Raw genomic sequence first — 143089 nt, forward strand, 5'->3', positions numbered from 1 at the left:
CTGGGGTCATTTGGTAAAGCTTTACTGATGCCTAAGGGATGAAGAAAATATGAGCTGCTCCTTCCCCTCCCCCACCCCCATATGCCAGATATCGATTTTTTTTCCCTCTTCTTGCATTTGGAACAGTTGTTCAGGGAGAGAAAAGAAAGTCCATTTCTTACAAAGTAGCAATTAGCCACGAAAGTGCTTATCCGTCAATACTTAATATCATAAAAATCCAGAAAAGAAAGCAACACACAGTCTTCTCTCAGTCTCTCTTTTAAGACTTCAAAACTGATGATTTTGTGTCTGGCAGAAGGTAGGTACATAGTAAGTGATTACTGTTTTGTTTTTTTTTTTCATTTTTCACAGAAAAAATACAGAACAATCAAGCCACAGATCTCTTCCAAGGAACTCTTTTCCTAGCTGACATGTGGTACACCTGGAGCATAAAATCCTGCCTGTGGTATTTTGAAATCTGGAGAGAATGTTGCAATACTCTTTATCAACTGTTTACTGTCAGAGATTTTCAAAGAGCTGTGACTGAAAGAGAAAAACAAAACAAAACAGGGACAGAAAGTGTCACAAGCAGAGAAGCCCTGTTCTTTCATAAAGCTTTGTACATTGAACAATAACTAACATCATTTTTCTGGTGGTGTGGAATAATTTTTCAAGGATCTATGAAATATGTGGCTTTTCTATAAAGAAAAAAATCCCAATGTATTAAAACTACTGTGAGAATAACATTTTAGTATATTTTGTGTGTTTCAAGTTCATAATTCTTAATGGCACAATCCAATTACTTTATCAAAGAGGCATGAAAGAGGTTTTTACAAAGGGAAAACAGGAAAGCCTAAAACCATGAGATCCTTCAAATGAATAGCAATTAAAGAGCAAAAATAGCCCAAGAGTCAAGTGCTATTCACACACTGAGACATGTTCATCAGACGTTGCGACGGGCGACACGGAACCCAAAACTGAACATTGCATAGTGATTTTTAGTCTACAAACCACTTTCTTTTCCTCCTCACAAAACACTTTGAGTTCTGAAATAGTAGTAGAGATATTGCCATTTTACAAAATGGGTCTGAGGCTCAGAAAGCTGGTTCCTTGTTCTGGGCTGCTCAGCTAGTTGATGGTGGGATGACTGAGGAGTATGAAAATGAGGGAGATTCGACACTTCCTTAGAAAATCTTCCTTAGAGGAAACCAGCTAAGTTTGAAGTCGGGCAGGCCCAGTGCTTCCCCAGACACTGCGGTAAGGCACGGAGCCTGTGGGGCCGTAAGAAAACCATCAGGTTCCAAGGGCCGTGCCGAAGTCACTTAACAGCTGTCCTCTCTCGTCCCAAGAAGAACCTGACCTGCTACAGAGGACTTAGGACAGAAGCAGTTCTCCTTAAGCTTTCTCCAAGGATGGATTCCATTGAACGTAAGTTCACTCAGTCTGGTGGAGTTTCCCACAAATAAGAAAACTGAGATGAGTCCCATCTGGGAAACCAACCAAAACAAAGAGAAATATCCGTTCTCTACACGCTCAGCGATGCTCCTGAGCAGCAGCAGCAGGGACTGTTCTTTTTCAAGGTGAACTGACATGGGTCATCGGTAAGGAGTGCTGGAAAAATCAGTGGTGCTGCCAGCTCAGAGAGCAGCCGGGCCCCTCAGGAAGCCATTTCCAGCTCTGCAGCCGCGTCGCTGGTTTGGCCCCAGGTGACCCGGCAGCCAGCTGGGCAGGGCGGCTCCGCAGCTGTCCCCAGGTGCAGCCCCAGCACCTGCCGGGCCCGGGATCCCGGGCGAGCCGCGCGGCAGGCCGGATTCTGTAGCCTGGCAGCAGCGCGGCCCTCAGGAGGGGCTCCCCCGGATGAGGAAGGGGCTTCCCCGTGGTCCCCCAAGTGTGCTGGGGCAGAAGCAGGAGGAGGAGAGGGGAGACCAACGCCAGGGGCGTCCGGGGCCGTCCAGGGACCGTGCCCGCCTGCGGCCTGGTTTCTGGCCGTCCCAGCGCTCGGACGAATGCCTTCCAGAGGGACTCGCTCTTTCCCGCGGTTTGCAGCCCCAGCCGGGTCCCACCCAAGCCCCGCAGGCCTGCAAGGGCCACGGGACGGCCCCGGAGCAGCACGCGCCGGGCCCTGCGGGCGGTAACCGGTGCCACCGTTTGCCCAAGTCGGGGCGGCCTGAAGGGCACCCGAGGACACGGGCCGAGGACGGCCGCCGGGGGCCCCGAGGCGCCTTCTCCTCAGGGCATCGCTCCGCGGACCGCGCCGACGAGCCCGGGGCTGGGCCGAGACCGCCGAGAGGCAGCAGCGACTCCCCGGGCCTCTCCAGCGACTCGGGGCGGGGGCGGCGCCCGGACCCCTAAGGCGGTGACACCCGCGCCAGACCCCACCCGGCCCCCTGAGGCGGTGACACCGGGCTCGGCCCCGCTCGGACCCCTGAGGTGGTGACACCCACGCCAGGCCCCTCTCGGACCCCTGAGGCGGTGACACCCGGGCCCCCGAGGCAGAGATACCCGGGTCTGGTCCCACACGGTCCCCCGAGGCGGTGAAACCCGCGCCCGGTCCCGCTCGGACCCCTGAGGCGGTGACACCAAGGCAGACCCAGCTCGCCGCGGTCACCTCAGACACCCGGCCTCGCCCGCCCTGCCCCTTCGCGCGCCTCTGAGCGCATGCGCCGGCCGCACCGCCCCTCCTGTGCGCACGCGCCCCGCTGCGCGCGGGGCTCGGGTTCCGCCACGCCCGCCATGGCGGCGGCCTCGGCCGCCTGCTAGCCCCGCCTCCCCGTGACGCGACGCGGGTCACCTGACCCGGCTGCGGGCTGAGAAGACACAAGGGAAGTGGCTGTCGCCAGAGCCGGAGCCTCCGCCACCGCCGCCTTCAGAGCCGGGCCCCTCAGAGCCGCCGCCGCGCCGCCCCCCGCCGCGCCATGCCGTCCGAGAAGACCTTCAAGCAGCGCCGCACCTTCGGTGGGTGTCGGGCGGGCCCGGGGGACGCCTGGGGGGCGCGGGGGCCGACGGCCCGGCCCAGCTGGGGAGGCCCGGCCCGAGGGACAGTCGCGCGCGGAGGGGACGCGGCCCCCGGCCCGGGGCACTCGGGGCTCGGGCGCTGCGCCTGCAGGAGGGGCGCTCGGGGGCTCCGGGGAGCCTGCTGGGACCGAGGGGCTCCGGGGAAGCTGCTGGGGGCCGAGGCGGGCAGCGGGGGGGCGTGCGGGGCTCTGTGCAGGCGGGATTTCCCCCCTGGCCCCCGGTTATGCGAATGCTGGCGCCCAGGGCTGCTCCGCTGGGACGGACTTGCGGGCGCACCGGAGCCCCCGGGGCCTGGTCTGGGGCGGGGCGGTGGCCCTGGTGGGAAGCCCAGTGTCTCGCAAGTTTGCCTTCTGACGGAGCGCCCTCGGGAAGCTGCTGAATCACTTTTTGCCCCTTCCTCTTGCACATCAGCCTTTGATCCGTTTCTCTGCTTCCAAGAAGTGCAAACGCATTTATTTAAGAAGTGTCACACTTCTGGTTTGACTATTTTGGGTTCAGGCCCCTGGATGCCAAGCTTATGACAGGGCTGTTTTGGAGTGCTGTGGCACTTGGGACACTAGTGAATCATCTTCAGGTGAGCTTTTCTAATTTGAAAGATCCTTACCCATCACACGTGGTCAGGTAAAAACATCAGCACCTTAATTGAGAGGAGTAAAACTGGTCAGCGCTCTGGTGCCCTGCTGATTTGCGCATAGCTGCCCCTTACAGGACATTTGATGATGTTCAGTAAAAATTCCTATTTTTAGCACAAGAGAAGGTGGGTGGGCATCTTTTCTGATTTTCTTGTGATTATTTCCTTTTACCACAGTAAAAAAACAAAACAAAACCAGTTTTCTTGCAGTTTCCACCAGAAACTCAACTGAGGCTTCCTGGCATTGGGTTGAAAAGTAAGCTAAGGGCCATCATCCTCATATTTATACCTGGCACACAAGTGATGAGAAGGAAGTGGTTATTGTCCCTTTGAAGCGAGAAAATTCTGCAATAAGGAGCAGACTTTCACAATCTAGGATCCCTAGATTGTGAAAGTCGGCAGGTACAGGGGAAGGTATCCACAATACTCCACTTCCAAATCTGTCTTTCCTGTCAGAATCATAGATAAATCCATCCAGGATGGCAGCCAAAATACTGTTACAAGACGTTTGGTTGCCACTTAGATCTCATTTAGAGTGGGACACATACAAGTAACCTCTGAGAAGTTTTGAGGCCAGCTCATATTTTGTAACCTTAGTGCTTGAGTTGGACAACATGAAGGCTACGTTTCTAAAAGCTGATCACTAACTGCCATTTGAAAGTTAACTGGACATTTGTGGGAAAGATGCCCTTTTTCTCTTAATGAAGAGTATTTTTCTTTTGCTTAGGGTAGTATTTTGGGTTATTTTGGAATAATCTCTGAGGATGAATAGACAGAAGGAAAAGGGGCCAGCACTTCAGAACCAGAAACTGGCCCGGGACCTAAAGTGGCCCGGGCTTAAGACCCCAGGGATGTCCCATTTCTTCCCCCAGTAGCGCATCTTATATATACTATGTTTGTGGGCTTTTCCCCTTACATCACCCTTACTGACCCCTCTTTTTGTTTTAAGGATCGGATTAATAGTCATCTTGTAGAAAAGTATCAAGTGTCGGTTAACCCCTAGTGTCATTCCTTGTTCTGTCAGTGCTGACGCTTTGGGGAAACCTGTAGCACAGTAGACGAGGGGAATCAGTGCTCTGGAGAGAACGTGTTACAGCCTGAGCTGCTCTTTCCCAGTGAGTGAGTCCAAGGTTAATAGAATACTGCATGGAAATATGCGGTGTTCTCTTCCAGGACTGAGGGGTTCTTGCGGTGATGTTGGGTCTTAGCTCACGCCCATCAACCCTTTTGGAGCAGGAGAAACTGGGCAGTCCACCTAGTGGCAGAGACGGATGTCCCTTCATTCCCCTCACTGCAAGCCAAGGGCAACAGCCAGACCGCCCAGCTTCCTGCAGCCTTGGAAGGCAGCATGTCTCGCGTATGAAGTGGGTCAGGATTGTGAGTTGAGGCCTAGTGTATCTTGGCAAATGTTGAAAAATCTCATGATCTTCAAAATTATATGTGAGCAAATAATTTATTTTCTTCTGGGCACCCCAGTTTATTTGGAAATAGATCAGTTTCCCCGAGACTCTTCTAGTGGAATTTTATTGAGCAGCTGCTTTAATAACCAAGTGTCCACATGTCTCAGGGAGTTTATGTTAGCAGAGAATAAACAGCTCCGACTACCACAGTAGGTAGGTGGGAGAAGGGTTATGCCAAACCTAGTGGCCCTCCGTGAGCTTGAGGCATGTGGCTCACTGATGGGCTGGTGTTAATGTTCATGACGTAGAGGCACACTTCCACTTCACTCCATGAAATACTCCTCAACATGTGTGTAAGATTTTATTTTAGATGCCCTCGGAACCTAAAAGCAACTTTGCAAATGGTCTGTTGGTAAAATAGCACCGGAGGCTTCTCCTGCCCCCTGTAAGGCCCTCAGGCAGGAGGGAAAGGAAGCTGGGGCGCTTCTCTGACAGCGTGTGAAGCTGTGTTTATTTCCGTTTTACAGCTTCTCTGGTTGCTGAACCCTGAGTACAGTCCCTGGCCTCTGGGGGCTTCGGCTGAGGGAGACTTTTCAGCAGTGAGCTGCAGTGCTGCTCCCGGCCGCGGACCTGAGCTGTGGCGACGCCGGCTGGGTAGGCTTTGGCCTCCAGGAGCAGCACTCGGCGTTTTTTTATCCAAAAGCGTGAGGTGAGGGAATACGTGGTCTGCACCCAGTCATCCCCGGCTCCCCGCTGGGCGTGCAGGACTCGGTGCTCATCTGTCACCTCAGGGAAGTCACTTGTCTTCATTGCCTCTGTTTCCTAAGCGTTAAGAAAAATGATCACTCATGTCTTTTCCCTTTTGGACCAGATTTTGGAGATAAATCAAGATAAGAAAACTTTTAAAACTATTGTTTCCAACTTGGAAGCTGTTTATGGAGACTTTTTTGTTCTTTTCCTCTCCACTTACTGAAATAAACCCGTTTCCTTGTGTAAACAATCTCTTCCCCCTCTGCCCCAATGCTTCTGAAGCATTCCAGGGTGTCCTGACACGAGCTGGCTACAGTGAATTAATTGCCCCTGAAATGATCCGCACTGACGAGGGGTTATGGCTGTGGAGAGGCTGGTGGCTGGAGCACCAAGCTGCTCCCAGAGGTGGGACACGGGGGGCGGGGAGGGCTCAGCAAGAGGCAGCGCCTTACTGTGGAGTGTCACAGCTTCACCCTTCAAAACTGCCTGAGGCCTGGTCCCTTCCCTGGAAAAGCATTTTTTCTCCATTGTTTGTTCCCTCTGTATCACATGACCCTTTTCAAACTTGAGGCCAATGCTACATGTTAAGTTACACACTACGGGTTAGCTAGGCTTTGGGGGCTAACCTTGAGCCCAAACAACTATTGATAGTGTTGTTTTTGTGAAAAGAAACCTTCCAAAATTAAACCACTGATGAACTAGAATCTGGGAATACATGGGAACAGCATGTAAGATTTTGTGTGAAAGTGAGTTTCTGAAGGGTGGTATGAAAAGATGGCCCATTACAATAACACAGCATTTTAATGCAAACAGCGGCTAGCATTTCTCAAGCAGTTTGTGGGGCATCTCCCCTTCTATGTATGAGTGAGACTTCCAAGATGCCGAGAAGTGTATTCTGGGGTACCCTTTTGCTTGAGGAGTGAGCTGGTGAGTGGGTCGGAGCTCTGCTGACAACCCAACCAAAACGCCAGCCTGAGCGTGCTGCCCAGAGAGCTGCGCGTGCCCAGCACCAGTGAGCTATTTGAGTTTAAGACAGAGCCTTTCAAAAACAGTTACTAAAACTAAAAACCAAGCCACATCTCCTGTGAGCATGGCCTTTAACAGGTCTTAATACATAGAGGTTGCTATTAATAATAGTTGCATTTATCTTTCTCCTTATTTATTGAATAGGAACCATGAGTTTGCAATCTTTGTCTATAACAAATACATTTATATTTAGTACTTTGTCTTAAGAGCTGATTAAAAAATCTTGGGTAGGAAAATAGGACAGTATATGGCTGTACTTTTGAACAATGAATTATTTCAATAGTTTTTTTTTTTTTTTTTGGTGGAGAGTAATACTAAATGGTTTTCTTTTAACACCAAATGAAAATGACAAGCTATTACAGTAAATTCCTATTTATAAAGGTCATAGCATCTTTTCTTCTTCTTTTTTTTTTTTTTTGAGACACCAGTACAAACACCTTTTCAGGAGGTTCATGACTTTGATCATTTATTTACAAATACTATGAAAAATGAGCCCTACCACAGTGAATGAAGGTGATTTTGTTACATTTTTGGTGGGAGATTTTCAGTGAGAAAGCTGCCTAATCCGTATGTTCATGCACTGCCTTAGGTCTGACGTCTCTCTCCAGCTAATGGGAGCTGAGAACTGGATTTGGCTTCGTTTTTTCCCTGTGTTTCCCACAGAGCTTAGTACAATGGCTGAAAATATAAATGATTGATTATATTAAAAGGGATAATAGATAGTCTCAGAAAAGTATTCAGTAGTAGACTTTATGCTTTAAACTTTGATGTCTTTTAGGCACTGAACAAAACTATTTAAACTTCAAACAATAGAACATCCTTTTCTTTCTATATTCCTTTTTGGGGCAGCTTCTTTTATGCACTATACCATTAAAAAGCTGGAATAGGAGAAAGCTGGGTTGACTAGCCTGTGGTTTATAATGGAGTCCTGTACCAACTTAACTGGAAAATTTACAGGAACTTACGTGAATATTAGACGTGCAGGAGTCCTTGGAGGAAAGATTGGGAACTCCATGCAGACCTGGGTCATAGGACCTTCGGCGTTCCTACCTTGTGCTGTCCCACCTCATTGAACTTTGTAAGTGCATCTCGATTTCCGTCGACGTTGCGTTTGGTCCTTGGAAGCCAGCCTTAGTCAGATAGGAAGTGTTAGTCCTCGGTTTCTCTAAATTCCAGGAAAGATGTTCTCACTGTTCTGCTGCACCGAGCCAAGGACACAGGAGCACAGATCTGGAACGGTCGCAGGTAGAGATGGAGGAAGGAAGCTGAGTCTGGTCCTTAAACGTCTCTTTCTTCTGTTGCAGAACAAAGAGTAGAAGATGTGCGACTCATCCGCGAGCAGCACCCCACCAAAATCCCGGTAGGTAGCCTCAGGCGTTAACGTAGGAAGGAGAGGGCACTGCCTAACTCTTAAATGCTTCCGGGGATTCTAAAGGCAGGCTCAGGCATCCAAACCCTGTGTGTCAGTTTCGTGATGGAGAGCTGAGAAATCTTAATCTAGATTTTTAGGAAAGATTAATTTCCCCTCTGTCCATATCTAATCACATTCTTTTTCCTCCCAAGACTGAGTTTGCTGCCTTAATGTTGCATAAATCACACATCAAATGTGTTTATTTGGGGAAAAAGGATGTGTTAGTTTCTTATTACCGGAAGTATTTGGTTCCCTGTGACTTCAAAAGGAAGCAAGGACCACTGCGATAGGAAAGCATTAGCTTGCAGAATGTAAACATTGCTGCAAATTCAAGTCTGCCTGACTTGAATTTGAATAGGTGCCCCAAAGAAGTCTCTTGTATTTGGCTTCTTTGCAGAAGATGAAGAAAAAATGCTGCTCTCTGGTCAGCGTGGGGCGTCAGCTGTTCGCAGCGCCTGGCTGACAGCTTGCCTTGCCCTGGGCGTCTCGTGATGGCCTCAGCCAGGCTTTCTGTGAGGCACCATGTCCTGAGAGGAGTGTTGAGGAGGAGTCTTTGGTTTCAGACAGAGCTGTGTTCAAGTCCTAGGTCCAGGGTTTCAAGTGACCTGCGAGCGCCACTTCCTCCTATGTAAAATGGGAGGAGAACCAACTTCCCGTGGTTGTGGCCAGGATCTGCAGGTCCTAGGCTCGTGGAGCCACCCAACCTTAGCTGACAATTATTACCACCTACTAATCCCGCAGACCACTTGGAAAGAAATTCCGGCACTAAACTCCGTGGAAGCTTTCCCTTTGGGCTTGCTGGCTGGTCATTTCATGCCAAAGACGGGGGGGGGGGGGGGGGGGGGGGGGGGGCGGATCGGGGGCCCTGGGGCAGGGACTGGAGTCGGGTTGGTTGTGTTGATTTATCGTAAGGTTCAGAGACATGAGATTGGCCTGCTCAGCATTTCCATGACTGTGATTCTACAGAAGACACTTTCTTCTCTTTTTCCCTGGACTGCTTGGGAATTTCACAATCTACCCTTAACCCACGGTCAATCTGTGGCCCCGGGGATAGCCATCTTGGGATGGGTCAGGGCTGAGTCTTGCAGACCCTCTACATAGCAGCAGACCATCCTTTCTTTAGCGTTTTTAAAGAAGCAAGCTCACAGCATTTAAAAATATTTCCTAGTGCTGCAGAAGGCTTGAAGTAATTGAATGATTTCCCTGGGTGACTTCCTAGTTTTTCCTGTTTTCCCCAACCTGGTCTCTCCCTTGTTGAGCTGGTTCTTAGAAAATAACCAAGTTGAATTTCCTTAATTTTAGGTTTTTTCTTCACTTTTGAGTACCCACTGTGTTTATTTGCTAGCACATGCAAACAGTTGGAAATACATGGACAGCCAAACAGCTGGCCAAGATTTACTCTGCAGAGTCCATTTGAAATGCAAATATCTCTGTACATTAATAGCCATTTTTTTTCCTCCTGTAGTTTCAGATTCTTTGCAAAAATTCATATATTCATACTTCCACATGCTCTGACACTGGAAACAGGTCTGAGAAGCAGACTCCTGCAGACACTAACCTGTTGAGCATATGAATGGATGGATGGACAGACATGGAAAGCACAGCCAGCTAGCTCACCCATCCAGTCTGCATCCCCCAGGGGCAGCCTTTTCCCCCTGCCCCTGTTTATGGCCTAACCTCAATGTCAAACCTTTGAGGGGGCACTTTTGAGATCCAGTCAAATACCATAACTCACACATCTTCTCTCCCAATTTAGAAGAATAAAGGAAAAATAGAAAATAGCTGAAAAGTAAACCAGTCATTCAGTTGTGTTTTCATGGCAATAACACAGTCGGGGAGTCTAGAACAGCTACTTTCAAAGCAGACCAGGTTTCGTGGCAAACGAGAGCAGACAGGCGGCCCGAACGACTCGAGGCTAGCATTTCCATGGGGTTCCCTGAAGAGGATTCTAAGGTCAAATAACATAGGAAACACTGCACGTGCAGTGCTCCTCTTAGAGAGAAGTGACACACACCAGCATGTTGAAAGCTCGGAAAAACCATTTTTAAAAGCAATTCCCACTCTCATTGAACTAACGTTTTTGCATTGTGGGGCACGTGTTAGCATTTTCACACACGGTCCTGTGGAGCCTGCCCTTGGAAATGCTCTGTGATACCCTGGGCCACCAGCTGGCAGGGCGAGGCAGGGCTGGTGGGCAAGGGTGGCGGTGGGGCGCCCAAAGCCCCCCAGACCTCTTGCTGGCAAGTGGGGGCTGGTCCCAGACTGTGCGTATCTCACTGTACTGCCGATGCTCCTCCAGCTCTGAGGCTTGATAAGGTGGCATCCCCGTGCTGTGTACACGGTTGAGAGTCCCTGCTCCACAGGATCTAGTGTAAAAATGTTCATGTGTCCCGTTACAGGAGTTAAACAAACTCTGTGGGCATAGATGAGGAGAATTTGGTTCAGTGTGTGTCTTGACTCCCAGGTTTCTCTGCTGCCTCTGATTTCTGCAACTGCTTAAACTCCAGCAAGTGGAGCCCACGCTTCCGAGCATGCCCAGGAGACAGAGCTCTTGGCCTTTCCAAGGGAGGCGGTGAGGGCTTGACTCGGCTTTGCACAGAAACCTAGTGGATGCCCACAGTGGGCAGCACAGACGAGCACTCTTCCGAAGAGACACACACAGAGGTCTTCTTTCCTCTCACCGTTACACAGGGTAGACGGCTGCTACACATGGAGAAGGATGTCTAACAGTGGTTCTGTAAATACGCACTATCATCAGGCTAGAAGGCAGCTGGCAGTTGGTGTTTAGAGATTTTATAGTGGTTTTGAACCTGGGGAAGAAAACACCTTTGTGGGTTGTTGTTGTTTTTTTTTTTTTAATTGCGTTACATATTTTTTTTTCCTCCATGGAAAGAATTATGGCAAGGTGCTGATGGGTTTATTTGAATTCATAATGTAGAACTATTTTTGAATTTTTAAGCTCATTTAATGAAACATCTTACGAGAGAATATTTTACCAAAATGAAAGAACCAATGAACAAGCCTTTTCAACACCAAGCCCAGCCTCCTAGCTTGTATTCCTGGAAGGCTCAGGGTCTTTTCCTGACTAGGTTCTGTTTTCACGGCTCAGAATCCAAAGGGCACGAAGGGTACACAGCCAGGCCTCTCTCCCTGCTTCCCTGGAGGCAGCGAGAGCCACGAGGAAACAAACAAACGTGTCATTTTTAACCCAGTTGGTGTGTTCCAGTTACAACATGGAAGGTGTTTTGTTTTTCATTGTTAATGAATATTTAAAAATCAGCTGACGTATCATCACTTTTCTGGTTTCTTTCTCTAGGTGATAATAGAAAGATACAAGGGTGAGAAGCAGCTTCCTGTACTGGATAAAACCAAGTTCCTTGTACCAGATCATGTCAACATGAGTGAACTAATCAAAATAATTAGGTAATTACCTTTTTGTTGTTTATTTTCTTTGGGTAATTGTCTCATTCTTGTCAGATTTACAGATAAATCGTTAGTTCTGATTAAAACCTATGCAAGTTTAATAAAACTAGAGAATTAGAAAATGTTCCATTTCTGAGGTTTTATATTTTTACCTGTTAGATCTCACATCCCTTCTGTATTCTTTCATTCATGTTATTAGCCTAGATTTTTGTCTTTTTCTTTGTAAGAAAAGTTTCAAGCCATCCAAGTTTTCAGCAGTTAGTAAAAGGAAAGCAGGCAGACTCAGCAGTGAGGCCCTGCTCCAGCTCAGCTCTTAGGCAAGTGTATAAATTCTATCTTGAACTCTTTTTCTTACATTAGAAACTAAAACTAGCCTCAGTAACATAGTAAAAATAATCTATCAATGATTATAGTGAATATTTATCACAAGTATCATCACAGAAAACACCCTGTGCTTTCTGGATGAAGTGTCCAATTCGTCGTCAGCAGGGCACACATTTTAGTTTGCCAGCAGCATGTACAAAATCTACACATTTGTTATATTAATCAGGGTGGGTGGGACTTTTACTCACTCTGTATGTGGAAAACATTAAATGAACTGACATCTTTTTTACCACTTTGTCATTATCTTATGTTTATGTTGAACTCTATTTAGATCAAGAAGTGCAAAGATTATTATATATAATAATAATATATCACTATTTATTATCCAGGTCAATAAGAGTTTTAACAGGTACAGGAAGAAAAATCTTTTTTTTTCCCTTCCATAATAGGTTGTGTTCTAGGGGGAAAAGATCAAAATGTAGTAGAGGCAAAGACCACTAGTCCCTTCACGAGTCCACGAAAACCACCCAGGCCCGGGTGGGGAAGTGTGAATTCCCGTGCTCCACAGCAAAAGCAAGACGTTCCAATTCATGCAGTGCCACCACCCAGAAAGCTGTGCCCCTCCCTCCTGGCCACTCCTTGTGGTTAGTAGAGTATGTTCCAGAAGGTGAAGACTGTCAGGAAGTGACCCTATGCGTTCTGGAGAGCCCAGGGCTCCCTTCTTTGTGCCTGTACTGATCTCCTCACCCCGTTTTCTTTCGATAGACGGCGCCTGCAGCTCAATGCCAACCAGGCCTTCTTCCTGCTGGTGAATGGCCACAGCATGGTGAGCGTCTCCACACCCATCTCGGAAGTGTACGAGAGCGAGAAGGATGAGGACGGCTTCCTGTACATGGTCTACGCCTCTCAGGAGACGTTTGGAGTGAAATTGGTGTAAGGCTGGCAGAAGCATCTCTCCTAGAGTTTTTAAAACCCTTACACCAAGGCAAAAAAAAGGATGTTACCAACTGAGCTCAACCAGTCATCTAACCACAGGTCATCCAGACAGTAGTGTCCCCACTTAGGAGTCATATGAAGTTGTATTTGTATTTTCAGCAGAAAAACAGTTCCAAATGAGCACACTCAGCTTTGGAAAACTCTTATTATTTAACCTAGGACATCTTGTTTTCAAATTTTAGAAGTTTTAAAATAAAATACTTTACCTTTTAAGTTGCCAATAAGAGACCTTTAAGTTACGTTAATGCACTTTTCTCCCCAATAGGAACTTGCAATTCAAGCAGTAATGAAAGGCGTTCAGGGGGGCACTGCCCTCCCTTTAGGTTCAGAACCTGCCGACTTTCTACAGAAGGGGTCCCCTGGACTGGAGACACCTCCACAGGAGGCTCCTGAAGCGCGTGTGGTCACGCGTAACTCCCCCAAGAGTCATTTGCCATCATAGTTGGTGCAAAGCAGGGTGCATGCGGAGTACGAACACAACTCTGACTCCCAACTGCCAGTCACCGTTCCTGGCTCCTAACAGGACGGAGACCAAGTCAGGACTCCCGCAGCTGTAGGAAGCTTGGTAAAACAGCGAGCTGCTGCTGCTTTGGTTTGTACTCTAGAGAGTTATTTGCATAAAAACACCATGGCTTTGTAGGAATCTTGAATGACTTAGAATTTTGGTCTGTCTTTTAAAAACGCTGAGAGAGAAAAGCAGTAGCATTTCTTATTTTGGATTTTCTCTGAGACCTCAAACTAGTACCTGATTTGGTAAATAAGCAGTTGTATTACTTTCATGAGGACAGTGGTAGAAGCTAAAACTCAAGCACCAAACCTCAGATGTATGCCCTTCTATCTTTTAACTTAAAGCTATAGATGATTCACATTATCTGTTAAGTGTACAACTAAAATATGTTATTAACTATTTCTCACATTTTTTAAGAGTACTTATCACTGTTTCGTGAAACCATCAAAATTCCCCCACTCTTAATTGCATGTCAGTTGTGAAGAAAATGTAGAAATGGAGACCATAGCTCTTTACAAATGTTAATGTCAAGAACTAAGCATTTTCCAAACCCTGCCTAGAACAAGTGACTTGATGCTTTCTGCTACTTGCATGGGTTTACTATTTACTATTTTCGTGGGAGTATCACAGAACGATCACAGGTATGTTAATTTAGAGGTCTTTGTAGCAGGTCAGTCTATTCTGTGTCTTTGGGTGTGTGTGGAATGCCCGTATCTCTTGGCGGGGAGAGCAGGCTTACTCCTGGGGTGCCCTTACCGAGCCTCGGAGGGACCCACCGCCTCCTCAGCTCCCCCCACCGCATGCGTCTGTCCACACTGCTGACTTTGAATATGTGTATTTTTACCACATTATGTAAATTCTCCATCGGCCTGTCTTGTTCAGATTGTGTGTCATTATATCTGACATTCTTGTAACTACTGTGTAATCAATAAGATTCCTATAAGAAAAAAAAAAAAAACACTGCTTTTTAAAAAAACCAAAAAAACAAAAATACCACACTGAGAGGTGGCTTCATCCCGCGTCAGTGGGTTGTCACTTTATTTATAGGATCTTTAAGACAATAACGTTTTTAGTGAACTAAAGTGAATAAAGGCACAACCAAAAGCTCGTCAGACTACTTCATGTGATCAGCATCTGAGCCTTCGAGTCTTACAAAGCCAAGTGGCCATTTTCTTGCCCAACAAGGAGAATTCAAGCTACTTTTGTGGAGCTGATTAAGCAAAAGTTCAAGTAAAGGGACAGTGGGTTTTGAAGCCCTTCCTTGTCACCTCCCCCCAGGTCTTGCCTTTACAAACATAAAATTGTCCTTTGAAGGCTTTGCAGATGTCCCACAAATCATGAGGATGGATGTGGGATTTGGGGTGTTTTTTTGAGAAGAAACACTTGAAAACCTGCTCTACACCAACAACAAAGCAAAACAAAAGGTACTGAAGAATGTGCGTGTGGCAGGATCAGGAGAGGGACAGTTTATGGCACCTCAGGGGACAGCGTGGGGAGCTGTCATTAGGTAAAGTTCCCCACAAACTAGATTTCAGTTAGGGACCCCGTGGGGCTCTGAGGCCAAGCCCCCGCAGCCAGCATGGCCCACTCTTAAAAGGAGTGGCCAAGGAAGGCCTTGGCTTCCCAGGGGGGCTGCTCTGCACAGGATCTGGGGAAAGGGTTGTGCTACCTTCGCCCCCCAATCTTCCTTCTGGCCAGCAGGGTTCCTCTGGCTAAAAATAAAAAGGCAAAGGAAGGCCATCCTCCATGAGTGTGGCTGGCCCAGGTGCCGGCTCCCACAGGAGGGGCCAGCTTTGCCTCCTGGCCCCGCCCCCTGGCCGCACAGACGAGGTCCAGCTCCCCGTGGGCCACCCTCAGGCCTGGGCCAGCGGAGGCGGGGAGGCCCCAGCTGCCAGAAGCTCAAGAAGCCCCGGCAGGCAGGTGTTCCTTGTCTTTGCACCACAGGTGCGTTTATTTACATCTGCAAAAACCAGCCACAGGAGTTCAGCCGAGGGGCTGCTCTCGGGCCTGTTTCCTCTTGGCCTTGATGCCCACGGAGCCGGAGCCAGAGCTGGAGCCCCTTCAACTCCAAACCAACAAGGTGCACATGGGTCCTCAGCACCGGCACTAAACAAAGCAAACCAGAACCCCTGACAGAAAGGAACGGGATAAAGACCAGGTGTCCCTTTTGCAAATCAGGGAAGGTGGAAAGGATTAAATCCCTACTTTGGAAATCAAGAATTGAGACTTACTTGAAAAATAAGTACTTAAGATTCTATGAGACAAAAACCTAATAAAATGAAACACTAAGCCTTTTTTTAAATTTTTATTTTCAGTACATTAAATTTACCCATAAAAACATTCTAAAAATGTACAATTTTTTTCCTTTTTAACAAAGTATAATAAAACATAAAAACCCCAAAAACAGAATACTTGACATTTACAATTCAAAATCAAATTAGCAGAATATTAAATATTTACAAAACTATATCTTTTAAAAATATTTATAAAGGTACATGCAGTTTTGTAGAATTGACATAAAAGAATGGCTCAAAAATGGGAGAATTTTCCTTCATTCCTAAAAAGAAAATATGTCCAATAGAAGCTGTGAAGATTCTTAAGTACACAAGGTTTGTTTCCGGTTTCAGTACCAAAGCCTTATCCTTTTTGTGCGTGTAAGAACTTACACGTTCTTTTAAGAAACACGTGGCGAGGGCTGACCACAGCACGTGAAGTTGTGGCTGGGGACAGGTGACCTTTGCTCCCCCTCGGTCAACAGTGTAACGGGAACGCTGACCTTCGGCCTCAACCAGCACAGTATGTAGTTTTCTAGAATATTGCAAGTGTTACTTAAAGAAGCTCACTTTCCTCAGACCCGTGGGACTTGTGACTCTGGGTGCTGTGGAGATGAAGGCCTACCCCCGTGCTGGTCCCGCAGGACCGCTTCCTGGGGTTGTGGGTGAGGGGAGGAGACGGCTTCCTTAAACCCCGAAGGCACCCCGACGTGCCATGCCGCCAGCTGTCAGCCTGTTAACTAGCAAGGCCTAAAGTGAGGGACGAGGCGGTGACGGAGTGAGGAGGGTACCCCCAGCTCCCAGGCCCCACAGGATGCCAGGAAGGGGCGGCAGCGCCGCAGCTGGGCAACAGGACTGGGTTTGCAGTGCAAGCTGACCTAGAACTCCAGGCAGGGGACTGAGAGACTGAGCCTGTGAACTACCACATCAATAAGCTGACTGCTTGATCCTTTGGAAATGATAGACAATGCTGGCTTTTTAAATACCAATCACATCTAAGCTTCCGAGACAAGTTTTTGTCTTTGTTATTTTTACTGTAAGTGCTAATCCCCATTTCCTCAGTGCTCTTCAGCAACCAGGAGTTTCTGAATGTTGAAATGTCCCAATTTTCTGTATTACTAGTCATTAGAAAGTAAGGTAGAAAATTGAGTGTTTTCCTTAAAAATAAAAGATTAAATATTTGTCTTACCCCAACAATTTATTCTACTGGCTGTACATTCTACTTCCCCCGTTCCTGGAGACAGATGACAGTGAGACAGGCAGCAGGCAGGGACCCGGTGTCAGGAGACACCGCGGACCCAGCAGGGCCGGTGACGCCTGTGTGTTCAGCTGGCCGACAGACGCCTCTGCTGAAACGCAGGACGCTCTGTGGCTCATCGACTTCGGTTGTTTTTAGAGAGAAACTCCTCAGACAATACTGCTGGCAGATGCCTCGGTGTGTGGGGGGGTGTGGGCACTCAGGACGGCTCCCCTCGGGGGGCTGCCCCCACAGCACTGTCCGAAACCGGTCACCCCAATGCACAACACTTTAAGATTCTTGTTGTATTTAAGGTTAACATCTAACATCTACCAAAGCATTTAAAGGGGAACAAGAGACACTTTCACTCCCCAACACTGACCACTGAAACAAAAAAACAATATGCTTTTTTTGTGGATGATGAGACAGTTTCCTACAATGTCACTGTGTTGAAATAGGATTTATTTAAAACATTTCTTTGTTTTAAAAAACCAAAAAATTTTTAAAAGTTTGGCTTTCAGCACATTTCCAGGCCACCATAGTGGCCTTTGGGAATATTAAAACCGTAAACAGCATTGAACACCCCTGTCCTCTCTGACCGGGCACGCCAAGGGCCAGTCTAGTGCTCCGTAAGGCAAAGCTGGGTCAGCTCTCATGTAGACATTTTGTAGTTGTTACAATTTTTAAGGAAAGCAACGTTAACATTCCCCCAAACAGCTGCTGTAGCATCACCATTACTGCAAAACTGTACGTAATACTGTGCGCCGTGAACAGGGACCAGAACACAGAAGCCTGTTGATTCTGGATTGCATAGAAATAAAACTCTAGTAAAATAAAACTCTAAAGAACTCTACTAAAAGCCTTTCATAAAAAAATGTAATAACTTACTGCTTTAGTTTCCATGAAGCCAGGAAACTGATCTCAAAATTTGAAGCCTCACGTCACAATGCTTGAAATTCTAGGGCGTATTCTTTTGATTCACATTAATTTTGCATGAGGCTGATTGTCCCATTTTAAGAGCGGTCTGAGGATTGTGATTTGTTTTTTACTTATTCAACTGGAAAATCCCTGGCAAAAACTTACCGATCCATATTTTAATATTGAAGGCTTTAGCACTTTAGCAGAAAATTCCCTTTAACCTTATAAGATTTAAGTCCCTAAATTTCAGACCAAAAAGCTTTCGTTACAATGGGTTGAAATTTAGAGACCACTTGAGAGGACTTTTATTTCCTACTTTAATGAAACTAGACTTCTACAAATACGTGAGATCTATTTTGTTTGTGTGGTCTCTTTCAAAGTCTTACCACTTTCTACTGGAGTTTTCCAGGCAATTTTAACGGAACTAGCTAGTAATACACAGTCTAGTACAAGAGAAGTTCAGAGGAAAATTTTTTGAATTTTTGCTTATCAATTATAGGATTATTACTGAAATGTCTGTCTCAAGTTTGAATCCTTTAACAGTGAGCCTGGGGGGTACGAGTCCATGTTACAAAAACAACTTGCAACTTGCAAAGTCTGCCAACTGTGTGTGGCATCCATCAGTGCCAAGCCCCCGTCGCGCGGTCTGGGCTCTCGGGAGAGTCTGTGCTGGAGGACGGAGGGGCATCTCAGCCGGCCGTGTGGATTCTCTGGGACTTGGACCCTTAGAAATGAAGCTGTTGAGAGTCAACTATTTCTGCGTGAGAGTTTAAATTTATTCTCAAAAAAACAACTAAAAACCTGAAGCTGCTACAAGTGTGTCAAGGAGGGAAGGAGATCCCAAAACCGACTTCTCTGTGGGTGACGAGCCGAGCCACGGGCCTGCTGGCGCCCGCTCCTGACTTGCGGACACGGGAGTCTCTGGCACTGACCGGGTCACAAAGGAGTTTTGTCCCCCAGTACTGCAGAGATTTACGTCATTTTACATTCTTCTGTAGTGCAATCCTTAAAAATCCCAGAGATTTAGTGCCTCATCACTTTAGGGAAAAAAGAAAAGGAGACTTTTACCTCACCTGGGGTGTCAAGAGTCCGACTGGGGGCTCCACTTGGAAAACGTCAACCTTTGGCTCTCGACTCCGATCACACGTGCTGCTCTGGGGTCCTGGCTGCCAGAGGGGCCGACGTGGCAACGCTGCTCAGGGGCCGAGGCCAGAGGCTGGCAAACCCACCAGGCACGGGGCAGCCACGAGGCATGTCCTGACATCAAGCTCCAAACCAGGGTTTTGGCAATAAAACTGAGTTGGATGCATCCTAAGCTAGATTTTCTATCCAGTCTAGTAAAGTAAAGCACCTTTGGATTAAAAATATTAAGCTCAACAGTAAGTACACTTCTCAGTTTTGTGTTTAATTTTCCTTAGGTCTCTTCTCCATGGCTTAATAATGTTCTGTTGCCAGAGAAAAATATCAATCTGTGGAGTCCAGACTTTCAGCTGGAGGGGCATATTTCAACCTAAAAGTACCTGGAGAGAGAAGGGAAAGAGAGAAAATCGGAATCACTGTGGAATGACCACGGAAAGCTAACTTGCCCGTCCCCAGTGAGTCGAGATCCTGGTGCCAGGAACTGAGACCCCGCCCTGATCCCTCCCCCACCAGAACCAACGCGGGCCTTCCTTACGAGTTCACAAAATCAGGCAAGGGGTGAAATGGCTAACAAATTCCCGTCGTTTCTTTATGTAAAAGCCTTTTTCTGGCATTCAGACTCTCCCCAGCTGGTGGGTTTGCTCACAGGGTGCCCCCCACTCCGTGGGAGCTGGCGAGGCAGACCGCACCCCACTGCTTCAAGGGGAGCCCCGTCTCCAGAGGGGGAGGCAGCCGGCACAAGGCCTGGACTCTCCCGCGCCACGGGCCCCAGACACCCCCACCGGGCCACAGAGGCAGAGCGCTCGGGGGTGGCGCCGCCCAGCAGGCCTGGCCACACAGAGCCAGCGCAGACCTCCAAATCGGGGGCCTCAAGTGAAGAGCCAGTGAGCTGCAAGCAACTTCCCCAACCCCCAGGAAACAACAGCAACAGCCTGTCACAGAGAATCCATTAGATGCACGCGCCAACCTGCCTAAAGGAAAGAGGAGAGAGCAGGAACACGAGAGGGGAGGAGGCAGACGGCAGCACAGGAGGCAGGCGGCACGGACGGCCATGGGCAGGGCGGGAAGGACCATCTCGTCGCCTGCTGCCCGTCTACACCCGCTAGCCAGGCCTGCGTCGCCCACTGAGGATTTCCCGGGCCCCCTGGCCCCACAACGACAGGGTCCACGGAGCCGGCGGCTGAGTCCAGACCCATGTGGCAGCTGATTACGTGTCAGCAAGGCGTGCTTCCAGATCGCAGAGCCAGGCGAGGGCCGAGAGCAGCCCTCCTGGGCTGCAGAGCCCAGCGTTACTGTCCCCAGGCTTTCTCAAAGAGCCTGCGCACACTTTTCCCTTTAAAAGAAGAAAGCACACTGCTGCTGCAGCAAACATAAAGCATCCGCGCGCACTCTGCCCCGGGCCAGGCTGGCGGCACCTACCTTGGCGGTTGAAGTCCATGGACGGCTGCTTGCAGTCCTGAGCGCGGTGGCCGGCAGCCCCACAGTTGTAGCAGGAGAGGTTCCCGCTCTTCTTGTGGCCCGAGCCACTGCTGCTCCCCACAAGGCCCTGGGCCTGGTACACCCCCGCGGCACCCGCCATGAAGCTCTGCATGGGCGGGATGGCAAACGTGGACTGGCCGCCCAGCACCGAGTCCGCGGTCAGGCTGCTGCCGTAGGGGGCGTGGACGAGCGGGAAGGCGGTGCCACCATACTGCTGGGGGCCGCCATAGCCGCTGCTGCACATGGGGCTGAAGGGCAGGAAGGGGAAGGTGAAGACCGACGGCCCTGAGAACGGGTGCTGGAAGTAGCTGGCGTAGCTGACGGTCAGGCCGCTGGAGCCGCAGCTCCCGCTGCAGCCGCAGGAGGTGCAGACGATGCAGCCGGGCGGCGGTGCGGCCGGCTGCTGGGGCGCTGGGGGCTGCTGATGGTGGTGGTGGTGGTGGTGGTGGTTCTGGCTGGAAGCAGGAACGTTTCCTGTGGAGCTGCTGCCACTGCCGCTGTAGAAAGTGTTCTCAGGGACAGAGGGGAGCGTGGGGCTGGAACTGGGGGCCGGGCAGCTGGTCCCGCTGGCCAGCGACGTGGACGGGTGGCTGCTGGAGGAGACAGAGCTGCTGCTGGCGCAGAAGCTGCCCTGCACAGGGCCCACGGGCACACTGCCCACCGCAGAGAAGGCAACTTTGGTGTTGGCTGTGTACAGAGCAGTCCGGGGACTGATTATTGCGGGGGGCACGCTGATCTGCACGTTGTTAGAACAGGAGGTTTGCCCGGAAATGGCAGCATCAGCAGGAACCGAGGACGAGACGAGCAGTTTGATGGGCGGGCGAGCCACATGGAAGACGGTGCTCGCCGCGCCGGCGGCCGCCGTGCTGCCCTCCCCAGCCAGCGCGGGCTGCTGGCTGGCTTTCATCACCCTGTCCAGCGTGGCCGCGTGGACGACCTTGGCCCGCGGACCGAAGGAAACGGTGGGCGCCACGGCGCTGCTCTCGGGGACTCCAGCGAGGACCTGCAAGGGCTGGTGGGCGGCGGGAGTCGGCAGCACATCCGCCCTGGGGCTCCCGAAGCTCTTGTCCACTTTTATGCTGCTTCTTGGTCCAGAAACCTTACTCCTCTCTTCCAGAGACAAAAGCGAGTGCATAGACGACGAGAGAAGCTTCACGTCTGCACTTCCCCTGTCCGACTTGTGTGCCGAGCTCAGCATCCGAATGGGTGCCACATGGGACGCGGCTGCCTGGGGGGGTGGGGGGTGGTGCCCGGGCAGCGCGGAGCCCGCCTCGTTCTGCACGGGCAGCACCTGGGCCGTGGGCCGCATGGAGCTTGAGGGAAAGTGGGTCAGTAACACCACGGGCTTCTCCTTATCGGCGGCAGCGCGCACCTGCGTCTCCACACCTGGGGGTGGAAACAGAGCCGTCAGCACAGCTTTACCCGGCGCGGCCAGGGACGGTGGGTCAAGGCGCAGCTTCTTACGTCTGTCGCTCTCCTCGGCGCTGTCGGAGCTCTCTTCTCGGGCCTGCACCCCCATCGGGCTGGAGGAAGAGCTCGAGGACGCCGAGGAGCTGCCTTCCCGGGGCATCTGCTGAGCCGGCTGCTCCACTTCCACCCGCAGCTCTGGAGAGACAGGGCAGGGATCCTCCAAGGGGGGGAAGCCACCGGCCACGGGGACGCCCCAGGAGCCGCCTCACCCAGCATCTCCTGCACACTCACCCAGGGCCACAGCCGGACCAGGCCCTTCCCAGACACCTCACAGCCTTCCTTATGCTACCCCCGAAGAACCAGGCACGTTCTCTCCACTGCGGGGATGTAAACGAGCGGCCCAAGGCCTCACAGTGACGCAGGTGAGGGATGGAGCTCAGGCTTGAGGCCAGGGCTCCTGACCCTCCCGACAGGGCCTCCAGCTACCTGCTGTCCCACCTCCAGGCTAGTGGCCGGGACAGGAGGAGGATTAAGCAGCACTGCGCTGTCGGCCCTTTTAAGTGACTGCTGCTGATCGGACCATCCACAGACACCGAGACACCCACCTCGCTTTCATGAGGCCTAGCGATCCAAGATCTTTTTGGTCAAATATACTTAAAATATACTCTTGGCGTTTTTTTCTGAATTTCTGTGACTGCTATTTCTAGTATAAAAAGAGAAGCTACCCACCCTGTGAGACAACAGAAAAGTAACTACACGTCACCAAGAGCAGGACATGTGGAAGAGAACAGCCCTCTGGGTGAGCACCAGGCAGGAGCCCCAACCCGGTGGGGCAGGGGCTGTGGCCTCTGTTCACGCCCTCCTTCCTCCCCACCCAATTCCCCCAGAAGTTTCTGATCTGAATCTTTTATGCGAGCAACTTTGGGCAAGTCACCATTTTCCTGCTTCTACCCAGACTGTCCCCTCCACTTTCCACTGGCAGAGACCACAAAAGCTAAAACAATGAAAAACACGTGTGACATTTTAAAGGACATAAATGGCAAACGGGAGTGACGTGAGGTCTGATTAACGAGCACAAAGAATGTACTAACACACAGGAAAGGTCTGCACGTTCCATCAGCAAACTCCTGACAACTGGGGGCCCCGACCCCCCCAGCTGCCGCCCGCAGCCCCCGCCTGTCCCTCGCCCACCTGCAGTGTGGCTGCCCCGCACGGCCTGCAGGGGCCCCACATGGCTGGTGGGGGGCACTCGAGCCACCCCAGTGCCGGTGACTGCGGACGGGGCCGGGGGGTTCAGGCACCGCTTCTCGGACTTCTCCCTAGGAAGGAAGGAAGCACAGAGACGAGTGAGGGGCGTTCTTTCACTTGAGTCTCATAACGGTTCACAAGCCATTTAATACCTGAACTCCAGGAAAAGGTGATTTCCATCAAAACAATCTCAGGGGTGGAAAATAATTCTGATTTCAGCCAAAGTTACTACAAAGGACCTTTCCTATCAAACCAAAGACATGTCTAGAGAGTTTTAAAAGCATTAACTAAGGTTTGAATAAGCATAAGCCGAAAAAAAATCTAATCACTGATATTTCACAAAATTCTAAGTCCTGGTGTCTGTTCTGCAAATTAGAAACTAAAATGAATGTATACTCCAAACACCCTTTTGTACATACTTTTCCAGCTCCAGTTGAGTCTTGAGTTTTTTCTTTGCTCCCATTGTGAGGGATTCAAATTTATTTAGATCTTCTTCCGTAAGGCTCAAAAACTAACATAAGAGAAACAAATTACAAAGTTACTGAGAATGAATTAGGACTCTGAAAACAAAGACCTTGGAGTGGAATCTAATCAATGTATTCTGCACCTGGGATACAGGAACAGCGGAAGACCTGACAATGCTGAAGCTTTATTTGCTAACAAACAGGCGCCTCCGTGCCCAGTGATGGGGACGCGCTCACGGCAGCTGGGGAGTCACACCAGGAGGCCCGGGCCCAACGCACAGCAGCTCAGGAACGAGCCTCATCCGGGACCCCCCACCCAGCCATTGTGCTCCCCAAGAGCGTCCCCACGGCGGGAGGTGGCCCACAAGACTGGGAGGGCTGCCTCTTTGTACTTCCTTTTTCTCAAAATCACCATCATTTCAGGGGTGAGAGCAACCTTGTCAGGTAGCAAGTGATGCAGGCAAGCAGATGGCATCCAAACCGAATGGCTAAATAACCCACAGGCAGGACGCCAAGCCGACAAATGACGCTCTAGTCTTTAGTCTTCATCACACTCTGTGCCACGACTTGTGATTTTAGCCATCTTGACTTAGAAAACTTTAAACTGATCATCACCAAGGGTAGTAAAATCTCATTTTAAAGATTCATGACCCCTAAGCACAGGATATGTGAAAATGCTTAATTTGTTTTTAATATGCAGTAGAAGCTTGATTTCTGGGTTCCGTTGTAGATTTTGAATGAAATTTTTACACAGATAAAAGCCACCAAATTATTTTAGCCAGCAGGGGGAGCAAGGAGTTCAAATATCAAGTACAGCTTTAATTTTGCAATAAGTGGTACCAAGTCTTAAGAAATTTCAGGATTTTTGAACAATGAAAATGTGCTCCTCATCAAACCTTCCTATGTGGAAACACATTCTGCTAAATGTGTGACCCCTGAGCCAAGCCAGACCATCTGAGCGCTTCGTCCCGGGACCTGCGTGTTTGCTCCTCGGGAAACGGTCCCAGTGAACTGAGCCTGAGCACGTGCAGCTGTCCCACCTGGAAGGACATATGACATGGAGGTGGGGCGGGCAGCCCTCCTCACTGCTGCAGGGTCTTGCACAGCTGCTGGAGCCAGCAGCCTTCCTGTTACGTTGAGTGCATGTTGAGCACTAGTGTGCGAAGACTCAAAAGCATTAGAAAAGCTGTTTGTTTGATTAGTTAACACAAATCCCTTTTCAATTGGTGGTTAAATGCAGGTAGCCTTCAAAGTCCAATCCACGCTGCCCCACAGCAAGGGGGGCAGGACTTAGGGCTGGCATGCGTAGGTGCTAATGCTGGGCCTCCTGACTTTTCCACCCTTATTCCTCCTCTGCTGTGCAGATTTTGGAATTCTAATTCAATTCCTCTAGGAATGATGCAGGAGGAACGATGTTACCTGAAAAAACAATGCCAAATTCTCCATTGCTTGCTTAGTCAACATACCTTCTCCATTGTGAGCTGTTTGAAGACGGGATAATACTTGTGCAAACGCAATTTCCTGAGCCAATCTAAAATCCCATTTTGTTCCTGGGTCTGAGGGGCCTGCAGGCCGGAAGACATGAGTATGGCGGGCGAGGTGTCCATCTGGGTCCGGAAGGCTAGCGGCGAGCCCGTGCCCCCTGAGTGGGAGCAGTGGGGCAAGGCGGTGGCGGTGCCGGTGGTGTGCGGGAGGTGGTGCTGAGTGCTGCCCTGGGAGGACGGGATGCCGGCCACTCCACACACAGGCCTGCAAGGACAATGGGCAGCAGGAGCACAGCGGCCACTGCACAGGGGACCGTGCTCCCAACAGGCTGTGCACACACTGTGCCTCGACCTCCCACACCACATCTGAGATGACAACTAGGGCTAAAACTCCAGAAACATCGCCATTTTCCACCACGGCCCGTCCCCACCTCTAGGACCACCACCAGGTATAATGTACACAGGTCTGTGTGCACACACGTGGGCCAATGCGTATCTGCGCGTGTGCTCGAGAGCACACCTGTGTATGTGTGTGCACAGATGTGTACTTGAGTGCAGGTGCTTAAGCATGTGTGTGTAAGCGTGCACATGTGTACAAGTATCTGTCGCCACAGGCTGCTGCCTGAGTGGCCTACTTTCTGTTACTTCCAAATCATAGGATATCGATAATCATAAATTACAACTGACCACCATTCAATTTAACATTCAAGTTAATATTTTTAAAATAAAGGGGCAAAAAACATTTGACTTTATCTGGAAACGTCTTCTTCATAAAAAAAAAAAAGTGCCTTTTGCTTTCCGTCCTTGCCTCTCTACCTGGAATTTCAAACCCAGGTGCACTGATGACGCGCGTCCTACGTCCTGGCCCACGGCGAACGTGGAGGCACCTCCAGGACCCGCGCCACGGCCACAGAGCGACCCGGGGGGCTTGCCCGCCTCTGCTAACGACCCAGGCCTCCAGGTTTACACTGCCAGAGGAGCCTGAGAGAAGTGGCTCCCAAAACCCCGTGCGCCCACCAGGTCACCTTCCGAGGTCAGGGACAGAGCCTGGGACAGTGCACGTGGGGGAACCCTAATCCCAGCAGTTCAGAGAATGTTCTCTGGGAAATAATGAGCTGGATTCTCTATCCAATTCCTCTTGTGTGATATTCAAGATGATAAGCGATCAAGGACAATTTAACTCTAGAAACAATTATTTACACCCAACTCAAGGGCTGTTTGTCGTAGTAAATCCTTTCCTGCAATCTGGTGATCAAGTAGCGGATTTCTCACCTTCCAGACACACCCATCATGGAACCTGCCTTGGAGAGGGACGGGTTGCCAGGACCTGCAAATCAGAAAAATAAACATAAACATGTACAGATGATACAAATATGTTTATTTTTACTTCATCACATGTTACAAACTCACTTGGACTTTGAAGCTGTTGGGTGGGAGATGAAGTGCTGAAAAATTTCTTAACATGGTCATTTTTTAATAAGTGTGAAGGTAATGAAGCCAAATACCTAAAAATCAAACAAAGTAATATTAGCATCAATATGGCATTACCAAAAACTAACTGGAATGGAAAATTCAATTTTCAATTAACAGACAATATTTACAGAAAAACCCAGAAGTGCCTTAGACTACTTGCTTGCCGCTTTTGTTTGATTCTCACTACAGTGCCCACTGCTTTCCACATCGCACACCCCTTCCACTGGACACCGTATTAACCAAGCCCTAAAAGGGCCACCGATGGGCCGTGAGGGACGGCGTCCGAGCATCGGCAGGGGCTGTGCCGAGTGCACTGCAGGGGAGCTGGGGCCGGGCCTGCCCTCCTCGCCCAGCTGCAGACCCAGTGGGGCCACATCACTGCCTTCCTGTGTGTGCCACGGCACGACGAAGGGTCCGGAGAAACTTTCCCTGTGAGATTTTTTATTAAGCCCCAGTTTAATCGTGCAACTTTCAATCGCAGGGCAGAAACAGTAATCAGGCTTTCTTTCACAACACTGTCAAAATGCCCGTCTGTGGTGGCCTATTCCCTGAGCTTCCTTCATTCGTACCCTGGAGATCTCCCCTCAGCGACTCAGATCCTTCCGATGTGCCCCAGCAGCAGCGGGGACGGTGGCTGCGGGCGGGGTGAGGAGACGCCCCCCAGCATTACCTAAGGTCGGCTTCCAGGTCCAGGTGGTTTCGCTCCACGTAGAAGGGATCTGGGCCAGCTAAGCAAGGAATGAATTTCTCCAAATTTTCCTCAGGGTACAGCTGAGACAACTGGAAGAGATGAAAACGCACAGCCATTGTGTCAAATGACGAAGGCAGGAAGAGATGCTGCATCAAACACAGAGGTAAATGAAGTATTCCTGCTTCTTAAGTAACTAGCATCTGGAGCTTTAAATACATACAGCACCATCATACAACGTAGTATTAACTCACTTGACATAATGAACTCAACTAGAGGAGAATCTGGCAGATATTAGATGGCGGTATCTCTTGATGGGATATACAATTTCCTTTGGCTACTCTAGGGTCTACATCTGCTCAGGATGCAGAAAGCTGCAGAAGAACGTCACTGGGAGGACGCCAGTCTGCAGTCACAGCTCTCCTCGAGCACACCAGCACACAATGGGTCCCAGGCAAGTGACCCAGATGCTGACCACGCCCCCTGAGGAGAGCCAGGGCCAGGCGTGGGCTCAGCTCTGGCAGAACCCGGAAGGAGAGGTGGCTGCCTGAGAGGATGAGAGGAGCCGGCAAGGACGGAGACGTCCTTGCAGCTGGATGTGGCCGGTGTGGGCTGGCGAGCGAGCCGGCCAGGCGTCCAGACCCCAGGGGTCCATGCTCACTGCCCAGCTCTGTCCCACAGGCAGCAGCCCCGGAAGAGCCCATCAGTGGTGCCAATGCACAGGCGGTCCCCGGCTGCCCCTGGAACCCTCTCTCAGCACAGGCAGAAGCCTGACGTCACTGGGGAGGGCCAAGAACTGCTCCTGCGCCTGCAGCCCAGGCGAGGACCCGTTTCCCGGGGGTGAGGCAGGGCAGGCCACAGGCACAGAACCACTGCTTCAGGGAAGGCACAGAAACAAAGGCCTCCAGCCGTGGAGGAGTGTCTAGAAACCCAGTGGGCCCAGGACCCCGCCCTGCAGAGGGCAGGAGGGCAGAGGAAGCTCCAGCCCTGAAGCCCAGGACAGACCCCACCTCCGGCTGAGGGGGCCGGGAGAATGGAGACCGTCCCTCCCTCCCCACCCCTGCAGTCCACCCTGGGTAGGAGGGGGTCGAGTGAGCAGAGAGAGGCCCCTTCTGTGCCATGGAACAAGACCCCTGAGAAGAGCCTTCCCGCAGCCCAGCCCCCAGGGGAGTCTCGAGCAGAGGAGACGAGCCAAAGCAAATACTGAGCAAAAAGAGTAAGAAGACAGAACAGGCACCCAGGGGCCGAGGTCAGGATCCAAGGTCTGAGACACACGTCCTGGCATCCCAGGAGGAGGAGATGCAGAAAGACATGAACAAGATTTTTCCAAAGTTAACGAAAGACAACAAACCAGACATCTGAGAAGGTCAGAGAACCGCGAGCAGTATAAACATGGGACAGTGGCCGATGAAATGTGGGCATCCGGCCGGCACGAGGCGCCCAGGGACACCACGTTCTCACAGAGCGAGGAGGCGGACCAGGCGAGCGGAAAGGCGCGGGGCCCCCAAACTTCCGCGAGGCCACGCACTCGCAGGCCAGTGTCAGTGACCCTGTGTGTATCCTGCAGTCCCCAGGAGCCCGGACGGATTAGCTCAGTCAAAAACAACTCGCCACGGTCCACCACCTGACGGTTCTCCCACAGGAGTGTACCCTTGGTTTTAGGATGAAAATGTAAGACTCACATCAGAGACACTTTAGAGGTCTTATCCATAAAATAAAGGTGATTAAGGCACACCGCTGTGGTTAAGACGGCCGTCCACCGCCAAGGCCGGGGCCAGTGGGCTTCAAGTGCACGTGGAGGCGCGTGGGAGAGTTGTTCCTTCAGTCGTGGGAACCTCTGCTCAAACGAGATCTGCCGCCTCAATTTGGAAATGGTGGGAAAAGCCCGGGATGTGAACTGGGTGAGGCTGGGCCCAGGTGGCGTCTCCGACCACTTCGCCAGCGGTGTGGGCTCAGACCTGCCGCCCCTCACCCTCAGCCTTCCGGAAGGGAACCCGGGACGGAATACTCTTTTTTAAAAGTTACTTGTGCACACCACAGCTTTCTGCCTCATCTCGTTCAATGACCGGAAGGGGTAAGCTGCGTGGTTTCGGAGCGTGCTGACGGCCACACCCGCCCCACGAGGCAGACCCTGGACTTCACAGTGTTACTCGCTGGGCCGGCTGAGGGCGGCAAGCCACGGACGTTTCTCTGCAATGTTACCAACCGCTGGGAACGGGACTCTTCATTTTGCAAGCCCTCAGGTCCCCTTACCTTTGAAATAAATTCAGTCACTTCAGACGAAGATCTGGTTACTGACGTTACTGAAGAATCAGACCAGAAGACCTTAAAAACAAATAAACAAACAAACCTTAAAAACAGGCACTACATCCCGGATTCCTGCACACAGGCCAGCGTTAACTGCTGGCCCAGGCCGGGACGTGTGCTGCGCAGGCCCTGCAGCCGGCTCCTCGGGACAGGGCGTTTCCACAGCCCTTGACTTGTTAAAAAAACGACAGGCCCAAAACCCAGCTCATGAAAGCTCAGCCTCCTGCTCTGGGCCACGGTTCAAACATCACCAAATTACTCAATCAAGCACAGAGCCTAAAGCTTGCCCTTCAAAGTTTCAACAAAATCGCTGACAACTGCAATTGCTTGTGTATGTCAGTGTACCCTATCCTCAAGGAAACTTCCTCCTCTTAACGTGACTTGAGATGCAGAATCAAGAAGTCACCAGAAACCAGCCCGTTCATCCAAGCCTCACATGCTGGTAGCGTGCTCTGGGTGCACGGACCCACGTGACAGTGTCCTGTCCTCAGGAACCCCACAGCGCTGGGGGGGGCCGAGCCAATCTAGCTGAGGACAGGGAGGCCAGTCCTAGGCTGCCGCAGGAGGAGGGCACGGGACGGGGGGCCTGGGAGAGAGGGTCCTAAAGGGCCTTCTGGAAGGAGCCCTGCAGGGCCTCTGTGCCAAGGACGACCACAGCGTTTGCTTTCCTGCCTCAACACTTACCAGGGTTGGTTATTTTACTTCATTACTTCACCAATGCCTGTCTCCCCAGTGGACTGCAGGCGCCCTGGGGGAAAGGTCTCCGCTAACCACATAATGGCAGGGAGGTGGGGGAGAGCGTCCATGTTCCAGGAGCTTCTGCTCAGAACCCAATCCGAGCCAGACTGAAGGGCAGGTAAGAAGTTAGTCAAACGAACAGATGGAGAGGACACGGCGCAGGCCAGGTCAAGAAGGGTTAAACTTTGAACTATGAACTTTACCCTAAAACCAAAGGGAAGCCTTTGGAGGGTTTTATGAAAGGAAACAAAATGAGCACATGAACGTTATTTTATTGCCCTTGGCCTGGAGGAGACCCAGCCACCTCTGCTCCGGCTGCTGGAATCCAGGACAATCCCTTTTTCCATCAGCGGTGGCCGCACTGTCCCGTCCAGCTCCCTAAAACCCCGGCTGACCGAGGGACAGCCTCTCCATCCATGACCAGGCCAGCACTGGCATTCTTTGAACTGCCTCTGCACATGCGCTTTGTCACCCAAAATCCATCTATATCTAAAACAAAGATATTTAAACTGGTTTTCTGCCTGAAGCATTCAAATCCTGTACCACTAAAAAGAAGTTCAAGGGGGTAGGGTGACTAACAGCTGCCCACACAGACCACAGTAACATCTGAGGTTCAAAGGTGAAAAAGTTTCTAGATATTAAGGTATTTTACCCAAAGCAGTGTTGACAACTTGTGCCTCCCATCGCACAACTCTTACATTATGATCAAAAGTCCTTTCCAGTTTGAGTCTTTTCTCTCTTTTCTCCCACTCGCGTGCCTCTTGATGCTGCCAACACAAAGAAAGAAAATCTGACTCCCCCACCGTGAAGGTGGTTTCACGTGGAAACTCCTCTGCCCCTGCGGCCGTCAGTCCTTCCAGGAGGCAGGCTCCGCTCGGCTCGCTCGCTGACAGTCTTCCTTCCGTGTCCCGATGGAGGTGGTCTTTCAGCGCCCGCCGGCAGGCCGGATCGGCACTGCCACGCAGCTCCGCTCCCGCCTCACCACGGGAGCCCCCCAGCACAGAGCGAGTGACAGGCCCGCAGGCCGCGGTGTGAACCGAGAACAGCCCTGCAGCTGCGCATCACAGCTAAGCTGCATCCATTGCAAGCCACGGTAAGGAAGACTGAGCCGAGTAAACCACGGCACAGTACTTTCCTCTCACTTACACCTACTCAGAAGAGCTACTACAGCCTCATTCAGGCAGACTTTTCCCGTCTCTTAATCATAAGTGAAAGCCAAATGCGCCAAAAACGACGCTCTGTACCTCACGACTCCTCTCCTCCGGAGCTGCTCCTCCAGACTGCACCTGCTCAGGCATGTCGCGGGCAGAGGGGGCCCAGGACTGGGGCTCAGACACCCCCCATGGGACCCCAGGGAGGCAGAGCTGCGGGGGCCCACACGGGGGTCCGGCTCAGGGAGGGGCCCTGGTCTGGCTTTCTCCTCCTCTGCCCAAAGGGACACCTGCACACCAGCCCGTTTCAGGTCCCGCCTCACGGGGGGTGGGGGGCACGGGGGACAGGAGGAGAGAGGGAAAAGTTGAGGGGAGGCGGCAAGGGGGGCCAGCAAGCCGCGCACCCCCGAAATCCAGGCCTCCCCAAACAGCGGCCTCCGGAGAGGGGCCTTCAGGAGGCGCGCCCAGCGCCCGGCACCCCCACCCACACCTGCCTCTCCCCAGAGCCCCCCATGTCTTCAGGAACCTGCCTAAAACACGAGCCCCCTTCTCTGGATGCTCTTCTGGCCCCAGCAGAGGCCTGGGGAGCTTCGACAGGGAAACCCCGAAGCGCCTCCAGTCCTCCTGCGCTGTGTCCTCCAGCTCAGTCAGCATTTCCTGAAGTCCGTGTCAAGAAACGCGAAACCCCAAAGACACTCTGAAACCAGGGCCGCCTGCAGGCGTCCGTCACCACGACAAGAAGGCAAGAACCTGGGGGCACGCAGATGTCTCACTGCACCTGGCACACTTTTTATCATCCTTCACAAAAGTGTCCATCCTTGGTGGGCTAGAAATTTAAAAACGGACAAGCAGGGAGCCTCGGTCCTCCATCACAGCCCTGTGCCAGGAGCCCAGGATGTGCTGCCCTGCAGGCCCAAGGGCCCTGGAACAGAGACAGTGTCTTCACCAGCCACAGATGCTCCTGCTTAAAGGAAGAAACCGAGCATTCCCACAGCTTGTTTGAGCAGGGATCTGTTACTATGTAAACTTGCTATCATCCTTAGGAACTGGCATTCCATAGACAACAAGGCTCTGTGGCTGAAAGGCCCTCTATGTTGTTCTGGGGGCTGATGTCGACATTTCATGTTAAGTATGTCACTATCACCACCAGCGAAACCTTTCAAGGGCATGTCCCAGGACAGAATCACCTGAGTTTAAGCAGGTTGAAGCTTTCACCTGGCACATGTTTAGGTTAACACATCTAGACAGTACAGCTCTAATTACAAACCATTTTTAAAATTTCTTTTCTCTGAAAAACTTTGCCCTTCAAACGGAATGAGCTGCTTACCCCACAAGGGGCCTGCGGGCAGAGGCTCCCCCGTCTGACCCCACCTGACCTCAGGGCGGCCGATCTCTGGCGCCTTCCCAGGCCTCACCCGAGTGGTGCTGAAGGGGCTTCTCATAAGAAGCGTAAACCCACAAGGAGACTGAGCAGCACCTCAGGCCAGGAGAGCTACGCCCACAACAGAGGCCCAGGGTTTCCTCGCTCCTTTCAGGGTGCCCCTCATGATTTACCTGGTGGGTGCCCTGAGGCTCTGTGGCAGGGCGGGGGTCCTGGAGTGCAGCCCCCAAGGCTGAGGACACCTCAGGAGGGAAGGGCAAGAAGCTTATCTGGGACTTGAGCCCACCCCAGACCAGGAAGATGCATGGACACTGGCGACAGGGGCTGTCCGAGCACAGGGCACGGCCTGAGGCCCTCGCGGAAGCCCTGTGCAGGCCCCACCGTGGCTCGGGGCCGCACCCGGACCCCAGACCCACGATGGGGCTCCGAGGATATCCTCTAACATGGAGACAGACTGCCATGACCACGAGGGCCAGGCAGCCGGGAGGCAGCAGAGGCTGGGCACGGAGCAGACGGCATTAAAAACTGCAGAGCCGTTATCACTATCCTCAAGAGAAGAAGACACATCCAGGAGAAGAATGCTATTAAAAAAAAAAGAGAGAGAACAAGAGTTCTCTGAAATTAAAAATACGATAGCAGAAGTGAAAAACTCAACTGAGGAGATGGAAGACGAGGCAATCTTCCATAAAGTAGAGCAAAAAACCAAAGGGACAGAAAACAGAGCAAAAGTAAGACCCTGAGAGGACAGTCTTGAGGCCTGACGTGAACATGGCAGGAGCTCCAACACAGAAAAACGGGGAAGGCGGAGAAGAAATCCAGGCGCAAGTCAAGAAAAGGGCCCCTGATTAAGGGACACGAGCCCCCCGTCCAGAGGGCCCACGGCCTCGCACAGCAGGTTGGGCAGACCAACCCAGAGTGCGTGTCTGAGGAATGTGAGAACAATTAGGACCAAGAGAATATCCCGAACTTCCAGACTTTATGGAACGAGTCACAGCGGAGGCTCGGGGACCAGAACAGAGGCCACTTCTTCACTGCAACGCCGCAAGGCAGATGACACACAAGCCACGCTCTAGAGTGCAAAGGGAAAGCGGAGTCTGGGGCATCAATGCAACCTCAGGGTACATAAATAAACACCTTTCCAGAGATGAGAACTCCCCAGTATTTGAAGAAGCTACTTGATTACATGCTCCATTAAAACAATAAAATAACGCAGGAAAAAAAGATGTGATCCGCCTCAAGAAAAGGGGACGCGAGCCTGGAAGAGGGAAGGGGATCCCGGGGTGAGCGCTGCGGGCAGGGCCGGGCATGCGGGGGGTGGCGCTCCAGACACCCAGGGTGGAGCCTTTATTAAGCAGATAGAAAAATAACCACCAACTCCAGGGCGAGTAAGAAGTTGGGCCAGAAAAAGTCGGCTCTCGGTGACCTGCAGAGTGAGCGGCAGATGCGGGTCGCAACAAGACGACGACAAGAAACCACGGACAGGGCAGCGGGCCGCCCACCCCGCCCACCCCACCCACCCCGCCACTGCCGGCAGCATCGGGCAGGATCTTCAGATTCTTTAAACTTGGCACAGGAGTAAAATAAAACTAAACCAAAAAAAGTAGTTGCCAAGATTCATCCTTCACTTATGGTGATAAAATATTTAGAGGTTAAGATTGCTTCAAGATGAAAAACACACTTTTAAAAAAACGATACGACACTAAAATGTAATGTCTGGATTTTTAAGGAAGAATTAAAAAAGCTGTTTTTCATTTCTATTGTTTATGGTTCTTTTTAAATCAATAAAATTCTACAGTCTAACAGGTGGCGCAAGGGTTTGGATAATCTTTCGATGTTTTTTCCTCCTGGTTCATCATCTGTAATAAGTAAAGAAAACCTTTACTGTAGGTACCCCTGTTTCTCAACAGCGAATGTGGAAAAGCTATAAATAACAAAACTGGTAAAACAGACATTTGCTTCCTAACATACTGATTTGATTTCTTCAGTAACTGGTAACAAGAGATTACAATTTTAGCAAAAATGAACTCAATGGAAAAGAGAAACGCCAACCCCTGCAGCAGCAGATCTGTGTATCGTTAAATCCTCTCAACCCAGCCACTCACACCTCCTTAGAAAAGATCAACTTTTCCTCTTGTCCTGGAGAACAACGATACAAAAAATTACAACCAGAGATGAACAAGGCTGAGAAAAACTGGTGGGGCCTAAGAGAAGGGACTTATTTCTCCCTGGTAAAGTCACGGTTTTCAGACACTGTTCCTCTGAGTCTCTCTGTTCCGGTCGTGACCGACGCTGATACCTCATTCAAGCGCAGTGCACCTTCCTTCAAAGCCACTGTTGTGGTTGTAGCATGATAGCTATTTCCATATAGAAGTACAACTTATTAAAAAGACAATTCGTTTAATGTGTTTAAGTCAGGGTTCTGCAGAGGAAAGGAAAGATTTGAATCAAGTAATTTGTTAAAATTTTATTAGAGAAGTTGCAGGTTTACAGAAAAATCTTACATCAAATGGAGCGCCCAAATGCCACCCCGTTATCAGCACACTGCATAAGTATGGCACAGCTGCTGCAACTGGCAGAAGAACACTTTTATAACTGTACTATCAACTACAGTCCACGGTTAACTCTAGGTTTACTGTTTGTCTTGTACAGTCCTATGGATATAATTTTTTTTTAAATTTTTAATTCTAGTAACACTACCCCCATTCGCACCCCTGGTAACCTACATTCTAGTTTCTGATTCCATGAATTTGCTTATTCTAATTATTTCACATCACTGAGCTCATACAGTACTTGTCCTCTCATGTATGGCTTCTTTCACTCAACATGGCGTCCAAGGTTCATCCAGGTTGTCACAGGTATCAGGACTTCATTCCTTTTTATGACAGACTAATACTCCATTTTGTGCATATACCACATTTTGTTGATGGACACTTGGGTTGCCGTATCTTTCAGCAATTGTGAATAATGCCACTAAGAACATCAGTGTGCAAATATCTGTTCAATACTCTTTGGATATATACCTAGGAGCGAGAGTGCCAACTCATATGGTAATTCTATATTTAACTTCCTGAGGAACCACCAAACTGTCTTCCACAGAATGTAAATGTATATTTACATTTCTGCCAGCAATGAATGACAGTTCCTATTTCCCCACATCCTCTCCAACACTTGTAATTTTCCATTTTTTAAATAGCAGCTGTGCCAGTTTGGATGGATTATGTCCCCCAAAATGCCATGTGCTTTAATGCAGTCTTGTGGGGGCAGATGTATTAGTGTTGATTAGGTTGGAACCTTTTGACTGAGTGTTTCCACGGAGATGTGACCCACCCAACTGTGAGTGACACCTTTGATTAGGGTGTGACCTCTTGATTGAATGTTTCCTTGGAAATATGAAACAGGGTGGGTCTTGGTTTAATCACTGGAGTCCTATAAAAGAGCTCACAAACAGAACGAGCTCAGAGCAGCTGAGAGAGGCATTTTGGAGATGGAGATTGAAAGCAGACTTTTGCTGACGCTTATGAGATACTAGCCCAGAGTTTGCTCCAGAGAAGTTAAGAGAGAACAAAATGCCCCAAGAGCAACATTTTGAAGAAAGCACGGAAGCTGAGAGAGGAGGTGGAACACAAACCAGATCAGCAAATGCCAGCCACGTGCCTTCCCAGATAACAGAGGTTTTCCAGATGCCATTGGCCTTCCTTTGGTGAAGGTAAACTCGTGTTGACGCCTTAGCTTGGACACTTTCATGGCCTTCAGACTGTAAATTTGTAACCAAATAAACCCCCTTTATGAAAGTGAATCCATTTCTGGTGTTTTGCATAATGCAAGCATTAGCAAACCAGAACAGCAGCCATTCCAGTGAGTGTAAAATGGTGTCTCATTGTGGTTTTGATTTGCATTTCCCTAATGGCTAATGATGTTGATCATCTTTTCAAGAGCTTTTAGTCAAGTCTTTGGCTCATTTTTTTTAATGGGTTGTTTGTCTTCTTCTTGAGTTGTAGGATTTCTTTATATATTCTGAATATTAAGCCCTTTTTAGATATGTGGTTTCCAAATTATTTTCTCCCACTGTTCATGTTGTCATTAACTTTCATGATAAAGTCCTTTGATGTACAAAAAGTTTTACATTTTGATGAGGTCCCATTTATCTGCTTTTTTCTTTTGTTTTTGCTTGGGCTTTGCATGAAAATCTAAGAAACCTCTGCCTAACATGAGATCCTGAAGATGCTTCCCCGTGTTTTCTTCTAGGAGTTTTATAGTTCCGACTCTTATATTTAGGTCTTTGATCCATTTTTGAATTGATTTTTGGATATGGTGTGAGGTAGAAGTCCCCTTTTGTTCTTTTGCATATGAACAGCTAGTTTTTCCCAGCAACGTTTGTTGAAAAGACTATAATTTCCAATTAAGTGGACTTGGCACCCATGTAAAACTCAGTCGGCTGTAAATGTGAAGGTTAATTTCTGAACTCTCATTTCAATTCCACTGGTCTTTATAACTGTAACTTGTGCCTGTACTACACTATTTCAAATACTGTAGCTTTGCAGTAAGTTTTAAGATCAGGAAAAGTGTGGCCCTTCCAACTTCATTCTTCTCTTTCAAAATGTTTTTGGCTGTTCGGGGCCTCTTATTCTTCCATTAAATATGACGATTGGCTTTTCCAAATCTGCAAAGAAGGCTTTTGGAAATTTCACTGGGATTGCACTAATCTGTAAAATGCTTACAGGAGAACTGACATCTTAATATTTAGTCTTCCATTCCATGAACATGGAATGTCCTTCCATTTGTTTAGGTCTTCTTTGATTTCTTTTAGCAAAGTTCTGTAGTTTCCTGTGTACAAGTTCTTTACATCCTTGGTTAGATTTATTTCTAGATATTAGACTCTTGTAGTTGCTTTTCTAAATGGATTTTCTTGGTTTATTCTAATTCTTCATTGCTAATATATAGAACACTACTAATTTTTGCATATTGATCTTGTACCCCACCACTTTGCTGAACTAATTTATTTGTTGTGGATTTTTCACGATTTTCTGAATACAGGATTATGCCATCTGCAAATAGGGAAAGTTTTGCTTCTTCCTTTCCAATCTGGATGCCTCTTACTTCTTTTTCTTGCCTAAACTGCTCTGGCTAGACCTTCCAGTACAATGCTGAGTTAACAGTGGTGACAGTGGGCATCCTTGTATTGCTCATCATCTTAGAGGGACAGCTTTCAGTCTTTTACCATTGAGTATGACATTAGCTGTGGGTTTTTCCTTTATGCCCTTTATCATGCTGAGGAAGTTTCCATCTATTCCTAGTTTTCTAAGTGTATTTATTAAAAAGGGATACTGGAATTGTCAAATGCCTTTTCTGCATCAACTGAGATGATCATGTGGGGTTTCCCCTATGTTCTGTCAACATGGTGTACATTTATTGATTTTCTTACGCTGAATCACCCTTACATAAATCATACTTGATCATGGTGTTCAATTCTTTTAGCATGCTGTTGCATTCAGTGTGACAGTATTTTGTTGAGGATATTTCCATCTGTGTTCATAAGGATACTGCTCTTTAATTTTCTTTTCCTGTGGTATCTTTATCCGTTTTTTTGGTCTTTGGGTGATACTGTCCTGAGTGAATGAGTTAGGGAGTGTTCCCTCCTCTTCAATTTTTTTTTCCCCAAGAGTTTGAGCAAGACTGGTGTTAATTCTTCTCAGAATGCTTGGTAAAATTCCCCTGTGAAGCCATCTGGTCCTGGGCTTTTCTGCTTTGGAAGGCTTTTGGTTATTGGTTTGCTGAGGTCTTCTATTTCTTCTCGGTGTAGGTAGTTTGTGTGTTTCTAGGAATTTGTCCATTTCATTTAGGTTATCTAATTCTAGGTTGGCATACAGTTGTTCATTGTATCATCTTACAGGACTTTTTATTTCTGTAGAGTGGGTAGCAATGTCTCCATTTTCATTTCTGATTTTAGTCATCTATGTCTTTTTTTTCCTTCATCAGTCTAGCTAAAGGTTATTGATTTTATTGATCTTTTCAAAGAAACTTTTGGTTTTGTTGATTCTGTTGTTTTCTTTATTCTCAATTTCATTTAACTCTGCTCTAATCTCTGTTATTTCCTTCCGTTTGCTTTGGGTTTAGTTTGCTCTTCTTTCTCTAGACCCTCCAGTTCTGAAGTTAGGTCTCTGATTTGAGATCTTTCTTTCTTTTCAATGTAAGCATCTAGAGCTCTAAATTTCCCTCTCAGCACTGCCTTTGCAGAGTCCCGTAAGTTATGGTATGTTGTTGTGCCAGCTTCAATGTATTATGTCCCCCAAACGCAATTATCTTTGATATAATCTTGTGTGGGCAGACCTAGCAATTAGATTGTAATTCTTGGAGTGTTTCCATGGAGATGCGCCCCACCCAACTGTGGGTAATGACTCTGATTGGATAATTTCCATGGAGGTGTTGGCCCACCCATTCAGGGTGGGTGTGAATTAAATTACTGGTGCACTATATAAGATCAGACAGTAGGAGCAAGTTGCTACAGCCAAGAGGGTCACTTTGAAGAAAGCACAGGAGCTGCAGATGAGAGGCAGTTTGAAGACGGCTGTTGAAGGCAGACTCTTGCTCCAGAGAAGCTGAGAGAGGACAAATATCCCAAGTGCAACTAAGAGTGACATTTTTGAGGAACTGCAGCCTAGAGAGGAACGTCCTGGGAGAAAGCCATTTTGAAACCAGAACTTTGGAGCAGACGCCAGCCGCGTGCCTTCCCAGCTAACAGAGGTTTTCCGGACACCATTGGCCATCCTCCAGTGAAGGTACCCGATTGCTGTTATGTTACCTTGGACACTTAATGGCCTTAAGACTGTAACTGTGTAACCAAATAACCCCCCCTTTTTTTTTTTAATTTCTTTTTTTTTTATTAAATTCAGTTTTATTGAAATACATTCGCACACCATACAATCATCCATGGTATACAATCCACTGTCCACAGTATGATAACATAGTTATGCGTTCATCACCACAATCTATCTCTGAACATTTTCCTTACATCAGAAAGAACCAGAACAAGAATAAAAAATAAAAGTGAAAAAAGAACACCCAAATCATCCCCCCATCCCACCCCATTTGTCCTTTAGTTTTTATCCCCATTCCTCCACTCATCCATACACTAGATAAAGGGGGTGTGATCCACAAGGTCTTCACAATCACACTGTCACCCCTTGTAATCTACATTATTATATAATTGTCTTCAGGAGTCCAGACTGCTGGGTTGGAGTTTGGTAGTTTCAGGTATTTACTTCTAGCTATTCCAATACATTAAAACCTAAGAGGTGTTATCTATATAGTGCATAAGAATGTCCACCAGAGTGACCTCTCGACTCCATTTGGAATCTCTCAGCCACTGAAACTATTTCATCTCATTTTGCATCCCCCTTTTGGTCAAAAAGATACTCTCAGTCCCACGATGCCGGGTCCACATTCATCCCCGGGACTCATACTCTGCATTTCCAGGGAGATTTACAACCCTGGGAGTCGGGTCCCACGTAGGGGGGAGGGCAGCGAGTTCACCTGTCGAGATGGCTCAGTTAGAGAGAGAGAGGGCCACATCTGAGCAACAAAGAGGTACTCAGGGGGAGACTCTTAGGCACCATTACATACAAGTTTAGACTCTCCTTTGTGGCAATGAGCTTCATAAGGGCAAGTCCCATGCTCGAGGGCTCAGCACATCAAACCGCCAGTCCTAATGTTTGTGACAACATATGCTAGGGGATCAGCATCTCAAAGCAAATAAACCCCCTTTTATAAAAGCCAATCCAATTCTGGTGTTTTGCATTCCAGTAGCATTAGCAAACTAGAACAGTTGTGTTTTCATTTTCATTAGCCTCAAGATATTTCCCAATTTTCTTTATGATTTCTTCTTTGACCCACTGGTTCTTTAACAGTATGTTGTTTAATTTCTACCTATTTGTGAATTTTCCATTTCTCCCTTTGCTACTGATCTCTAGTTTCATTCCACTGTGGCTGGAGAAGATACCCTGCATGATTTCAATAGTTTTTTTATTTACTGAGACTTGTTTTGTGACCTAACATGTCGTCTCTCCTGGAGGATGATACAGGTGCACTTGAGAAGAATGTGCATTCTGCTGCTGTCGGGTGAAGTGTTCTACAGATGCTTGTTGTCTAGTTGGCTCAAGTAATTTTTTTAAAAAGTTTTATTGAGGTAGACGTCTCAAACAATGAACTGCACATATTTAAAGTTTACAACTTGGTGAGTTCCTACATGTGTACCCCTGTGAAGCCAACACCCCAATCAATATAATGAACGTATCCCATCTCCTGCTGCCCCTTGGTAATCCCTCCCTCTGGCCCCAGGACAGCACTGACCTGCTTTCCACCAATACAGATTAGTTTCGTTTTCTGAAATTTTCTGCAAATGGAATAATTTACCCAAATCATTTACATAATGGGATTTGATGTCTTCTACACAGCCGTGATCTGGAGATTCATCCACAGTGCTGCTTCCACCAACACTCCCCCTGTATGTGGCTGGGAAGTGTTCCACTGTATGGATCCAATGCCACAGGCAGTTTCTCCTTTCACCCGCTCATGGGCACTGGGGTTGTGGACACTGGGGTGGTTTCCAGTTTGGGCTATTACACATAAAGCCAAATGTTATGGTCACTCACACAGTAGTCTTGGTACGGACATGTGCTTTTCTTCCTCTTTTACCTAGGCAAGGAATTGTTGGGTCTTATATAGGGATACATCTTTTTAAGAAGCTGCCAAATTGTTTTCCAAAGTAGCTGTACCATTTTTCAGTCCCATCAGCAGTGTACTACCAACACTTGATACGGTCAGTCTTTCTTAATTGTAGTCATTCTAATAGGCGTGCAGTGTAACGCTTTGTGGTTTTAATTCGTATTTCTGTAGTTAGTAGTTGTGATGGTTAGGTTCATGTGTCAACTTGGCCAGGTGATGGTGTCCAGGTGTCTGGTCAAGCAAGCACTGGCCTAACCATTACTGCCAGGACATCTGTGGCTGGTTAATAAGCCAGAAGGCTGGTTTATTAAGTCATCAGTCAACTGGCTGCAGCTGTGACTGACTACATTCAATGAAGGGCGCATCTTCCACAAGGAGAGAATGTAATCAGCTGGATTTAATCCAATCAGTTGAAGACTTTTAAGCGAGACAGATAAAGGATCTTCACTTCTTCAGCTAACCAGCGGAGCATTTCCTGAGGAGTTCATCAGAGTTGCCAGTTCATTCCTGAGGAATTCAATCAAACATCTTCATTGGAGTTGCCAGTTTGCTGTCTGTCCTAAGGAATTTAGACTCGTGCATACCCAGAGTTACGTGAGACACTTTTATAAAGTCTTGTATTTATAGATACCTCTTGATGATTCTGTTTCCCTAGAGAACTATAACTAATAGAGCAGTAATGTTCAACATCTTTTCATACACTTATTTGACATCATATTATTCCCTAGGTAAAGAGTCTGTTCAAATTTTTGCTCTTTTTTTAAATGAGTTTTTTCCTTATTGTTGACTTTTGAGAGCTATTTATATATTTTGAATTTAAGTCCTTTACCAATTACGGGCTTTGCAAATATTTTCTCCAAGTCCATGGCTTGTCTTTTCATTCTCTTAACTGTGCCTTTTGAAGAGCAAAATGTTTTTAATTTTGATGAGGTCTAAATTATTAATTTTGTCTTTTATGGATCATGCTTCTGGTATTGTATCTAAGGAATCTTTGCCTAGTTCAAGATCACAAAGCTTTTAGATTTTACAGTTGGAGCTATGATCCATTTTGAATTATTTTTGTTTAAGAGGTGAAGTTTAGGTCATAGCTTGTTGTTTTACACATGGATGTCTGATTGTTCCAGACTATCTGCTGAAAAGACTACACGTTCTTCATTGAACTGCCTTCGTATCTTGTAACTGATCTGACCATTTGTGTGTGGATCTTCCCCTGGACTCTCTATTTGGTTCCACTGGTCTATTTAGCTATCCTTTCACCATCACTGCAGTGTCTTGGTTACTGAAGCTTTGTAATAAGTTTTGAAATCAGGTAGTGTTGTCTTTCAACTTTTTTATTCTTTTAAAAATTGTTTTGGCTATTCTAGTTCCTTCCCTATAAATTTTAGAATCAACTTGTTGACTGCTAAAACAACAACTATCACCACAAATGAATCCTACTGGGATTTTTATTAAGATGGCTTTAAATCTGTAGCCCAGTTTGGGGAGAAGTGACATCTTAATACTGAGTCATATAACCCACAAACATAGTACATATTTCTCCATTTATTTCATCTCCTTTCATTTCATTAGTGTTTTATAGTTACAAGCATCATGAAATAACACATATTTTGTTACACTTATATCTCATTTCATATTTTAGGTTTTTCCAGGTGTTCCAATTGTTCTCTGCTAGAATAAAGAAATACAATTGCTTTTTGTATACACACCTTGCATTGTGTGACCTGGCTAAACTAATTTACTGGTTTAAGTTAAACAGCTTTCTGTACATTTTTGGGGATTTTCTACATAGACGATCATTTCATCTGCAAACAGAGACGGTGTAATACCTTCCTTCCCTATCTGTATGCTGTTTAATTTTTTTTCTTCCTTTATTGCACTGGCTACAACCTCCAATATGATGAACAAATATGGTGAGAACAGGTATCTTTCTGCCTTATTCCTAAATTTAGGTCTTTCATCATTAAGTGAGGTTTTGGGGTTCCCCTCATCAGGATGAAGATGTTCCCTTCTCTTCCTAATCTGCTCAGAGTTTTTATCCTGAATGGATGTTGAATGTTGTCAAATGCTCTTTTCTGCATCTGCAGAAATGACCATGGGAAAAAAACAAAGAGGAGGAAGGCCTCTTGAAGGATCACTGCAGTTGAGGACCAAGTAAATGGGAATGGCCTAAAAAGGGGAGACTGAAAGAAAACAGGTGAAGACCAGGAGAGCATGATGTTGTGGACGTCAACAGAAGAAAGGAGCATTCAACAGTGTCAGTGTAAGGTGAGGACTGAAAACCACATGGTGGACCTGGTGACCCCGGCAACCACACATGGCTTCAATGAGAATGATTTGAATAGATGCACAGGAATAAAAGCCAGAATGGTGTGGGTTAAAGGGGGGGTGGGGGTGGGGTGGAGAAAGCAGTTTTAGACAACCGTTTTGGAAAATGTGGCTGTCGGGTGGAAGGAGAAAAATACAGTGGTAGCTGGAAGAGCATGTGGGAGGAGCATTTAAGACGGGAGAAAGTATGTTTAAAGATCACTAAGTTTCTTCTGTTCCCCATCGGTTTCCCTTCTTTACAGACCTACAGCATCTAACAGGCACTAGCAACGAATGACCACAGTTAACTGCTGGAAGCTGTATGATCAAAAGCTGGTTTTACTTTTCTTATGTGACAGGAATAAGACCCCCTCCGTCTCCGACAAGCTGCCACGTGTTTAAGAGCAGAAGAGCGCAGGTCACCAGCAATGACCTCAACAATCGCACGGCGGGCTGGGCCAGTGAGCAGAGTGCTGTGCAGACAGCCAGGGCGATTTCACAGGAGATGCTCCGAGCACACCTGCCTTTGTGCCCCGGGTGACCACTCAACAAACGCAGTGACAGCACAGGAGCTCCGGGCATACCAGGTGAGTGCTCCTGAAGGAAAACTAGTCTGACTGTGGGGCGGGAAGTATTGTTGTCTCCCAAACAGAATAGCTCATCAGCAACCGCAGCGTGAGAAGTCAGCTTTCCAGATAAGCTTCATCCTTAACCAAAACATGTCAGGGTAACCATCTGGGGCAGAAAACGCCTTAAGGTGAACATCTCACCCTTCATGACGTTATCACTGCGGACAACAGGGCTCCTCTCAGCCCGGGGCTTTCTGAGCACAGCGTGCTGCCAGCCTGCCCGCCGAGCCGCCTCGTCCCTGCCGGCTTGCTGCTCTGTCCCCCTCCTCTGTGCAGAGGCCATGAAACGCCAAGCATCTATGTTGCCAAAGTGCATTTCTTCAGAAAAAGCCATGAAGACACCACGTCTCATGCACGATGACCCTGATTCCCTTGCCACAAATAACCGGACCAAGAGTCGGGGCCAAATCAGAGGCTGCTATCACCAGACCAGACAAAAGCGAAGCCAGTTGCTCTAGAAATGGCTCAAGGCACAGCACCTTCCCAGATAAACAGGCCCTACTGGGCTCTGACGGACTGACCCGACTGGCCTCTCTGTGGAAGCTGCTGGGAAAGGGCGCGGACAGCAAGGCAGACCCTGGCCCCAGGAAGCTCCCGCAGCCGTCTTCCACCCGGGGGACTCCTCAGGCGTGGGCCACAAGCTCCCCGGGGACCACCCACCGCCTCCGACACGAAGGCATTCTGGCCCAGCACCTGTGCTAGCCTGGTCTTTTCCTCACGCTCTGAAGAAAACAAGTCCCAAGTATGACTGTACCTCATGATACAATGTCCCCAAATCAAATAAATATTTACTCTTTGGCAGTAACTGTATTTTAAAGCATTCCGATGGAGCTACCTTCTCTGAAAAATTCGTAAACTGCACATAGAATATGCATTGGATATTAACCAAATAATTCCCCAATAATTCTGGAAACAAATTTTCATTATTCAATAATACAATCAAAGAACCTGACACAATAAACTGGCAAGTCACAGAGGCCCTGAATAACAACTGGGGACATGGCCACCCAGGCTGCATTTCCCAAGGTCTTTTGCAGCTAAGAAGACCAAGAAACTAGATCTGGCCAATATGCTTCCAGTAACATTCCTTAAAAGAAAGATAAAAAGTAACCCTTTCCTTTGCCTTCTTCAACATGACCCTCCTGCCTGGAATTCAAGTGCGAGGCCCAGAGCCCCAGATGCCATCCTGGACCGTGAGAGAAGGGCCACAGCCCAGGGAGGTCAGAGCAGTGAAGTGGAGGGAGCCTGGAGGCCGAGTCTTCAGGAAGCACAGCGGCCACACCCGCTGCAGCCCACCCTCTGTGGATGCTGATGTGCAAGAGAAGTGAGTTTTACACTGTTTAAGCCGCTGTCATCACAGGCTCTGATTCTGATTCTAACATACAGGATGCCTTCATTCTCATGATGCTCTACTTCACCCAGCTTCAACGACCGTCGACCAGCCACTAGGCAGCTCAACTGACAGGGCCTTCCCTGCTCAGACCATGGAGCTTTTGCCATCCAGTGTACATGTAAGGAAAACACACAGCTAATCTTTTAGGTGTCCACCGTATTCCAGGTCCTGTGCTACAGGCTTTGCATGGGCTATCTCCCTGATTCTCCTCCAAACCCTACGAGGTACACATTATTAAAAAAATAAGCCACTGTCCCAGGTCACACAGCTGCTAAGACAGAGAACTGAACTGTTAACTGAGGGCGTCTCAGAGCCCACGAACCTCTTCCCCTTGCAGCAGAGGCTGCCAGGGACAAGGGGGTGAGAGGCCCCAGGCCACCAGCAGCAACCCCCGAGTGTGGAGCTGGCCTGCCAGTGGGACTCCGGTCTCTCCCTGCCACCCGCAGCACCGGCCCAGTGCTTGGCCAAGGGCACAGCTGTTAAATGAAAATACCTACTTGCGGCAAATGTTTTCTTCCTATCTTTTGAAGAGAGAGAGAGAAAAAACAAACAAAAAAAAAACAAAACCTTAGCATCTTACCTCAAAGGAACATTCAACATTTCTTTCATTTTTTTTGTGTGATAATCCCTTCAGGTCTATCTTTTCAACACTCACTGTAAAAGTAGAAAAACAAAATTATAAAAATGAAATAAAACCTTGAAGTATATATAATCATTTAGCATTTGATATTTCAGCAATTTCAAAACAAGATTTCCAACACCCAGTGCCGTGTAGTCACTTCTGGAGCACACTCATCTGGAATCAGAAACTCTGGAGGAAAACAAGAATCGTAACATTCAGGAACGGAAGGTAAACTTCACAGTAAAACATGCCAAAATAAAGATGAACCGTAGGGAAGGAACTGAAGACACGTGCTTGAGCACAGACATGGGATACACACAGGCCCGTGTGTGCCACCCCAGAGCGCCGAGGCCGGGCCTCAAGACGCCGAAGGCGCCGATTCTTGAACACTACGGCTGCCCCTCTCGGTGGTCAAGGGGCCCTGCAGAGGTCACACACAGTCTCCCCTTCCACGATCAGGATGCCCATCATTTCCCACCTGCCTTGAAGGACAGGGGGCTGTCACACACAACGGCACACAGAGCTCCAGCTACTGGAGGGCGGAATGACGGACCAGTATTGAGAGCAGACTCTGCTCACGGCTCTGAGGCGTTCTTGGCCTCTGAGGTCTTCCCGGCTTCCCTGGCTGCGCATAAACCCCCCCAGCCGTGCCCACCCCCGTGCCACCCTGACAGGTGCGCACACTGCACACAGACCTGCAGAGCCTCTACAAAGCATGGGTCTGTGGAAAACTACCTTGGCAAGAAGCGTAACTCAAACCACCATAAACTGAAATTTATTCTGGGCAACCCTAAACTTACTGATGTCTTACATCTTTAGGAAATAGCCAAAAGGAAAAAGGAGAGCATAAAATGGAAAAGACACTACCTAATTTATTTATGTTTAAATGTCACATGGAAAATGAACCAGAACCACACAGTTCATCCCGCGCTTAGAAGGCTACGAGGACAGGGAATGCCCCTCCAGGCAAGACGCCCGGCAGGCTCCGGGCACAGGTCCTTCTCCTGGCGGCTCTAGCCTCGAGGTGCTCCTGCCTGGGGCTGGGTGTGCCGCCCCTGCCACACGGGGAGCCCCTCACGAGAGGACGACGCGGCGCCTCGCCCCGTCCTGGCGCTCAGGGCACACGACGCGCTGCATCCGAGAGCCCCCCGGCAAGCCCTTGAGACGTCGGGCCAGGCCGCTCCTCCCGAGCTGCCCTCTCGGCTGAATGTGTCCGAGGCCTTAGCGATGGCCTTGCTGGCAAATGACGTGGGGTACAAAGGTGCTTATGGGAATCCATGCTTTCAAAAGGTAAAAGGAAGATGGCAGCAGAGAAGGAAGGCGCAATCCCACAACCCATGCCAGGTGTGCAAGCAGCTGTGCGCCTGGTGCCACGCGTCCAGCACTGCAAGGACCCTCACAGGACAAGACGACGACAGCAGGAAGGGCTGTGCTTCCTGCCTCCCTTGCAGCCGCAAGCAGGGTCAGAAGGCATGAAAGGAGAGCCATGTGTGCGAGCCCCGAGGCCGGCCCTCCGGGGGACGGGCCTGCGCTGACCCCACCTCCTTCCCGCCGGCCTGCGGGCACCTGGCTGCTCCCCTGCCCTGGGCCACCTCCGGCTGCAAGGCCCGGGCAGCTCCGTGCCCCCCGCCCTCTCGAAACCGGGCACAGGCCGGGGCCGCTCAGCCCAGTGGGGCAGTGGGGACATCTACCATCTCCAGGCTGAAATCAGCCTTGTGGGGCATGTTTAAGAACTGGACTCCCAAGATGCCCAGCACAAAGTGCCCAGTGCCTATAGGAAGGAAATGGAAAATCGGGGTTTGTGGAGACACGGAAGGTTCCCTGGCTTGATAGGTTATACAGGGGGGCCGCCTCCTAAGCACTGTGTGCCTGAGGGTGGGCACCAGGCTGGGAGAAGGCCACAGCTTTGCGTGCCTGAAGGCGGGCACCAATTTAGATAAGGACATAGCCAGGCTCCTTCCGTGCTCCTGCTGTCTCCCGTCTAGCCCCAAAGAGATTGTCCCTTGAGATCAAAGACACGCAATCACACCTTATGGCTTTAGGAAAAATGCACCCTCCCTGAAATACCTGAAAACAGTCATGTAGGCGACTACCTTGTATGCTATAAAGACCTGTAGGAATGAGTAGAATGAAACTTTCTTTTGCATGAACACAGAGATGGAGTCGGCTCCCTTCCTTCACAGACGTTTCTTCTCCTTCCTTGAGATGGCCAAAGGGAACCCGGCAACCACTCCTAACACTACATTTCTCTACCGTTTTCTCCATGCTTAACTTTGAAGCTGCCAACCTGTTCTACCAAGCAGCAGCCCAGCAGAGTTCCAGAAGCTCAGCATGCTTGCCAGGACTTGGTGTCTTGTTATTTTTCATTTTAGCCACTCTGGGAGGTGTGCAGTGGCATCTCAGTGCAGCTTCAATTTTTTTTAATTAGAGAAGTTGTAGGTGTACAGAAAAGTCATGCAGGAAACAGAATTCCCATATAACCACTCCCCACCCCAGTTTTGCCCGTTATTAACACTTTGCATTAGTGTGGTGGCTTTGTTACAGTTGAAGAAACATTATAATTATACTATTAACTATAGTCCATAGATCACATTAGGGTTCACTGTTTTGTACAGTTCTATGGGTTGTTTAAAAACATTTTATTCTAGTAACTTATATCCAACCTAAAATTTCCCATTTCAGCTCCCCCCCATACACATACCTCAGTGGACCAACCACACGGCCATCATCACCAAAACTTTCCAGCACCCCAACCAAAAATACAGCACCAATTAAGCCTTAACTCCTCATTCCCTACCCCTTCCCAGCCCCTGGTAACCTATTTTCTAGTTTCTGACTCAATGAATTTGCTTATTCTAACTATTTCGTATCAGTAAGATGATACAATATTTGTCCTTTTGCCTGTTTTATTTCACTCAATGTGATGTCTTCAAGGTTCATCCATGTTGTCGCATGATCAGAACTTCACTTCTTTTTACAGATGAAAAATATCCCACTGTACAGATACACCACACTTTGTTTCTCCATTCATCGGTGCACAGGACCCCTGGGTTGCTTCCATTTTTTTGGCTATTGTGAATAACATCCCCATGGAAATGGGCAAACAATTATCTGTTCAAGTCCCTGCTTTCAATTCTTTTGGGTATATCGGTATGGTTTTAATTTTAATTTTCCTAATGACATTGAGCATCTTGCCATGTGCTCATTTGCCACATGTAAATCATCTTCAGTAAAGCACCTCTTTGAATCTTTTGCCCATTTTTTAGTTGGGTTTTCTTATTAGCAAGTTTTAAGAGTTCTTTATACATGCTGGATATAGGTCCTTTACAGAAAGGTTTTATAATTATTTTCTCCCAGGCTGTTCCTCCTCTTTTCATTTTCTAAGTGTCTGTCAAAGAAGAGACATTTTAAATTTTGATGAAGTGCAAGTTTTGTTTTTATGGTTCCTGCTTTTTGTGTTCTCAGAAATCTTTGCCCAACCCAAGGTCACAAAGACTCTCACCTACTGTTAGCTTCTAGAGGTTTTACAGTTTCACCTCTTACATTTAGGTCTATGATCTATTTTGAGTTCATTTTTGTATGCTACAGGGTGTAGTTTTTCATGCATTCAAGAGAAAATATCCTTTGTGGGTTTCAAAAAAATAATACTGTTTAGCAGCCCCTCTTCATTTGATAACTTCGCATTTCGGTATGTGACATGTGGTTTCCCCAACAAGAAAATGCATGTTGAATTTCCTATGTAGATGGTGAAGAACCAAACAATTTTTTCCAAGTAATTGTTGCTACTGTGCTTTTAGGTATACACATTTAAAAAAATTAAGCTACTTCTCCTAAAATGTCATTCAGGCCCACTTTTCTCTCAACCCCTCCAAGAAGCAAAACCTTGTATTTACTTAATTTATGGGTTAATTGAAATACTAGCCTCCTAGTCATGGAACTTCTTTGGGATTTTCCAAAAGAGCCCACAAGCCCGCAGTAGAGGCAAGCAACGATGGCTCCTGGCTCACAGCCTGGAGCCACACGAGGCCGTTCTGATGCACCCCGGTTCCAACCCAAGCAGAGCCTCCATGGCTTCACCTGTCCTGGTGGGCAGCAGAATCCACCCCGGCAGCAGCTCGCAGGAAAAGGAACGAGGGACAGGAAGACGACACCGCTATTAAAAGTTGCATCTTCCCACCACGTGAGTCTTCCCAAACCACAACAGGGTTGGTGTGAATTCAACTCCAAGTCAGGGACTGGATTCCGTGAGCCCTGGAGGCAGGGCAGGGCCCTCGGCCAGCGACTTCCTGTGAGGGTGGACCCCAGCCCTTCCCGGGAGCCCAGGGCACCCCCTCCCTGCAAGCGGTGGGAAACGCACCCGCGCCCCGACCCCACTCGGGGTCTGCAAGTACTTGGAGGGGCCTTTGCTTCAAGCCAGGATGTCAGGCATGCAGCTGAACAAATTGCAAAATAAAGTCCCATTTTAGAAAACGCTCCCAGCAAACTGAGTTCAACATGAACCAATGCTAACAATCACTGAAACATCCCAATCTTGTTGCTCTCTAGCAGTTCATTTGGTTAAGCAGGGATGCAGGTTACTGTACCATAGTACCCATAGAGACTTACGATGCTTCAAATCTACCAACATGCTGTTGTGCCCGCGCTGAGGCAAAGAAGACAAAGCACTCTTCCTTTTAAACGTGACTTCACTGTGCATCCTTGACTTGCACACCAAAAGTGGGCTTTTCTTGCTGCTAGGAAGACAGGCAAATCCAAACCTTCCCCCTACCATGTGACACAGTCACAAGGAACACGATCTCATAAAAGGAAAATCATCATTTTTGAAAGGAATGAGAGAAAAACTAATTGCTAAAAAGACAAACTTTAAAAATTTCTTCCTGGATGCTGGTGCAGCTTCTGGGGAGGGGTCAGAAAGCTGCTCTCCTCTCAGGGTGAAACCTAAGTGCCCAACAGGGCAGCATTTTCGTCTCTGTTCCCCCCTTCCGGGGACAGCAGTGGCAGGAGAGGAGCAAAATGCCCATTAAGTGCGTGAGGGTGGCAACTTTCCAATCAGAAATGACCCCACCCTGGAGGAAGCAAACGTCCATGGAGAAACGGAGGCACGAAAAGGCATGTAGGTCTTTGATCTCAGACAGCCCACAGCCACTGCGGGAAAGCACGTGCACCTCGTCCCGGCATTCCCCTCTTGGCTGCCACCCCTGTGCCCCTACACCCCACTGGCCGCTGCTGGGTCACCTGCCAGTTCCTCTGCCTTCTAGTCCAAGACCCAGAGATTCCTGTTCTCAAAGTAGAAACTTTGTTCAAGGAAAATGAAAACTCTGCAATTTGATACTTTCAGAATATACGTGGTGGGATAACGTTTGTTTCCCCTCCATTGGCAGGGGGCAGCATTCTAAAATTTGGTTTTTGAACGATGGCAGCGCCACGGCTCAGCTGAACATCAGAAGGCTCCAGCCCTGTCAAGAGGTTAATTCTATGCTATATTTTTTTGTAACAACTGTTAAAACCACATCAAAGCTTTCTCTCTCATTGAAACCACTGAACATAAATAAATCTGCCTTCTCGGGCCCTACTACTTGCAAAAATGGTACACGAGTCAAGAATGGGTGTGACTTCTCTGTGTACCCCCAGCAGCTGGACTTGCCCCCGTCACGCGCCGTCGCCCTGCCCCTCCTCCTCCCTCCGTCCCTGGGCATGCTGTGTGGTCCTGGCCGCTTCCTTGCCATCCTCGCTTTCTGGAATAAAACCACAGGCATAATTCTTGGTGGCATCCCTCCTGCCTCCACTACAACTTGTCATACAATCCCTCCTCGCTCTCCCCGTCTGAAGGGTTATCTCTCGACCCACGGGGCTGACATCTGCTGACGATCCCACAGTTCCACAGTGCCAGGCAGAGCGAGACGTGGAGCTGGGTCCCCCAGCCCCCGTGCTGAGGCCACCACACCGCGTGCCCCAGTCCCAGGGCTTCTGCAGACACGCCTCCAACCAACCACCACGTTCCCTATGGCACTAAGTTGTAACTCTGTCCTGGCTTCGGTTTCTAAAAATCACACTGGCCCGTAAGTATGCATTCACTAGCCTTCTGACACCACTTCCAAGACCTCTAAAACTGAGGACAAAAAAAGATCAGCCTTCCTTACAGACCCTGAGTCATCAATCACTTCAGACCCCTCTTCCACTTACGAAGATGCACTTTTTCCTCCTTAAAAATAAAATGATACAACTAAGTTTTTAAGCACTATTTCTAAAAGAGCCCCAATTTTTGCTCAAAATGAAAGAAACACTTCTCAAACATGATGTCATCTCCCAACTTCCCAACCCACACTAAGGCATGTGTGTCTCACTTCTGATTCGAATCCCTGTTCTTTCTCAAGTTCTCGACACAGCAGTTCTCCAAGCTACTGCATTTCCTACAGGCACAGCCCACCTTTAGTGGGTAACCAGAAAAGTCCATGGCAAACGGGAAGGTGGCAATGTGTGAACACTCCAGCAGCCTCTTCAGTTACCTTTCACCCTTCCCAGAGGTCGCTGGGCAGCAAATTATGGGAATTCCTACTGGTCTTTAAAACCTCACTTAGTCCGGCATGAGATACTCAGCAGAACTCACAAGAACTCTCACTCGACCCACCGCAGGTGCCCAGGCGATCTGCTGGGCTACCACGCCACCATGTCCCCCGGTCTTCTCCCAGGACCCTAGGTCTGCAGGACACACAGGGAGGCCTCCAAGAGTCCCACGGTTACAGGTCCTGGGAAGAAGATCTGAGAAACCCTGCACACGCTGCATCCTCCTTGTAGCTGCCCGGTGCACGTGACCGTGTTCAAGGCTCCAAGAAGACCTGCACTGAGCAAATCCATCCTTCACTCGCAAGGACACTCGAGTTCATCTGGTCACAGAACTCCTTCTTCTCCTAACCCAGGGAACATCTTCCTGTGGGTGCAAACCCATCTGGGCACAGAACCTCGGAGATGCCACAGTTAAGAACGAGGGTGGCCTTGAGGGACATCATCAACATGGTGACACAAACAGCTACTGAAAGCTCCTCTCCAGAGAGTCAACGAAAGAAAGGATAATGCTGAACTGTTTGAAACCCTGGAGGAGGATACAGACTGGAAAAGGACCCTGCAGATGCCAAACTGGAGAACGAGAAGAAACGATCAGGTAGGAATCATTCCGGACCAGTCGGTCTTCTCCCCTCCCCTCACTTGGGCTCTGTGTGGGAAAGGCACGGCCTCAGCAGATGGGACCCCTCCCACCAGGGACACAGTGGAAAATACACTCACTGTTTGAAGACCCAGTGGACAGGGAGGACATTTCAGGGCCCAGGTCAGTGAGGGACAAAGAGTCTGAGAAAGAAAATGTGGACAGAGACTGTTTCCAGCCCTGGGTCTGAAAGCCCTTCCCCCACCCTTGAGGGGAGCAGCGGCGGTGGCCGTGTCCTCACCTTGGGGACGGCTGAGTGCTGGGTCAGCTGAAGGCGTCCTCACATTGGGCCAGATTTTGGCTGGAAACGTGAGAGCATAGCAATCCCGCAGTCTCACCCAGCTGGGTCAGACACAGCCCGCGCTCGCTCGGAGGCAAAGCAGCCTGAGGACGGCCGCTACAGCACAGCACCGTCTGCTGGACCGTCCGGAAGGTGCAAGGGAAGACAATACTTTTTAAAAGATGCTCCAGGCCTTTTCTTAGGAACGCAGAAGTTGGTATATGCGCCCTGGACGGAAACCCAGCCTGTTCTGGCTGAGAAACAGGGAAAACCCAACTGTCAAGGCAGGGACCCAAAACAAACCCAGGTCTTGCTGGCTGGTGGAAAGCAGAGCACCACTCGAAGTCGGCAGATCTGTATTCCCACACCGGTGAACTTGCTGGGGGCCCAGTGCCTACCTCCCATCCCTGTGGCAGGCCACGGTGGGCGCCTGATTTTGGGGGGAAGACTGGGAGGCAAAGCCAATCCGACAACTGCCAGAGAGAGAAAAACAAAGAACAGACAGAGATTGAAGTCAACCAACAAGAAAACCCGAGGCAAAAGAGAGACAACAACCTCTAAAACAAACTAATCAAGAAAATCAGATGCCCAGACAGCAGAAAATCACGAGCCACACCAGGAAACACGAAGATATGGCCCAGTCAAAGGAACAAACCAACACCTCAATTAATTAAAGATGTTTGAAGAGATCTTCTAAATCAAATCAACGAGCTGGAAAAACAGATGGCAGAACTTATGGGAATGGAGGGCACGGTGGAAGGACAGGACGCGCAGTGGAGGCGTACAGCAGCAGGCTTGGAGAGTCAGAAGAAAGGACTGCCGAGCTGGAGGACAGGACATCTGAGATCCCACACACAGAACAGCTGGGAGGACAGTGGAAAATACGAGCAGGGGCGAGGACAATGTGAAGCGCATGAATGTGCGTGCTAGGGGTGTCCCGGAGAGGGGGGAGGGGGAAAGGGGCAGAAAGAGTCATGGAGGAAATAATCAATGAAATCAGTAATCAATGAAAATTTCCCAACTCTTATGAAAGAAATAAAATTGTAGGTCTTGGAGGCTCAGTGTGCCCCTAACAGATTTAATCCGGATAGACCTACTCCAGGACACTTGCTAATCAGACTGCTGAATGTCGAGGGTGGGGAGAGACTCCTGGGGGCAGTGGGAGGGAGGTGGTCCATCACACACAAGGGAAACACAGTAGGACTAAGTACAGACTTCTCAGTGGAGGCCAGGGAGGCGAGAGGCAGTGGTGTGACATATTCAAGATGCCGAAGAGAAAAACTCTCAACCAGGAATCCTGTGTCCAGCAGGGCTGTCCTTCAAAACTGAGGTAGAGTTTGGAGTGTTTGCAGATAAACAGACACTGGGAGAGTTCATAAACGGGAGACCTCCTCTGCAGGAAATACTGAAGGGAGTGCTGCGGGCAAGTGGGAGGAGACGGGAGAGGTTTGGAGAAGAGTGTAGAAATGAAGAAACCAGGAGACAGAAAGAGGGGAAAGATCAGGCATTTGATGCTGAAGGAGTAGAGAATGTTCAACAGGACTGACTTTATAGATCCAGAAATGGATAGCATTATACTTAGTGATGGTAGCACAATACTGTAACTACACTGAACAAAGATGACTGTGAGTACGGGTGAAAGAGGAAGGTTAGGGGCACGTAGGACACCAGAAGGAAAGACAAAAGATAAAGACTGGTACGGTATAACTTAGTGAAACCTAGAGTGATCAATGAGTGTGATTAAATGTACAAATGTAAGAACATTTTTACATGAGGAAGAACAAATGAACGTCAACTTTGTAAGGTGCTGAAAATGGGACGGCATTGGGGAAAAATACAATCAATGGAAATTAGAATCTATAGCTAAAAATATCATTGTAATATGCTTCCATTAACTGTAACAAAGGCAATATTCCAAAGCTAAATGTCTATAAGAGGGATATAAGGGAGGGGTATGGGATTCTTGGCATTGATGTTGTCTGACCTTTTTATTGTATTTTAATTTTATTTTTTCTTTGGTTGCTTTTTAGTCATCATTTTTCTTTCTTTCTTTTTTCTTTTTTGGCCTCTTCCTCTTTATTTGTGGAAGAAATGGAAATGTCCTCATATAGATGGTGGTGACTGCATAGCTGTGTGATTATACAGGGAACCACCGATTTTTATGGGGTTGCCATATGGTCCTGCAACCCTCTAATTGGGTATATACCTGGAAAAACTGAAAAAAGGGACATGAGTGGACATTTGCATGGGGGGAGGTAGGAGGTTATGGTGGCAGTGCTCATGATTCACAGTTGATGGAGCTGGCCTAAGGGAGCATCGACTGATGAACAGAATGGTGAACTGTGGTGTATGCATACAATAGAATACTGAGCAGCTGCAAGAAAGAATGAAGCTGTGAGACATGCAACTAGGTGAATGGATTTTGAGTGAAATAAATCAGAACAAAAAGACAAACATTGTAACGCCTCACTAATATGGACTAACTACAGTGTGCACACTCTGGGGATTGGGTCCGGAGCATGGGTTATCAGGGGGAGGCTTACGGTAAAGGTCCCTAGACTATCAGCTCTTAGAGCACTCACATCTGTTCCTGGGCTGTAATGGCTATTTCTAAACTCTGAAATGCTAAGCTCTTTGTGTGTACCCTGGTTGGTCCCTGGAACTTCGGGTATCTGTGTGACACCTGAGACTCAGAGTCAAAGTCTGGCAGCTATGCCAGCATTACCCCATACAGCAAATATTAAAGAAGCTGAAAAAAGAGATCAGACTTCAATTAGAGATACAAATGAAATGGACTTGGTAAGGACTAAGGTAAAGGACGACAGTGACAGTTTTTTTAAACTTCAGCTTCTATGTAAGACCAAAGGAAGATATGTTTATTAGGTGTAAAAATCTATATTTTTGTAATGCACTATATAATTTAACCTGTGTGGTCAGTTTACTCAGACACCATGATTGCATGGAACTCTGAATAGGGAGTGAAATCTGGTTGGTTTGTACAGGTTAGTGTGAAGCCCCGATACATCCCAGAGTAACCTGGACAGAGAATAAAAATGTATTTTCAGGGCCCCCTCAAGGGACTGGGAGAAAAGTGTGGAGATGCTGAACATCCCCACTTGGGTTATTACTGATATTCTGCAAGCACTGGGGACTACCAGGTTAGAAAGACGAGCCCTCAATCTTGGAGCTTGCCCTTATGAAGCTTGTTATGCAGAGGAGAGGCTAAGCCTACTTAAAATTGTGCCTAAGAGTCACCTCCAGAGAACCTCTTTTGTTGCTCAGATGTGGCCTCTCTCTCTGCAAGCCCACTCAGCAGGTAAACTCACTGCCCTCCCCACTACATGGGACATGACTCCCAGGGGTGTAAACCTCCCTGGCATCGTGGGACATGACCCCCACGGATAAACCTGGCTCTGGCATCATGGGATTGAGAAAGCCTTCTTGTCCAAAGGGGGAAGAGAAATGAAACAAAGTCAAGTTTCAGTGGCTGAGAGATTTCAAATGGAATCAAAAGGTCATTCTGGAGGTTATTCTTATGCATTATATAGATATCCCTTTTTAGTTTTCAGTGTACTGGAATAGCTAGAAGGAAATACCTGAAACTGTTGAACTGTAACCCAGGATCCTTGATTCTTGAAGATGACTGTATAACTACATAGTTTACATGGTGTGACTGTGTGATTGTGAAAACCTTGTGGCTCCTTTTATCCAGTGTATGGATAGATGAGTAGAAAAATGGGGACAAAAACTAAATGAATAATATGGAGAAGGGGCTTATGGGATGTTTTGGGTGTTCTTTTACTTTTATTTTTACTCTTATGTTTATTTTTGGAGTATGAAAATGTTCAAAACTTGATTGTGGTGTTGAATGCGCAACTATATGATGAAACTGTGAACAACAGATTGTATACCGTGGATGACTGCACGGTTTGTGAATCTCTCTCAATAAAATTGAATTAAAAAAGAAGGATGAGGGTGGCCTTGCCCATTGCGGCTGAGGCCTCATAAACAAGTGGCCATGGAAGTAAAAGCTGGAATCAGGAGACGCCAGCGAGAGCGTGCATGTGACAAAGGTGCTGGGAAGCGACCCCAGAACGCAGCAGACCGTGCAGAAGCATGGCCTCGCCAACGCCTGGCTGTGGACTTGCAGCCTCCTGAAAACAGGAACCAATGAACTCTTGCTGTTTCAGCCCCACATTCTGGGTTTTTGTCCCAGCAGCCCTGGCAAGCGACAGGCAGTCACGGGCTGAGGAGCCTCCTTCAGGGAAGGTTCTAAACCTTCACTGTCCAGTTCGCAGCCACTAACCACAGGGGACTACTTAAATTAACTGAAACAGAATTAAAACTTCAGTTCCTCGGTGGCACGAAACAACTTTTAAGTGTTCAACAGCCCCATGTGGCCGGCAGCTGCCACACTGGACAGTATAGGCACGGAACTTCCAGCCCGCACAGCTGCACCTGAGGACGGTTCTCCTGGACACGTGCTCCGTGCCCTACAATAGAGCCAAGCAGGAGTGACAAAGACCGTGCGGTTCCCATTCACCATCTGGATCTCTGTCCCCAAAAAAGGTTGCTGATCCCTGCCTGGAACCAACCATCGATCACCCACCAACACACACTCGTTAGGGTCCCGCGATGCCCCGGCCACGCTCTGGGTTCCGGGAGCGACAGACGGGCTCCTGCACTCAGAGGTTAGGTCCTGTCCCTTAGGGTATTCTCTGATGAGCCTCCCAAGTTGAGTAAACATGTGTCTTGGGAGATACTGGGATCTATTTGGTTTAGAATATTTAAGCTTAAAATAGCATCTTACAGGAAGGAATTACTTTAAAACATCAGGATGCCTATTTCCTTTCAGGCAAAACAAAGAAAACATTCCATTCATAGGCTGGACACCTCCCTACTTTTATTCAGTGAAACTACACGCTGCCGTCACTTCTGCAGACAGACTGTCAGCAAATACACAGCTTTTATGTTTTTCCAAACCAGTATTTAAAAAAAACTCACCCACAACAACATCCCTCTAATCCACACCGTTTACTGTTTTAAGCAATAGAACATACCAAGTCAGGGAATAGAGAAAAATATAGTCAGCATTTCCCCAGGCCACAGAAGACCAATGTGGACCGAAATGTTCCAGGATTGAATAATATTAGGGTTTATGAAGAAAGTAAAAAGAAAAAACTCCATCTGGACTGAAAGCGGGAAGTGACTCATATCTGGACAGGAAAATGTGAAAACCAGATGAACATTATTCAGCTGTTTTCAAATAAAAGAGGCATTTCTAAGCCCAGGGCTCAAATGCTGGAGAGCTTTCCAGATCTTCACGCCACCCCAGGTGGTGCTTTCCCTCCGCTCCGTGGGGCAGCGCCTTGTAGCTCACCCACGGCCGGCCTCACGAGGCCTGACCACCAGAACACCCTGCTACCAGGTGGCCGAGGATGGCCAAGGGTGGACAGCGTGGATGGGGGGCAGGGTGGTCGAGGGTGGACAGGGTGACCAAGGATGGAAAAGGGGACAGCGTGGCCGAGGGTGGCTGAGGGTGGCCAAGTTCTGCTGCTTTGACGCAGTCAAGTTCTCGCCATGCTCCCCTTCCCTGAAAACTGCGCTTGTGCGAGCACAGGTCTTTGAAGATGTGGGGTGGGGAGGAGGGGCTCTAAAGAAACAGGGAACAGGCCCTTGCGGGGGGATTTTCTGCAGCAAACATGAAGATTTACAATGGCTAATGCTGGGCCTGAGATTATGGGATTTTTAACAAAGTTTAAAAACCAAGCATTATCTCAATCAGGCACCCATTAAAGATCATGGTTATAAAAACAAAAACTACCAAAAAAATTATTAGGATATTAAGCAAAAAATTACAAATTGAATGTGTAACATGATCATATTTTGTTTCAAATTTTTCTTTTCTCATTCAAAATACACAATAGGGATATTCCTTAAATCTTACAAATTAGAGCACATAATCTCCAATAAAATCTATAATTGCATCACGCTACAACATTTCTACAAGCGAATCAGAGTCTAATCTTAAGAAACAATGCAATTGCGGAACTGAATGAAGAGGGAGGCAAAGCTGGAACAGAAAGGGGACGTTCGCTGTCGGGCCTTTCCCTGGCCAGAGAGGCTCAAGAGCCCCTCTAGGACCTCGGGGCCAGGCGTCCTGTCCCATCTCATGGCCGCTGCTCACCGTCCGCTGAGGGCCAGCAGCACAACCTGCAGCCCGGGCCCAGCACCCCAGAGGCCATCCCGGAAACAGTCACAGGGCATGCTCTCGAGAAAGCCAGGCATGAGCGGGGGGCTCTGGGAGTAAACCTCAGGGATATCTTCCCCAGCTTATTTTTATCATATTTTCCTTTTTCAAGTCTACAACTAAATCTTAAAGGGCTCTTTCAATCAAGGTATATAAGTGATAAAAAACAAACTGTCAGTTTAACTGACAACTAGTCCTTTTTGGGGGACGTAGAACAACCCTGAGTCTTCCAGTTGCTGGTGCCTTCCACAGGCGCACGTGGCCATTCAGACACTGGAGGATGACCAGCTGATCCCTGGAAGAAGGCAGGCTCGACGAATAATCTGATCTCTGGAACACCTCAGGCTAATGTCAGTTTGGGGGCTGCTTCCTTGTTTGTCTAGTGAAGATAATCTGTGAATAATGGTTTTAGACCAAATAAGACTAAGACTAAGAACGGGAGCTGCGCTGACAAATATGGAGAGCGAACAGCCCCGTGAAATGAAGGGCAGGGACGGGGGCGCGGTGCTAACTGTCAGCACCTGCTCCCTCCCCCCACGTTCATTTCCCTGGAATTAGACCCATTTATTTCCGCAGAGCCTCTGACCTGTTTGGGAGTCAAGGTGTCCTGCATCACTCACTATAACTAACCAGCAAATTATGTTACTTAGTTAAGATGCATTTCTAACTTATTTTATGGGGGCTCAACAACCCAGTAAATCTACCACTGTACTAATCTCCAAACGAAGATAAGCCAAAAAGTTTCCATCCTGAAGTGGCTCAGGTCCGGAAAACTCTTCACATGACCCCAAAGACTTCTGCTTTGCTTAGGGCGCCTCCAACTTGCAATCGAGCTTTAACTCCACTCATCAGTGGAGCAACACTGGGTGCACAGCATACCTAGTTATAATAGTCCTGTAAATTTTTTTTTTAATCAACACACAATTCAAACAAACAGGTTTTTTGGGGGAAGATTAAAATGTCCCAAAGTTACGATATATAACTATTATCAATTCTATATTACAAGTATCTAATTCTGTAATTATTAGGTTGTTAAATTATAACCAGGAAACAATCTGCACAATAGTTTTAATATTATTTTGCTTTCTACCTGAATCCCCTATATACTCTAACTAAAAGGAACCTAGGAAATTTTCCCACAAACTTTTTATCCTACTAAACATTTTAAATTCACTACTCAAAATGCACAGAACAGTATGCTTTTATTTTTGCAAATTTTTACCTTAGGGTAATAAAATAACACAAAGGTTTTCAGTAGAAGAGTAAAAGTTTGGGGCAAAAAGATCAGAGCTCTAATAACTTGCAGGAGGTTTCAGGAAGGCACTGAGCAGGTAGAATCCAGAGGAAACTGGCAACCCCCAGATCCTGCTCATGTTGATTCCTCAAAACAAAATGCCCATCGCTATTAAGCCAGAGTTTAAAGATACTCACGAGTCAAAAAGACGGTCTTTCCACTCGTCACGCTCTATGCGCTCCTGATGCCACCCAGTAACGAGTCCCCTGCATCATCACAATTTCAAGCCACAGACAAAGGCTTTATCCCCCAAACCATTCGCTTGTCTCACTATAGTTTCTGGCTGTCTTAGACTTCACAAGAAACGTCTATCTACAAGAGTCTTTTATTACAGTCACGTCCCTTTTTTGTCTTGTATTTTCCTCCCCTCCCATTCATATTTATTGTTTAACTCTGACTAGGTCTCCTGCGTTTATGTTTCAAACTTTTCCCCTCCCAAATCCACTACTCACGTTATTTCATCTGTGTCTCCAGAGTAAGAACAAGAAACAAAACAAACACCTGAGCTGGAACTTCCGTTTTAACAAATGAAATTAGGGATCTTCCGGCAAGGAGCAACCCTTTTCTTTAAAGATATAACTGGCAGTGCTGAGATTATAAATAATGATAATATGTAGTTATAATATAATTATTAATTATAAATAATCAACGAACAACCTTCCATTGTAATCCGTAAGAAAGGGCACGCTTAGACAACATTCGCAGAAGGCTTACGGGTGAATATAAAAATCCCCCTTGTGGCGAGCAAGTACCCACTCCTTACTCTCTGCAGCACCCCCCTTCGTCTTCACTAACGCTGTCGTGTAGCTGAAAACCACACAACTTTTACCTGAACTTCCTGCGCTAAAACAAACACCGTCAGTGCTTTCCTCCTGCTTTCGTGGGCAACCTGTGTTTCAGCAAAACTTGACCAAAGGTCCCCTATAAACCTTGTGCTGGGAGCTGCGGTCCCAGATGCGACGGTGTGAGCAGGCCGGTCCCTGCCTCTCCCACCCAGTGCAGGGATAAACCCAGAGGGAATGCATGGTGAGCCACGGGAGGACACTGAGCAGTGGGGGCAGTGGGAGAACGGGAGAGGACCAGAATTCGAGCTTCCCTGAGCCGTTGTGGGGAACCATCTTTCGTGCTCCAGAATCCCCAGCCTGAGCACAACAGAGGCCGCAACCCGAACTGGGCACCGAGGCAGGGACGGAGCTGCCAGAGGCCCCAAGTTCTGGCTCGAGGAGCAGGAGAGGGAACGTGAGAGCAGGGAGAGTGAGAGCAGCCTCCAGGCTCTTTTCTTTCCTCCATGCTCCTGTGCCCGGCTGCCAAAGGTGAGAGATGCCCTCAGAAGCCAGAGCCCCAAGGAGGCGCCGGGACTGAGGCACACGCTCGGGGCCTGAGCACGGGGGTCAGTGAGGGCAGGCAGAGGGGTGGAATCCATGCCCCTGCCTTCTGGGCAGAGGACCAGAGGGCGCTCAAGGAGCTGGGACATGTTGGAGAGAAAGCAGACGGGAGAGCAGCAGAGAGCAAGGCCATGCAGGAGCCGACGGCCCCAGGCTCCCTGGGCGCTGCACGCAGTGGGCCTGACGCCGATGGCACACGGAGCCCTGGGATCTCACCTCTCAGCCCGTCCTGCAGTCGCTGACACACACAGGACAGACCTCAGTCAGCATCGCGGAGGCTCTGCAAACTATACAGACACCAGGGCCACGACCACAGAAGGCTGGTCAGAACCTGCAGCCCAAACCCAACCGAGCCCGCTGCCCGCTAAACACAAACACTGACTCCTACGTGAGAATCGTGAAGGAAACTCAGTCTCATATCACAATGTTCAAGAAAACCAACAGGCCCCGATGCTGCGACGGCACAGGCGCTGGAACCACCAGACAAGAGGCAAACACTTGCGACGTAAGTGGAAACACAGAAAATCCCAGCCAAGAAACAGGAGTCCCAAAGAAGAATCAAATGGAAATTGTGGAACTGAAAAATACAAAAGCCCAAATTAAAACTTCCTGGATGGGCTCAATAACAGAGGGGAGATGACAGAGGAAAGAGTCAGAGAACTTGAAAATAGATTAACAGCAATTATTCAATCTGAACCTCAGAGAGAAAAAAAGATTGGGAAAAAAACCTAGTCTCAGGGACACGGGGGACAGTGCCAGAGTTGGGAAGTCATGTCGTGAGAGCCCCCAAAGGAGGAGTGTGATACAGAAAACATTTTTTTAAAGAAATAATGGCTGAAACTTGCCAAATTTGGTGAAAGACACAAACCTACATATTCAAATAGTAGTGAAACCCCAACAAGATAAACCCAAAAACATTACAATCAAAACGCTAAAACTAGATACAGAAGATCTTGAAAGCAGGCAGAGGAAAGTGATATATTACTTACGGGGTGGGGGGGACAGGGACACACACATTCAAATGACTGCAGCTTTCTCATCAGAAATCATGAAGGCCAGAAGAAAGCAGGACTGCATTTTAACAAGATGAAGGAAAGGAGTATCAGCCCACAATTCTACAGCCAGTGAGGGTGAAATGAAGACACTCTCAGATGAAGGAAAACTCAGAACTCTGCCAGCAGACCTGCTCTAAGAAGAGCTGCTGAAGGAAGTTCTTCACACAGAAGGAAAGTTACCCACAAGGAAACTTGGAACAGAAGGAATGAAAGAAAAGCAGGAGAAATGTCGAGCCTCTGGGTGAATACAACGAACTACTCCGTCTGCGAGCTGGGGAGGGAACACGGTCCTACATGGGGCCAGGTTTCCACACTCCAGTGGAAATGGCAAGATACTGATTCTTAAATAGACTATGGATCGTGCCTGTCTCTACAAAAGAGTAAAAAAGAAAATGTAGTTGCTTTTGAGAAACGTGATGAATTTCTTTGCAATGGGCAAGTTTCCTGTCAGAGCAGGACTTCTCGAGTGAGCCTCTTACCCACTGGCAGATTTGCCAGTGCAGCTGGAATCACTGAATGTAAAAGCTGCTGACAACCCTTCCTCTTCCCTTCCATTCACTCCTGAAACTTGGAAGCTTCTGGAGCAGCAGGAAGAGAAGGGATGCTGCGGGCATGAAGGGGCTCGGTGGCCCAGCCTGGCGTGTCAGAGGCCCAGGGTGGTGGAGAAGATGCCCACGTGGAGGCCGGTGACACGCACACTCACCTCTGCCCAGGAGCTGGAGCCACACCAAAGCTGGGCACACCAAACACACCATCCTGAATTAGTGGGCAGCACTGCCTGCTCTGCTGGCACATCTCAAAATCAACCAAATGGAGTTACGATTGTTAGAGGAAATTTTTTTAAAATTTAAAAACCAAGTTAAACCTAATTACCGAAGCTGTTTGGTTATCTTATACAAAATCTATATTTTTAAAACACTTGTAGGTGTTACTAACTCCAAATATAGACCACTTTATTTTGTTTATAATTCAAATGATTTCGGTAACAGGAGTTGGCAAACTAAAGTCCCTGGGACAAATCAGTATGATTTTGTACAGTCTGAAAGCTATGAATTTTTTTTTTCTATTTTTAAGAGGTGTTTAAAAAAAAATGCAAGAGAAACTGTATGTGGCCCACAAAGACTAAAATACTGACTATCCTGCCAATTACAGAAAAGTTTGCTAAAGAAAGTAGCAGTAGAAATGCTGAAAACAGAATTTACCTTTTGAGCTAATAAGATGTTGAAAAGGTGATTTTGCTCACCTTGACCGGAGGTCAGCCAACTTAATCCTCTAAATGGGGAAGGCAAATTGGTAACTAAAACACACTCTGAAATGAATATAATGTTGTCTTAGACTCAGGAGGAAAAAACGGTGCTGCATTAAACTAGGAAAAGACATCATCAAAAACTTATTTGGGGCAGGGCCTTGAAAGACACAGATCAAGGACTGGAAGGAAATACACACACACATACACACTGTGCCAAGACATGAAGATGGGAGCACCGGCCAGACTATAAGGGGCCTTATGTGAAACCGAAAGGGTTCCCTGTTTATCCTACAGGATTTTTTTACTTTTAATTTGAGGTAACATTTACATGCAATAAAATGCACAGATCTTTTTTTTAATAGTTCATTTTTATTGAGATATATTCACATACCATGCAGTCATACAAAACAAAGCGTACATTCAATTGTTTACAGTATCATTATATAGTTGTGCATTCATCACCAAAATTAATTTTTGACATTTTCATTACCACACACATAAAAATAGTAAGAATAAAAATTAAAGTATTAAAGTGAAAAAGAACAATTAAAGTAAAAAAGAACACTGGGTGCCTTTTTTTCTTTTTTTTCCTTCCCCATTTTTCTACTCATCCACCCATAAACTAGACGAAGGGGAGTGTGGTCCTTATGGCTTTCCCAATCACATTGTCACCCCTCATAAGCTACATTTTTATACAATCATCTTCAAGATTCATGGGTTCTGGGTTGTAGTTTGATAGTTTCAGGTATTTACTGTTAGCTACTCCAATTCATTAGAACCTAAAAAGGGTTGTCGATGTTGTGCATAAGAGTGCCCACCAGAGTGACCTCTCGGCTTCTTTTGGAATCTTCCTGCCACTGAAGCTTATTTCATTTCTTTGACCCCTTTTGGTCAAGATGTTCTCCATCCCATGATACTGGGTCTAGATTCGCCCCTGGGAGTCATATTCCACGTTGCCAGGGAGATTCATTCCCCTGGGTGTCAGAGCCCACATAGCGGGGAGGGCAATGATTTCACCTGCCAAGTTGCAATGCACAGATCTTACATGTACAATTCCCAGAGTCTGGATAAATGTACACGCCCATGTAACCACTAACCAATCACTCTAGAAAGTCCCAACTTCACAGAAATAGAACCAAATGGCTGCACCTCTTTTGCGTCTAGCTTTTTTCACCCAGCGTCATGCTTCTGAGATCCCTCCATGCTGTCACGTCTATTAGGTTTTTACATTCAGCACTCCACAGTACACTCACGCCACAGTGTGCCTGCTGTCCATTCTCCAAGTCAAGCACATTTGGGATATTTCCAGTTTCAGGCTATTATGAACAAAAGTGCTGTTAAGACTTCACGTACACATGTTTTTGTGGATATGTTCTCATTTCTTTGAGATAAGTTCCTAGCAATGGGATTGTGGGAACACAGGGCAGATTTATGCTTGACTTTATAAGAAACTGCCAAATTATTTTTTGTGAATGGCTGCACCATTTTACGTTCTCATCATCTATGTATAAAATTTCCAGTTGCTTCTCAACCTCACTAACATTTGGTGTTATCTTACTCATTTTACTGTGTATAAATGATACTGCATCATGCCTTTAATTTGCACTTTGCTAATAACTAATGACAGTTTTTACCCTTCACCTCTAAATTATAGCACCTTATTTTGTTTTGCAGTTGAATAATGACTTTCTTAAATAGTTTTGTGTGCATGTAAAAGTATCTTCTTCTGGAGTTAATTCCCTTCCTTTTTCTTGTTGGTAGAAAAAAAACAATTGTATTTTTGCTATATCTCTAATATTTTCCTCTTCTTATTCCTATATCTATTGCTTGGAATGCATTCCACTTGTCTACATGAAAATAACCTTTTTTACAGTCATTAACTTCTCATATTTACATATTATACCAACAGTTTCTAGGACTGCTGCACAGTTTCTTCTTGTAATTTTCTTTCTCTTAACTCTGAAGCAATTTCCCCTTGTCTTATGTCCCAGATCATCTTCTGCTTCACCTTCCAAGATAACTGGTAATTCTGTTAGGCACAGAACCGTGGTCTCAAAACAACTTTCACGCAAAACGCTGGAGGCTTCCCACTCTTCTGGCATCCGCTGTCCAAAACAGGAAGCCCACTGTTGGCCTGACTCTGGTTTCTCGTAGGTGTTTCGTGTTTCCCTTCCACGAAAACTTTTCAGATCAATTCCTGACACCTCATCAAGAAAGGCAACGCTGCACCCCGAAACCCGGGTGTCCCCCACTCGCATCCCTCTGCTGACCACCTGCTCCACCATGTGGAGACTCACGCACTTCTGCCCGTGGAAATCTTCTGACGCTTATCTGATAAGCTCCCTTTCTTCATTTTCTTTTTCAGAACACTTCTGTCCAGATGCTGAAAACCTCAATTCATCTTCCAAGTCTCTCATTTTTTCTGTTTTACTCTTTCACATGCTGAGATTCTGACAATCCTCTACGACTACTGAATCTTTGCTGTTGTTCTGGCAGTCACTTTAATTTTCAAGAATTCTTCCTTGTTCTCCATTTGCTCCTTTTCAAGGGCACCCTGCTTTCATTTTAAGGATGCAGTATCTCGTCAAGTCTCCCAGAGAACACCCTAATCATCCTTTATTAGGTGGGACAATTTATCAAACAAGATCAACCTCTCTGTTCCAGGAATTATATTTCCTTAGAAATCAGTTTTTCAATTTATTTTTTATATTTTAAAAATATCTTTAATATTTAAAATTTGTAGAAAAGACACGGAACATAAGTGTACAAATTAATGAATAACGCAAACACTGACACCAGCACCACCGTTTGGGTTAAAAATCAGAGCAGAGCCCAGGGCCTCGGGGCTGTGCTCACAGCCTTCCCGCATCTCTCCCCAGGCAATTCTACTTCCCACGCGAGCGTCCTGAATGCCAGGGTTTACTTGTTGATCGCTGTATACACAGCCTCATACAGAGTGTGCATCATTTTATGTCTCACTTCTTTTACCCAATATCTTAAAGTCATCCAAGTTGCTGTAATTTCATTCATTTTTAACTGCTGCAAGCCATGATTTATTATCCCTGCCACTGCTGATGGACAGTGGGTTGCTTCAGTTCTTGGCTATTCCAAATAATGCCACCACGGACATCCTTATTCATGCATCCTGTAAGGTACATGCATTTCTTTAAGGTAAACTAAGGGGTGAACGTGCTGGGGGATAGTATCTGTGTACTTCCATCTTTACTAGAGATCAAATTGCTTTCCCAAATGGCTGTACCACCTTACACTCCCATCATCAACATGTAAGAATTTCCACTTCTGGGAATCCTCATTTACATTGTGCTAATTTTCCCATTTGTCTATCTGGATCTTCCCTTTTGTGAAATGCCTACCGTGGCTTTTTGCCAGTTTTACACTGGGTTGCTGATATTTTCTTGAGTTGAAGAAATTTTAAAATATTCTGGTATAAGGCCCCTGTCAGTCATACACACTGCAAGTCTCTCTCGCTCTGCAGATGCCTCTTGCTGATGTGTCTCTGCATGAAACAAAAGTGTTCATTTTAATACATCCATGGTTATCTTTTCATTCATGTATTCTACTTAAGAAATCTTTTCTTACCCCAAGGCCATGAAAATATTCTCCTTTATTAGATCCTACAAGCCTTGTTTATAGGAACTTAATTACAGAAAACTTCAAATAGAAATAAAAATATGGGAAACAAACAAACAAACAAAACACCACGGACCCCAAGCTACAAGAATCACCAACTCATGGCCACTGTTTCATTTATACATTTATCCGTCACACAGCTACCCTCCCCCAACTTGGACTGTCTGGAAGTCAATTCTAGACATCACAGATAAATATTTTGGTATGAATCTCTACCAAGAACTCCTGTTTTAAGTGTGACCACGACATCACTATTATGCCTACAAAAAGCAACAAGAATCCTTCAATGTGATATCATTACACATCTACACATGTTGCCGCACTCCATTCCTGACCTCTGAACTACACCTGTGTAAGGCAAACCTGGTGCAGCCAAGGTTCCGCTCCGAGAACGAAAAGAGAGTTTAGCTGCTGCCCACCACATAGGAGACCGTTTGGACCTTATCCAGCCAATTTAATACCCTGTTATTAGGGAAAAAAACAAAAAAACAAAAAACACCTCTTTTGAAGAATGTAACAGAATCCAGAATCTCTACAATGTATCATTCACAATAATACAATCTAAAACTAGATATCCAACACTAAATACAATCCAGAGTTAAGATATTCATCAACACAGGAAAATATGACTAATACTCAGGAGAAACAACAGTCCACAGACAACAAGCCCTGGACAACCCAGATGTTGGAACTGGTAGAACAGGACTGAAAGCACCTATTAAGATTCTGTTCAAGGATGTTAAAAACAAAAACAAACACATCACCAAAATAAAAGAATGGATAGTATATCTCAACAGAAAAATAAAAGTTTAAAAAAAAAGAAACAAATGGAAATTCTAAAAAAAAAATATTGGATGTAAAAGCAGTTATGGGATGCATTTAATAGCAGATTGGAAATGAAAGAAGAAAGAGCTAAGTGACCTTAAAGATAATCAAATGAAATTATCAATCTAAAGAAGAGAGAAAATGAGGTGGAAAAAATGAACAGAGCTTCGGGTAACTAAAGGTTCATCATATTTGAAACTGGAGTCTCAAAAGGAGAGAAGAGAATGGAGAAGAAATAATTTTTAAAGAAATAATAGCTGAAAATTTCCCAAATTTGGGGAAAGACATAAATTTACAAATTCAACAAGCCAAGAGAAAATGTATTAGGAAAAAAGGAAGCTCAGTGAATAAACACAACAATGTAAGAAAGACACATATAGGTACACAGTCAAACTGACCCAAAACTAAAGACAGAGAAAATCTTGAAAGTAGAGAAAGAAAAATGACACATCAGATACAAGGAATGATGATACAAATGTCAGAGAAGTTTTTGTGAGAAAAATGGTGGTGGGGGGGGTTTCAGTCCCTGAGATGTTGCACCTGCCAGTTTCCAAGGTGTAAACACTCCCACCATGGCTGATTTCAAGCTACCAGTTGTGATAGCAACTGGCTAAAATAATTCCTGGAAACTTAACACTGGCTCTCATGAGCTGGTGTGAGCTGGTTGGAGCACACCACGGCACAGCACAGTTGCGAGGCTCTCGTATTTTAACGTGGTTCAATATTAGCTCTAAGTAGAATCTGAAAAGTTAAAGCTGCATGTTATAATCTGCATCGCCACTCTCAACTGATGCTCACTAGAGAATGAGGAACTCCTGTCCTAGGGGAGCTGCCCGTGGGGAACTAACACCACGCCTGTGTCTCTAGGTACATTTGATCCCACATTTCATCTTTAAGGGAATTGAGAAAATAGTCATTTAGAAAACTCGCTGCATTCTGCGCTTCCAATGAGAAACTCTGGCTGAGACAGGCTTCAGGCAATCAGTAAAAAATAAAAAAAGAAAGCAAGCACAAAAGTATAGCCAAAAAGCCAGCAGAACAATGAATATGCTCTGAAACGCACCAAAAAATACAAGGGTTTAGTGGACAGGGAAGGGGCAGGAACATAGTACAGTGAGCTTGTGGGGTCTGGGTACTGAGAGGGAATGCTCTCAGTCTTTCTGTAATGTTTGAAAGTTTTCATAATAAAACGCTGAATAAAGAGCCAACAGAGACATTAAATTTTCAAGGCTTCTCAATTCCAGCTGCAAATCGGAATCACCAGTGCAGCTCACAAAACTGAGTATTTTCTGGTATTTTAGAATTTGGATTTTATTGTAATTCTTGTCCCTGTGCTATATTTTCATGTTCTGATGCTTTAGGTTGGACTTAGTTTAACTGAAAGAACAAGACTTTTGGGGTTTCATCTAAAGTTATCTTTCATCACAATAATGCTGCACAGCAAACAGAAAAACTTCAGTGGCACAAAGCAAACATTTACTTAGGTCAAAAAATTTCTCAGTTTTGATTTATAATATACCAACTATCTATAGATATTTACTCACATAAAGAGAAGCTCTTTGGAGTCCATGATTTTTAAGGGTGCAAAGGGTCCTGAATAAAAAAAGTTTGAGAATGCTGGTAAATGACTTGTAGTTTAGTTAATGAATTAATGAAACTGGACTTCCTTTGCTGTCTCATAAAAGCGTGATTTAATAAAAGTATCATCACTCCAAGACTAAAGAACAAAGTTACTCTTTCTTCTCCTTCATGGGAGTATCAGTAAAAGCACTTTCAGCCTCAAGCCTCCTCGTTTCCTAAATTCACTCCAAAGGGCAGGAGTGGCGGGTGGGGGGAGCGCGTCCCCTCGGCAACACTCACGCTGGGGCCGCGGCCTCCAGGACACACGGGGCTGGCCCTGCTGAGGCCCATCGCGGCACCCGGGACTCACTACACCACCACACCCTTCGGTCCCCGTGGCATCTGTCGGGAAGAAACCGTGTTCTCACTCTTTGGTGCTTCCCTTTAGGCACTGCCCCCTTTCCTATCCTCTTTAGGCCACACAAGCGATTCAGAAAAAAAGCTCTGGGTGCGAATCCAGCCCCATTGCTTACCTCGGGGATGTTCCCTACTGTGACTCGGTTCCCGCATCTGTAAAACGGGGTGATAACCCCCTCCTGGCACTGTTACAGAGTTAAACAGGAAGAATTCAGCCCTCACAGGGTGACTATGAAGACTATGCAATAAGCTTGGGACACCACTGACACGAGGAGCGGCGCGCAAGTGTTCCAGTGTTTTATCCTTGTTCCTGAGCTTTCATCCATGAGACAACATTCAAATTTTGACCACTTTGTAATAAGTTAAATTCTATCACTGCAAGATTTCTGAGGAAGGAGAGAAAAACCAAAACAGAACTGGGATACAGAAAACAAAGGGAGAAAGCTTTACAGTAATAAAACTATACAACTTAGTGTGACTTTAGACTCTCTGAAGAGGAACAACCTATGCCCAACAAACAGGAAGAGGATTAACAAGACACGTGACTAATAAAACCAAGTTAACTTGTTTGCCGATTTCTAGACAGAAGAAACTATTATTAGCTATGCACAATATATGGAGAATACTGTAGACAATTAATGATGCTTGGCTTCCTGTGCTTTCCTTTCAGTGTCACGTTGGTTAATGGACAGTTAACGGTCCCGGCACAGACGTGCTCCTCTGCTTAGGCTCTGCCACAGCCAAGGTTAAAACCGGTTTGTCCTCTCCGTACATCAGCACACAAGTGCACACACAACAGAATGGCACAAATGATCAAATATTTTGAAATTATACAAACAAAATAAATAAGCAAAGTGAAGCGGAGGAAAGGGTGTGCCTTCATGACTGCCTGAGGAGGAGGTGCCACGTGCAGGGACCAGAATGGGGTGTGACAGCCCAGACCCAGCCGGGAGGTCTGGGGACAGAGGAAGCAACGCTCTGTGGGGTGGCTTATTTCCCAGACGATACTGAGAGGGGAAACAGAAAATGGCAGTTTTTAGTGTGGAGAAAGCCCCTATCAATTAGGGAGTGGAAGTAATATGACATCTTCAGGATAACCACATGGTAGAGATGGCCAGTGAAGGGGAATGAATGTATGCAAAACTGTGATTCTCACACACACACACACCCAGGTCCTTACAAAAGTCACATGGGGATAAAATGCTCACAGGGCCGTTATTAAAAGGATTAAACATTTTCATACCTTAACAGGTTTATATACACAGAAACACAGGTTGCACCTGTTAAGGAAATGGGTATTTCTAGAGCCACAACCGGAGTCCGAGGTGGGTGACTCTCTATTCATTAAGTATCTGTGAGGTACAAAGCACCATGTTTGAGAAGTGGGGGCACAGAGAAAGGCAGAACATACAGAAACCAGCAGGGCACAGTCCCGGCTAAAAGCAGCTTAAGTTCCAGAAGAAGAAACCAACATGCTGGGGAACAGAAGGGAGAGCGACGAGAGCTGAGTGTGGCCACGGCCAGCTTCGCAGCCCCTGGAGCTGCTCACGGTAATCCAGCCAGGAGGCCCCATCGTGGCCCCCAGCCCCTGCTGAGGGCTGCAGCCCACAGGAGGCATCTCCTGAGCCGACTACATCACCCATGCCTACAGTCACCTGTACAGCCCTATGCAAAAGCTTCCTACGCCGCCACATGGATGGTATGCTTTACGATAAATTCAGTGTTGCTGCCAAAAGGTGGGCACAGAGGGTCGAGGAGGACTCACAGCTCTGCCTGGAGTGTGTCACCTCCAGAGGGGGCTGTGTAGTACGGTGGCCCCTGACCTCATGTGCTGTTTAAATCTAAATTAAACGAAATTTAAAATGTGCCCCCTGCCACACTAGCCTCGTTTGCGTGCCCGGAAGGCCCAGGTGGCTGCTGGCAGCCGTGAGAGTGAGGGGAGAGCGCGGCCTCCAGCCGGGAGTTCCGGAGGACGGCACTGCTCCTGACGGAAGCCTCATGCTGGTGTGGCGTGTGCAGCGTGGACGGGCTGAGACAGCTTTCATCCCCTCTTTAATAAGCATCAGCATTTGAAATTTTTACAGCCAAAATACATTCAAGTGTTACCTGCAGAATTTAGTACCATCACACACCTTACTGAGGACAGCCTTTCCGCAAGAGCTGAAAGCACTGAATGAAGCCACGACACAGGCCTCTGGACCTGGGGGCTCCCCAGCCTGCTGCGGACTCACCTTTGCAGTGTTTTCCTAAAGGCCTCTTGGGTAGCGACTCCTCAATGGAATGTGCTGATGTACGCAGTGCATTTTCCAAACTATTACTGACGCTGTTGACAGGAGTCTCCGTTCTCGGAGTGATCTGAGGGACAGAATGGAATCACCCGTTATAAGGGAAACAGAGTCATCTTCCATTCAGTTAATTCAGTTAATGAAGAATGATTTTAACTGCTACTTAAAAGTCATTTATATTTAACTTAATTTAAAAATTTTCCATAGGACATGTCTTACTTGTATAATAATAAGCACTTCTTATGAAAGACAAAAATTTCACCAATCTACTACTCGTCAATGAAATTTCAAAACAGCCCAGATAACCACAGCACACAGGGGAGCTTATCTGTGTCCGTGCTCCATTGGATCAGACAGAACCTATGTAGCTATTCAGCATGAATTATAAAGTCATACTTGAGGCAAAATCCTTCTACAGTTCTTCAGTTTAAATGGTATCCTATAAACTAACTGCACAGCAGGACTTAACACTGTCCTTCCATAAACCTTGAACAAACCACAAAATATTCTAGAAACAACGGTAAAGAACAGAACACAACTGGAATCTATTCTGGGATACAGTCTGAGAAAAGTGTCTTCTACAATGATATTCCAATTCCGTTTTCAGGAATCCAGCAACAAGTCCTTACACGTGAGAGGGATGTGTGTGTGAGGATGCTCCCACCATAGCAACTCTCGTGACGGTGAAAAACAGAAAACATCCTGAATAGCTGCCGACAGAGAACAGGCTAAATACACTCCCGTACACCCACAGCCATCCAAGCCCAGGGTGGGTCTCTGCGGTGACAGAGATAGCGCAAACACAGAGACTCATCTCCCCAAAACCAGCCCTAGGACGTGAGTGCCGCCCAGTCCTCGCGCGGGCCTGTGCACAACCAAGCAGGACAGGCCCGGAAGGACACCAAACTCTCGGCCGGGCTCTCCCGGCAGGGGCAGGAGACTTCCCTGGGTGGGCTGGAGAGGGAGCACAGCAACTTCCATTCTTCTCCCTCAGTAAAAACCAGAGTATCTGCAAAGTTTACGGCCAAATTATATTCAATTATTACTTGAGGAATTTAGAAGAATAAAAGTTGCCAATGCTTTAACGTCTTAACAGTCACAATTTAATCTATTTCAAAATCTCAAACAGTAGAAGAGAAAGTTATGAGATTTCAAAGCTTATCAAAAGAACGTGGATTTTAAAACACAGAAACACTATGCTAGATGTAAAATAAAGGGGAGACGCTTGAGAAAAAAAAGAAGAGCACTGACTTTTGCTCTCCATTCTGATACCGAGCAGCTTGCAGCTACTGGCGGGGCGGTGGGGAGCAGCCGGCGGCATGTGGGGGAGGCGGCAGCACGCGGTCGAGGGGGCGTGGCGGGGGCGGGGCAGCTGAGGTGGGGCGTGGCGGGGGCGGGGCAGCTGAGGTGGGCGGGGTGAGGTGGGCAGGGCAAGGGGCGGGGCAGCTGAGGCGGGGCGAGGGCGGGGCAGGGGCGGGGCAGCTGAGGTGGGGCGGGGGAGGCAGGCGGGGCAAGGGGCGGGGGCGGGGCGGGGGCGGGGAATCCGGCCCTAACCCTCAGCTCACGTCTTCCCCCACCCGGGTGCCCAGGTGTGCGCCAGAGTAACCGTCCAGGTGGACAGGGGTTACCAGCCCCGGTGGATTTTACCTATTCATACCCCGCCACATTCAAAGACAAAAACCATCTGAATCGAAACATTTTACATTTTGCGCCCTTCTACTTGGGGTGCTGAGGGGACAGCGACCTTGGACCACTCACCCTGCAGCGCTCCACGGCCTCCTCTGCAGGCCACCCGCTGTTCCAGACGCTCGCCCCCATCCTGGCTAACCTGTAAGTGTGCAGCCTGAGGAAATAAATCCTACCCGTCCAGAACTCCTCAAAAAGTCACCTCTTCTGATAAAGTTATCAGGGTATTAACAATAAAATTAAATTTTTTATTATTTACATTTGTAATTTAGCTGAATTGGATCATTTCCTTTAGATTAGGCAAAGGTTCTTTTATCATCTAATGGTTGGAATATTCCAGAAATGAATTTTTTTTCCATTAAATAAGATAGTGGGTACAAGTAAATACTCAAAGAGCAAGATGTGTAGTTCCATATAGTAAGTATAACTTTAGGAGACAACTTGAGAGGCCAACAGTTTAATCACAGCAGATGCCCAATCCTATGTGGCCTGGCTCCGCTGAATGGCCACACTCTCTTAGGTACTTTGGTAACTCTCTCAAGTCTGGCCCTAAGAGACACTGAGTTGCCTTGACAACAACAACAGAACCAGTCAGGAACCTCTCCTGCCCCCAGCAGAAACACACACATCATCAGTAAGACCTTGCCCACCCTGAAACATCCACACTAAACTGCTGGGCACAGGGGCGAGGAGAATGAGAGATGACCACCATGTTCAATGCCGTGGTCAGGAGAACACAGACTGTGAACGAGGAGTCGGGCTAAAATGGTGGTGCTCAAACTTGCCTGCACTCTGGAACACCCCCCCCCCCCCAAGACACTAAAAGAATACCGACCAATGCAACGTCCCTCACATCCCAACTAAATCAGAATTTCTGGATGGAGGGCTGGGACATTGGTTCTTGGCTTTTTTTTTTTGTTTTTTAAGCTCCCCAGGTGATTCTAATTTGCAGCCAGGTTGAGCACCACTGATGATCCCATTTCCAGGCTTTATACTGAACCCATCACTTTTTCAATTCCCGGCAAAGATGAAGAGGAAAACCAGAGAAAGCAGGAAGTTCTTTCTGCAGATTCACAGTAAAGCTGAAGTTGGTAGGTCCATATGCCAGGCCTACACATCAAGGAGAAAACGCATAAGCTGACCCATCCAAATACATGCTTTGCACCTGATACAAATACATGAGAGACAGAACTTTAAAATTACAACCAATGGAAAAGAAATACTTGTCCTCCCCCATATTCTATCCTGAAGCATTTCTTCTTAAGCTTTCCAAACATTCACTTTTTCCAACCAAGCCTTTATCATTACTCTGCTCGTTACTTGTTTACACTGAAAGCTGCCTTCATCTGCATTTCTCAGAAATGCTGTTTTGGGGGTTATTTTTGGTTAAGTTGGCGAGCCCCACGTGACCTGTGCAGTTAGACTCGAGCGCTCGCTGACTCACACTCACACTGCCCCAACCATCCCCACTCAACGGACTGAGCATGGAGGCTTGATCAGTTCCAAATGTGCCCTTCTGTCGCCAGCAAGGCAGCGATTCAGCACTCAGTGGCAAAGCCAGATGCAACCTTGAAATATTTTTTCTATTAAGTTCAAAATCATTTTCTCTGCAAGCACCTCACTTTATTTTTAAATAGGCGATGACTAGGCTCCACTGTCCTACCTGAGCCACCTTTTCATCGTCCAAGCCCGCCTCCGCCCCGTCTGGGACATCTACCACTCTCTCCCTCCGGCTCAGTCTGTCTACCACCATGGTGAGCACCGTGCATGCCGTCAGGAGGCCTCTGCGCTGGCCGTTCCCCCTGCCTGGGACGCTCCTCCCCTGACACCTGCCTGGCGCATTCCCTCACTTCCTTCACCCCATCCCCAAACGTCACCTGTAAGCTTGGTGGAGCAGGGACTCTCGTCTGTTCTCCCCACTGCTGCATCCCTGCACTTCACACTTGGCACAAAGCAGGCATTAAGTATCTGTTAAATACATGATATGGCTATGTGCCAGTTTAGATGTATTATGTCCCCCAAAATGCCATGTTCTTTGATGCAGTCTTGCGGGGCCAGACGTATCAACGTTGATTAGGTTGGAACCTGTTGAGTGTTTCCACGGAGATGTGACTCAATCAACTGTGGGCAAGACTTCAGATAATCTCCATGGAGGCACTGCCCCGCCCATTCGGGGTGGGTCTGAACTAAATCACCGGAGCCATATAGAAGAGTCAACACAGGGAACTCACTGCAGCTGTGAGTAATATTTTGGAGAGCAAGTGAGAGTGACCTTTTTAAGAGGAGCTGCAGCTAAGAGAGGACAAAACGCCCCAAGAGAAACATTTTGGAGAACGCCATTTCGAAACGCAACCTGGGAGCAAGTGGACGCCAGCCACGTGCCTTCCCAGCTAACAGAGGTTTTCCAGACGCCAATGGCCTCTCCTCGGTGAAGGTGCCCTGTTGTGGATGCCTTACCTTGGACACTTTATAACCTTAAGACTGTAACTGTGTAACCAAATAAACTCACTTTATAAAAGCCAATCCATTTCTGGTATTTGCACAACGGCAGCATTAGCAAATTGGAACAGGCTATCACCAAATTTTAGCAAAATTCAGCATTAAAAGCACACAAAAGAAGTGTTTCTATTTCAAAGTAAAATTTCTGCACGGCCACCTCCACAGGTGTGACAGCACAGCAGAGCATAGTGGCCACGGGCCGGCGCAGGGCCACAAGGAGCACAAAGCAAGGTGCAAACCAAAGGCCTAAAATGTTAAGACACAGTGTGAGGCAGCGGGGCATGAAATCTTCATGCAGCTTTTTACCGTTTATCCAATGCGCCTATCTGTACACTCATCTACGTGACCCTTCCAGTAGCTGTCAGGTATATAGCTCAAACCACTAACTCCACTCTAAAAATAAGACCTGAGCAGCAGACCCTCACTGGCAGGTTTCCCCCAGCAGGCACACACCCCGGCAGACACAAGCTGGCCCCGAGGCCCAGAGCTGCGCTCAGGAGGCCGTGCTGGGACCTCAGACCCAGTGCAGTCTCCACCATGAGCAGGGGAACAACGTGACGACTTCAAAGGGTTTCTGTGAGGATTAAACCAAAAAGGTCTTAAAGTCCTTTGTGTGCTGGAAAAACAGCAAGGAATCAATAAATATCACTTGCTAACATTATTACTCTGGCACTCAAAGTCCGGTTGGAAAACCAATTAAATAAAGCAAAGGGCCACAGCATGGCCAAGTTCTGGAGGAGACGCTCCACCCACAGGACACTGGCACTCTGAGAATCCCTTCTGTGGGCCCGAGGGTCCCCAGCTAGGACCCCTGCATCCCCCAGCCTTGTAGGAGCATGCTCGCCTGCGAGCTGCAGCAGCCACCAACGCGACCCGCGCTGCGTCCCTGCAACCAAGGAGGCTGTCTTCTACAAATACACAAGCCCCTGGAAAAGGGACTGCCATGACAAGTCACCACCTCCAAACGAATGGCAGCGGTTTGAGGAATTCAGTTATCAGAGCCACAGCAGAACCAAGCACTCAAGAGCCAAGACGCCGAGCGACGCCAAGGAGTTCTCTCTCCTCAATTGTCCTGACCACACCTGGGTGGAGTGCAACAGACTTTCCCACACCTGTAAGTGTGTGCCAACATGTGCACACAGCCACGACCTTTGGATCCGCCAACCCATACCAAGGAATGTGCCCAAAGGACATAAGCAGTGACGTCCTCGAACAAAAATGAATAGGAATAATCTGGACATCCAGCAACAGATGGATAAATATGTAAGTGAACCTACATCCATCTCATTAAACAGCACAGTCTTTAAAAAGTAATTTCAAAAACAAAAGGCATGGAGAGAATGATCACACTTAATGGTAAGTGAAAGGTAGAATTTACGATTGGCCGATTCTGTGTATATACAAACATAGGCACCAAAAAAATTCCCCGAAACATGAGTACTGTAGTATTTACCTCTCGGTGATTTTTTTTTTAAAGTGTTTTTCTGTTTTCGGATTTTTCTACCAGGAACAGTCAAAATGTTATAAGATATTAGATCTAACGTAAGTATCCTCCTAGAAGAAATTAGCCATATGAAAAGGTAAGACAGAAAGAAGCAGGCGCCGAGGAGCGTAGCCGTCCGTCCTCCCTCCAGGGTCCTCCACCGCCCTCCTGGGCTGGCGCAGGAGGCAGAGGGGGCAAAGCGTGTAAACAAAAAGAAAACTTCCAAGGAAGTGTGCGGGGCCAGTGGGGGACAGCCTGAAGCCGGGGGCCCAGGGACAGTCAGAGAGCACTGGGACCAGCTGGTAGGCGCCGGCCAAGCGAGGGCTTGAGGGCTGCGGGGGCCAGGGGCGGCCAGCCCCAGAGGGCAGGAGCTGGGAGAAAGTCCTCCCGAGGATGTTGAGTGATTGCGGAGAGGCAACTGGGGGCCAGGGTCCTCCAGGACAAACCAGGAACTCTACGTTCTGGTAAATGAAATATAATCCTCTATTTTCAATTTATTTTCCAATAACCCACCCAAGGGAAGAATAACATCTGTTAAATACTTTTTAGTCAATAGTAAAAAATATCTACAAAATTTTAAAAAGTGACTCGTAAGCATTTTACTAAAATAGTAATTATGTGTTTCTAAAAACCAGAACAAGAAAATAGATACTTTAATAGTGAAAGTTATTTGCTGACTTGGGACAAGTTAAAGCCAACCCTAACCAAAGAAACAGTTTTCACGTAAAAACATTCCTTCTAATATTTTTTATCCTAGAGCTCTACTCATTAAAAAAAAGAGAAAAAAAAAAAATACTGCTGCAAAATCTCTCCAAAAGGTACCGAGCACTTAACTAGAAGCATTCCAGCCAGGTTACTGTGAAGTCAATTTCTTCCAGATGAACCCTCCTTTCCCTTTTGATTTCCACTAAAAAAAGTCCAGCCTTCAGCGCCAGGCTCCTCTCCCAGGAATTTCCGATCCTGACTCCATCCTCCAGGAGCTGCTGCACCTCCAGCCCCAGGACCCCCCCAGGCCCCTGGACAGGGCCCCCCCCACAGAACCCGCGGAGAGCGCCGGACCCCACGGCGCAGCGCCCTGACCCGGGGCCGGAGTGGCTTCCTGCCGGGCTTCTGGGCCCGAGAGAGAACAAAGGAACATCAAGCTCCCGCCAGCGGGGTACGGGGGAGAGGCAGCCATTTCGGCCGTCCTGCCCCCTTCCTGTCCGCTGATCCAGCAGCCTTCCCCCGCAGTCCCACCCTGAGACCCCCAGGACCCTCAGAGAAAAAGCCTCAGCGCCGCCGCGGGGAAACGCTACCAGCTCTGCATCCATGGGCTAGAAACCTGGGAGAAGTCAGAGGAATGCCAACGGTAAACACATCAACTTCCCACACGGGCATTCCAAAGCAAAAATGCCTCGGATGAAGCTAGTGGAAAGAAGGAATCAGCACTGTGACTCCGCCCGCAGCCCTGGAGTCAGGAGGAGCCGGGTCCCCCTCTGAGCCCCTCGGGCCGTCACCCAGCCCGCTGCACAGCAAGTGCTCCTCTACACCACGCACCCAGCCGCCACTGTCCAGGTCGCCTGCACGGCTGAGGAGGCCACGGCGGGCCCCCATTCAGAGCCCCGTTTCAAATGCATCCCAACGAGCTTAGGGACAGTCTCCCAGAACAGCGCAGTAACCGCAGCCCATCCGGAGACGGGGTGGGGGGTGGCACACAAAGAACTCAAGGGTTGCTACAGAAAGGCACAATGCTAGCAGCAAAAAGCAACAGAGGACGGTGAGAGAAAATGCAGAAGCATTTTTTTAAACTTTATTTATTGAAAAATTAAAACAAAAAAACACATTTCAACAAAACAAAGGATTAACAAAAACAACCTAAAATTACTACTTTGCACAGAAGCATTTTTAAAGGCAAAATTTTCAAAGGCACAGCCTTTGAAACAGACAACCCAATCTTCATCCACTCCGAAGGCAGCACTGTGTTTGCATATAAAACAATACACTTCCAATGCTACTCCCTCTCCCATCAAGAAAGGCTTAAATTATGTGACAAACAGTTAAAACCACATGAAAAATGGTTAAAACAACTGCCAACATAAAGGCTCATGATCATCCCTTTAAATTGCAATTTCAGTTGGAATTTAGTGCCATGGACCATCATCACATCCCACATTTGTCATCGAGGCATTTCCTAAGGGTTGTTTTATCTCCAGGACTTTTGATAGTTAAGTACATAGTATGCACAATGTTGTCATCATGAGTATTTTGGCCAGAAGTAGGTTTAAATGTTGGGGTTTTCTTTGAGAAAACAACTAAATGTCTAATCATAATAAGTAAACTGTGCCTATAATGACCATTTTGTTCCCCAATATCACTCAACTGCCCGAGATGAACCATTCAAAGCGCTTAGTTCACCGAAACAGTCACTTTATGATCTTTTTGGGATACTAACCATGATGTAAATTCAGTTACAGAACATTCAGGTATGCAGGATGAGAAAGAACTAGAAATGAGTGGAACACACATCTGGTTGAGAACAAGGGTATGTCCAGGGTTCAGAAAGCATAGATAAAGCAGGTCCCTGGGTTTTATTCTGCAGGAGCTAGAAATTCCACTCAATGAGTCTTTACTGCACACCTACACGAACAAGGCAGCGCTGCTTCAGAGAGCCAAGGAGACCAAATCTCTCATGGTTAGCCCACAGGGAACCATCTGTCCAGGAAGATCTGCTCAACTGGACTGAACAGAAAAGACATTTGAGCCTCAAGGAATTCCAGATTCACCTCCCACAGCAGATATACCTAGTCCCCATGTCCAAAAGGTCAGTGGAATTTGCCCAAATGAATTCCACCACTATGGACAAAATACAGCCCAAGCCGTCCTTTCCAAATACTTCTCCCACAAACTCATCCACGTTATTAGTACATGCCAAATGCCGGAAAGCTTACATAGTCATCTCGTTTACATTCCCCAAATGGACCCTCTAATTTCAAGGCGCCAGGCTTCTGCAGAGCCACCTTTTCTAGAAAGGCAAGTGCCATGCTGAAAGAAAAGCCTCCCTCAGGGCTACACTTCCTCACAGGGTTCCTGGTTACCGGGACACCTACATTATAAAACACAGGTGATTCCAGTCACAGCTGAGTAGTTGGGCCAAACCTCATGTAGGAACTCTAAGCTCCAGATAAAGCATGAAAACAACCACTGACAGTACAGAACTTCATTTTAAAGCAGTCAGAAACTAGAGAGGTCTACACTTGGGGTAATAAACTAGCACTGGGTGAGTTTCTTGTCCTGAGGCAGTTCCCAGTCCTCCTCAGAGCAAGGGGCAGCCGTGAGTCAGCAAAGCCAGAGACAGAACTCTGGTAAACTGCAGCTGCTGGCAAGTGGGGGAATCCAGAAAGGAGAGCGCCTGGGAAGGAGAACACCAGATTCCACACATAAACTGTGCCCAAATCTCCGCGTGAGCCTGAAACATGCACAGATGGGCAGCCTACAAGAAGCCAAGCTCAGACTAAAGAACCGGACAGAGATTTTAGCTGCCCATCAACACAAGAAGGACAGTGTGTAGAGACTGAGTCCGGCCAAATTCACTGCCTGCAAACACAAGCAAACAAAACAACATCAGTATTCTTTAAGAGGACAGAACAAAATCTAGAGTTTCTACAATGCATCACTCACAAAATCCAAGAAGCATGTAAAGAGAGGGCAGAACGCGACCCATAAAAGGGAGAAGGGCAAGCCCGGGATGACCCACACGTTGGAACCGGCCGGCTTATTAAGTGGCTATTACCGCTATACGCAAGAACATAGTGGAAAATAAGTGCTGAATGAACCAACAGACTATCCCAGGAGAATAACAGAAACCATGCAAAATAACCAAATGTCCACTCTTGAACTGAAAAATGCAAACATCTAAACAACAAACACATCCAATGGATGGGTTTCCAGCAGCTTGGCAATAACAGAAGGCTCGGGGCCTTGAAGATGGGTCAGGAGAAAGTATCCAATCTGAAAGGAAAGAAAAGTATTTGGTGGGGGGGGGGGTGGACAATGCTTCAGGGACCTGTGGGTTTAAATCTACGTAACTCAAGTCCCAGAAGGAGAATGACAGGGAACAAAAAAAAAAAAAAAAAACAGGAGAAATAAGGACTGAAAATTTCCTAAATTTGGTAAAAGGCATAAATTTACAAATCTGAACAATAAGTTCAGAGAATGCCAAACAAGATAAACTCAAAAAGACGAAACACAGACACATCACAGTCACAGAGAAGACACTGCAAGCAGCCACAGGAAAGCGACACATGGCACGCAGAGGCACCACCAGAGACGAGGGCAGACGTCGCAACCTAAACTAGGGAGGCCAGAGGAGAAGTCTCAGGAAAAAACACTGCTGACCGAGAACCCTCCATGCGGTGAGAAGCAAACACAGAGCATCCCGCCAGGAGGTCTGCACTGCCACAAATGTTGGCAAAAACGCTCCACAAACCCGAGCCCCAGGAAGGGATGGAAAGCTCTGGAAAAGGTAAAGCTGTGGATAAAAATAAGACTTTTCTTGTTCCTATGCCAGGAAAGTCCCCAAACCTAGAGGAAACAGCTTCTTCAAGAACATCAACCAGACGCAGCCCCTTCTCCAAGGTGGAAAGGTAACCCATAGAATTCTTTCAAATTTGCTCTGTAGCTACTTGTTAAATCATACTTTGAAAGTTGTCACTTTTCTGTGCATATATCTCACAATAAAAAGTGTAAAAAAAAAAAAAGACTATTCTTTCCTCTTAATTAAAAAGATATGTATTCATCTGTGTGAAATAATTCATGTTGTGTGGTGGGGTTTATGTTTTCTGCAGAGGCAGAGAATGGGCCAACCAGAGCCTAAAGGACCAAGAGGACAAACGGTTGCAACATGGCTGCACAGTTCCACCCTTCACGTGCAGGGGTTCGGGGCTGACTCCAGGTAGGCTGAAAGGTAAGAAGGCCACAATCCCTGAAGCAGCCCTGAGAAACAGCCGGACAACAAGGAAAGCCAAGAGATGAAACGAAGTAAAATGCTACGATTCCCCGTATACGAAGTTCTAGAATAGGAAAAATTAATCAGCAGTGGGATAAAAGGCAGAAGCAGGGGCTGCCTTGGAGGGGGTAGTGGGCGGGGACCGCCCAGAAAATAGCACAAGAGATTTTCTCAGCAACAGTAACATTCCACATCTTGGTAGAGGTTTGTGTTACCCAGATTTATGCAAATGTCAAAACTTCAATGGTAAAAAGCCTCAAACTCTGTACGTTTCACTAAAGTAAATTTTACCTGAAAACAACAACAAAATAAAACCCACAAAATTTTGAACTGTAACACTGAGGAACATCAGCTACACATTTTGGTGCTGAATGAATAAAAATGAGTAACTGGGGGTCAGGGGCATGTGGGAGATGAAACATGCTATACAGGCGACAGATTCCAAACAAGGAGTCGGCGCCAAGGCCGGTGGCAGCCATGGACGCGGGCAGAGCCAGCAGAGCGCGGGAAAGACATTATGCGTCTAAGTCTACAAGCCAAACAGAGCTGAAGCCTCCCTTTTTCTTCATGTTTCATGTTCTTCAGGTTTTCCTCTCGCTTTTTTTTTTTAATTAAATTCAGTTTTATTGAAATACATTCGCACACCATACAATCATCCATGGTATACAATCCACTGTCCACAGTATGATAACATAGTTATGTGTTCATCACCACAATCTATCTCTGAACATTTTCCTTACATCAGAAAGAACCAGAACAAGAATAAAAAATAAAAGTGAAAAAAGAACACCCAAATCATCCCCCCATCCCACCCCATTTGTCCTTTAGTTTTTATCCCCATTTTTCTACTCATCCATACACTAAAGGGGGTGTGATCCACAAGGTCTTCACAATCACACTGTCACCCCTTGTAATCTACATTATTATATAATTGTCTTCAGGAGTCCAGACTGCTGGGTTGGAGTTTGGTAGTTTCAGGTATTTACTTCTAGCTATTCCAATACACAAAAACCTAAGAGGTGTTATCTATATAGTGCATAAGAATGTCCACCAGAGTGACCTCTCGACTCCATTTGAAATCTCTCAGCCACTGAAACTATTTCGTCTCATTTTGCATCCCCCTTTTGGTCAAAAAGATACTCTCAGTCCCACGATGCCGGGTCCACATTCATCCCCGGGAGTCATACTCTGCATTTCCAGGGAGATTTACAACCCTGGGAGTCGGGTTCCACGTAGGGGGGAGGGCAGCGAGTTCACCTGTCGAGATGGCTCAGTTAGAGAGAGAGATTTCCTCTCATTTTTAATGATGTGGTTAAAAAAAAAAAATTAACTTGTAATTTTGGCTTCATACAGTAAAATTATCCACCTACTAATTTCACCTTTGGCAAATTAACTTCTCTGTGACTGTTTTCTCACTGCTAAAATGGAGACAAAAACAGCACCTAAATCTGTGAGCTCCGGGATTAAATAAAGTGATTTACATGCATGGGAAAACAGTGCTTTGCACGTGGGAAACATGTGACAGGTAATCCCTGGCATCCATCCCTCGTTCTGACCACCTGTTCTCTACTCACCTCTTTACTGGTAATTCTGAAAGGAAAAAAATCGCGTTGGCAAACTTGTCCACCAATATAAGTATTAGGTGCACTGGCTTACGAACCTCATACTTATTCTTTAGAATAAAGGGGAAAAACCACACCAATCGGTGCTTTCAGAAGTCCCATACCTCGTGGAAGTCCCCACTTGTGGAAGACGCAGAGCAGGAGCCTGGGGTCAGGAGGAGGGTCTGTCCCCCCCACCCCAGCAGTGGTGCCTCATCTGACTGGGTCCAGGGAGAGCAAGGCCGAGCACACAGCACTTCCCACCCGACGACAGGACTCAGTCCTGCAGAAACAGCTCAGTAATTTTACTAACTTTATGGTAGCCGGTTGTCAGCACTATTCCCAAGCTTTAAAAATTTATTAAAATGTCCAAAAGAGATTGGGGGGGGGTCTTTTTCCCCATAAATTGCTTCCCTTCCTGTTTCAGTCTAATAGTTTTTCTAGTCTAGAACATCACATTTCTGAAGCAGTTCCTATACCAATACAGTGAATTAGATTCACTGTGAATCAGTAAGAAGTTTGTGAGGACACAGCCATTTCATTCTAGTAATTATACTTAAGTTTTATTTTATGAAAAAGCCCCCAATAATTAGGAAATGATCCTTGATACTCCATCCTCCTAATTAACCTGATGTCACTGTTTGAAGTGTAAGAGAAATATAACATAAATCTTAATTGGAACAAGTTGCAGTCCTTCAGGTTATTGCCTTTCCACAGCAAACTAACATAGTTAGACCTGGTAAACATTAAAGGAATACAGTTTAAACGTTCTTACTTTGAGGACTAAAATCGTAACTTTGAAAATGGACTAATCGGTGCAAAGCCCGTAGCCGACAGGTCCACCAGGGTGCCCGGAAGCCCCGTGACTCCCCCCGACTATCAGTTTGACCATTCACAAACCTGCTTTTGTCATCTGGATAACTCAAAACAAAACAGTCATGTTCAACGAGTTTCTCCCAAGGAAAGCTCTTGCATGCCACCTTCTGAAAAGTTTATTTTAAAAATCAAGAATAAGAAGAATACAGAAAGTATGTTAAAATTCACTAGACTCCACGGCTAATACATAAGAAAAATAAAGACACTGGATAAATGCAGCTGAGGAGAGCATGGAGTTGATAACATCGTACTGATACGGCCACAGAAAAGCGCTAGGAAAAAAACGTTCTCACTGCAGTGACTTTTCATTGACTCCCCAAACCACCCTCCCACTAGGTTTTCATAGATGCTCTTATCAGAGAAGAGGCAGGCAAGGCCCTGTGAGAGAGACGTCAAGAACGCGTTATTCTGCGCTGAGGTGGGGTCCAGGACGGTCAGGGTGGGTGTGTCTGTGTCCAGCAGTGAGAGGGGCCGCAGGTGACCTGCCAGAGGACAGTGGAACCTTCTCCCGAGGTGCTGCGAGGGCAGGCAGGGGGCACACGCGGCCACAGGCAGCCCACAGGGGCAGGCACTGCAGCCAGGCAGCACCGACCCTGCATCCACCCCACACTCGCCTCACAGGACCGTCCTGGCTGCCACGGAAACTGCTGTCAGAGGGTAAGAGCAGGGTCAGGGAGACCAGGAGACCCAGGCCAAGGTCAGCAGTCGGGCAAGTCACGGTTATTTCTAAAAATAGTTAAGGGACCAAAGTTTCTGGATGATTTGATAATAATCACAGAAGAGCAACTCCCGAGTTCTTTCTTGTAGACTTCACCGGATGACATCAGCTAATTCTGAAAGATAACCACTCACTTGCATCCCAGCAAAGTTCTTGTCTCGGGAAGGAGTGGGTCACGTGAGGCCAGGGTTACGCTTGGTCCCCGAAGACTCTTTTAATCTAGGCCCGGTTCTCTGGCAAATAGCCCCAAAGCCAAAGTCCGCCTACACAGACACGCACCACATGTGTAACCTTCCTGCCCACTGCTGGGAGGGCAGAGAGACGAACCGCGGCTGCAGCAGTGTCGATGGAGAACAAATCTATAAGGCTATTTAGGATCCACTGGACATGGTGCCAAACTGGTTGGAGGGGATGAAAAAAGGGGCAGAACACATGAAAGGCATTGAGTTTCTGGCTGGCGGGAGACGGGACTAAAGAAAGGGCAGGTCAAAGGACAGACATATGGAGCTACTGAGTGACCTTCGGCTGAGCTCAAGGTCTGCTCGGATTTTGGAGTCTTCAGTGAGACTGGCAAAACCACAACTGAGAATGCCATGAATCAGAGAGTAAAACAAAAGAGAAGACGAATAGGGGACAGGAGGCTAAGGAATAGCATCATCACAAGGGCAGCAAAGCAAAAGAGACCCCGAAGGACCAAAGACCCTGAAGACAAAACCAGGAGAAGCCTGAGGGGACCAGCTGGCCAGGGGGCTCCCGGCTGCCCAGGCCACACCCAGCCCTGCAGGTGTGATGTTGGGGGAGGCACCCAGGCACCTGTATTTGCTTTAAAAACACACAAAGGCTCTCCAAGACTCCCCCGGATATCCAACATGCAGGAAAAGTAATGAGAGGTATAAAAAAAGATAAGGTTTGCAAAGTATCCAATGAACCTGGCAAATAAGAGGTCATTCCAGATAAAGATATCAATGGATCAGAACAGAAAATCCAGAGGTAAACTGAAATGCAAATGGGAAGCAGAGTACATGACAAACAATATTTCAAATCTGTGAGGGAAAAGCTGGATTATTCAGCAAATAGCATGGGGAAAATCTGGAAAAAATAAAGCTAGCTGTGTACCTTACACCAAAATAAATTCCAACAAATCAAAGACTTCAATGTAAAAAGTAAAACCACAGAAGTTCTGTACCAGAAGACACCACAGGGGAACAGTTTTATAAAGTTAAGTGGGGAAGGCACAAAACCCAGAAGCCACAAGAGAGAACGATACATGACATTAAAAAGAAAAAAAAAAAGGCCAGGTCAAAACAAGATAGAAAACTGACAGACAAGTATTCGTAACTCATATTGCAGACTAGGGGAGGACAAGTTCTCCGAAACTTAGAGGAAGAGGAAAAGGAAAAGAGAAGGGGAAGGACCGACCAACAACCCAACAGGAATGGTCAAAGGATATGGATAGCTGACCAAAAGTAAGTAAATAAAATCGTTCCCCTGGAAAAACGTTCTGCCTCCCTCCTAAGAATACGAAACGACACGCCGCTACTCTGGAATACACTTCCCACCCAACTGAGCGGGTAACTCACCCTGATGGAAAGAGGTGTGAGGAAAAGGGCACTCTTGGATACAGCTGCAGAAACTTGGCCAGAATTTAAAAAGGCAATAATTACAAATGCACACACACCACCTGACCAACCACTAGACCCACCTCCAGGTTTCTGGTCTACAGACACACTTACCTAAACGCGAAACAGCATGCTCACAGACAGTTACTCAGTTACGTGCTGTCCATGGTAAAAGCCGGGAACGAAGGGTCCAGTAGGGACTGATTAAATAACTCAAGACAGACATGCAAGACGACGAGGAAGCTCTTCATGGACTGACAGAGCCCTCACGGGTGAGAGGCCGGGGGAAGGGAAAGGAGCCCGCGAGCTGCACAGTCCTGAACGCAGCCTTTCCGGAAGGCCAAACAAGGGACTGCTAATGCCGGTCACCTCCAGAGAGGGGACTGGACGGCTGGGAAGCGCGTGAGAAACGAGCTTTTCAAATGTGAAGTAGGTACCGATGCCAGGTAAAGGAAGAGAACACTGCCTGAAACTTCAAATTCCCCACGTGCTCTGACTGCATCCTGGGGTGAGACTTCACAGTGAATATCCTTTTGTACCTTTTGAGTTTTTACCTCTGATTACGTTATCAATTTTTTTTTTTAGGTTTAAAAGATTTAGTCCCCTATAACAAAAATTGTTTTAATCAAAATGGAAGCCTGGCTACATTATATATCATTAAGAGTGTGTATGTGTGTCTGGGGGTGGGGGGTGGGGGTTACAGAACAGTACACATAAAATCCTATTCATAAATACATGTTTTTGAAGAATGTACAAATATATATTCATAAAAACGATTAGAAGGGTACACAGCAAATAGTTAAGCGGATGACGCTGGAAAGTAGGAATGGAAAGTTTTCTGTTGGTTGCAGGAGGGGTGGGGGACGACTTGGCTATGAAGGGACAAAAAGAAAACAATGGTCAATAGACAGGGACAATGTTAAAGGAAGGAATAAATTTTTTTTTTTTTTACAGAAGTTGTGGGTTCACAAAACAGTCATGCATAAAATACATCCCATCCACCAGCCCATCCCAACACCTAGCACTGGTGTGGAGTGTTTGTTACAGATGATGTCATTTTTAAAAATAATTGTACTATTTTTTAACAGAAGTTCCCTTTGTCACAACAGATGAAAGACTACTAAAATAATACTATTATCTACCATCCATGGTTTACTTAGGTTTATTTTCCCCATATATTACCCTGTTATTAACACCTTGTATATTTGTTCTAATTCATGAAACAGCATCTTATACATGTCCTATTAACCACAGTCCATTGTCTACAATAAACTTCATTGTGCTGTGCAGCCCTGAGTTTTATCTTTCAATTTTTATTCTGGTTACACATACATACAAAAGTTTACCCTGTTACCTACATTCACCTGTATAGTTCAGTGCTACCGATTATGCGCACAGCATCGTGCTGCCATCACGTTTCCACACCTTTACCACCAACCTTTAAACAGAAATTCTGTACAAGTTAAGCATTAGCTCCACATTCTCCAACCCCAATCTATCTCCTGGCAACCTGTACTCTAGATTCTAACTCTAAGAGTTTGCTTATTATAATTAGTTCATAGCAGTGAGATCATACATATTTGTCCCTTTCTGTCTGGCTTATTTCACTCAGCACAATGTCTTCAAGGTTCATCCATGTTGTCGCATATATCAGGACTTCATCACTTTTTATGGCTGAACAACATTCCACTGTACGTATACGTCATATTTTGTTTATCCACTCATTGGCTGATAGACACCTGGGTTGCTTCCATCTTTTGGCAATTGTAAGGAGTGCGGCTATGAAGACTGGTGAGTATCTGCTCGAACCCTGGCTTTCAATTCTTCTAGTAAACACCTAGTAGCAGGATTGAGGAGTCATACGGCAATTCTATACTTAGTGTCTGAGGAACTGCCAAACTGTCTTCCACAGCGGCTGCACCCTATAGGAAGGGTTTTGTTTTGTTTAGAAGTAAGAGAACCACAAACACGTTTATGTGCAAGTGGAGAAATCGCAGATGTCAAAGACTGGTGTGGGGCAGGGGAGGACAAGGACACCTGACCCGACAAGGTCCCCGAGAAAACGGAACGATGCGACCCAGAGCAAGGTGGAGGGCTGGCCTAGACGGAAAGAACCTCTGACTCTGTGACAGAAGGGAAAGTAAGGGAGAGCACAGGCAGAGTTAAGACATTCCGAGGGCTAGTGGATTCGTCTACAAACCTAAGATGCAGAACAATGCTTCAAGGCAAACCCAAGCGTGAGCAGTCTCTGCGGCTCCAGAGGCGGTCACAGCCCTGGCCGCGTCCTCACGCGCCGCTCTGAGGCCATCCCTACTCGTTATTTCCACAAGCTGCAAACAGCTGCTGGAACGTCGATTATTCGAATGATACTCTGCCTTGCATCTGTCTTCTCTTCAGTCTAAATAACATCAGGCCTTTTAACCCAAAACAACACTAACTGCTAAGATAACTTCATTAGCTTTTAACTTGTTCACTTTTGATAGGGAATATGTTTCTAGAATGCGTTAGGTCTCTCCAAAATCAAAGCATCTACAGAGATTGGGAAAAACGAAACTACCTTGTTAAAACTAATTTCTGAACTGACTATGTCAAGGGTAAAGTTCAAAGTCAGAAACCCTTCAATAGTCTGTAAACGAATTAGCAAATGTGTAGCAACACTTCTCACTTTAACGAAGAAAGAAATCTCCAAAAAGAAACCCCACAGGATATTTTTCTAAAACCTAATCCATCTTAGGTGGAAAAGAATACTAAGTAGAAATTATTTTTGCTAGGCATAAAAAAATGTTTTCTTGATCTACTAACAGTCACCAAGGAGGCCAGCAGTCACCAATTCAACAAACAAAAATGTGTCAGCTGTGGCTCCTCCACTAACCTGCTTCTGGAACTGTAAAACTCATAAATTTGTTGGAAAAATACATATTAATCCAAAATGTCCTCAATCCAAAAGAAGGGTAGATGACGTTTACAAGGCTGAAGAAAAAGGCAATAAAATGGAAGCCTAAATAATGAGCTTCCAAAACTGCAGAAAACAAGACTAATGTCAACGTTCATTGCCAATTATTTCCAAACTTGAACAAATGACATGATCACGTGACCCACCATAAAACTTCCAGTTTCTACAACTATACTCCAGAACATGCTATAGACACAGAGCTCAACAGGTGTCTGTTGAGGTGAACCTCGCAAATGTGAACTAGCGCATGCAGGCAAATGGTCTCGATTTAATGTGAGGGCAAATGACAGTAACTAAGGTGCCACATAAGCCACACCGCCACACGTGACAGTGGTGCTACTGTAACTCCACCAAGATGAGCTTCAACGAAAAGGCAAAAAAGCAGCTGAAACGGCATCCCAGGGTGCCTCAAATCCTACGTCATGCACTTTACCCCACAAGTAGAGGAGACATCGCCCTGCAGACCTGGAAAAGCTGGCCAAAAAAAGAAAAAAACAATCCACCGTGTTAGGCTACTATCTTCCGTAGGGTAATAAATGAAGCAGTGGGTACAGAGACAGCCAGACTCAGGTCACGGGCTTCGGCTCAGCCACCCGGAACAAACGGCAAGGTGCCTTTCGGCCACAGCTCCTCCTGAGAGCACTGGGCGCTCCTGGAATGCCACATTCCTTTCAGTTCCAACAGGCCAGTTCAGGGTGAAAGAAGAAACCCAAAGAAGCCACTCATATCTCGCATGATACCCACAGGACAAAGCACCCAACGATTCGCCTCCAAACTGCAATGACTTTCAACAGCTTCTGAAAAGCACCAAGCGTAAGCTGCTGCAGGCCTTCGGCGAGAGCTCAGTATTAGCACGGTTCGTCCCCGTATCTGCGGACAGGGCCACAGCACTCCGCATCACTACCATGCTCAATGCCAGGGCACCGCGGGACCACCCTCAAAACACACACCCCAAAAGAAGCCCCGCCACCCCCTTGTGCCGGGCACACGTAATTCTGGGAGGCCCTCTGAAGCGGCAGTGCCGTGGTCATCCCTGTCACAAGGCTTCTGGGGCACAGAGGCCAGGTCGAGTGAGGGCGGTGACTGAGGCCCGGGCGGACCTGTGGGGATGGAGCAATGCCACCGACGTCCAGGCTCCAGGCACAGTGCTTCCGCGGCGCCTCCGCTGCAGATCCTGCGGGCGAGGATGCGTCTCCACAGCTCTGGGCTCAGGATGGACGAGCCTGGGAAAGAGGCTTCCCAGGGAGAGGGGGATGGGGGGCGGTATCCAAAGACAATTTAAGTGTCATGCATAAGGGAGCTAAAACCAAGGGCCCCTTGACCATGAAGGAAGCAAGTCTGGAAGAAAGCACGTGAAGCCACCCAAACATCCATCAGCAGGTGGCTGGCTGAACAGAAGGGACCTGTCCACGCCACGGAGTCCTATGCAGCCGTAAACAGGAATGGTGCTTGGACCAAACGCGCCACCACGCTGAGTGAAGGGCGCCAGGCACAAAAGGCCACACGTCGTATGATCCGTTTACAAGGAACGCCCAGAACAGGCAATCCATAGAGACAGAGAGCAAATTCGTGGTCGCCGGGGAGCAGGGGAACAGGGGGTGACTGCCAGTGGGGACGGGGTACCTTCTAGGGGTGGTGAAAGTTTTCTGAAATTAGACAATGGCGACGGTGCACGACTCTTGTGATTACACCAAAAACCAATGAACTCTACACATTCAAAAGGTGAATTTTATGTGAATTACACCTCAACAACACTGTTATTAAAAAAAAAAGATACACCACAGCACATCATCACTTACACAAAAGAAAGACTTTGAAAGATCAATCTATACTATTTCCAAAACTATGGCTTTTCATTTAAACGAATCGAAGAGACAGAGGTAAATACTAAGTCCACACCCAACTGTCAGCACCGGTCAGCACCCCGGGCCACCCTATCTTAAAGCACAAACTTACAACCACCTGCCACCCATGGCAGAGTAAACCCACTTCACTCTACCCTCAGTTTTACTGCCCAGAATGCTTTCCTTTCTGAAAGTAAAAAAAATACCTATTTTATACTCCTCATACGTCTAAACTTCTAGAAGTCCTCAGAGCAGTAAGAATTTTAAAATAAAGACAGCAATAGTTCAGAGAAGCAATTGCAAGTAATAACTATATCAGAAAGTACAGGTAAAAGAAATAAAACTTCAAATAAAATAATTAAGAAAAGGAAACCACTGAAGTCTTTATCTCAAATACAAACGTGAAGCCTCTAGGACCACAGAGGCTAAAACTAAAAACAAAACACATGCAAACACAGCTTTAATGGGGCTGCTTTTTCAGGATTACACACCAAATGTGAGGATTGGAGAAACCCAGGTGACAAAAAGGCTGAAGGGCTCGGTTTCATCCGCACGGCATCAAGGTATTCATGCACTAAAGGCCTCACCTTTGAATCCACAGGGGCACGGAAAGTTAACCAAGAATGAAACCAGCGTATCAGTGACAAAGGGGGCATCAAGGAAACGAAACCCTTAGCACTTCCGGAATACATAGGCACTGACCCTAAGGCTGCTCATTTGATAACCCTCTTTATTAAGGGTCCTTTCGACGACTCCAATTTTCCAACAATGAGCAAACTTAAATCCAGGTAACTATTCAAAAACCAGTTTAGAGAGGCTACACACATTCTGGCCAACACTTAATATTTCATTCCATAAAAATGTGCCTTGCTTCCAAAGTTAGCGCTCCTCTGTAAAAATGAACACCAACGCCAGGGAGGACAAGGAGAAGGAGGCATTTTCTGAGCACCTGCTGGACTTGGCATCTCAGAACCAGCCGACTGGGTGGGCAAGAGCCCCCTCTGTTGAGACGAGAGGCAGGAGAGGAGCGGGGAGGGCCAGTTCAGACCAGCCCCGGCATCCAAGGGATACTGTATATTTTTCCTTGGAATAAAAAATCTCCTGGAAAAGATATTTTTATTCCAGATTTAGCTTGACGAGCCCACCAAAACAATTACCGTCCCCTGCTTTTATAAAGTGATGCATTTGCACACACAGGCCTTTATAGAGCCGCTACAGCTGCAGCACCAGCCTGGCACTTAAACCCCAGACCGACAGCAAACGAACCTTCCAGGATGGTCTGAAATTCCATGAAGAGGGTCCGGCTCACCAGCACCTCAAAGCCTACTTGGCTTCCTACAGACAAGTACGTTCTCTAGGGGCCCTACTACTCGTTTGTTTATGGCTGGAACAGCATCCTCCTCCCCAGCAACAACACAGAATGTAGGGTAGGGGCCATACATTGAAGAAAAAGAAAGCCACTGTCAGGGAGGTAAATTTCACCAACAAAGACAGACATCAGTAAAAACCACCGGATGTACCACAACCACTTCTTAGAGGAAGATGTTAAAAAAATTTAAAAACCACAATCCAAGCTTGAAAGACAGCTTTAAAAAAATAACAACAAACAGCGCCAGCAATCCAGAGACCTTCCCGGTCATGCCACAAAAACCAAGTCATCAAGTTTTACCTTCAAAACCTGTTAAAGCCAAGAAGTCGAGGACCAGGGTGCTGTCAGGAGGCACTCAGCACAACTGGTTCTCACTGCAACCTCTCTCCACAGAAAATCTGTTTATGAAATACTCACACCCCACCTTTTTGTCTTGTAGGCCTGAGGAGTGGGATTTTGGTACTGGGTCCCACCGGCTATTAAAAGTAAGTTTCAGCCCTAAACACTTTGCATGTCCACAGTTCTGAAACATTCAGACAAAAGTGCAAGTTTGGAAGTGGGTGGCCACGTGCCCTTAAGATTTTTATGCGGGGACAGGTGATCCTTCATTCAAGGTAACATTCCCTGTGAGACGGACAAGGGATGTACTGGTCCAAAAGGTCATGCACACGCCCTCCTGCGCAAGGGCAGCCCGCGTTGGGGTCCCCCAGAAACACGTTTCCCATGCACTTAAGGCCCTAAAATTTTTTTGATTACAGCTTTGCACAGCAGCCTAGCTCTTAAAACACACATGTGCACACACACACAAGTGCATGCACGTGTCCATGTACAGACACACACAGGTACGTGCCCATGTCTGCATACATACTCAGATGTATCCCCATGTCCATGTACACAGGCGTGCACGCCCGTGTCCGTGTCCACAACGCGCGCACTCGGCAACAGCCGCTACCTGCAGAGGAAATGGCAGCCCGGGGAACACGCCGTCGGCCCCCAACGTGCTAGAGCCTTCTAAACCCCATCCCCACAGCGTTTCATGTCATCCCGCGCCCCGAGCCTGCGACGAGGACCAAGGTCCGCAGAGGAAGAGGAGGGCGCGCCGGGGCCGCCGAGGGCGCCGCACGCACCTTGTGGCAGGCCGGGCAGGTGGGCAGGCCGCCGCCGGGCGCGCTCTTGCCCCCGGGGCCGCCGCCGCCGCTGAGGCTGCTCTGGATCTGCGTGAGCTCCTGGCGCAGCACCTGCTTCTGGTGGAAGCTGAAGGCGGGGTGGTTGGAGGCCATGGTGAAGAGCAGCAGGAACTCATCGCCCGTGCGGCCCTCGTTGAGCTGCAGCCCGTAGTTGTGGATGATCGAGTCGATGTGCGTGAGCGTGCGGTAGAGCACGCCCGCCGCCTCGCGCTGCTCCGAGCCCAGCAGCGCCAGCGACACGAGCAGCTTGCTGCGCACCACCTCGTCCGTCAGGTTGGTGAGGCTGCCCAGGTCGGCCGGGTTGTTGGCCTTGATCTCCGAGTCGCGCAGCGAGTGGTAGTCCTTGCGCGCCAGGTCCTCCAGGCACGAGCCGAGGAAGCGCAGCTCGAGCGGGATGCACAGGTCCAGCAGGCCGCACAGGAACTCCACGCGCTGCGGCGACGGCAGCTCGGCGAACCAGCGGTACACGCCGTCCCTCTGCAGCGGGCTGCGCTTCTCCACCATGCTGCCGCCCCCGCCGCGCCGCCAGCCCGGGCCGGGGGGCGCAGGGGCGGCAGGGGGCGCAGCGCGAGGGGAACGGCAGACGGGGGCCGCGAAGCCAGGGGCGCGCGCGGGGCCGGGGCAGGAGCGCGCGGCGGGGCGGGCGGCGGGGGCGGCGGCGCGGGGCAACCCCCCGCCAGGGGCCGGCGGCCGGGCGCGCGCGGGGCCACGGAGGGGGCGGCCGGGGGCGGCGGCGGCGAGCGGCCTCGGGGGCCGCCGCTCACGGGGAGGCTCCTGCCCGGCGCCCGTGCCCAGTGGCGGCCGGTGCGCGGCGGCGGCGGCGGCTGCTCCTCGGCGTCGTCGGCGTCGTCGCCCGGGAGGCGGGCCGCCCCCATCTCCCCCCGCGCCGCAGGGTCTGTCACAGCGGGCCGCCCCCCGACGGAGGCCCCCCGGCCATGCCGCCGCCGCGCGCGCCTCAGCGGAGGGCGGCCGTTAGCCGCGGGCGCCCCGACTGCCTTCGCTGCGAGCCGCGGCGTCACCGGGGGAGCGCCTCCGCGCAGGGCCGGCGCCGCGGGGCGGCAGGAGGGCGCTCGCGGCCGGGCGGGCGGGCGGAAGGATCCGCGCCGGGCCTCGCTCGCTGGCGCCGCGGACGGATCCGGGCGGAACGGCCGGCGCAGCGCCGTCCGAGCAGCGGAGGGATCGCCGCGAGCCGGCCTGGGCGGCGGACGGGCGAGCGCGACGAAGCGCAAGTGGGCGGGGTGGCGGCCTCTCGCGACAGCCCGGGCCGGCCGGGGCCGCCCCCGCCGCTGATTGGCCCGGGCCGCCAGCTTCTTCGCCCGTGACTGTTCCGCCTTCCCAATCCCCGGCGCCTTCGCCGCGGCCACGCCTCCGCGGGAGGCGGGCCCTCGAGCACGTTGGACCCGCCTCCTCCCGCCCCTCGGCCGCTCGGGAGAGGCGATTGGTCGGTGGAGGCCGGCGAGGCCGAAAACCCGCGCCGGATCGTGGCGCGCTTTTGTTCCGCGGATCTGCGTGCGGCGTTGCTTTTCCGTGGAAGCGGGGCGGGCGGCCTTCCTGTTTGATTCCTGAGCGTCACAATGGGGAGGCGGGTGGCGGCTCGGAGGCTCCGGGCCCGGCCCCGCCGTCGCGCGCTGTGTGGCCTGGGGCCTCCCGCTTGGCCTCCCTGAGCCCGGGGGCCGCCGTGACCGCACAGAGTGCCGGGGCCTGGCGGCTTGGCTCGTGGGCCCGCCGGGGCGGGAGAGCGCAGCTGGCTGGCGTCCGCGGGAGCACCGGCCCCCCAGTGCCAGCGCCCCCCGCGCCTGCCATCCGCAGAGGAGGAAGCCGGCCTCGGTCCCGGGGGGCCAGTTCCTCCCCTGCCCTGCGAGGCCGCTCCTTCTTTCGTTTAGCCTGGCGTGGGCCCGGCCCTGCGCCCGGAGCCGTGCCTTCCGTGCCCTCTGGCGCTGTTGGGGTAGAGCGCGGTGACAGGGGCTTGAATGAAGGCAGGGATGCACGGTCCCAGGCGATAAGAAATTCCTCACGGTACTGTTTCCAGCCTTGGATCTTCATAGTTGCAGGGAGCCAGGCTTGGAAAAGTAACAACGTGATTTGCAGTTTGCCTCCCACCTGCTCCCCACTCCCCACCCCCATTCCAGGCAAATTTTGCCACCGGCACCCCAGTGTTCTCAGTGGAAGCCCGTGTGGGAAGGGCTCCAGGTGAAAGTCAGTGTCGCAGAAAGGTAGGAAAGCAGGTGGGTAGGCAGCAGGGCCGAGGCTGCTTCCAGCTGCCACCTCCCACCCACCCACCCTTATTTCCGAAGTACAGACTAATTTCTTTCCATAATTTAATCTGTGTGCTCTCTGAGTTCACTTGTCCACGTGATTCGAGGGAGAGCCCAGATTTCCAAATCTAAGAGCTGTGGAAGTGAAGGGACATGGAAATCGAGGCTATGTGACACCTTTGCCTTCTCTTGAGCCTGGTTGGGGGTTCCTCCGAGTGGGAGAACTCAGAACCTTGGTCTTGGGCCATTCACTCAATCCCTCTGAACCTCAGTCTGCTCCTCGGTGGGCGGGAGTCAGGAACCCAGCCTCCCAGCAGGCAGTGGAGGTCAGAGATGCCCCCGGGAGGCCCTCCCTACTGGGAGCACGGAGGCCTGAGCCCCGGGAGGCACGTGACCCAGGGTCAGGCTGCCAGACCACCTTCTTGCCACTCACCTGCTGTTTGCAACTTAATGTCACTTCCCGCTCACCTTCACTCTGGCTCAAGTCAGCAGGTATGAAATCTCTGTCTGGAAGACTAGACCCCTCTGAGGGTTTTATCGGGGCCTCCGAGGCAAATGACAGGCCACACCTCAGCACCCCATTTCCATCTAGGAAGCAGGCCAGGAGCTCCTGGGGAGAGGTGGCCGTGATGCCCTGTGGTCCCTCCGACACACTCCCGGGCCTGGCTCTTCTCTACGGGCTCCTGCTATCCCTCCCGCCGAGAGCGCCTGGCCGCCCGCCTCCCACTCCGGGAGCTATTTTGGGCATCTCACTTCCCTCCTGTGCAGGTACAGGAGCAGGCTACTCTGGCTTGGAGCAGGTCGTGCGCGTCTCCCCCTCTGCCTGGACATCCGCTGCCTCCTCTCACGAAGCTCCCTGCAGCCCTGCAGGCGGGGGTGGGGGTGGGGGGCACCAGGTGTGTCACAAGAGACAGGCGTCCAAGGTGTCTGAGTCTGCATTTTGTTCACACCAAGTTGTCACCTCTGGGTTCCAGACCGGGGAGGAGAAAAGGAGCCTGTCTCTCCGTAGGCTGGTATTGAGTATAAATTAATAGTATTAGTTTTTTTTTTTTCCAAAGAAAGAGTTTATTGCTAATTGCTAAGCAGGAGAGCAGATGGCCTATCGGCCTAAAAAGCTGCCTCCAATAGTATTAATTTTTAAGGAACAGATAGTTGGATGGATGGTTGATGGATGGATAGAGCAATCGATAGTAGATAGGTGATAGATGGGTAGAAAAATGGAGAGGGAAAGATCAAGAGTGAATCTTGGAATTCACCACAAATTCTCCAAACAAAAAGAGTTGCAATGCAGATATAATATTCCTGGAATTACTTTTTGAGCCTTAATTAGTGATATTAGCTCACACAACCCAGCAGGTGGTGACCAGGCCAAGGCTAAAGGGGCCTGGAGGGCAGCTTGTGATTAGAATCCTGCAAACAGAGAATTAAGATAAGACAAGGGCCTCCTTGAACCGTGGGATCTGGAAGGGCATGCAGAAGCTCCCACCGGAATAGGCTGTTCCTTTGTCCCCAGAGGCTGTGCTGTCTGGGCGTGTGGGATCTCGAGTCTGGGTGCACGTACTGAGTTCCATTTCTGCTTTGTTTTGGGCTCTGCTTTCCTGTGATGGAGAAGCTGGCAGGTCCCTAAGTTTTCTGAGCCTTGACTCCTAATTGCCTAGAGTGATTGCCACACTGGTGCAGCTGGGCCTGTCCCTGGCGGTGTTATTTGTTCCCATTTTACAGATGCGGAAGGGAAAGCCAAGGGCCCAGGCCAGGCAGCTGGCACATGTTGGAACCGGATTTTGACCCATGTCAATCGTTCACAGAGCCTGTTCCCCCAACCACACCACCCTCCCCTCCTGGGCGAAAGCACAAATGTGATAACGTCGTTTACTCACTGTTTCCACCAACTGGAGACTCCAGAGGTGTCACGTGCCAGTTTTCCCTAGCCTCAGCTGCTGGCAAAGTTCACGGAGAGTCTTAAATGGGTGATTGTCCCCGAACAGCGCCCAGCCCTGGTTTCTACTCAGCCATGCGCTTGCCTCCATGACCTGTCTGCAGGTGTCCTTGGGGTTGGACTGGATGCGCCAGTGGGGGCCGGGGGGTGTGCGTGGGATTATCCAGCTCTCATTTAAACGCAGATTCCTAAATCTGACCCAGATAGGGAATCAATCTCTGGTGAGGGGAGCTTGAAATCTGCATTTTCAGAAGCTCCCAGGTGATCTGCGTGCACAGTGAGGTCTGAGAACGACCATGGGGTGTGGACTCTGGCTTTCGGGCCTCGAGGAGCTCCGCTGGGGTGACATCAACAGTAATGGGAATTACCCTAGTTTTAAGGCCGTCTCTGCCGTTGACCAGGGACTCTCCCCATTCCACAGACGGGGAAACTGCTGTTCGGAGGCTCCATCACTCACCGGAGCTCCACCCAGAACACCGGCACCAGAGCCGCATGACGTCCTGATCCCTGGTTCCACAGCCGCATTTCGGTTGTATACATGTGTGTTTTTCGTATTTCTTTGTTTCCTACACCACAGTAAGATCTTCTGAAATCCAACAGTTAATTCACTGCTGCTCAATTTTTTGTTGTTGTTTTGTTTTTTACCTTTTTATTATGGAAATCTGCGAACATTCCTCAAAGCAGAGACAACAGTGTCGTGTTTCCCCAATTCCCATTACCCGGCCTCAAGAGTGATGGACATTTGGCCATTATTATTTCATCTCTCCCTCCCCTGCCCCTGACATACACACATTTTCTTTCTGGAGTATTTTAAAACAAATAATTTGGGGATTGAAAAAAAAAAAAAAAAAAATATATATATATATATATATATATATTATGTTATTGTTCTGTCTGACTATAAGGTAATAACATGCTCTTTGTAAAGAGATTATACCTCACTGAAAAGTAATATGTCACAAATAATCTCTTTTCTTAGTCATTACCAATGTTAACATTTTTTATATCTCCCTCCAGACACTTTTGTGTACATGTATTTATACACATCTATTTTTACAAAAATGGTATACAATACAAAAATAGAATGATTTTCCATATTTTGCAATGTTTTTCATTTAACAGTATACCAGACATTTTTTCAGGCCAATGACTGTCTTCTAAGTCTCATTGCTTGGCTGTGCCATGATATATTAACTAATCCCCCGGCATTGAACATTGAGGTTGCTTCTATGCTGAGAGTTTTGAAAAGCAGCTTTGCTTACCCTGGGCTTGCACCAGGCTTAACCCAGGCTGCCGCCTGTGGATCCCCCTGGGCTTCAGAGAAACCTCAAGCAGAGATAAAGATGGGGGAGCTGGACACCTGCTGTGCCGTCTGAGTCACGTCTTACCTCACCTTCACTGTTCTGTTTGCAGTGAAGTCTTAGAACCTGAGACACTCCCAGGCTCAGGTGGAGGTGAAAAACACATTCCAAAGGCAGGTAACCTATTGTTTCGAGTGACATGATATGATACTAAAATACTGGGGGTTTCTTTTTAAACCAACATACCAGAACTCACCCAACCCAGTAACCCTGCTCCTCTACAGTAGTCAACCCAGAAAGCAACACTCTTACTATGTATGGCAAAACTGCATTTGCTTGAAAACATGTCCCTGAACTCCTCTTTAAAGTCTGTCTCCAGGATCTGGTGTGAATAGCTTTTGTGTACTGCAGGCTGGAAGGGCTTCATGTGCCCGTGGGGGACTGGTAGCCTGGTAGCTGGACGTGGCCTGGGTCTGTCGAATAAGTTGCAAACAGCAGAACCCACTATGTCTAGCTGAAGCAGAAACAGCTTTATTAAATGATGAGGGGCCCGGGGGCCCTGGCAGGATGGATATCCTTTTTATACTTTTCATTACAAATTGCCTGTTCACCCCTTTGGCCGTGTTTCTATCAGGTTTTTAATCTTCGTCTCCTTCAATTTTTAAGAATTCTTCATCGATTAGGGATATTGGCCCTTTGTGATTTATGTTGCAAATATTTTCTCGCAATACGTCAACTGCCTTTTGACTTTGTTTATGCCTGGAAAGAGTTTCTTATTTTTATGAATTTAAATTTATCGATCTTTTATTGCATCTGGATTGGATTATGGTTAGAAAACCTTTCCCTACACCCAGCTTATAAAGACATTCACCTGTATTTTCTTTTATTTATATGGTTTTACTTTTTACATTTAGATCCCTGATCCATTCAGAGTTTACTCTTATGTATGCTATGACGTATTTGCTTTTGAAACCCATCTCTATTAAACGTGTGAATTAAACCAGGGGCTGCAAATTAAAATGCCCTTGCGAGCCGGGCGGGAAGTAAATGAATGAAGCTGGGTGGTAAAATAAAATAGGGAGTGGTGCAGACTGTGGCCAACTGGAGATTAAGTTGTTTTAGAAACGTGGCGGAGAAGCAGAACTTTCTGGATGGAGCCCCCTGCATGCCAAGCCCTGGAGTCGCTTCTTCGCAGATACTGCATATCGCTGTTTGACTCCTCCATGCCTAGTGCTGGAGAATCTGGTGGATTGGGAAACTCGTTAAATTTAGCATTGAGAATCCATCTTGAAAAGCACTGTCCCTTTAAAACATCCCGGAAAAGAAGGGAAAAGAAATCCAATGGTCAACTCTCCTAAGTTTGAGTAATAAATGGCCTGTCCCACAGCCTCATAGAAGACAGACTTGTTCAACGTGCACGTTTTAATTTCCTTTTTGGAGGGAAGGAACCTGTTACGTTTTTTCCTCCATTTTCAAGGAGTGGATTCATCAAAGGCCCCCATGCCCAAAGAGGGCCCCTGGTGTGCCAGAGAAGGGGCAGATTCCACCCTGCCACCCCTGCCCAGAGATCCAGGGAAAGGGGGCTCTTTACCTCTTAGCTCCCTGTGAGACCCTCCGTGGCGGGCAGAATCCTCAAGGTGCCCCCAGGATTCCCAGCCCCCCGGGTGTCCAGTCAAACACCAATCCAGATGCTGCAGTGAAGAGATTACACAGGTGGAATCAAAGTCCCAGTCAAGGGACCCCAGGTGGGCCGGCCCAGCCCTTTAAAAGCTGAGTGTTTGCAGCTGGTGGTGATGGGGACGTCAGACTGGAGGCCCCCAAAGGACTCACGCGATGGAAGGGGCTGTGCGATCAGGAGCTAATAGGGCCCAGCAAGGAACAGGGACCTTGGATTCACGGCCCCCAGCCGCCAGGCACTGGTGGCCTCAGAAGAGGGCTCATCCCCAGAGCCTCCAGGTGAGCCCCCAGCCAACCCGTCAGCTCCGCCTCGGGAGACCCTGAGCAGAGCAGAGGACCCCCCGAGCCCACCCCGACTTCAGTCCCCCAGACACTGCCCAGATGATAAGTGGGTGCTGTTTCAAGTCACCAAGTTTGTGGTGATTTGTTTTGCAGCAATAGAAATTACTACATCTTCTCTTGGCGAAGGTAGGGGTTTGGGGATGCTAAAAATAATGGGGGAGAAGGAGATTTGGGCGAGTCCATTTTCTCCTGTCCTGGGGCCTCCTTCGATGCCTTTGTCCCAATGACGCAGGACAGGAAGCCACCAAAATGAACTGGGGGCTTTGCAGGTTGCCGGAGATCCCACACCTGCCTCACCTCTTTGTTAACCAGTTACCTTTTCTCTTGCAAACCGAGGACCAGCAGATGAGATGGGGCTGTCACCTTTTATCTTGACATCTTGTGGTTTCCTAAGGCTAGAAGGGGTCTTGGTCCAGTCCCTCAAACCAGTAATTCCTCCACTGGGGGAAACGTCCCTGAAAACGGGCTGCCTCCCCCTCTAGAAGGGCCGAGCAGCAGATGCTTGTGCCCATCGCCACTCAAGGTACCCCTGGCCCAGGACACCTCGGGCGTTTCCACCCCCAGAGCTGGGGTGAGGCTGAGACGAGAGGCTAGCTGGGAGACCCTCGCCATGTCGTGGGCACTCAGTAGGCAACAGCACTCATGATCGTGCCGGTAAGTCTTGCACCTGTCGCCCACCCCCACCCCCTTCCATGTCGCTGCTGAGCACGTGATCGAGCAGGTGCCCGGAGCCTGCTGACCCATCCGGGTGCCGAGGTGATTCTCCACCACGGCTGCACCCGCGTGTCACCTGGGCAGCTCTGTGGCTGGGCTGGGAGCGAGGGGGGTGTCGCTGGCGGGGGCAGTTCAGGAGTTTTGAGAAGAGAATTCCAAGACCCCTGCTGCTCAGCCATGTTGGTTCCTGGCAGGCCTGGGAAAGCCCTCTTGCAGGGGGCAGAGACCGACCCCCACAGAGGGGACGCTAGAGGGCTCCCCAAGGAGGGTGTGCAAAGAAAGGAGACAGAGGGGATGGGGAAGTCCCCCCTGGGGTGTCCCCGAGGCTGAGGGGATCAGGAGCAGGGGTCTGACCCTGGAGCAAGGCTACCCGCAGCCCTGCATGGGGGGCAGGGGTAGCCCCTTCTCCTCCCTCTGAAAGAAGAGGGAGGCTGGCGAGGTCCCCAACGGTTACACGGTGAACCTGCAGACACAACTGGAAGCCGTTCCCAACTCTTCTCTCAGGCTGGCTCCTACAGTAAAGGTTGGGAAGCAAAAGACTGGCATTCCCAGCCTCTCTAGCTCCCAGGAGCAGCGTGCACGCCAGTGCCGGCCAGTGAGACCTGAGTAAAAAGTCTGCCAAGGGGCAGGTGGGGAAACTTCACGTCTCTAATAAAAAGGGAGAAATGTGCTGCTCTCTTTCCTGTCCCCGTTGGTTCCTCCTGGCACCCAGTACAGGCCGTGGCCACCGTCCCGTGTCCTCGAGAGGCCAGCCCCTGGCATTGGTCGGTGGCTGAACCAACCTCCCCAGCTTCTCACAGGAGAAAAACAAACTCCAGCTGCCTGGCTTTTCGGCCGCTTGCTGCAGGATGCCTTCCCAGCCGAGGCGATGCTTCCCCAGGAGCCTTCCCAAATGCATCCTACTGTCTGGTGGAGCACAGAGGCTCGGAGACAGCGGATTCTGGTCCGGTTCTCCCACCCAGCTTGCCACTCACTCCCCTCTCCAAGTCCTCATGGCTCCTCTGCAAAACGGAGATAAAAATATCGACGTCCAAAGAGGCTTGGGAGAAATAGATGCGATGGTGCTTCACATGTGCTCGACAGCCAGTGGCGCCCGTCATTTTTAGGTGTGCCTTTCTCCCTGGTTGTGTCTCCGACATGGGTGGGGGGTTCCATAAAAGGCTCAACCGCCAGCAGCGTCCACACAGTCAGAGCCAGGGGTGGCCGTGGTCTCGTCTCAGCTGGACTCTCAACAGGCTCTCACTGCCAAAGAAGGTGCCTTTCCCTGTGTGTGTGTTTACGTCGCAGACTCCCCCACCCCACCGAACGTGTGTCACGCAGCACCGGAGACCAGTAGGGAGAACGTACATCCCAGCCGCCGACAGCTGAGGGGTGGGGCCTGCGTGCGAGACAGCAGGCTGTCGCGAGTGAGGTGGGTGTCGTGTCATTGTCACCCACACATGAAACATGGGGGTGCAGGGTGCTTGAGAAGATTGCCAGGGACAGAGCACACAAGAGGCAGCGCCGGGACTGGGGCCGGCGGCCTCCCCGTGCCTCTTGCCAAACCCTGCCCGGCAGTGGGTGTTGGCACCAGCAGCGGGAAGGGTGGAGGTGCCCGTGGACAAAGTACTTTCACGCCTCATTTATTTCTTGTGACAAGTCTGAAAGCCATGGATCGTTGTCCTCACCTTGCGAAGGAGGCGGTCGGGGCCTGGGGAAGGCAAGGGTCACTGGCAGGGCACAGGTGGAAACTCGAGCCTTCGGACCCCAAATCCTGCTGTCTGGTCTCTCCATGACCAGCCAGAACATGAACTCAGCGGGCAGCGAGGCTCTCTGATGTGCAGGTGGATCTGGGGGTGGGAAACCATCAGCCATGGAGACCTGCCAGAGACACTTTCCTTCGTTCTTTCACTTGGTCCTCACCACATTGCTGTTCCTCTTTGACGAGGGAAACTGAGGCACAGGGGGTCGCTTGCCTGGGGTACACAGACCAGAAGGACAGATGAGGTCTCCTCAGTTTTTACAACCCGTGTCCTCCCTGCAGTGTGATCCTGACCACGTTAGGGGGTCTCTGACCAAGCAGCCGTCCCTGGGGGTGAGCCCCTGGGGTGCTGCCCCTCCCATCTTAGCCTCAGCAGCTCTAAGGTGACTTTCTAGCTAGGAGATATATTTTCAGCTTGAGCTTGAGATTTTGTATGAAGAATGTTTTCTGTGGCTTAAAGTTTTTTAAACCACACTGGCCTGTATGTCACAGAGATGCTTTCTACACTTAGGATTTTTGGTGCTGCCACTTATTTTCTTCTAGACCAGAGTAACATTTCGTTAGAACACCTGTACGAAAGCGTCTGAACCAGCACTGGCTGTGAGATAAGGTACAGCCGTCCCAGCGTGTCCCGACAGACGACCAGCCCTGTTCACCTTGTATCCCAGCAGCCGAATTAAATTCTGAGCTGCCTGAGAGCAGGGGCCGCGTGTGATACTTTCTCATCACTTTGGATTTCCAGCTCTAAATGAAGGCCTTGTACACAATAGGTCCTTCTTAAACGTTTGCCGATGGTCTTTCTGACTTCCTAAAATAAATTTTTGCAAGGCTTCTCCCAAACAGCTTCTTTTTTTCTGTAAAGGCTGTGGTACTATGTTAAATTTCTTCCATATATGGGACCTCTTGTCTATCGGTTAGGATTTATTCTTTGCAATTATGGTTCTACCCAAATGTTTTTATAGTGTAATTTTCCCAAAATATTGTTAATGATTCTTTTTAATATGGCCTTAATCCCCGAGTGGAAAAGACTTGAGCTGGATCAACTCCTTAATTAGCAAAGGAAGAAAGTAAAGTTCAAAGAGCTGGCAGGGTCATCTGGGGTCACCTGCTAATCCATTTATCAACCCCCATTTGGGAGCTAATTGCTGTATGTAAAATAATTGATTTGATTCACAACGTCTTCATATTTTTCATCAGTCATATATTGGACCAAATTTTTGTTTATTAAAGATGTGATAACATTTTTTCTTTGGATTCAATTTTTGTTTTATTAAGGCAAAATTTACATAACATAAAGTGGACCATTTAAGAGCACACAAATTGATAGCATTTAGTACATTCACAATAGTGTGCAACCAACACCTTCATAGAGTTCCAAAATATTTTCTTCACCCAGAAAGGAAACCCTGTACCCATTAAGCAGTCGCTCCCCACCTCACCCCCACTGCAACCCCTGGGACCCACCAATCAACTTTGTCTCTACTCTGGGAATCGTCACGGAATCAGGCAACTCATGGCCGTTGGTGTCGTTGGTGCCTGGCTTCTTTGGCTTCACATCATGTTTTCAAGTTTCATTGTGTGGCCTGTACTGGTATTTCATTTCTTTCTTTCTTTTTTATTAGTAGAGCAAAGCAAAAACATTTTTCAGTAATGTATTCTATTCTGTAGCCATCCATGCTTCTGTCGTTAGGTATGAATCCGTGCAGCCTGCTAACTAGCAGCTCTCAGAGGGCAGGGGCCAGATCTGATTGCTCGCACCAATCAGTGCAGGGAAGGTAATCAATGCATGTTCTTAAGAGAGTGACTGCAGGGAGCTTGGATTGAAATGCAGTGTATCGCTTCTTCATTGAGTCCACTAGTCCACTTAGCATACATACTGGACTATCCCAGGTAGTTGCTGCTGGGTTGTAGTGAGAAATGTCTGGCTGAAATTTACAGTGACTTACACATACAGGGGTTTGTTTTTCTCACATAACAGGAAATCCAGAGGTAGGCAGTTGTCGGTGCTGCCCCAATGATGACGCTCTGTGGTATCAGGGACAGTGTCAGACATTCTCTTGGCCTTTCCTTAGGGTAGCAACATAGCTGCCACAGCTCCAGGCATCACCTGTTGCATTCAAGGCAGGAAGAAGGGAAGAAACCAGCAGATGCTCCTTACACAAGGAAAAGCAAATACTTTCTCAGAAACCCTCCATAGACCTCTGTGTAAATCCCATTTGCCAGCATTGTGTCAATGGCCACCCATAGCTGCAAAGGAGGTAAGGAAAGAAAGTGTGTAGCTTTTCTAGTGTCCATAGTGGAGGTGGGCAAGGGAACGGGGTCTTGGAAAAATGTGTTTGGTTAGACAAACAATAGGGCCTGCCACCGCCGTGCCACTCGTTTCTGTGGGTCAAGGATGAGGTAGGTAAGCCTCGGGCAAGACCATCGTGGGGACTGTTCACATGTTGAGTGTGGCCCTCAGGAAAGTGAGTGGTTTCCATGGCCATCCACCGCTTGTAATAGTTTCTTAAAAATCACGTCAATAAAAATAGCATGCCAAGCCATTAACCCTTTCATGGCTGATATCACAGGATGCTTTTGGTTGCAAGGAGCAGAAAACTGGATAAAAATGGCATAAACAATAAGGACATCTATTAGCTTATAGAACAAGAAGTTTGGAGGCAGTTGTTCCCAGGCTAGTGAAACAGCTAGAGGATGCCCTCAGGGACCCCGCTTCCTTCCCCCATCAGACTGTGTGCACTGTCTTCCCTCATGTTCACAAGATAACTGCCACAGCTCCAGCCATCACATCCTCACATGACAATATTCCAAACTGTTGGGTATTGAAATGATATTAATGATTTTGAATCCCAAAAGCATGGTAGACATGTTGACCACAATTAGAATGTAAACAAATTGACGGAAACATGCTTTTGTAACAAGCGATAACCAGACATTTGTGTGAGGATGTGACATGGGCTGGCCTGGCGCCTGCCAGAGGCACATGCCCTTGACAAGGACATCAGCGACCAGACCTCGGAGCAGACGGTACCTCGGTGAGCGTCAGGTAGATGCAGACTGACATGCAGTCTCACTGACGCCTGGATCCTGCCCCCCACCACCAACACCTCCCACAACGGCTTTGGGTCCTCCACTGATGCCACACGGGACCAGCTCCTGAGACCTCTCGTTAAAGGTGTTCTCCTGCCTCGTGTCGGCCTGCGGAGACCCTGGTGTCCTCCACCTTTAAATGTGTTGTGTCCTTGCCCTGGTCACTGCACGTTGGTTGTGTTGGCAGCTTGTGGTCAAGCAAGCACATGCATTGCACTGAGCATCCAAACTGTAGTCTCGTCGACTCTGCTTTCCGTTCACTGTCGTTTATGGTCACTTTACGACGATTTTACGATGCTTCCGCGGCAGGCAGGAGGAGTTCATACGCTTCTCTCTCTTCCCAGCCCGGTTGGCCAGAACTGGGCCCCATGAACCCCCAGAACAGTGACTGGGGAGGGAATGGGCTGCTGTGGCAGGGGGGGACCAATCTCGCCTCCCCTGGGCCCACTGCTGGCTCACACCTGAGCAAAACTGGGGCCCATCACGGGGAAGATGGGGTGTGTGGCCTGAGGTCCCCGACTCCTGACCCCTGTGCTATGTGACGTTGCGACTCCTCCCGCTAATGAGTTGGGGTGCGTCTCTCCACCCTTGACATTGCGCTTGACCGGTTTGGACCGATGGGACATCAGTGGGCAGGATCTCACCAAAGGCTTGGGCTCAGCCTTGGGCTGTGAGAGGAACACGCCCAGGCTAGCCCACTGGCCCCAGGAGAAAGACACGAGGCACGTGGAGCAGATCCATCCCAGCCAAGCCCCGGCCCTGACTGGCCGGCCTCCAGTGGCCCCCCAGCTGCGTGAGCCCAGAGCTGCCCCTGGGTCTGCGTGCAGAAGAGTGAGGACTAATGTCTGCTGTTTTGCGATGGTTTCTTACCCAGGATTATGTGGTGGGGGGTTAACTGACGCAGCATCTACCACTGGGTCAGTGGCAGGGATTTCTGCAGGCAGGCAGGCCTGGGGCACAGCAAAGAAGCCCAAGACTCCAGCTCCCTTTAGGAGCTCGTGTCTCTGGCTGGCAGGCATCATGCATGCACCCTGTGAATAAACCCTTGGGGTCTGCTCATTTGTCACAACTTGGCCTCTTGCAGCTCCCGTGCCCTGCAGCTGCCCTGCACCAGCCTTCCTAGAGGGTGCTTTATACATCTCATCCTCACCCCAGCCCTGCACGAGGGAGGGTGCTTTGGGGCTGCATATACCAGAAAATCGTACTCAGAGGGGCTGAAACAAGAGGGAACGCCATTGTCAAGACATCCTGAGGTGTAAAGACTCCAGAGCCAGTTAATTCATTGGCTCAAGGTCACCACCGAAGACCCAGGCTCACTCTGGCTCTCCATTCTGCCCTCCTCAGTGCATCAGCCTTGACCTAGGGCTGGCTCTCTTCATGATCACAAGGTGGCTGCAGCTCTCCCAGGCATCACACCCAGCATCCAGCAGAAGAGAGAGTATCTTTGTTTATCAGTTTTAAGGGCAAGAAAACCTTTCCCTGAAGCCCCTCGATAGACTCCCCTCCTGTCTCGTTGGCCAGATTGTGTCACATGCCCATGCTTAAACCAACCACAGACAAGAGAAATAGAGTCATCGTGACTGCCCTCGACCAATCAGGAGACGCCTTCTGGGGCTGGAGCCAGCCTCTCCTGAAGTCCACAGTGGTGCCAGGGAGGGTGAGCGCCTGAACAAAAGCAGGGTTCTGTTTGCAAATGGGGACACAGAGGCTCAGAGAGTTCACACAACTCCTGTGTGGGCACATCTGATGAACCATTTCTAACCTCGATCTGCCCGACCCCAATTCTCTTTCCACTCGACCATTCTGCTGCTTTACACAGGGTGGCAAGTTTGGACTGGGGAGACTTATATCCTTACAGGGTTATTGTTATACTTGCATGTTCATGATCACAATCGCTGTGGCCACGGCATTCTGTTAGAGTCAATGTTTGATCGTGTGAGTGCTCGGGAATCATTAATTTCACAGCAGGCAAATGCCATCTCAGATAAATGCACAGGCTCATTCCAGGTCTGCTGGCTAATCACCCCCGGGCCGGTGATGGCTTCTGCAGCCTCTGGAGCTTTCTTCCCCCTTGCGGCTGTTTCTCTGAGAGCAAGCAGGGGTGTCAGGAAGGAGAGGGAAGTTCCTGAACCCGCATCCCTCAGCATCTCTGGGGAAGTGTGATGAGGGGGGAGGTTTCCATGGCGGTTCACAGCGAGAGCAGAGCATCTGTGGACTCGTGAGCTCTCCACATAGCTGGTCCACAGGGGTCCCTCGGGGATCGGGCTTATCGGCCGCGCATTTGCACCCTTGTTGTTCGCTGGGCTCTCAGCACAGCCACTACCACCAGCGTGAACATGAGCCTGCACCTGCCTTGGCCACCAAAACACTGTGCTGAAACGCTCTGTGACCTGGCTGGATTCCCTAATGGTTAGCGACATCGGACACGTGCAAGCAGGAGGGCCTGAGGTACGGGAGCCTGGTTCTGTGTTGCCCATCTCTGAGGTCTGGGATGTGCCATTTATTCTTTCCGCGCCTCGGTTTTCTTATCTGGGTCATGGGTGGCCGTGTGGCCCAGAGACTGTGAATTCTGGGTGCTTTATGCACTGCTGACACCTTTCCACTGGGCTAGGGTCAATAGGAGTGGGATAAAGTCAAGGTTCCCTAAGTGAAACGGTTGAGGTTTATGAACTATGCTGCCAATTTCTTACTGCATGTGTCAGTTTGGATATATTATGTCCCCCAGAAAAGCCATGTTCTTTGATGCAATCTTGTGGGGCAGATTGATTAATCTTTTTGATTAGGATGTGACCTCTTGATTGGATGTTTCCATGGAGATGTGACCCACCCAGCTGTAGGCAGTACCTTTGATTAGATTATTTCCATGGAGGTGTGGTCTTGCCCATTCAGGGTGGGACTTAATTGATTTACTGGAGTACTTTAAAAAGAGTCACACAGGCCCAGACAGAGCTGCAGCTGAGATTGACATTTTGAAGACGGCATTTTGAAGAGGCTGATACTGACATTTTGGAGAGCACCATTTCGAAATGCAACCTGGGGGCAAGCAGACACCAGCCACGTGCCTTCCCAGCTGACAGAGGCTTTCCAGACGCCATTGACCATCCTTCAGTGACGGTACCCGATTGTTGAGGCCTTACCTGGGACACTTTATAGCCTTAAGACTGTAACTTTGTGACCAAATAACCCCTTTGTAAAAGCCAATCCATTTCTGGTGTTTTGCAAAATGGCAGCATTAGCAAACCAGAACACCACACTCAGCATGGGGCCCGAGTGAATTGGATCTGCAAGCAGCTGCCAATGTCTTATCCCACTCTGAAGCAGAAGTTTACGTTTTCCTGGTGTGAGCAGGGGTAAAGCCTTGTGAGCTTCCTGGCTTTGTCTAAGGAACTGAGAAAGGGATCTGTGTTTCCTTCGAGTGGACTATTAATTTCTTCTTGCTGCTGTAACAGATCATCACAAACTTAGTGGCTGAAAACAAATGAATGTATTATCCTTCAGCTCTGGAGGTCAGAAGCCCGAGATGAGTTTCACAACTAAAATAGAGGTGTCACACCTGCAGGAGCCTCCGTTCCTTGGCTTTTCCAGCTCCAAGAGCTGCCCACATTCCTTGGCTTGTGGACCCCTCCTCCATCTTCGGTGCATCACCCCGGCCTCTGCACCCCCTGTGCCATCCCCTTCTGCCTTTGACCCTCCTGCCTCCCTCCTGTAAGGACCCTTGGTGATGATCCAGAACAATCTCCCCTTCTTGAGACCCTGAACATCATCACATCTGCCAAGTCCCTTTAGCCACCACGCAAGGGCACGTTCCCAGGTCCCAGGTGTCTTTAGGGGCCATGACTTGGCCTGTTATGGAGGAGATTAAATGTGCACCAAGCATCCGGAGGGCCTGGTGCCCCAGAGCCGTGGTCACACTCCCGGGGGCTGAGGTGCTCCGCTGTGGGCAAGAGGAAGAGCTGGCCAGATTCAGGAGGAGGCCGGGCTCCCCGAATACCGACAGTGCATCAGCTCCAGCTGTCCTGATCACTGATGGTCTGTCAGGAACACTGAAACCACACCGCCTTTTAGCAGGGCCAGTTTAATAGGGGGTGTTTAAGCAGATGCTGGAGGACTGAGAAGGGTAAAGGAACCCACGGCTGCACAGAGGGGGACTCGTGGGTGCCCCCTGGGCTTGGCTGTAATGCGGGAAGGGTGGAAATTTCACACACAGAGGTGCTGGCAAATTTGCTAGTTCTTACAACATTGCAAATTATACTTAAGTATCGGTTTAGGAAAGGGGATCTGCAGATTATAGCACCATTTTGTCTAGTCCTAACTAAATTAGGCTTGTGCCTTAAAAAGTTTCCCGCAAAGAAACTGTGGATTGAAGGAAATTCTAATAAACCAAGCACCAGTGAAGAGCCAGACATTGGCAAAGCCAACGGTCTTATTCCTGCCACCACGAGGTAAATGCTAAGAAAACCCAATCGGATCTGCAAAGAAGGCGGCCAAAAAGTTCCAAATCATCAGGGAGTCTACCTGAAATGCAGCTTAAAATCAGTTGTTGTTAACGATGGCCCTCGGTGAAAACACCAAGTTTGCCTTCAGTGACTAGTTTTGGTGATGGCAAGGGCCGTCGCACTTAGCGAGCTATTTAAAATACATCCCTTGTTTAATCTTCTACTCAGCATTTTAAAATATCCATTTTGATATGGGTTTCATGGATTGTATGTGAAATATGAGAACAGCGATGTATGTCTATAATTCATACATTTAAAAATGTACATTTATCAAGTGTGTGCTGCAGAGTTTTTCCAATGGGATACACAATCCAAAAAGTTTGGAAACTCTTTCCCTAAAGAACTTCTCAACTAGCTATTGAGAAAGCTAAATCAAACAGCATTATTGAAACATTTTAACTTTTATGTTTTATATAATCAAGAAGTAGAGGATGGCTACAAAAAATGATGAAATTCTAACTTTTTTTTTATTGCTGCTGGTGGGGAGAGGGGCTGTTGTATGGCGAAGGTGTTTGATCGAGTTTGTTTTTTCATATTTATTGGAACTGGAAAAAGCAGTTTTCCCACCTCGTCCCCGTTTCTTCCCACTCCTCAGCGGATGCGAGTCGCTGTTGGGAACTGAGGCTCCGGTGGAGCAACTCTAGGACTTCTAGCACCCGAAACGCGGGGGGACAGCCTGGCTCCCCAGCCCACGCATCGGAGTCTGCCCATAAATACGCGAGACAGCACAGGGAACGCGCTCCTGGGCATCGCGGTTCTGGTAATTATCTCCCCAAGCCGGGGAAGGCCTTTCTCTCCCTTCACCTGTGCTGCAACTCACCTGTCCGCGGGGGAGAGGCAGGTGAGAGCCTTGGCTGGCGGCCGGGGATTCTCGGCCTCTCTGAAATTACATTGTGTGTGAAATAGAACAGCAATGCATGTCTATAATTACACATAAATGCCCGAGCCCGTGCTTTTTTAAAGCTGGGGACCCATAGCTCTCGCCAGATCCCCAAAGGACCCCGAGGCCCCGGTGAGGAGAGGAGTCTGGGAAGCGTCCGGCGGGCTCCAGCTGGACGACCCGGTCCCTTCCGGGCTTGGGGCCTCAGTGCTCTCTGTCCAAGGGGACGGCCCGTGCCCGTGGGTCGTCATCGTGGACCCAGAGCCCCTGGCACCCGAGCTCAGCAGCAGCAGGGGTGTCCCGTCCGAGCCCGGCAGGGTGCCGCTGGCGTCTTCCTTCTCCCCAGGGCTGTGCCGGCCTCCCCCAGCTCCCAGTCTCCCCGGCAGCCTCCCTTGGTTCGTCTGGAACCTTTTCTTGAGGTCTCCCAGAGGAAAGATCCTCAGCTGAGTTCCAGCCAACACACGCGCCCTCCCCGGCTTGGAGGGCTCCCAGCTGTTCCCTTGGCTGCACGACGTAGAAAAAATGATGTCAGGAATGTTTATCTCGGAGGAAGCTGAAGAGATCCTTCCAGCAAAACAAGGAGAAAGCACGAGAGGGGGTGCAGGGAGTTGGGGGGGGCTCTGAAAGCTTCCCACCAGCCCTGTGGGAACATCATTGCCTGGGTCTGGGACTGGCCGAGCGTGAGGTCGCCGCTGACAAACGGGGGGCTGGTCACAGGCTTCCTCATCCAAACCGGGGTAGCCCCAAGTTGCAAAGCACACAGGCTCCTCCGGACAGCAGACGCTTCGCCGTCCCCCACTCCAGCTCTCGGCCTTTCGGTGGCTGGGTGTGGCTCTCTCGGTGGGCCACAGCCCAGCACGGCCTCCCTGGCCAGCAAGGAGGTGACACTTTCTTCAGATGTCCTCTTGTGGTTACATTTCCCTGTGGTTTTAAAGAAACAGTCGGTGGGGTTTGCATCTATAATGTAATGGTGGAAGGCTTTGGCCGTGGGGTTGGAGTGACCAGGGGTTGAGTTGCATCTCCACCACCTGTTTGCTGTGTGGCCTCGGGAAGGCCACTTAGTCTCTCTGAGCCTCAGTTTTCTCACCTATAAAATGGCAATAACGAACTCCCTACCCCAAGGAGCTGTTGTGAGACTCCTGCAGGATAGATACAAAGCCCTCAGCGCAAGTTAAGTGCTGACATGCGGGAAGAAGTCAGTTAGCGCTGGCTATTGCTATTTTAGCTGTCCGATGATAAAATCAGAAAATACCGAAAAATACAAATAAGAACTGAAAGGCTCATCATCCACAAGTTGCAGATACATCCTGCTGGCATTTTGTTAGGTTTCCTTCCAGCCTTTCCTCCACATGTGTGTAGGTGTGTAGAACATATCATTGTTGAATGAGTATAGTTTATATACGTATATACATGTTCGTTTTTCTTAATGCAAAGCACAATGTTTTTTAACCCACTTTTTAAGTTTTTAAAAACTTGCAAATATATAGAGAACATGTTCTCCTAGTCATTACATTTTACCATATTGCATATTTTTTTTCACATTTTAATGCTTCTGAAATAAGGATGTTTTAGAATCAATGTCAAAAGGAATGTTCCAGCTCTTTCTTTTCATTTTTCCCCCTGGAAAGGGGGCTGTGAAGCCAGCATCTGCCTCACAGACAATGGCCTCCTGGACTCTAAGAAGTGGGATGTTCTCAGAGAGGAGTCTGGAAGGCCGCATGGTTTTCTTTGGTGGCTTTGCCATCATTTACTTCATCAGCCTCTATTTTTGGACACTTCGGCTCCTTCCAGTTTTTCACTGTTATAAACATTGCGTACAAGAAAAATCCGGCGAGAAATACAATCAGGAGGCTGTTGGCCCCCGTGGTGGAGGCCATGTGGGGAGGTCACCCCGCGGGACCTGGGACTGTGGAGGCCTGGCAGGGGTGAGGCAGGGGGTAAGCCCCCAGGCCCCCTCCCCTCCTCCCTCCAGTCTCACCCAGGGGTCCGCGGTGACCAAACCCAGCAGGAAGCAGAGGGCGAGGAGGCGGGTGCCGGGCTTGGGGTTGGCCCCCGGGACGGGGGCAGGGGCAGGGGTTCTGGAGGGGCACGGTGATGCCCGGCCCTGCACCTGCGGCTCCGAGCGGCTCTGGGCTGCGGACGGGGAGGTCACACGCGGGCTTTCCTTTCACCTGCAGAGCTCGGGCTCTGGAGCGGGAGGCCCCGGCGCTCGGCCTTCCTTAGCGCGAGGGCGAACAGATTGCTCGAGAATCTGTGTTCTCCAGGCACAAAAAGAGATGCTTTCTCCTTTTCCGGAGTTCCGTCTCCTGCCTGCGTTTCGGGAGGATGCTATTTTTAAGCTCTTGGCACTGTGGATCGCTGCGCATAAAGGGACGCCCCCCAGGGCTGGGCGGGTGGCAGGCAGGGGCGGGGGAGGCACGGGTGGGGGGCCGTGTGTGGGCAGCTCTGACGCTGCGCCGAGGGCTGGCGGCTGTCACACCCACCGCCGGCATTAATCATGTCCTGTCTTGGATTCCCCAGCAGCTCTGACACACGTGGCCCCACCCCGCTTCTGGAAAGCTCTTGATTCAGACCATACAGGGCACTTCTTGGTGACACTTCCCAAATTAGATCCATCCCCTAAAATTTATTCCTCCTGCCTAGCTCCGGCAACCCAGCGGGCTCCGGGCCCCCACAAGAAGCAGGTGAAGCGCTTGGCACAGAGGTTCTTTGAGGTTAAGGTGCCCGTCCCCTCTGCAGCGTTGGCAGCCACGGGGGAGGCAGCCCCACATGTGGTCATGCAGAGCTGGCCGTGACCCCCAGTGCACTTCCTCCCCCGGCCAGAGCTCTGGGGTTGCATGCAACAGAAATGGATTCTTCTCAGCCCGGTTGGGGTTGGGGTTGGGGTTGGGGCAGGGGTTGCTGGAAGGATCTGAGCTCCTCTACAGAATGGAAGGAAAGCTGGACCCCAGTCTCCAGGAAGGACAAGAACCAGGAGGCACTGGGGGGTACCAGGTAGCCTCTGCACGGACTGCGCTCAGGCTCCATTGGCTCCATTTTACAGATGAAGCAGCTGAAGCCCAGGCAGCCCCAGAACTCAGGCCTCATGATGGGGGTGCTGTGCTCCGTGGGTCCCCAACCAGGTCCTAACGCCACCAGGGTCCTGCCTGCAAAGGGATGGGGTCCCCACAGCAAAGTCGCCTCATCCAGGCTGTTCCCCCAGGGCCCTGAGCCCTCAGGTCACCCATTGCTTGTTTTGGATTCACCCAGGACAGGCAGAGGGAGGGAGCTCAGACGGGCTGGGGTGACTCATTCCCGTCGCCGGGCCGAGCTCCAAAGCAGAAGCTGGTGAGCAAGAGGCCATGCACCACCACTGGCAGCCGAAGCCCGGCTGGGCCTGCAGCCCCTGCCTCCTCAGAATCCCACGGAGGATGCCAGGCAGGCCGCAAAGGCCTCCCCTACTGCCAGCAAGCCCCTCGCGTCCATGCCCGCCCCCATATGAGTCCCACCTCTCCTTGCTGCTGCCCACTTGCCAGCCCCTCCCTCACCGCCGTCCGGCATCTGGTCGCCCTCCTGGTGGCCTTTTCCTCAAGTCCATCCGACCCCCGTTCTCTCTCTGCAGCTGGCCGGCCCCATACTGGCTTCACAGCTCACCGGTCATGGATCTCGGGCAAGTGGTGGAGCTTCTCTGGGCCTCAGTTTCCTCACGGGTAGCATGGAAACGGGAGCTCCCCGGCTGGGCTGACGAGCAGTGAGAACACCAGGGCTGGGTACCCTCGAGAGGCCCCCCGAGAGGCCCCGCGTCTCCCTCCAGGATGCAGCCTGGAGGAACTTCCCCAACCCAAACTGCCGCCCTCACTTTGATGGGCCTTCCCAGTGCCACCTTCTCTTACACGCGTGCCAAGAAGGGAGCGTTTTGGCTGCTGAAACCCAAACCAAACAACAAGCTGCCTGTCACCAGGTCTCTCCCTCTAGAGGCACACTGGGGCTGCGGGTCCAAGCATCCTGGCGGCCAACAGCGGAGGGAAACGCGTCCTTTCCGAGCCCCAACCAGTGCTCGGTGGCCCTGGAAGCGGCAGCCCCAGAGCTCCTAGGCCCAGCTTCACGGAGCACCTCAGCCAGCTCCTGGTCCGTGTCCTGCCCAGACAGAACTCTTCTGCTTGCAAAAGACAGAAACCCAGCTCAAATCACGAAAACGTTGTTTTATGTTTATTGGCTCACTAACTGGAAACAATATCTATGGGTGAGCTCGTTTCAGGTACAGCTAGGTCCAGGGCTGAAATGATGCCTCTCCATCAGCGATGGGCTGAATATCTCCCAGAAAGACATGTTCACGTCCTAACCCCAGGTCCGGTGAATTTGAATCTATTTTAAAATAGGTTCCTTGGAGATGTGATCAGTTAAGATGAGGCCAAACTGGATTAGGGGGGGCCCTGGTCTGATGGGACGGGGTCCTCATGAGAAGGAGATTGGAGACGGCTGACAGACGCCTGGGAGGAGGCCATGTGGAGATGGAGGCAGGTGCAACTACAAGCCGAGGATCTCCAAGGATCACTGAGGATCACCAAGGATCTCCAAGGATCACTGAGGATCACCAAGGATCTCCAAGGATCACTGAGGATCACCAAGGATCTCCAAGGATCACTGAGGATCACCAAGGATTGCTGAGGATTGCCGAGGATCGCCAAGGATTGCTGGGGCCCTCGGAGCTAAGAAGAGGCAAGGGAAGATGCTTCCTTACAGGTTTCAGGGTGATTACGGCCCTGCTGACACTTGGCTTTAGATCTCTGGACTCCAGAACCGTGAGGCTACATGTTTCCATTGCTTGAAGCCTCTTGGTTTGCGGTACTTTGCTGCAGCAGCCCCGGGACCCTTGGGGCCCTGCTTCCTCTGTGTAGAGTCCGCTTTCCCCATTTCTTCATGTCTTCATCCATTTGATGCAGGACAATAGTAACTCTAGGTTTCTGTGGCAGGTTGTATTCTCCAAATCTGGCCACACCAACATCCATCCCATTCTGCACACGCTTCTAAAATGTAGTGTTGACTCCTTTTCCTCGAGAGGTGGGGGCACATCCTCTCGACCTGGTGGCCGCTGTAGCATGTGGCAAAGGGACACTGTGCGAGTCCAGGCCAGGCCTTGGAAGGTGACATGCTTTCTGCCTGGATCTCTCTCTTTCAGGACACTAGTCCTCAGAAACCAGCAGTCGTCCTTGCAGAGAGAGCCCACAGAGAAGCCATGGAGAGGCACTGAGGCCCGGCCGACAGCCAGAATCAACCGCCAGATGGGCAAGAGGGAGCTTTCCAGCCCTAGCCTCTGAGTCTCCCAGCTAAGACCAGATGTTGTGGAGCAGACACATCCACTCCGTGCCTTGACCTGGCCCACAGAACCCATGAGGTCGTTTCACGTGACCAAGGGCTCTTATGACTAAGGGGTCGTTTCATGTGACTGTGTTTGGGGTGATTTGTTAGCAGCCACAGCAGCTGCTATCGATTTCATCATCCTTATGGCTCAAAATCCCAGTTGAAGAGATAAATGTCCCAGTTGACATCTGTGTATCAATCCTTAGTAAAGATTCATGTTGGTCTAGCTTCCGTGAGGTCTCATCCCTAAACCCATCACTGTGGCCGGAGGGATGGAGAACTCTGGCTGGGTGGGCTTGGTCCTGAGCCAGCCTCTGACATGGTCAAGGGGGACAGAGAGTATCAGCCACAGGGGACATGGGGTTGACCAGAGCTGGTCACCAAGGCAGAAGTGGAAAGGAACCACCAGCAGAAGGGGAAGGGATGATAACCCATGTCCACAGGACATGAAAGCACGTTCAGAGCTCCCTTGTGTGCTGGTTTGAATGTATTATGTCCCCCAAAACGCCATTATCTTTGACATAATCTTGTGTGGGCAGATGTATCAGTGTTGATTAGATTGTAATTCTTTGAGTGTTTCCATGGAGATGTGCCCCACCCAACTGTGGGTGATGACTCTGATGGGACAGTTTCCTTGGAGGTGTTGGCCTGCCCATTCGGGTGGGTCTGAATTAAATTACTAGAGCACTATATAAGATCAGACAGAAGGATTGAGCTTGCTACAGCCAAGAGGGACACTTTGAAGAACACACAGGAGCTTAGAGAGGAGCTGCAGATGAGAGACAGCTTGAAGATGGCCATTGAAAGCAAACTTTTGCTCCAGAGAAGCTAAGAGAGGACAAACACCCCAAGAGCAACTAAGAGTGACATTTTTGAGGAACTGCAGCCTAGAGAGGAACGTCCTGGGAGAAAGCCATTTTGAAACCAGAACTTTGGAGCAGACTCCAGCCACATGCCTTCCCAGCTAACAGAGGTTTTCCAGACGCCATGGGCCATCCTCCAGTGAAGGTACCCGATTGCTGATGTGTTACCTTGGACACTTTATGGCCTTAAGACTGTAACTGTGTAACCAAAATAACCCCCTTTATAAAAGCTGATCCGTTTCTGGTGTTTTGCATTCTGTCAGCATTAGCAAACTAGAACATAAAGTGTTCTAGATATGAAGAAAACCTTTTCTTTGTTACGGTATAGGTGCTGGGGTGAGGAGAAGACCCCAGAATAATCATGTCCTGCTGGTTTTCCTGCCAATCGTGGACAGGGATTGGTGAAAGCAGGAGAGCATAAAGGTCTCCAAGCACCGAATGTGTGAATTTGCCCCGTTCGTGTGAGGAGCTAAGATTTACCCAGGGCCTGCTCTGTACCCAGCGTTGCTTTAGGTGTTCCAGGTCCAGCCTCATTTAATGAGCCTGCAACTCGTAGAGGGCAGCATTTAATGAGCCTCCACCTCCAGGGCAGCATCCGGCCCAAATGATGTGCTAATGAGGAGGACATGTTGGCTGTGGTGGCAAAGCCACAATCACGGTGGCTTCAGCAAAACAGATGTTTATTTCTTTCTCTTGCAACAGCCCAAGGTTAAGCAATCAGGCCAACATGACGGCTCTGTGTGTCCTTTTGTATTTATCTTGTTGCTCTGCCAATCCCAATATGTGGTTTCCATCTTAAGATCTAAGATGGCTATTCCCACTCCGGCCAGCCCGTCATATTCCACCAGGGCAAAGAGGGAAGAAGGGGTGAAGGGCACCCCTTCTGCCTTGTAAGGACAGGCCCAGATGTTTTATTCAGCACTTCTGCTTGCATCCTGTTGGCCAGCACTTAGTCACGTGGCCATATCTAGCTGCAAGGGAGCCTGGGAAATGTAGTTTTTAGCTGGTGCCCCACTGGCACTCAAGGGTTGCAATTCTAAAGAAAGGATAGAATGGATTTGGATGCTAGGCAGCCGACTCAGCCCAGGACACTCAATGCTGGCGACTTGGAGTCTCCTTTAGCAACAGAGGCAGCGTGGCACAGCGGCCAGGGGCCCAAGGCCTGGAGTCACACTCCGGGAGTTTAATCTCAGCTCTTCCCTTTAAAAGCTGTGTGACCTTCACCCCAATTTCCTTATCCATAAAGCAGCAGTGATGATAAGACTCAATTTCATTGATTCTAAGTTTCACATTTTAACATCTCTGAAATTAAGGTAGGTTTATGAGTAATGACATGTCATGGTTTAAACAATAGAGTTGTTTTCGTTCTTAAGAGTACATAACACAACAGTGTATCTTACAACTAATGCTGCCTGATGTTCAATGAAATACAATTGCTGTTTTGAGGATAAAATTAATAAAATATACACATTCTATTTATTAATAGGATTATTAACAGAATATATAGACTCTAGCATGTTTATATTCACATCTGTTCATTTGCAGAGTTCAGGGCTACTCAGTAAACGTTAGTCGTTATTCTCATCACCAGGTGCCCCAGGGGAGGGGAAGTGGCTCATTCAGCTGGGGACCAGGGAACCCCTGGGGCCCGTCAGTCCCCACACCACCTGCTTGTCTCAGGGCAAAGAGTCAGGTCCCTCCTCTGTCACAGGCACCCAGGACACCGTTTTGCAGTTGATGGCTGGATGGAGGGAAGGTGGTAGGGGGTTGCTGGGGAGGGATGGGGATCCGCTTGTGAACCTTCTTGGTTTCCTGTCATGGGCCCTGATATGGGTGGAACTGTGTCCTCAGGAAAGCCACGTTCCAGTCCTAACCCCAAGGAGCTCAGAATACGACCCTACTTGTAAACAGGGCATTGCAGATGGAATCTATTAAGATGAGGTCACGCTGGGCCCTGATCCCATAGGACCGCCGTCCTTAGAGGAGCAGAGGAACAGGCCCACACAGGGGAGGGGCCGCGGACGACGGAGCCAGAGCCCCAGGTGCTGCATCGCGAGGGTGGCCGTCGCCAGCGATGGGAGAGGCCGGGAGGGAGCCTGCCCCGGAGCCTTCGGAGGGAGCCCGGACCTGCCCAGCCCTTGACTCCCAGCTTCTGGCCTCCAGGACTGCGAGACAATAAATCTGCGCTGTTTGGATCCCTCCAGTTTGGGGTACTCTGCTAGGGCAGCCCCAGGAAGCCACTGCCGGCCCCTTCCCTGAGAACTTGCCCACCGGAGTTGCTGCTGCCGAGACGGACCCAGTGGCCTTGGGGCAGGTGTTTACCTGTGCACCTGCCCGTCTTGCTCCGGCCGACTGGTCCCGGGGTACACACCTGTCTGAACCCCTGCTGTCTTCTGGGACTTTGGAGCTGGGAGTCCGAGAGCCAGAGCCAGTCAGGGAAGCAGAGCCGCGGGGCTGCCTGCTGCCGCGATGAGTTGAAGAGGAAAGTGGCGCCGGTGTCCAGAGAGAAACTGAGGCGAGAGTCGGCACCGTCCGAGGGACAGCAAGATGCACCTGCCACACGCACCCTCCTTAAACCCCGTGGAATCAGTGCTCAGGCCAGACCTCCTGCCCCCGAGCTGGCCCCAGGAGTCTCCAGGAGAACAGAGGACCCACCCGTCTTGGGGTCACTCCACCCTAGAGGCTCCCCCCTCTGCAGCCTGTCTGGTTTGGGCTGGTCTGCCTTTTGCCTCCTCATTTTTGCTTTTTCCCTCCTCTCCCCTGACACATCTCCCTTTTCTGCACAGCGTCCCTGCCACCAGCCATCTTGAACATTCTGTGCCTAAACTGTTCCGCTCGCTTCTATTAAAATATTTTAAGTTAGAGAAGAGATGAGGGGAAGGCAAGCCCGGAGAAATGATTAACAGGGGAGTGTCGTGTGGCATGAACTCACCCGAGCTCATTAAAATTTGTTTCCAAAGACTCCCTTGGAGCTCTGCTTAGGCTCGTTTTATTTTTCCCCTTTGAGTAAAACATTCTCCTTAAGCCCTGAACTTGTCAAAGCACAAGGACTTCCTAAGAAACATTTTGAGTTTGGGGTATCGGCTTTTCTCTTTTTTTTTTTTTTTTTTCAGTTGAAAAGGAAATAAACAAGGCAAATGTGTCGTAGCTGCGTGTGACAAATGAGGTTGTTGTTGGAGCAGGGACAGAAGGAAGTTGTGCAGGAGCTCACAGGGTCAGTTAATTTTACTCGGCTCCAGACGTGCCGGGGTCACAGCGAGCAGCAATGCTTTGGGGACAGCCTAAAAGGCGCCGTGCATTGGCCTTATTAGAGTTATGGAAAAAATGTTCTAAGGTCAGGCTTAACTACTTCAAAGCCAGAGGGATCTGAAGAAGTTGTTTCAGTCATTTTCCCCACACCTATATCTGCCCTAACAGTTTTTCAAAACCTGCAAATATTTGGTAATGCTTCTTTTATTATTCTGAAATGGAACTCATAAAGATATAACCCACACAAAAAATGCAAAATAATAAATGTACTGGCCTAAGGGTAATCTAAAGAGAAAGTAAACAGGAAAATAACCTATGATAGAACAAAGGGGAGTTCAGAAGGTGGACATCCAGGTCTGCATTTACCGGAAACGACGGATTGTCCCCGAGGAATCCCCTGTGCGCACTGACGCAGGTGAGCTGTGTTGGCTTGAGCGCCGTCAAGCTGCGGTGATGCCGTTTTCCAAATTGGTGAAAAACTCTTGGTAAGGCTGTAGGCAGAAGGAACCATCATCCTTTGGTTACTCGGTGATTGCATTCCTAGAAAATCTAATGTACTAAGCAAAACCAAAAACCAAAATCCACAGAGTTAGGCTCTCGTCCCATAAGTTCTGAAAGGGTTTCTCATTGACGTGAAGGTCCGGTGGACGTGGGAAAGTGGAGAGATTGGGGGATTTTCCATTCTTTGGGATTGTCCCACTCATCGCAGAGTACCTGGCACACAATGAGCTGCCCCGTGGCTTGGGACAACCAGAACGGAGCTCTTCAGGTTTCCAGAACACCGCCCAGGGGCCACCCGCCCCAGTGGAGGAACACTGGTCTTTGTTGTCCTGTCCTCTTTGAGGGTGAGAAAAGTGAGGCTCAGAGAGGGCAAGTGGCTTAACGAGCATCGCCCAGCGATGCAGGAGCAGAACTGAGCATCCTGGCAGGGCTGGGGGTGGCGGGCATCTTGGGGGGCTCTGCCCTGTGAGCGTGGGCTTCTTCCCTGCAACAAAGGGGACCCCCGACCCCACCCTCGTAGCCGCTTCTGTTCCTGATGAGGGAGGGCAGGGACTGGGAAACACAAAGGCTTCTAGGCCCTGCAGCCCCACACTACTGCTGAGACCCCCGGCCAAGCAGCCCAGAAGGGGGAAAGGTGAACCCCTCCAGAGGCCCCAATGACACTTTCCAACAGGGACGTGTTCGGAACACGTGCTTTGTAATCAGCAGTGGGTCCCAGCCCTGCTCTGTCATCAGCTGGCTGCGTCTTCACTCATTGCTGAGCCTCGGGATTCTGATCTGTCAAAGGGGCTTTCCAATATTACCTAATATTAGTACTTAGGGAGAAAGAGGCATGTAAAATGCTGACTGTGCGCAGTAAGCCCTACTGGGAGCATGAGTCTCGGCAGGGGAGCGGGCGGAGCAAAGAAAATCCCTTTTCAATTAATCCTCCAATTCAGTGGTTTTCAGTATATTCACAAGGTTGTGAATCATCACCACTGTCTAATTCCAGAGTGTTTCATCACCCCAAAATCCAGTACCCTCAGCATCTCCCCCATTCTCCCTCCCCTGCCCCAGCCCCCAGCAACTGCTGAGCTGCTTTCCAGTCTCTATGGATTTGCTTATTCTGGACACTTTACATGAATGGAATCAAACATATGACTCTTCACATCTGGTTTCTTTCACCTAACCTACTGTTTTCAAAGTGCATCCGCGCTGTGGCATGCATTAATGCTTTGTTCCTTGTTGGGGCTGAAAAATATTCTATTGAATGGGTAGACCATGTTTTGTTTGTCCACTGTCAGTTGAAGGACATTTGGGTTCTTTCCACTTTGGGCTATTCTGGATAACACAGTCCTCCACATCCGATGTGCCATCCCCGGGCTCGGTGTAGCTGCGGGGTGAGAGGCAGTGGGATCTGTGCTGGATCTTTTTTCTGGGTGGATTGAGACACACCTGGGTTTGGATTCTGAGTCCATCATCAGTCCTGGGTAACCTAAACTCTCGGAGCCAGTTTCCTATTGGATGTATGGACGGTTATCAGGACTCACATTTGTATATCCCTATAGCATAAGGCAAGCATTCCACAAATGGCCGCTCATTTGTCTCCAGCCAGCCCTTTAAGGTTTTCATTGTAACCCTCAGGCCGGCTGGTACAGGCTCAGGAGAACCTCCTGTGCACATCTCGTCCCCATCCCAAGTTCAGCAACGTCACGTGGGGAGCTTGAAATTGGCCACAGGGAGAGTATATATAACCCAGAAACTGCAGAAGCCTCGATTCCGGGCTTTCCCCTGTTAACTGCGCACCTCTGCTTCTCCTATCCTGTCAAGCTGGCCTGGAGGCAGCAGCCAGAGAGAGCAGGACAGTCGGGGTGGGGGGGTGTTAAGCCAGGGGGGCAGTAGCAGACACACCGGGGTGTCTTCCCACAAGCCCCCACCCCAGCCCTGGCCGAAAGCTCAGATCCTCCCTGTCCCAGTCGCCCTTCTCGGTCAGCGCCGGCCCGTAGGACCCGGGGAGATCTGCTGTGGGGGGAGGAGGCCTTTCCTGCCCTCTTCTCAGGCATTTTCATGTCCACCCACCTGATGCCTGGGACTGCAGAGGTACCTGGGGACACACACCTGTGGGCAGGTCCACACGTGGGGGGAGGAGGGTGGGGCAGGAAGAAAGGGTCATGTGGTCTGGAGGGCACCTGCCACCGAACCAGCCCGAGCTGTCCTATCTCTGGACTTCTTACGTGAAATAGCAAAACACTTCCTCGTTCAAGCTCTTCTTAGTCAAAGAGTCTGTTTCTTGGAGCCCAAACCATCCCAATACAGAAGCCCACATAGGAAGGGACTGTGATTCCGAGGAGAACAGAGGGAAAATTTAGAGAGAGTGGGTAAGTATTTAGAAGGCAGGAATATACCCTAAGAAAGGCCAGGCCAGGGTTTTTTCAATTCAGAGTGTGGCAGGGAAATAGAAAAATTTGGGGGAAAAAATAGAATCTGCCAAAAGTGACTCAAGGAGAAATAGAAAGTCTGAATGGTCCTATTAACAAACTTGAGCAGTACTTTAAAATCTTCACACCCAGAGAACACCAGGCCCTGTGACTTTCACAGATGCATTCTACCAAATGTCTAAGTGTTGTTGCCTAAAACACTCACAAAAAGGAATAGAGAAAAGAGGGGAAACTTCTCATCTCATTCTATGAGGCCAGTATCACCTTGATACCAAAATCCGGCAAGAACAGTGTGAGAAAGGAAAATTGTAGCTCAAAATCACCTGTGGAAATTGACACAAAAACCTTACACAAAGTATTCACAAACCTGATCTGTGATAGATAAAGAAGCAGTAGATTATGACAAATGATCATAATGGTGATTTACATTAGAGACTCTACTCTAATAATTTTTTGTGTCTTATCTAATAAGTTGCACAGTCATGTGTTGCGTGCTAGTGGGATCTGACAGAGAGAGCAGGAGACTCACAGAGCCATTCATCATGATACAGATTAAAGGAGAAAAACCATGTGATCTGCACAGACGCAGAAAACACAATGGATAAAATTCAACACTTTGTGTGTGTGTATATATATATATACATATACATAACTTTTGGCAAATTAAGAACAAAATTGAACTTTCTTAACCTGCTAAGGGATATCGACCCAAATGCTACAGTAAACATCATTCTTATAGTGCCGCCTTAAAATCAGGAATGAGGGAAAGATAACTCTGTCTTTGATTCTTTTCAACATGGTATTGGTGGTCCTAGTCTACACAAGAAAAAAAAATTTAATAAAAATAAGTAAATAAAAGATATCAGGATTGAAAAGGGAGAAGTGTAGCTATCATTCTCAGAAGACATTTATATATTGAAAACTTGAAAGAATATGCAACTTATTAGATAAGATACAAAAAATTATTAGAAATGATAGAAGTGTTTAGCCAGGTGATGTCCAGTAATTTATAAATGCAAATGTAAGAGCCAGGGGAGCAAAACAGCAAGGTCCGTGCATTCTCAGAAGACATTTATATATTGAAAACTTGAAACAATATGCAACTTATTAGATAAGATACAAAAAATTATTAGAAATGATAGAAGTGTTTAGCCAGGTGATGTCCAGTAATTTAAAAATGCAAATGTAAGAGCCAGGGGAGCAAAACAGCAAGGTCCGTGCCTTCGGTAAGAGGCTCAGGTGCTGTCAGAGAGAGCCGAGCCCACCGGAGAGCCACCTGTCCCCAGGGTGGGAGCTGGCTCAGGAGGTGGGTGGGTCTGAGTCTGGTCACAGGTGTGTGGCTCCACCTGGTTGGAGAGGAGGCTGGGGGACTGGGGAACCAGGCTGTCCCTGGCGTTGGCTCTGTGAGTCTCCTGCTCTCTCTGTCAGATCCCACTAGCATGCAACACATGACTGGGTTAGAGTCTTCCACATGGGCAAGAAACAGACACGCCCAGATCTGACGGCCTTGCCACCATGCTCAGCAAGGCGGATGCTTCTGAGTCTCTTTTTCATCTCTGTCTTTGGCCTGTCCACCTCTTACTTGCCCAGAATGAGGCTATTATTGAATCCTGCTAATCTCCGTCTGCCCATCTACTCTTGTTACAGTCTCTACTGCTGTGCAACAAACCACCCCAAACCTAGTGGCTTACAAAACCCCAATCACCATTTATTATGATGTGCTGGTTGCATATATTATGTCCCCCAAAAGCCATAGTCTTTAATGCAGTTTTGTTGGGGCAGACTGATTAGTCTGTAGATTAGGGTGGAACCTCTGATGGAATTATTCCCATGGAGGTGTGGACCCTGCCCATTCAGGGTGGGTCTTGATTAGATCACTGGAGTCCTTTAAAGAGAGCTCACACAGAGAGCAGAAAGGATAGAATGCCCCAAGAGATGCTTGCTGAGGCTTAGAGATGCTTGGAGATGCAGAGAGAAGGACGTTTGGAGATGCTAAACTAAGGGAAATCCAGAGACATTTTGGAGAAAGCCACTTGCAAATGCAACCCAGGAGCAGAGGACCAGCAGACACCAGCCACATGCCTTCCCAGCTGACAGGGGTGTTCCAGATGCCATCAGCCATTACTCAGTGAAGGTATCCTCTTGTTGATGCTTTAGTTCAGACATTTCTATGGCCTTAGAACTATAAATTTGTACCTGAATAACCCCCCTTGTTAAAAGCCAATCCATTTCTGGTATTTTGCGTAACGGCAGCTTTAGCAAACTGGAACAGGTGGTCACACCTCTGTCATTCGAGCAGCGCGTGGCCGGGACAGGTCACCTCTGCTCTGTGTGGATACACTGGGCGGCTCAGAGCCTGGGGGTGAGTCCTCGGGCCCGAGCAATCATCTGGGGTCATCTGAAGCCCCTCTCGCTCACGTGTCCAGTGGGACCTCAGCTGGGGGTGTTGGCACTGACATCGCCCTCTCTGCAGTGGTCAGGTTCCCAGAGAACCAAGTGGAGACATCACCGTATACGACCTTGTCTCAGGAGTCACGTGGAGTCACCTCAGCCACAGTCACAAGCCCACCCAGGTGCAAGGAAGGAAGGCTAACCCCTTCTTGAGGCTTGTTGGAAGCCCTGTCGTAAGGAGCGTGTGTGATGTGGGAGACACTGTTGCCGCCATCTGGGGAGTCCGTCTGCCTTGCCTCTCCCCCACTCCCAGCCTCCCCCTTCTTTGACACCACCCCACACCCTTTCCACTAGAGGAACCCCGAGACCCGGGCTGGGCCAACCACAATGCGTCTCTCAGCGGCCACGGCTGGTCCAAGGATGCTCACGTGCCCAAACTGTCCACCTGGGGTCCTTCACCTGCCTAGGTGGGCAGGCCACGCCCGCTGCCCTCGGGTCATAAGCCCCCCAGCAGGGGCAAAGCCAGACACGAAGGACAGCAGAGAAGTGTACAGGCGACACCGAGGAGCTGCCACATTGCCCCTGGACTGCTCATCCTGACCGACTAAACGTGAAGCTGCAGAGGCCCCAGCGGCAGGTTCTCTGTGACTCAGGTGAACACAGTCCTGGCTCCTACACCTGTTTTGTTCATCTTTCTAGGCCCAGAACCAGCACCTGAAAGACTCTAAATAAATTTGTCTAGAATGAATAAGTGAAGGCAGCAGGCTGGTATAAGCCACCAGGACACAGGCTCCGGAGTCCAGATAAATCTGAGTTTGAATCCCACCCCCTCTACTTCCCCACTAAGTGATATTGGGCAAGTCCGTTGGCTCCTCCAGGCCTCACTTTCCTCATCTGTAAAATGGTGAAACTAAGAGTAACTACCTCAGAGTGTGCTTGTACCTGTTAAATGTGGTTGAGTGAATGTTCCCTGCTACTGGAGTCATTGAAACTGGTAGGAGATGGTGATAGTGATGAGGGAAAGGTGGGGGTGGTCTGTGGGTGTCAGCCCTGCCTGCTGGAGGGGAAGCACTGGGGTCTGCCATTTGCTGCTGTGTAACCTTGGGGAAGTGCTTTACCTCTCTGAGACTGTTTCCTCATTGGGGAGGACCCGTCACCGCTCCTGGGGAAGGCGTGAGGTTGTACAGCGTTTAGAAGGCTTAGTGCTTGGTTCCTCATGGCAGCCATTGGGGTGGACACCCCGACAGCCATGCCAGCCCCAGCGGTTAGTACAAGCCAACCAAGCTAGCCCAGCCCTCCCAGGCAGCGGTTGGTTTGGATGTGAGCATGCGATGCAGTTCTGGCAGTAAGAGGAGGGGACGTCTACTGGGGTGAGTGGGAGAGAGGGGGTCAGGCTTCTGGGTGAAGTTTCCTGGCTCCTAAGAGAGAACCATGAGGACAGACTCGTTTCCACCATCTTGTCAAGCCTGGGGATGATGGCAACATGGAGGATGGTAGAGAAGAGAGATGGAAATAAACATTCCGTGTAGCACAGGGAAATAGACTTTGGTAGGAACGATGGGCTGGAAAGAACGTAGGAGATCACTTAGACCCAAACCTTCTTTTTAGAGAGGAGACAAGACTCAGAGCTGGCAGCAGGCTTGACCAAGATAATACTGTTAGAGACAGATTGTATGTCTCGGGTCTCCTGAGACCAGAAGATGAGAATTTTAGGTTAGTTGCATCTGAAGTGGGATATTCAGGTCCATTCATTGGGATGCAGAAGAAAAATATTAGTATTTCCCTTTGCGTGCATATTTTAATTTCATCCTTTTAAACTCGGTGTTTGTTAATATACATGTGTATAAATTACAATGTACATGTTTTGAGGGGTGTATACCCCAGACATTTTTGCTGATGGTAGTAAATGATCAGAAAGTTCCAGACTACTTCCTTGGAGCAGAGCTTCCTGAATTTTATATAAAATAACTATAGAACCCTGTCTTCAAATTAAATCTTCTTCAGAACCCACAAAAATCACTCAACTGACTCAATCTTGATGATCCAACTCCTCCTACCTTTACTTAACCCCTCTAAAACTTATCAGAGGGATGACAATCTTTATGGGTGTGTATCAGTATCACTTTTTTTTTTTCACTTTATCTGTGTCTTCTTCTTTTTTTTTTTTAATCTTCATTTTATTGAGATATATTCACATACCACACAGTCATACAAAACAAAGCGTACTTTCGATTGTTCACAGTACCATTACATAGTTGTACATTCATCACCTAAATCAATCCCTGACACCTTCATTAGCACACACACAAAAATAACAAGAATAATAATTAGAGAGAAAAAGAGCAATTGAAGTAAAAAAGAACACTGGGTACCTTTGTATGTTTGTTTCCTTCCCCTATTTTTCTACTCATCCATCCATAAACTAGACAAAGTGGAGTGTGGTCCTTATGGCTTTCCCAATCCCATTGTCACCCCTCATAAGCTACATTTTTATACAACTGTCTTCGAGATACATGGGTTCTGGGTTGTAGTTTGATAGTTTCAGGTATCCACCACCAGCTACCCCAATTCCTTAGAACCTAAAAAGGGTTGTCTAAAGTGTGCGTAAGAGTGCCCACCAGAGTGACCTCTCGGCTCCTTTTGGAATCTCTCTGCCAGTGAAGCTTATTTCATTTCCTTTCACATCCCCCTTTTGGTCAAGAAGATGTTCTCCGTCCCACGATGCCAGGTCTACATTCCTCCCTGGGAGTCATATTCCACGTTGCCAGGGAGATTCACTCCCCTGGGTGTCTGATCCCACGTAGGGGGGAGTGCAGTGATTTCACCTTTCAAGTTGGCTTAGCTAGAGAGAGAGGGCCACATCTGAGCAACAAAGAGGCATTCGGGAGGAGGCTCTTAGGCACAACCATAGGGAGGCCTAGCCTCTCCTTTGCAGCAACCGTCTTCCCAAGGGTAAATCCTATGGTAGAGGGCTCAACCCATCAAACCACCAGTCCCCTATGTCTGTGGTCATGTTAGCAACCATGGAGGTGGGGTAGGCGAATACCCCTGCATTCTCCACAGGCTCCTCAAGGGGGCACTGCATCTTTTTTTCCTTGTTTTTCTTTTTTTTTTTTTAACTTTCCCTTCTTTTTTAAATCAACTGTATGAAAAAAAAGTTAAAAAGAAAACAAACATACAGTAAAAGAACATTTCAAAGAGACCATAACAAGGGAGTAAGAAAAAGACAAGTAACCTAAGATAACTGCTTAACTTCCAACATGTTCCTACTTTACCCCAAGAAAGTTACCTAATATAGCAACATTTCTGTGAACTTGTTCCTGCTATATCCATCAGAAATTAACAGACCATAGTCATTCCTGGGCATCCCCAGAACGTTAAATAGCTTATCTGTTCTTCTTGGATTATTGTTCCCCCTTCCTTAATTGCTCTCAGTATCACTTTTTACATAGCTCTCCCCAAAGCTGCTAGCTAAAAAATCAGTAAAGAAAAAGAAATAAAAGACATGAAAATTGGAAAAGAAAAAGTAAAACTATCTCCAGCCCCAGAAAACATGATTTTATCTATCGAAAATCCCAAAGAATCCGCACACAAAAAACCTATTAGGGTTAATAAGAAAATTCAGCAAGCTTGCAGTATATGAGGTCAATACACAAAAAACACTATCAATAAGCAATATGAGAAGGATATTAATAAAATAATTCCTTTATTATAGCATCAAAAGGAATAAAATACTTATAAATAAATTTAACCAAGGTGGTACAAGACTTGCACAAGGAAAGCTACAAATTATTGCTGAAAGAACATAAAGCAAACCCAAATAATGGAAAGACATTCCATGCTCATGGACTGGAAGACTTAATATTGTTAAGACGGCAAAGCTCCCCAAAGAGATATATGGATTATACACAATCTCTATTAAAATCCCAAGGACCTTTTTATAGAAATGGAAAAACTGACCCTAAAATTCATATGGAAGTTCAAGGGACCCTGAATAGCTAAAACAATTTTGAAAAAGAACAAAGTTGGTGTACTTCTGCTTCCCGATTTCAAAACTTACTACAAAGCTACAATAATCAAAACAGTGTGGTGCCAGCATAATGCTAGCCATAAAGATCAATGGAATAGAATTGAGAGTCCAGAAATAAAACCATGTGTCTATGGTCAACTGGCTTTCGACAAGGTTGTCCAGACCCTTCTATGGAGAAAGAATAGTCTCATCAACAAATGGTGCTGGGGCATATGGATAGCCATATGCAAAAGGATGAAGGTAGAGCCCTACCCCACACCATACACAAAAATTAACTACAAATGGATCAAAGATATAAATTTAAGCGCTAAAACTACAAGTCTCTTAGAAGGAAACGGGTAAATCTTCATAATCTTGTGTTTGGCAATGGTTTCTTAGATATGACAACAAAAGTGCAAGTGAGAAGAGAAAAAAATAGGTAAACTGGACTTCATCAAAATTAAAAACACTTGTGCATCAAAGGACACTATCAAAAGAGTGAAAAGACAGCCCACAAAATGGGGAAACATATTTACAAATCAAATATGTATGCCTGCTAAGAGTCTAGTACCCAGAATATATCAAGAACTCCTGCAACTCAACAACAAAAAGACAAAGATCTACTTTTAAAAAGGGCAAAGGACTTGAACAGACATTTCTCCAAAGATAGTCAATGTCATTATCCACTGGAGAAATGCAAATCAAAGCCATAATGAGATACAACTTCACACCCACTAGGATGGCTATCACAACAAAAAAATACAGAAAAATAACAAATATTGGCAAGGATGTGGAGAAATTGCAACTCTCATACATTTCTGGCAGGAATGTAAAATGGTGCAGCCACTGTGGAAAAATTGTTTGGCAGTTCCTCAAAAAGTTAAACATAGAGTTATCATATGATATAGCAACTTCACTCCTAGTTATATACCCCAAAGAATCAAAAACGGGTGTTCCAACAAAAACTTGTTCACCAATGTTCATAGCAGCATTGTTCACAACAGCCAAAAAGTGAAAACCACTCAAATGTCCATCAACAGATGAACAGATGAACTAAACGTGGCCTATCCATACAGTGGAATATAATTCAGGCATAGAAATGAACGAAGTAAGGGTCAGTGCGACAACTTGGATGAACCTTGAAGACTTTGTGTTGACAGAAAGAAGCCAGACCCAAAAGGCCACCTGTTGTCTGATTCCTCTGATGTGAAATGTCCAGATCAGGCAAATCCTTCAAGACAAAGCATATAAGTGGTAACCGGTGGCTGGAGGGAGGAATGGGGAGTGACTAATGGGCCTGGGGCTTCCTTTCGGGGTGGGAGAATGTTCTGGAGCCAGATAGAGGTGATGGCTGCACAACGCCAGTCAACTGTACACTGTAAGATGCTCAGGTGATGACTTTTATGTTTTGTGTATTTTAGTGCACGCAAAACCACAGCAAGGAGCCCCTGTCCCGTCACACCTGGGCTTGGGTGGGCGGTCTTCCTTGGCTGCATCATCGAGGGGCGAGTCGGGGGATCTAAGGTGGCTTTGCTCACATGCTGTGGCTGGTGCTGGGGTCGGCTCAGCTCCGTGGGCTCTTCTCTTCTCCACGAGACCCCTCCTCCTCCAGGAGGTGAGTAGATTCTTCACAGCACCCCAAAGGGCGAGAGTGGAGACCGCCAGGCCTCTGGGGTGGAGGTCCAGAAACCACACAGCGTTGCTTTCGCCACGTCCCGCTGGTCTCAGCCCTTGGCAGATTTGTGAAGTCACGTTGCAAAGGAGCCAGTACTCGGGCCAGCTTATGTCAACCCCCGACTGAGAATCAGCTTCTCCCCAACACGTCATCCCTTTGATCAACGTCCTCTGTTTACTGTATGATTTCCTGCGGCTGCTGTAACAAACCATCACAACCTTGGTGGCTTAAACAACGCAGAGCTGTTATCTTAGAGCTCTGAGGTCAGAGGTCTACAGTGGGTCATCGGGGCTCCAGGGGAGAGCCCGTTGCTGGCCTTTTCTAGCTTCTAGAGGCCACCTGCACTCCACTGCCCCATGCGTGACCCCTTCCTCCATCTTCTCTCTGACCTCCTCTGGGACTGCCTCGGGCCCCCTGCTAATGCCCCTCGCAGTATCCCTAACTTCACCTCACCTGCAGTGTCCCTCTGTCTTTTAAGGTGACACGTTCATAGTCCTGGGGACCTGGAGGCAGACATCCTTGGAGACCCCATTCCGTCCACCGCAGCCTCCCTCTCACGTTCCCTCCAATCCAATAGTGTCCAGACGAGTCTGGACACCTTCCTCTATGAGTCTAAAGTAATAATAAAAAGGGAAGGCCCCCCATATGCGACCAGGCCCCTGCCTCTGTGGCCCCTTGACTCACATCCAGCTCCCCCCAACATCCTGGCCGAGCCGCCTCCCAGTCTGCTGAGCCGCCCCCCGCCATCTCCTTGTGGGACGAGGAGGGCAGGGACATCTCCTGGGGCTGGGAGGAAAGAAGGGCTCAGAGCAGGGCTGTTAATATTATCATTTATAAAACACACACTGTGCTCTGCTATCGAGCTGTTCTGCACATCATGAAACATAAAAAGGGACATTTTAAAGGATGAGACGCACTGAAGTCAAAATCATCCTACTTTCTTCCTGCGCACCCTCGCTTACTTGGCCTGCACCCCGCCGTTCGGACTTGGCCCTCAGCTGGTGGCCTGTGATGCTCTTCCAGCGCGGCCCCCTGAGCCCCCCTCCCGGACGCGGTGAACCGGCCTCTGTGGTGGAGCCCCAGGCCCATGTTTCCCCGGAGACTCACAAACCCCCGGCCTGAGTGGGGTCCCCCTTTCTCTTCTGAACCTCCAGCTGACAAAGTAAGTTCTCATGTTAGTGGGTCAGCATCTCCAAGCCGATGTCGGGGAACCAGTGGTGTGACCCATCCATGGGCCCCCCCCCGGGCTCCCCCACAGCCCCTGACTTCTCTCCTCGAAACACAATAGCAGGGGTTCAAAATCCAGATGTTGTGCCCAGCCTAGTTCTTCTGTTCAAAGAGCAGACACTCCCCCTTCTTGGTTTCCGAGGAAGCCTGGCCTCGGACCTTCCCCGGTGGCCAGAAGTTGTCCCCTTCACTGTCACAGCGGCCCCTACCTCCTCACAAAGCAGATACATCAGTTCCTGAGCCCAGGCTGGTGAGATCCATAAACGTGAGAACCACTGTCCCCAGTTCCTTCTGATCCACCTTCCCAGTTTGCCGGCCTGGTTGACCCCAGCTCGTCCGGGGTGAGCGAAGCAGCCTGACGGCCTCTTCGGTTTGCTCAGCCTCTCAGGCAAGCGGCACCTCCAGCCCCCCAGCGGAGAAAAGCAAACCCAGCAGCGGCCTTCGCCTCCCAGGAAACATGTTCTAGCAGCCCAGGGCCCGTCCGGAAGCAGAGGGCCACGCTCCCCCGGAGAGGCCGGACGAATCGCTGCCGTGCAATCTGGGGAGCTCGGGCTGGGGTCCTCTGGTTTGGCAGCACACCCCAAAAGCGATGAAAATACAGGAAAATCATTCTCTGAGCTCTCTGCCTGGCTTACGTCTTGCTCAGTTTGTGAGCATGAGCCAAGGGCCATTTCCAAGAGAGAAGCACCCGCAGCCTCCCAAAGCCTTTCTCATTCATGGTTTTGTTGATCCTGGCAACGATGCCGTGAGATTGGTTTTGTTACTGGATCCATTTACCAGACTAGAAAACCGCGTCTCCGGGAGGCCCAAACCCATACAGCTGGGACGTGGATGAGCCAGCGGCAGGTGTGGCCCCGCGGCCCCCCAGCTTTGTGTCCCCCACCGGCCGCTCGCCTCCATTCCCTGTCCCCCTTCTTCCCTCTCTCCTCCCTTCCTTCCTGCCAACTTTCCTCTTTCTTTCTTCCTTTTTTCCCATGCTCCCCTCCATCTGCTTTTTAATTGAAAAATTAATATAAGCACCTGGTGAAAAAAAAAGCAGAGATGGAAAGGTGTTCAATGAAAAAGTCTCCTGCCCCAAACCCTCCGGGCACCGGAGCTGCCTTTCCTCAGAGGGCTCTGAGATGCCCAGGTTCTTGTGTCTCTTTCCAGAAAGCCTCGCTCTGTGCACATCTGTGCGCATGGGTGTGTTTTCATACACGTATACCCTATATTTCTGTGCACACATATACTCGGCATCTGTATGATATTGTTCACCTCTTCTTGCAGAAATGGGTGCAGCCCATGCACGGGGCGTCCCTGGTTCTTAGTCCTGCATTCATCTTGGATCCAGCTCCCTCTCTCCATGGCCAGGGCCCCGTCCCCGTCGTGCCCGCCTGCACTCTCTCCTGGCGTTAGGTACCACCTTGCATGTGCTCCTTCCTCTCCGCCGGCTGGCATCAGGCCCTTTTCCAGCCTCTCTGCTCTCAGAGTGTGTGTCTGGCTCGGCTGTGCCATGCACAGGGTAGAGCTCTGCTCACAGGCTTGCACACTGTCGGGGCTGAGAGCTGTCGTGCAGTCGCCTTCTGAGGGGGCTGCACCAGCTCTCACTGTGCAGCTGGGGTCCCCCGCAGCCACCTCCCACCCCCCAGGGAGCCTCCTCTTATAAGACCCAGAGGAGGTGGCTCGGCCTAGCCTGGTTAACACACACCCATGGGCTCAGCCCTTGGTGTCGGGAAGGCCCTTCCCTGGAAACAGTTTCAAAGATGCAAGGACCCATGGAAACAGGAGCCTTAAAACACCGACAGGGACCCTGCCTGCCCTGAGGAGGCAGCAGGGACAGGACTCAGGCCGCAGTGCTCCATCAGGCCTGACCGGCCGAGCAGATCGGGACCCACCTCCGTCCCAGGTAGCCCGTCAGGTCCATGCGTCCCTGAGACGTGCAGGTGACACGGAAGACTCCCAAATATGTCCCCTGGAGCAGAAGCCGCCGTGGAACCTGGCCGGGTCGCCCTGGCCCAGCCGGACAGGGAGGAGCTCGGGAGATGGCGGGGAGGCCGGGACTCCAGGCCCGCGTGGGGCCGACTCTCGGGGACAGGCTCCACCCGCCGCCACCGCAGACCAAGCCGACCCCGTTCTCAGCAGCGACTGATCCGGAAATTATTTATAGACCTGATCTCTGCAGAAGCCGCTGTGTCTGCTGTTGCCATGGAAATGGGGGTGGGGAGCCCGCGCTGGTCTTCCCAGGGGCCTGGGGGGGGCCCGGGGGGGTGGGGTCTCCACCCCAGGAGTCAAAGGTCACCTGGGGAATGAAAGGAGGATTTCAATCCCATTTCCAGGGGGGCTGCTCGTGTCCCTGGAAAACAGCACCACTGTGGGGTCTAGCTGCTGCTTGGTTGCTGGGATTTGTTAAAATCTGATGAAATAAATCATCTGAAGCCACACTCCCAGCCCGGCTGCGAGTCAGTCAGCCGCGGGCCCCTGGCCCAGAACGGCTCCATCCGACTCCGGCAGGGCAGGGCAGGGCCTGGGAACCTGTATTTTGTGTTTTGACTTGGTAAAAATTCACCTGGCCCAAAAATCAAAACGTGGAGCGCTTTTGCACCATAACATAAGTGACTGCTTTTGCTCATTTCTTGTATGTCCTTATCTTTGCCCCTTTTGGAAAGTGAAGACATCGTATGTGCTGCTGTGTGCCCTGCCCCTCCACGTCGTGATACATCCTACAGGTCTCCCAGATCGGCGGTGTCTTGGTACTTGTCACCGTCTCAGAGCCACGCAGCATGGAATCCTGTCACGTGGATGAACCAAGGAACCCACCTGCCCAACAGATCTTTTCCCTGCATGTGTGGCCCCGAAGCAGACCCTGAGATGGAGATCTGTTTTCCAGGGATTGAGGCCATGGGAAGCAGCTACTGCAGGTGGAGGAGGACAGAAAGGGGGAGGGAGCCAAACAGGTGCTGTGGGGGCGAGTCCCAGCCCCAGCCTGAGCCCGCGGCCGCCTGGAGGGGCTGAGCACATCACTGTCCTGGCCAAGACCCTGGTGCTGGGGCTTTCCCCCGCCGCACGGAGCCCCTCAGGCTTTGGCTAAGGGCTGCCTGGAGGGGTGTAGATTCCCAGACATTTTCGCTGCACTCCAGGAGCCCAAGGACTGTCCTCCAGGAATTAGCTGAGGTGCTGGAGGCCGGTCCATAAACATGCCAAAGCTTCCGGGACCCCCAAATGGCACAGGGGGCCCAGGCATCTGGGAGGAGCCCCGACCTTGTCACTAGACTCTCCTAATCGGTTCAGCTACAAGTGGTTCAGACAGGGAGCCCTCAGGAGCTGGGAAGTCAAGTGGCAAAGGCTGCTCCCCCCGCTGCCCTGACTTGGGGACAATCAGTCCACAGATCGTCAGCTGGTTATGGGACATCCGTGGGCCCTGGGCTAGGTGGTGTGAGAGGTCGGGGATGCACCCGGAGGGGTCAGGCCTGTGTTCTCCCCCCCTTGCCATAGACCCCCAGAAACAAGGTGGCCCTCGTCATCCCCAGCCCGGCATGCCAAGGACCACCGTAGAAACCACTCAGCCCATCAACGCATCTTCTGCATTTATATGTTTGTGTGTCCTGTGTAAGACGTATTTATTGGTGATGGCTTTGTAATTTACTCCTGACATTGGGTACTTCACACTGTCAGGCTTTCAGATGAGTGACTCCGTGGACGTGCTGGCATAAGCCCCGTGGTCCGAGGCCTCCTATCGCCTCTGGGACCCCTTTCTGCCGCCCCCCAGCAGGCTGGTTGTGAGTGGTTCAGGACCATCCTACGTCGGAGGCTCCGGCTCAGCGGAGCCGCGGCCCCACACGGCCCCGTGGAGATCAGCCTGCGGGAAGGGCCTCGGCACCTCCTGCCCATGCGGCCGCCCCACCTTCTCGCACCTGGCCCACGCGTGCATCCCGATTCTGGGCTGGCCTTGCCATTGGTGAGCGGGGCCCTCCTGGCCCCTCAGGGAGTCTGGAGGCCCACGGGGCAGGTGGGCCCTGCCGGTCCCTGAGGGGTCTTTATGTGAATTAGAAAAAGGCAGCCCCTCTCTGGGCAGCCAGGCTGACAAGAGGCTTCAGGTGGAGGGAGCGTAACGGGCGCCCATGGGGACCGGGACCCTTGGATCTTCGCCATCCGAGCTCCTGTGCATCTGCTTAGCCTGGCAGAGTAATGCGCTCATCAGCGTGAATGCTCTAGAAAGCACACCCAAATCACAGAGACCTGCCACGGTTCTTCTCTGTCTCAGCTTCAGGTCAGCCTGGCCCGGCTCAGCCTCCCGAGAAGGAGACATGGGTCCCCCAGAAGCAGACCCTGAGATGGAGGTTTGCAGGCCCTCCTAGAAGGGAGTGGCGCTGGGCCTAGGGAGAGCGTGGGCTGGGGGGCAGCGTCACGAGGCCTCAGCTGACTGCGGGGTGCTCTGAAGCTGGGATGTGCCACGTAGGGGCAAGGGCCCTGGGCCCCTCTACCCTGCACAGGTCAGTTGCGGGGTGCCAGCTGCCCCTGGAAGGGGGTGACTGTGGCAAGGCAGCCTCCCCAGCCAAGAGCAGCCCAGAGAACAAGCCCTTCAGTGCCGAGGGGTAGCCTGGGGCTTGCGACAGGTTGAACCGTGCCCAGAACTATGACGTAGTCAAGTCCTAACCCTTGGTTCCTATGAGTGTGACTCATTTTGAGTCGGGGCCTCTGCAGATGGAGCCTGGTCAGAACGTGGCCACCCTGGTCAGGAGGGCCACACGCCCGGCGTCCAGGCTCTTCATGAGAGAAGGGGGCAGTGACTGCAAGCAGCACACCCAGGGCGGAAGGCCACATGCCGGCCGGGCAGAGAGTGGGGTGAGGCAGCCACAAGCCCAGGGACGCCGAGGACACCCAAACTCCAGCACTGGGGGAGGCCAGGGAGGAGCCCCCTCTAGCCCCCAGACAGAGCACGGCCGTGTGGTACCTCGATTTCCAGCTGCTGGTGTCCAGGGCTGTGAGACAGTAAGTTTCTGTTGTTGTAAGCCACCCAGGTGGGGTACTTGTCACAGTGGCCCCAGGACACTCAGACAGAGGGGGGGCAGGGCAGGTGGAAGGACGGGCCTCAGGTGTCCTGGGTCACAGCTCAGCTGAGGTTCGGGCTGTCTCCCTGCCTCCATTTTTCTCTAAGACCTGGCTTGGCAGCAGCCACACATCAGCCAGGCAGACGCTGGGGTGCAGGCAGGTGGCAAGGGCTGGGGTGCAGGCAGATGCCAGGGGCTGGGGTGTGGGTACTGGGGCTGGGGTGCAGGTGGGCAGTGGGGGCTGGGATGCAGGCAGGTGGAGGGGCCAGGGTGTGGTGGGTGCTGGAGGCCGGGGTGCAGGTGGGCAGCAGGGACTGGGGTGCAGGCCATTGGCTCACACCCTGCCTGAGCCCAGCAGCCATTGCCTCTGTGCTCAGAATTCTAAGCCGACACCTGTTTCCCACATGTGTCACCCACCTGCCCCTCTCCCTCTGGCCCACTTGTGCCCCAGGGACATGCTGTGTGGCTGCTCCGGGCCAGGTACAGAGCAGGGTGGGCCGGTCGGCTGGAACCTCTCTGCCACTCACGAGCATCAAGGTGACTTTACCTCTGAGCCCGTTTCCTCACCTGGAAAGGGGGTCCTAGGGTTGTTGTGAGAATGAAGCAGACCCTGCGTGTCAAACACGGCGCAGCAGCTGCAGAGGTGCACGGTCACTGTCATAACTACTAAATGGATGGAGAAATCGAGACGAGGCTGCCAGCCCTGGGGTTCTCTGAAGCGAGCCAGCCCGGAGCCGCGTCGGGCGGGAGAAGCGGGGCCTTGATGCGCGTCCGGCTCCGGCTGGGCCTTCTCGGCTGCAGAGGGTTTCCCAGCAGGGCCGGGCGGGCGTCCCGCACACCTGAGATTCACGCGCAGAGGACTCAGGCGATTCAAGGGCATTTAAGAGAAAGTAGGAAGCAGACCAGCGATCCGCGGAGCCCCAAGTGGCCGCGAGCACGTCGGGGGCATCGAATCCACGGCCGCCTTCCTGGGAGCTGGGCTGGGGCCGAAGGCAGGTGCGGAGCACAGGATTTTCCGGCAATTCATCACATCCCACACCTCAGCGCTGTTTCAGAGACTAACTTTTCTGAAGAGCTCCCCTGTCCTAAAATCCATTCGCGCCGAGTAAGGACTGATGACCGACACTTTGCAACCAATGAGAGGAGAGCAGAGGACCCGGGAGG

General features: G+C 49.3%; 2 protein-coding genes across 4 annotated transcripts; one reads left to right on the top strand and one right to left on the bottom strand.

Annotated features, from left to right (window-relative positions):
* The first annotated feature begins 2776 nt into the window (after positions 1-2776).
* Positions 2777-14484, top strand: MAP1LC3B (microtubule associated protein 1 light chain 3 beta). Its single transcript, XM_037815544.1, has 4 exons — positions 2777-2934; positions 8106-8161; positions 11529-11635; positions 12725-14484. The coding sequence occupies exons 1-4, from the start codon at positions 2895-2897 to the stop codon at positions 12894-12896; spliced, it is 375 nt and encodes a 124-aa protein (XP_037671472.1). The 5' UTR covers positions 2777-2894; the 3' UTR covers positions 12897-14484.
* Positions 14485-15759: 1275 nt separating this feature from the next.
* ZCCHC14 (zinc finger CCHC-type containing 14) lies at positions 15760-97354 on the bottom strand. 3 transcript variants are annotated; one of them, XR_005213760.1, is made up of 14 exons: positions 96735-97354; positions 73922-74045; positions 46482-46555; positions 29531-29602; positions 27260-27369; positions 26527-26621; positions 26389-26443; positions 25099-25381; positions 23588-23679; positions 23112-23239; positions 21975-22115; positions 20451-21896; positions 18965-19411; positions 15760-18615 (listed from the first exon to the last, which is right to left on the bottom strand). XR_005213760.1 is itself a non-coding variant. In XM_037815542.1 (13 exons), exons 1-13 carry the CDS (start codon positions 97296-97298, stop codon positions 19356-19358), a joined length of 3240 nt encoding a protein of 1079 aa, XP_037671470.1. In that variant the 5' UTR covers positions 97299-97354; the 3' UTR covers positions 15760-19355. The 3 variants fall into 3 exon arrangements, 2 of the variants coding, with proteins under 2 accessions (XP_037671470.1, XP_037671471.1); XM_037815542.1 differs by having other exon boundaries at positions 15760-19411; XM_037815543.1 differs by lacking the exons at positions 15760-18615; positions 18965-19411 and adding an exon at positions 19432-20364.
* Positions 97355-143089: the final 45735 nt, after the last annotated feature.

Source organism: Choloepus didactylus, chromosome 22, assembly GCF_015220235.1.
Source record: "Choloepus didactylus isolate mChoDid1 chromosome 22, mChoDid1.pri, whole genome shotgun sequence".
Classification (NCBI taxonomy): Eukaryota; Metazoa; Chordata; class Mammalia; order Pilosa; family Megalonychidae; genus Choloepus; species Choloepus didactylus.

What these genes read in the sequence shown, in the direction of transcription:
- MAP1LC3B (XM_037815544.1), top strand. Translation starts at nt 2,895, where the DNA reads ATGCCGTCCGAGAAGACCTTCAAGCAGCGCCGCACCTTCG. An exon ending in AGCACCCCACCAAAATCCCG is followed by an intron (nt 8,162 to 11,528) that starts GTAGGTAGCCTC and finishes TTCTTTCTCTAG; the next exon opens with GTGATAATAGAAAGATACAA. An exon ending in GAACTAATCAAAATAATTAG is followed by an intron (nt 11,636 to 12,724) that starts GTAATTACCTTT and finishes TTCTTTCGATAG; the next exon opens with ACGGCGCCTGCAGCTCAATG.
- ZCCHC14 (XM_037815542.1), bottom strand. Translation starts at nt 97,298, where the DNA reads ATGGTGGAGAAGCGCAGCCCGCTGCAGAGGGACGGCGTGTACCGCTGG. An exon ending in TGACTGAATTTATTTCAAAG is followed by an intron (nt 27,370 to 29,530) that starts GTAAGGGGACCT and finishes CATCTCTTCCAG; the next exon opens with TTGTCTCAGCTGTACCCTGA. An exon ending in CGCCGAGGAGAGCGACAGAC is followed by an intron (nt 21,897 to 21,974) that starts GTAAGAAGCTGC and finishes TTCCACCCCCAG; the next exon opens with GTGTGGAGACGCAGGTGCGC.